The sequence below is a fragment of the Carcharodon carcharias genome, chromosome 10 (assembly GCF_017639515.1).
Source record: "Carcharodon carcharias isolate sCarCar2 chromosome 10, sCarCar2.pri, whole genome shotgun sequence".
NCBI classification, from domain to species: Eukaryota; Metazoa; Chordata; class Chondrichthyes; order Lamniformes; family Lamnidae; genus Carcharodon; species Carcharodon carcharias.
In genome coordinates, this window is record NC_054476.1 from 157,677,317 (window position 1) to 157,821,495 (window position 144,179).

The 144,179-nt window shown below is 45.2% G+C and overlaps 1 protein-coding gene across 1 annotated transcript; it reads left to right on the forward strand.

Annotated features, from left to right (window-relative positions):
- Positions 1–4,243: 4,243 nt before the first annotated feature.
- Positions 4,244–93,792, forward strand: hnf1ba (HNF1 homeobox Ba). Its single transcript, XM_041196716.1, has 10 exons — positions 4,244–4,593; positions 12,610–12,809; positions 16,875–17,136; positions 18,675–18,907; positions 66,378–66,541; positions 75,211–75,352; positions 79,459–79,653; positions 89,713–89,831; positions 93,146–93,375; positions 93,699–93,792. Exons 1-10 carry the CDS (start codon positions 4,244–4,246, stop codon positions 93,790–93,792), a joined length of 1,989 nt encoding a protein of 662 aa, XP_041052650.1.
- The last annotated feature ends 50,387 nt before the right edge of the window (positions 93,793–144,179 follow it).

A 144,179-nucleotide genomic window follows, 5' to 3' on the forward strand; every position in this document is an offset into this window, starting at 1 on the left:
ATAACATTGAAGTGACAATGGGCTCCATTCAGGGTCTCTCCTCGCTGGAGATTGATTACATAAACTGCGACTGCATTATGCATTGGGAGGCGAAAACTTAATTTAAAGGCGCAGTCACCGTTTAATTCGGCTGGATTATCAAAAGGCCAAAACTATGCAAAAACCGTTCTACGGCGACAAGTATGACCATAAGGTCCTAACAGTGCGATCCCTCTATCTCATTTATTTTCGTGCCACCATTCCCCCAACACCCCCCCCCCCCCCCCACCACCACCCCTCCCTTTTGGCAAGCTCGCCATTTGTAGCATTGACCGGTGAAACGCTTGCAGGAGGTAGCAGTGCACATTGACAAGTTGAGTTTGCTCTGTTTACAGTAACAGAGGGGAAAAAACAAAGAGAAAGATCCAAACCATTACTAGAAAGTCGTGAAGTTTGGTAGTGACATTCCCAGTTTCATAATATTTTATTTAAGGGTATTCTTTTTAAAAATATATATATATATATTCGAGTATCACACTGTGGTTTCACATTTCCATTTGAGCTGTAACACCGTGCAGTGCTAACGTTCAACACGCTTTCTCTGCACTTACTTCTGTTGATCGACAGTTGCACAAGTTACACAGCCAGAGAAAGCCATCAAGTCGCCCGCCTGTTCTGTGTGTGTCTGGCCCGCATAACAAGGCGCAGGTTTGAAACGTGCAGGGGATAGGGTGGTTTCTGAAAACTAGATCAGACAATTAAAAGTGCTAATGAACTTTACGCTGAGTTACAGGACCTGCAATTCTGCTCTCAGGAGCTGTGCTGTTAAAAGCGTAAACTGTAAAATTCTGTTACCGAGGACGTCAGAGCCAATTCGTTTTTGAGGGACATAAAAGACACCTCACACCTCCCCGTCCACTCGATGCTTATTTAGCACATGAAGCCCAAGAGATATTAACCGCCGAGATTCCCCGGCTCGGAACAGACAAAGCACCGAGTACCAATATTTAGATGTTAATCTCTTTAACTCGGAGGTCTACCTTGCCAAATGACTTGATGGCTTTCAGCACAGGCCAATTTCTCTCTTTCCCCCGGCCACAAAAGCCTTGCATCCCTGTTCTTATGGAAGACTTCCCCCCACCCACCCACCCCCAATGGTTTATTCAACAGACCCCGTTTTTCTGCCAACGAAACTGTAGTCCCTCCCGTCAAGAAACGGGTGGTCTACACAAAAAATATTGATTTATCCGCCGCATGCCGATGACCCTTTTCCGCTTTTATCGATCATTCTGTTTGTTGTAGTATACTTGGGGCAGGTGGGGGAGGAGTGGGTTTTTTTTTTCATTCCAAGTGATTTTCTTGTCTGAAATTCCCAACCATTTCGTTGTGTGGAGCTTTTTCTATTGAACGGCCGTTGTAGCTTTAAGCCGCAATCAAACGTGGAGATTATAACTTAATAAATACATTGAACAAAACCTTGTAAACGCTGAATTATTATTCGACCGCCTGTTGCTAGAGACATTAATTAACGTTCAACTCGTGTTATTTTTTTGGAGCAGAGAAAATTAGTTTTAGCCATCACTGACAGTTTCTGCCACATAATTGGAGTTATAAGGTAGAGAGGAATGTTTATACTGGCCAGTATTGAACTGTGTCGGCCAACTATTTGGAGATTAAAGCGGCCATTTGGGTGAATATGTGACCTATATTTTTTTTTCATTAAACTCGTGCTCGCTGTCAAATTCGCCAGTGACGGTAAGACTGTAGATCGGAAAGTAAATCCCAATTTACTGTGAACCGGAAGCAAGCCCCCTCCCCTGGATAAACTGCGCTCATATTAGAATAGGACATTCTGAAATATCCCTCCTTTGCTATCCATTAGTAAACGACATGTTCAGTTCGGAGAGGAGGCCCATGCAATTTCCCCTTGGAGTGATACGGTTTGTAGCCTTTCCCAACGCATCCACCCAATAATCAGCCTTCTATCCGTTTTTTAAACCCCTGCTGTTTTTATTTTATTTTGATTTTTATGCTCCCAAGCGACAGAGAGGTGTTTTTTTTTTAAATCATCAACGGGACTTAATTTATAAGGTCCAGAATCAAACTGTTGACAAGGAAAACCCGTGGCTGCGGCCATCTCCAGTTCCACACAGCGACTCTGGCCTGTGTGAGTGGGTGTATATTTTAAGGGCAGAATAGGAGCTATCCCAGGGGATTTCGTTGCACCGAAATCTGATTTGTCATTGCTTCGTTTTTGTTTTTAACGAACTGGCTGTTCACTCTAAGAGCAAAACTCGACGCTACTTAAGCGCGTGAAGTTGAAACAGATGTCACTTTAACGTACAGGTTGCATTGCAAAGCGCCGAAGCAGGTGTCGGATCCAGAGAGCGCCACCGCCAAGGCTTTCCCTGCCAAGCTCTGGGGGACTGTGTGTCCCTCCATCACGAGGCGAAGACAGACTCGCAGAATGTGGCACTCGATTGCTGTCTCTGGAAGCGAAACAAATCCTAAACGGGATGTCTGAAGGAGCATTTAACAACACACGGGCAATAAAACTGCTGTAAAGTGTCGTGCAGGACCTGTTGAGTTGGACCGGGACATTAGCGCCCTCCTGAAGGGACATTGTTTTAGGAATCCGTTTGAACTGTTGCTCCGAGAAAAAAAATACTCAGAAAAGATCAGTTCTAAACTGAAGAGAAACGCACTTCATTTAAACAAAAAATATATTATAAAGTGTACGAAGTATTTTTACTCGCGTCCTCGTGGTTCTATTGTTTTAATTCCTAGACCCAAAAGAGAAATGCACCATTTATTTTAACCAAACCAACTTCCTCGATTTACTTGTTTTAAGTGGATATAAAATGTGATTATGCACGTGGCAGCTAAACTTGCAATTTCTTAATAATTACAAATGATGTGTTTTAAATCTCCACAAAACGGTTTCTAACTCACAATACCATTCAACACTTGAATCTACCCCTTTCATTTAACAAATTGCACCAATCTACAGTCCTGAACAAATCCTTCTTCCATGTTGGGAGGATGATGACTGAGAGTGACACAGGCTGATAATAGACACGCTTTAAACTGTTTCACCGTCGTTTCTAATCGCAGCAATGATTCCAACCAAACCAACCCTGTGCAATTGACACAAATTTGTGAAACGTGTTTCATTTCGCCCAGAAGTAATCCGAAAGTCAAATTAAAGAATGCAAATCTAAATTCGATTGTTTCATTCTGGATAAAATAGCTGTGGATTTGTCATGGTTATTAGCAAGACCGTACAAAACAATTTGAATGAAACCTCTCTTACGTTATTGGGGATTTCGCGCGGCCGCTAATTCGTTCGGAATAATTTCAGTTGCTGCTAAATTTCCTCTGCACTGTCTAAAACTCCAGCACTAATCTCTCCAATTCCCAACCGGCGGCCTGTTTTGATTCAGTTCTTATTTCATACACCTAATCTTTAAAAATCAGACCTTTATCTAATTTGCTCTGTAATGACCTACTCTCCGCATTTGACACGCGTTCTGCCAAACTTGAAACTAGGGATCTTAAAAACAAAAGCCGGACGCTTGATTTTCCCCCCTCTCTCAGCTATTTGTTTTATTGTGTGTGTGTTTGTGTGTCTGTGTTAACCTCCCCTTAACAGTCCCATATTTTACCATCTCTTTTCTTTAATGGACGTTGGTGTGTGTGTGTTTTAAAAAAAAACCTGCGGCGCAGTGTATCCATTCGGCTGGTACTTTAGCAGACTCTGGACTTTTGTGCATCGCTGGTCCAAAGTTCAGAGTTTTGTAGGTGCGGAGCGATAAATAGCGCCCAATAAAAAGCGCCAGCCTCAAATGTAAACACAATGAGCCGCAGTTCACATTGTCCCGGCTCCTCCAACGCACTCTCTTGCAGCCAGTCTGTATTTGCATATTACTAAGACCTTTTTTTCGTCCTCCGAAAGACTTCCCGCCGATTTGCATATTCTTATATTTCTTCCCAAAGATCATGGCACTGTAGAGCGAACGGCGTCTGCAGGAATACGAGCTTCTCCGGACTGTTAAATTTCTGTTTTTTTTTTCCCTTCTTAAATATTATTTTTGATGCACCACGGTGGGGAGGGGGAAGGGCAGGGAAAGGAGGAGGGGGGTGTGGAGAGAGAGAGAGAGAGAGAGACGAGCGATTACAAAGGATCCGATTGGTCTGTTTTGTGTTTATATATATTTTCTTTTTTTTTTAAAAAAAAAAGAGAAAAGTTTGATTTATTTAAAATATGGTGTCCAAATTGACATCTCTCCAACAGGAGCTGTTGAGCGCTTTGCTGGGCTCCGGACTTTCCAAAGATGTTCTGATTCAGGCTCTGGAAGAGTTGGAGCCCTCGCCCAATTTCGAGGTGAAGCTGGAGAATCTGCCCGTCTCCCCGCTGAAGATGAACGGCTCCGGCTCGGACAGTAAGGCCGTCTTCCACACTCTGACCAACGGGCACAGCAAGGGCAAACTATCCGAGGAAGAGGGCTCTGAGGACGGAGAGGACTACGATACGCCCCCGATCCTCAAGGAGCTGGAGTCCCTCAACACCGAAGAAGGGGCCGAGCAGCGAGCCGAGGTGGACCGAATGCTGAGGTAAGAATTATTCTCATTTTAAAAATAACAGTAGGAATAATAATAATGATGATGATTTAACACAAACTCACCGCCTGATGCGGTGAGCGATCATCTTGTCAAATTTTTTTTTTTTAAACCCCCCCCCCCCCCCCACCACCACCCCACCCCCACACCCAGGGCGTAAAGATCCCTCACTGCCTGTGAGGCTGGTTATTAATTACCCAAATAGTTTACTGTTTATTTCTTAATCGGGGAGGGGAGGGGAGGAGATGGGGTGGGGGGTGGTATAAACTAAATGCAACGCGCAAGGGCGTGTGTGGTGGTGGTGGTGGTGGTGGTGCTGCTGAACGAAATACCCTGGCTATTCTCAAAGCGTTTCTTCCCTGCTGTATATTTGATGTATATAAATGCATTTCCGAAGCGAGGTCGCTGCGGCTCAAGACGCCAGGCGGACGGGATGAGGCAGTGATCTTTAGTGGTTTCCCTGTGCGGTCTTACTGATTGGGAGAGCGGTAAACTGCGCACGTTGTCAGTTTCGCACTGTCATTTTGCCAGTTTCACCTGCGCCTACACTCTGTCCCGTTTTGTCAGAAGCTCTTTCGCAACTGAGCACTGCATGGGTCTATAAATTGGGCAGAAATAATCACAGTAATAACTGAAGTATACTGTACCTCCCGAAATAATCACAGTAATAACTGAAGTATACTGTACCTACCGAAATAATCACTGTAATAATTGAAGTAGACTGCACCTCCCGAAATAATCACTGTAATAATTGAAGTATACTGTACCTACCTAAATAATCACAGTAATAAGTGAAGTATACTGTACCTCCCGAAATAATAACTAATAACTGAAGTATACTGTACCTCCTGAAATAATCACAGTAATAAGTGAAGTATACTGTACCTACCTAAATAATCACAGTAATAAGTGAAGTATACTGTACCTCCCGAAATAATCACTGTAATAATTGAAGTATACTGTACCTACCTAAATAATCACAGTAATAAGTGAAGTATACTGTACCTCCCGAAATAATAACTAATAACTGAAGTATACTGTACCTCCTGAAATAATCACAGTAATAATTGAAGTATACCGTACCTACTGAAATAATCACGGTAACAATTGAAGTATACTGTACCTACTGAAATAATCACAGTAATAAGTGAAGTATACTGTACCTCCCGAAATAATCACTGTAATAATTGAAGTATACTGCATCTCCCGAAATAATCACTGTAATAATTGAAGTATACTGTACCTACCTAAATAATCACAGTAATAATTGAAGTATACTGTACCTACCTAAATAATCACTGTAATAATTGAAGTATACTGTACCTACCGAAATAATCACAGTAATAATTGAAGTATACTGTACCTACCTAAATAATCAGTAATAATTGAAGTATACTGCATCTCCCGAAATAATCACTGTAATAATTGAAGTATACTGTACCTACCTAAATAATCACAGTAATAATTGAAGTATACTGTACCTACCTAAATAATCACTGTAATAATTGAAGTATACTGTACCTCCCGAAATAATCACATTAATAATTGAAGTATACTGCATCTCCCGAAATAATCACTGTAATAATTGAAGTATACTGTACCTACCTAAATAATCACTGTAATAATTGAAGTATACTGTACCTACCTAAATAATCACAGTAATAAGTGAAGTATACTGTACCTACCGAAATAATCACTGTAATAATTGAAGTATACTGTACCTACCTAAATAATCACAGTAATAATTGAAGTATACTGTACCTCCCGAAATAATCACTGTAATAATTGAAGTATACTGTACCTACCTAAATAATCACTGTAATAATTGAAGTATACTGTACCTACCTAAATAATCACAGTAATAAGTGAAGTATACTGTACCTCCCGAAATAATCACTGTAATAATTGAAGTATACTGCATCTCCCGAAATAATCACACTAATAACTGAAGTATACTGTACCTACTGAAATAATCACAGTAATAAGTGAAGTATACTGTACCTACCGAAATAATCACAGTAATAATTGAAGTATATTGTACCTACCTAAATAATCACTGTAATAATTGAAGTATAATGTATCTCCCGAAATAATCACTGTAATAATTGAAGTATACTGCATCTCCCGAAATAATCACTGTAATAATTGAAATATACTGCATCTCCCGAAATAATCACTGTAATAATTGAAGTATACTGCACCTCCCGAAATAATCACTAATAATTGAAATATATTGCACCTCCCGAAATAATCACAGTAATAATTGGAGTATATTTCACCTCCCGAAATAATCATCAAGGAGGCACAAGCTTTTCCAAAAAGAGTTGCCCTCTTTTAAAGCTGATGCATAACTTAACCATAAAAACTCCTTAAAGTTACGTGATTCGGTTCGCTGGGATGTTTAATGTTATGGGTAACATTAAATTAATGCATGATAAACACGTTCTGACAGTTGAACTGCCTCATAACTTGAAGCAGAAATTAATTTTATTTGAAGTTCGGCCGATCCTTTAGCATCTGAAAACAACGCAGTTAAATTGACAGTAGAGCGAACGTTAGCCCCTGGAAAGTTGCACTCTTACGCGAGAAAGAGCACAGGCGTTGGTGGAACCTATACACTTCCAGCAAACCGCTGTTCTGGCTGAAGGCGTCTGTTTCAAGTGTTCCTTTTGGCGATTTAAAACTGGTTCGCTTTATTTCGAAGCCATTGTTTTAAATCGCCCATAAATCCTAAGCTTTCGATTCAGTTACTGAGAGAGGGACAAGGACAGGATGCAGGGACGTGGAGCGAACACTGAGTGTTTTATATAAAAAAAACCCCGTGCAGCCTCCGCCCGGGCCCAGGTCCCTCTGTGTCCCGAGAACAGAGTGAGAAATTGTGTCCATTCGTTCACCTTTGGAACCCAAACTGAGCCGGAGGGAGCTGAACGTAATATTGTAACAGTGAAAATCAGTGCATTTTCCACATTTAGTATAGTCTGTAGCAAGGGAAAGTTGACTCTATGTATGGAACAATAACTTTATGCATACGCACATACACACACATATATATATATAATATATATAGAATTATTTAGATTTAAACATTTCCAATATGCGTTGAAATACGTTTTAAAAAGCCCAACAGCAACTCTGCCAAGTCTTGGAAAGGTGTTAAATTTTAAATCGCCTCCTGTGTTGTTTATTTGCGAGGCAGGCGAGGGTGTCTCTCGCAGGTTTGTTTTAACCGCCTTGTAACAGTTTGTAAATATAAATCTGACCCAAGCTTGTGGAACACGTGGAGCTGACGTTTCTGCAGAGCGCTATTAATTTATTATAAATCATCAACCCCGAATGAACAGAAAAGTGGAACACACTTTGATTAGAGGTGAATGGCTAACTTGGTTACTCATTGGCAAAGCAGAGTTGTAAAGGGACTTGAATCCAAATGCGGGCATTGCCCTAGACAAACATGTGTGTGTGTGTGTGTGTGTGTGTGTTTGGGTTTGGGTTGGGACACGGTGATAACTGACTAAATATGATGTAAAAATTACAATCGACAATCAGATTTGAAGGTAGCAGTATACAATATATAAAATGCGATTTGAAAACAAAACCGCACATGAGTCTGGAGCGAGCCAGAGGACAAATCGTCTCTCCCTCCTTGTCTTTATACAACTCTCAATGTTGTCTTTTCACTTGTCCATTTCAACAGCACATTTAAAGGGCTGGGCGGGTTGTTGCCGTATTTCCTATCTGAATTATGATTTTTTTTTTGCACCGTTGTTTATCTGCCTCCTTGATATTCGTTTCACTTCTGGTTAACGAGCGGCACCAGGGACCCCAGAAATGGTTCAATAAAACGTGTTACCACGGGACAGGAATCCAATCGGATAATGTTCCTCGAGCAAAGGGGATGACTCGGTAAACGGGAAAATGGTTTTTAATTTCGGCTTCAGCGCATCTTTCAAACGGCTAATTTCTTTTTCTTTCAAAAAAAGTTACAAACGACCCCAAACGTTTGGACTAACTAACCCAGACCGAAACGAAATGCTCCTCGTTCGTATGGTCTAACGATGGGGGGGCCGCCAGTAATCAGATAAACCATTTGTTGTTTCATAATTCAGAGAGGTGGTGGGGGGGGGGGGGGATTACATAGCGAATAAATAGCACCATAGAGAATAGGATAAGTTAACAAACGGGGGAACATTGCCTATTGCACTCCCACACACCTCTAGATTATTTCAGGTCAATAACACACACGTTTTGAACCTTTTCAAAACATATCGGAATATCACCGACCTGACAATTCTTATTTTGGAAATGTATATATATATATATATATAAAATCAAACAGGGCGGGTCCGCTACAGTTTAACGGTGGATTCCAAACTTGCATGACATTTCCGGCTAGGATGAAATGAGCAAAATCAGCCGCTTTTTTCAAATGAACACCACTCAGGCTGGGCTGAGGACTCTTGAGATCCGTAAATAGGGACAAAAATCAATAAGGTCCCCAGGGAAGTGGGGGCGGGGGGCGGGGGCTGCCTGACCCCTTGGGCCCACATTCAGCCCCCGCCCCCCACCCCCCACCCAGTGGAATGGGCAGTGAGGGTGGACTCTGGACTCAGGGAGGGTCTCGGTGGGTTTAGATGAATCTCTGCTGGCGATGAATGTGGACAACGTGTGTCATCTTTCAAAAATCAACGCCAGTTACCCGAAAATGAATGGTCGGGATTTTTTTTTTGTTGTTGTTGTTGAGCTTTCTGGAGTTTCTGATTGGTAGGGGGATGTTTCATGTCTGTGCTGGGGACAGCGTGGGGGGGGGTTGGGGGTGGGGGGGGGCACTTCACTGGGTGAAAATCTACCGGAATCAGAGCTTTTAATCGCTCCACTTCGTCCTTAAACCCAATAATTAGAACAATAATCAAACTCTACAACAAAGTACAATAAGGGAAAGACCACCTTGGCATTGGATTCAAAGACAAAGGCCCAAGCAGACCAGCCGACCCTGCAGAGTCTGCCTCCCTAACGTCTGGGGACTTGTGTCAAAATTGGGAGAGCTGCCCACCACCCCCCCCACCCCCCGACCAACAAGCTAATCAAGCAACAGCCTCTCACGGTCATAATCTTCAAATCACACCTTTCAGTCAATGTTCCAGACTCCTCCATCACTACTCCTGGGCATGACCTGTCCCAATGGCAGGACAGACCCACCAGAGGTGGTAGCACAGTGGTGTACAGTCGGGAGGGAGTAACCCTGAGAGTCCTCAATATTGACTCTGGACACAAAGTTTCACAGCATCAGGTCAAACCAGAGCAAAGAAGCCTCCTACTGATTACCACCCACTACCCTTCCTCAGCTGCTGAATCAGTATTCCTCCTTTTGGAAGGCACTGAGGGTAACAAGGGTACAGAATGTTCTCTGGGTGGGGATTTCAATGTCCATCACCAAGAATGGCTCAGTAGCACCACTACTGACCGAGCTGGCCACATCCTAAAGGACATAACTGCTAGACTGGGTCTGCAGCAGGGAGTGAGATCAACAATACAAGGGAAAAGCCTACTTAACCTGGTCCTCACCAAACTACCTGCCACAAATACATCTGTCTGTGACAGCCTTGGTGGGAGTGAATACTCCACAGTCCTTGTGGAGATGAAGTCCCATTTTCACATTGAGGATATCCTCCATTGTGTTGTGGGCCCTACCACTGTACGAAATGGGATAGATTCAGGACAACTCAGAACTGGGCATCCATTAGGCACTACAGCCCCTCATCTGCAGCAGAACTGTATTCCATCAGAATCTGTACCCTCATGGCCTGGCATATTCTTCACTCTACCATTACCATCAAGCAAGGGGACTAACCCTGGTTCAGTGAGGAATGCAGGCGAGCATGCCAGGAGCAGCACCAGGCAAACCTAAAAATGAGGTGCCAACCTGGTGCAGCTTTTACAGCACATTAACCAACAAAAGCATTATGCTATAGACAAAGCTAAATTATCACATGACCAGCGGAACAGATCTGAGATCTGGAATCCAGCCATGAGAGCAAAAGATGAGGCTCAAGTGTTTGCAAATTTAGCCAGATGTGCTGAATGGATGATCCATCTCAGCATTCTCCTGAGATCCCCGCATTATGGAAGCCAGTCTTCAGACAATTCAATGCACTCCGCATGATATCAAGAAATTGCTCAGCAAACTGGATACAGCAAAGGTTCGGAGCCTGACAACATTCCGGCTGCATTGCTGAAGACTTGTGCTCCAGAGCTAAGTGCACCTCTAGTTGAGCTGTTCCGGTACTGACATTGGCATTGGCATTGACCCAGCAAAGTGGGAAATTCCTAGGCATGTCATGTCCACCAAAAGCAGGACAAATCCAATTTGGCCATTGCCGCTCCATCAGTCTACTCTCAATCAACAGCAAAGTTGTGGAAAGTGTCATTGCATGTGCTTTGAAGGGGCACTTACCCACCAATAACCTCCTCACTGATGCTCAGTGTGGGTTCCGCTGGGGCCACTCAGCACCTGACCTCATTGCAGCATTGATCCAAACCTGGACAAAAGAGCTGAATTTCAGAGGTAATCTGAGAGTGACTGCCCTTGAAATAAAACAACATTTGACTGTGGCATCAAGGAGCCCTAGAAAAATTGTGGTCAATGGGAATTGGGGAAAATTTTCCACTGTCAGGAGTCATACATAGAACAAAAGCAGACATGGTAATTGCAGGAGTTTCTCAGAGTAGTGCCTTAGGTCCAATAATCTTAGACTAGTTCATCAATCACCTTCCCTCCATCATAAGATCAGAAGTGGGGATGTTCGCTGATGATTGCACAGTTTTCAGCTCAATTTGCAATTCCTCAGAAATGAAAGCAGTCTTTATTTGTATGCAGTAAGACCTGGATAACATTCAAGCTTGGGCTGATATGTGGCAAGTAACATTTGTGCCAAACAAGTGCCAGACAATGACCATCTCCAATGAAAGAAAGTCTTAACCACCTCCCCTTGATATTCAATGGCATTTACTATCACCCAATCTCCCAACATTAACATCTTAGATGTCACCATTGATCAGAAACATAACTAGATTAGCCACATAAATACTATAGCTAGGAGAGAAGGTCACAGGTTGGATAATCACTGCTGAGTCATTCACCTCTTGACTCTTTCAAACATTTCCACCATCTACAAGGCACAAGTCAGAAATGTGATGAGATACTCTCCACTTGCCTGGATGAATGCAGCTCCAACAACATTCAAGAAGCTCAACACTGTCCAGGAAAGAAACAGTCCACTTGATTGGCACTCCATCCACAACCTTAAACATTCATTCCGTCTACCACTGACGCACAGTGGCAGCAGTGTGCGCCATCTACAAGATGCACTGCAACAACTCACCAAGGCTCCATCAACAATACCTTCCAAACCTGCAACCTCTACAACTTAGAAGGACAAAGGCAGCAGATGCATGGAAACACCTCCACCTGCAAGTTCCCCTCCAAGTCACACATCATTCTGACTTGGAACTATATCACTGCGGCTTTACCAAAATCTCGGAACTCCCTCCCTAACAGCACTGTGGGTGTACCTACACCACACAGCCTGCAGTGGTTCAAGAAGGCAGCTCACCACCACATTCTCAAAGGCAGTTAGATATGGACAATAATGCTGGCCTAGAGTGACGCGCAAATCCCATGAATGGATTAAAAAAATAAGTATTAACCTAATGGTGAGAGGCACAGTGTGCAGCCCTATTACAATAAGGGAGAGCCCTCATATCAGTGTGCTGCAAGTTCAAGTCTGTGCAATTCCCTGCAATTTAGATAAAACAATTAGTTGTTCTAGCAGTTTATTTAGAAGTACATGGATGAATACAAGTGAGTTGCTAAAAGACATGTTTTAAAATGCGATAGTGCCCAGCTTTTGGTTGTTGTAGATTTTTTGTTCCCTTGTAAGGAAGTTGTAGCTTTCCTAAGGACAATGGGGATGACTGTGTTATATATAATATGTTTATTTGATGACTCAATAGGGAAGACCCATGGCGAGCGGCGAAGATGATCAAAGGTTACATGCAACAGCACAACATTCCACAAAGGGAAGTAGTGGATGTGACGGGTCTCAATCAGTCTCACCTCTCGCAGCATCTCAACAAAGGCACCCCAATGAAAAATCAGAAGCGAGCTGCCCTCTACACCTGGTACATTAGGAAGCAGCAAGAGATTCAGAGACGTAAGTGCCGTTGCCCAAAAGGGGATGTGGGGAAGCGGGTGGGCATCACTGAAATTGTACATTCTTCTCAAATAACACTACAGTGAGCTGTAACTGATGTGACTGTGAGAAAAATACAAGTGAAGAGTTTACCCATTCTCTAAAATAACCCTCTTTAGTTTCTGATTATATTATACTGAAGTGCTTCCACCTCCAGGTGATTTTATACATTCAGGTTAATGTAAAGTAGAATTCACATTTCTTATGGATAAGCCAGGTAATTTCTCCCAGGCATTCAGAAACTGCCGATCTTGCTACCTCTGGGATCTTTTTATGCATAATTCCAATACTGGGGATAGTAAACCGTTTGGCATGTGGTAGATAAAGAAATTCAGGGGATTTTTCATTTTAATTTTAAGTTTAGTTTGCATTTGCTGTATTTAGGAATGAAAGAAAGTGTAAAAAGATATAGGAAAAGGTCACTTACCTAATGACCCTGTCCCTTTCTGCTTGAACCCTGAGACATCTTGCTGCCTTCTCACCACATCCTTCAATCCCATCTTTCTCCAGAAACACATCCCCAGTTCTCCCTTGCCAGAGTAGGATGAAGGGACACAGATTTAGTAAAATGCAATTTTGGGGCTGACACCAGCAAGTGCTTTGTCATACAGACAGTGATGCACATAAGGAATTGACTCTCGATAGGGCCATGAAGGTAGGAATGGTTTAGAAGTCAAATTGGAGGGGGGTGCGGTGGGAACTTTAGGGTAATTCTTGTTAATATTAATAATCGTATACTGAGAAAAGAATGAGTCTGACGCCAGCCTGTACCTTAAGACTGGTTTATTTCCAAGCCAGCAGAGTAAAAACACAGACGCTTTCAACAACCAGTGTGAGCACCTTTTTATACTTTTGCAATGAAACCCAAGTACTTCCCCAATTGGGGGCAGCTGCTCTTAACTACCAACTTAAAGCACGTACCCTGTTACAGCACAATTCCAATATTAACAATTCTGGATAGATTGAAAAGATGGGCAAATTGGCCTTCCCAAACTATAATTGTCTTGTGATCTGGAGAATCATTTTACACCATATACTTTGTGCAATTTGGTGATTCCTCCATACTTACATAGGAAATATTGATAACAGCAATGACCATCTGAAAGCAAGTAACTCTTTCAAGTACAAACATATTTCCATCTGTTTCAGATGAAGTTACATTGTTTCATAGTTTGCCATTGTGAGATTTGAACTCTTGATCTTGGGGTTACAAACGCAGTACCATAACCACTTGGCTATTTAGGCCAAGCATGATAGCAAGTAACTTGGAGGCAATTTACTGAAATAAACCCTCAGTATCCATTTTATTGGTTTAGAAAGGCAGTCTTATTTATTTAAATTATATCTTCAGTCACTACCATCACCCCACCGCACCCCCACCCCCCCCCCCAACCCTCTCTGTCCCCTCCCTACTTAGGTACAGAGCCAAAACACTGTTCATTTGAACATTTCTCTGCTGTTATTGTAGTAGTTTAAGGAGAAAAAAATGATATTTTCAAAACAATTTGCCAACCTGTAATTATTTGATACGGTTGAATAGTTGTGATATAATGTGCAGTTTAATTGCCAGTAATCTACTGTCATGGGGAAAATGGAATAGTCGATAACAATAAATTCCAGGTCTGCAATACACAATGAAATAAATTCAGTGTTGCAGCAGTGCAAACAACCTGGTACAAAAGCATTTCAGGTCACACCATTTAAATGTGGAGCTTGCCATCTGCTACTGTCTACCTTGACACCCAATGCTAACAGAAATATCACAGAAAATGAAACAGAAAAAGTTATGTGAACTGAGCTTGTGTACATCATGTGGAATATCACAGGTTATAATGTAATCGAAAGGCATTCGACATTTTGGAGTTAAGATGGCGCAATAAACACAGGATCCAAATGGATTATTATATACTATTAAATAATGGTCACAGTATCTAAGATGGTCAACAATATTCCTTTATTTTTCTCTGTTTTTCTTCTAGAGTTCTACATGATAGCAAACTGGTGCTTTAAAAGCATGTAACCATTGTTTCTTGATTAACTCCAATTACTTTTTAGTCTCAGTGCTTTTTTGCATGATTGGACTGGAGTTTTCAATAACAAACAAATGTTATCAGTTCTTAGATTGTTATTACCTTTGATATTTTTTCATACACATTGCATTTCAGACATAAATATGCTGAACAGCATTTCTTAATTCACATTTTGTTAAAAAAATGCAGATTATATACATGAGAAAAACAATAGTCAATTTAAGTCAGTAATTCAATCCCAGGCTTTTGCTGACAGAAGCCGTTTATAATATGGTTATTACTACCTGACTGAATATGCAATTCCTTCCTCTTATATAAATATATACATCTATACGTGTATATACATTAATCAAACTCAACATATTAGTCCCATTGGAAAATGAAAGCAATGGTAAAATGGAGATGATATTTTTAAATGCTGTTTTATATTTTTAGTCATATAGAAATCCACCTTAATCTAACAAATGCATGACATTGGGAATAACTTATCTAATCTTCATGATAATGCTTCTTATGCCATTATTTAGGTTAAGTCACAATAATAGCACAGCAAAGAACATTTATATTTTACTATCATTTGGGACTCTATTAACAATTCTATCAACATATTCTTATTTTTCTACTCATTTTCCCCTAAGAATGTACATATCAAATTCTTGATTTAAAAACTTTCTCATCAATGTTTAGTCTCTGAACACATCTAGGCACTAAGGCTGTTTCATTGCATTTACAGTCAATTCCTGGACTAGAAGATAAGATACCTGCAGCACAATTCATATTTCTCCTTACTCCATATTCTCCACGCTGACAGATCTTGGCTAGTCAATAGCTGATGACACACCATTTCCTTGTTCCACAATAAAATAGATTTGTCATTAGGTTCCATTACTCAGATCTATATTCATAATGGTTATATCGTGTATGGAAACTGATTGGATTTTAACTCATTCAGCATGGGAATGTCACATTCCAGCTTTTGAAAATCTATATTTATAGACACAAGAGATCTTCAATGGCAAATAATATAAGGACAGCGACTATGGGCTAGTTATCCCACTGCCTTAGAATTGGTTTTGCAAAATATTCCGGGTCACTGCGCAAACTGTTCATGACTCAAAACTTCTGACTCTAAAACACCATTCTCACTAAGAGAGGCCAGCAGAATGCTGATGTGAAAAGTGTACTGGTTCAGATGAGCACGTTCTTTAGAGTTTAGGCTAAGGGACAGTTTGGTTAAAATTGCCCTGTGCGACGTCACAATGAATTCAGAACAAAAAGAAATATCACTCATAAAGGGCAATGAATATTAATACTTGCTACAAATAACTATCAGTTCCCACTGAACACTGTAGAACTAGTGACATAGAGAGGATGATTCCGCTTGTAAAGGAGCCCAAAACTAGGGGACACGAATATTAGGCTGTCACTAATCGATCCAGTAATGAATTCAGGAGAAACTACTTTGCTCAGAGAATGGTCAGAATGTGGAATGTTACCACGTGGATTTGTTGAGATGAATAGCATAGATGCCTTTAAGGGAAAGCTAGATCAGTAGGCGAGGGAGAAAGGGATGGAAGGATATGCAGATGGGGTTAGATGAAGTAGGGTAGGAGGAAACTCATGTAGACCATAAACAAGCATTGACCAGTTGGGCCAGTTTCTGTACTGTAAATTCTATATGGTTCTATGTAACCTTCTTTAGCCTAATAAGACACTAGCTTTGAAATGTCATTGAATTTGGTTTTTCCAGCCTGCAACTATCAATTATGCCATTGTTTTCTCTAAGATAATATAACATTCAACAACAAACCACAAGCTACAGAGAGCGACAGAAAGCAGTGCTGTGTATCCACATCAAGTTTTCATTCTGTAGCTTTTGTTCATGAGATTTGATTGTGACTATATTTGAAATCTTGACATGAATTTTTGAAGAATATATAAATCAGTGTTTTCCTGTTGTGTATAGGCTGGGTAAAATCTATCCTTTCTCTTTCAGAATTCAACCAGACTATCCAGAATACTGGAAACAATATGACAGACAAAAGCAGGCCAGATCAGCTGCTGTTTCTCTTTCCAGAGTTCAATCAGCAAGACCAGGGGCAGGCCTCGGAGCTGGGCACTGAGCCTGCCAATAAGAAGATGCGTCGCAACAGGTTTAAATGGGGACCAGCATCCCAGCAAATATTGTACCAGGCTTATGAGAGGCAGAAGAACCCCAGCAAGGAGGAACGGGAGGCACTAGTGGAGGAATGCAACAGGTAGGTGATAATAACCTGGTAATTCAAAAAATATGCACAGTTATCCTTGCTAAGTACACTGCCATGTGTGGATGAGTCCAAGGTCAATCCCTGATCGTCGTTGAGTCAGTTGATTGTAACCATGCCACAGTAGGGATGCCACCATTGGCCTCAGCACCCCAGGAGCGGGGGAAGAGGACAGATCAGCCTGGAGTTCCCCCTCCTGATCCAGTGGCTCTTGCCCACAAAGCCCATCAGGTGAGGACAGGATCAGTCTTGGCTGTGTTCTCAAAGGGTTGCCAACCCTGTGAACTGTACCAGGCTACAAGTTAGCAAATTCAGGAGAAGAGGGGGGAAATTTAGATTGGGCAGGAAATGATTACAGGTAGCGTGGCATTATAAACCAATGCAATCTCATTTCAAAGACTCAAAACAATCTTTGCAATGCTTTGCTTGGTAACATTGGCTCCTGTCCCTTTCCTGTCCTGTTTTTGGTCAAACAGTGTGAGTGTGATCAGCATATTGCCAAACCAAAGTGATTGTTCCAAACTATATCATTTCTGATGCAAGCTAGATAATCTACTTCTGATTTCTCTGCAATTTCTAATAGAACTTAGTCAGTGACACTCCCCCCTTGGGTAAAGTTGAATGAATGTGATTAAGGGTTCAGGAGGTCACCATTAGAACAATTAATTGAACATTGTTACTGCTGGAGTCACTATTCAAGATAAAACAATGACACAGACTTACCACTAACATTTTACTCTCTTTGTATATTTCTGTGTCATAGTTTGTTTTTTAATGGGGTTGGGGGGCAATATTTTTGTGTAACCAGTGAGTGCTGATGATATATTTGGGGCTAGTAATTGAGCCCAGTATTGTCAAGGAGTTACTATTAAAACTCTCAAGAGCCAAATTTTGTTTTTCACTCCTTTTAGATTCCCTCTTCTGGGGTGTGTCTACATTTAATGCATCTCCCTCACACTACACGGTCAGGTTCATTAACTCATCCCAGCCAGTTCCACCAGTGGTGCCACCTGCACTTACTGTTAACAAAAAATGGGTGGGTTTATCTCTACTGCTTTTACCAACGTTCAGTCGTCAACGTGTTCAATTTACCCAATGGGAAATCTGGGACTGAAGGCACAAGAGCAAGAAATCCTGGCCAGACAATCTTGGCCAGGCACCTTCAAGAAAAGGAAGGACAGAGAAAAGCAGAATGACCTTAAGTTTCAACTTATTTCTTCCCCTAAGTTTCAGAAATGAGATTCAAAAGAAACCTTGAACCTGAATTGAGTCCTCACTATCCAAATCCTTTATACAGTGAAAAAGCTTTGTTCCCTAAACAGTTTTTTTATCAATAGGTCTGTCTTATGTTTGAATCCATGTTTATGTCAAGTGAAATTTTTTATTGATGTAATCAAATGCATTTCGATATGAACAAAATTAAGTAAGTGATGGTATGTGATATAATTAGGCAATTAATTTTTAATGGGACAAGAGCATTCAAGAACACCCAGATAAACTATTTAAAGCAATACTGTCACTTTTCACCTCAGAGCTGAATGCATACAACGTGGCGTCTCTCCTTCTAAAGCACACGGACTGGGATCAAATCTGGTTACAGAAGTCAGAGTGTATAACTGGTTTGCCAACCGTAGGAAGGAGGAAGCTTTCCGTCAGAAACTTGCCATGGATGCGTACAATGTTCAGTCACACAGCATGAACCCGCTCCTGTCTCACAGCTCTCCGCACCACCCGCAGCCAAACTCATCCCCATCAAGTAAGCACGGTAAGCTGTTGTCCATTGCTTTATGCCAGTGTACCTTCTGAACGTGCAATGTGCCGCAAAAGTGGAATTTGGGTTGGCACTTGGTGTTCTTTCCTGGGGTGTGAGCATTACTGGCTAGGCCAGCCTCTATTGCCCTTGAGAAGGTGGTGGTGAGCTGCCTTCTTGAATCGCTACAGTCCATGTCGTGTAGGTACACCCACAGTGCTGTTAGGAAGGGGGTTCGAGGCTTTTGACCCAGTGACAGTGAAGGAACGGAGATATGGTTCCAAGTCAGGATGGTATGTGACTTGGAAGGAAACTTGCAGGTGGTGGTGTTCCCATGCATCTGCTGCCCTTGTTCTTTGAGGCGGTAGAGGTCATGGGTTTGGAAGGTGCCATTGAAGGAGTCTTAGTGAGTTGCTGCAGTGCATCTTGTAGATGGTATACACTGCTGCCACAGTGGAGGAGGGAGTGAATGTTTAAGGTGGTGGATGGGGTGCCAATCAAGCAGGCTGCTATGATTTGTTCTACAAGTGCAATTTTGTCATGGGACTGACGAGACTGCAATGTTGGGTTTTATACCCCTATCCGATTTTACTCTCCATTGAAGTCACTTGAAAATATTATTGGGCAAAGTGCAAAACCAATTTTCTATGCAGTCCTGTAGGATTCCCACTTGACGAGTTTGGTTAAAATTAGCCCTCGAGTGCCAGCTGAACTGATTGGTTTGGCCATCCTTTAACTTGTGCTGCTTTTAAATAGTGGGACTTACTAGCTAAAGTGGAGCAGTTTTGAGGTGTATGGTTTGATGCAGATGTAGGAAGGGAAATTGTTGTTTAAATCTCACTGGGCCTTTAATTATCCTTTCTTTGACGATAAGTGTACACGTATCTCTCAGTTTGGATTTCTATATTGTTTGAATGATGCCCGTTTACTTTGCGTTAGGAGTTTCATTCAAAACACATACCAATCCTGAATTAATAGACTTGACCAGGAACTGAACCAGTATATGGAATAAAAGTCCAAGGGTGTAGGTCATTCTCAGGTCTCTCAGGCCAGATTTTCAAAGGGTTGCAAAGTCAAGGTGCGATTTCAAAATTGGAGGTCCTGGAGGTCATCGCGAACCCTGGCGCCTTTGGGGCAGTTTGGAATCTTCAAAGGACCAGTGGGTTAGGGAGCCGATTAATGGCCCCTTAAGCTTCTTAAGGAGCTTGTTCAGGGGTCTGTGTGGTGCAGAATGGAATTTGTAAACTTTATTGCAGTGAGCTGAACAGTCTGGTGCACATTAGTTCGCTGCGGGGCCTAATAATATTTATTTGTCTTTGTGTCGTAACTTGTTTTTTTTTGGGAGCTACTTGCACCAGTGCAAGCACTGGACTTTCATTTTTCCTACATGACCCCTCTTATTCTCCTCCACACTACTGGCCCTAAAAGGAGCTATAAGGAAGGGAGGCGAGGCAGTGGAGGTCAGGGATGGAGTGAAAATTAAATGATGGGTCACCCTGGGACACTAACAGAGAGAAGCATGTATCTGGTGTAGCATCAGCTACCTCAATGAAGCTTTGTGACACACTGTTTAGTTTTGTTGGAAGTATTGTAGTGTAATACTAATGACAGGCACAATTGGTGACAAAAGATGTTTCGTCAATGTACATCATGCAAGGCACCATAAGGAAGGCAGTATACCTTTAAGTCCATAATAACTATATATGAGGGACCCTAGTCGTTTATCATATGTGTTAGGTCCCTGATTCTTAAGTGGGATTCCAGTATGTTAAGAGAAAATCAGCATTGCAGAAACAGAGGGAAAAAATTCAGGTGACCTGCACCCCGATGACATTGCAGATGCTGTTGGGTTAAAGGCAGATTCAATCATGAAGCTTTTGGCCCTGAGTGTTGTTCCGGTATTACATCAGTGGGACAATTTAAACAAGAGGCAGCAATTTAACAGAGGGTCCTGACACCAACTTTCCACTTTCCAGTGGCCACTTGCTTGCAATTTGAGTGTAAGAGAAAGCCTTGCACCTTTGTCACATCTTTCACAACCTCAGGATGACCAAAAGTGCTGCGCAGATAATGAAGTACCATTGTAGCTTAGGAAATGTGGGAGCCAGTTTGTGCACAGCAAGATCCCACAAGCAACAATGAGAGCTTTTCACTCTCCTGAGGCAATAAATGTAGTTAAAACTGAGAGCCTTGATTTGAACCTGTGGTGGGTTTGTTTCGGGTTAAGTGTGGGTGGGTTTGGTATGGGTGTGAGTGGGAGACCCCACTGACTGGTCAGCTCGAGGCCTAGGCCTTTCTTACCTTTTGGGTCTTATTTTAAGACTCCCTCAAAAAGTGGGTGGGAATGACGTTAAGGCTGGTTGGCAGGAACTAGAATGGGACATTGCCAGGGACCCGAGAGAATGATTCTCAGCATAAGATAAGTACGGTGGGTGAGGGTTTGTTATGATGGTTGTCAGAGGAGGAAGAGCCAAAATTGTGACAGGAGCAGCCCAAGAACTCCTCGAGGGACTCAGGTGAACCATAGAGTCATTATGGCACAGAAAGAGGCCACTCAGTGCCGGCTCTCTATAGAGCAGCCCTTTCAGTCCCATTCTATCCCCATATCCTTGCAAGTTTATTTCACTCAAGTGCCCATCCAATTTCCTTTTGAAATCATTGATCATCTCCACCCTCACAGGCAGCAAGTTCCAGGTTGTTACCACTCACTGTGTAAAAAAAAAATCCTCACATTCCCCTTTCACCTCTCGCCCAAAAATTTAAATCTGTGTTCCCTAGACCTTGGGCCATCAGCTAATGGGAACAGTTTTTCTTTGTCTGCCTTATCTAAACCTGCCATAATCTTGTACAGCTCTATCGATTCTCACCTCAGTCTTCTTTGTTCCAAGGAGAACAACCCCAGCTTCTCCAACCTAACCTGGTGCCTGGAATCCCTCATCCCTGGAATCATTCAAGTAAATGTCCTCCTCACCCTCTTACGAACCCTCACATCCTTCCTAAAGCCCCCGGTAAACCCTCAGAAAAATTAATTTACCGTCACCTCTGCCGGCCACGCTGCTGCCTCATGGCTAGTATCACTGGCACAGTGCCAGCCTCCGTGGTTTGTCATTAAAGCCATGGCACCTATTAATTACACCCCTGCCAATCTGTAATGGGCGATACCAATGCTGCCAGAAACCTGGCAGTTAAAATAGCCTGAGGGTGGTGGGGATGGAAACGCAGAAGTTTCTGTCTGTCTCCACCATTTTAACTTTCCACCCCCACCTCCCCCCACCCCCCCCAATCTGTACTGACCCTGCCAGGCCGGTGAGTTATAAATGGGACTGATGAGTATGGAGCTGCTAGATTGAACCCTACCCTCAGGTGAGGGGTGGAATCAGTAGTGGGGCAAGGAGCCAGGCCTGAAGCAGTGCAAGAGCAGGCACCCTATAACCTAACTGTAGAGGATGGCAGCTTATGATCTAACTGTGAGGGCTGGCAGGAGCGTGTGTGCAGCTTCAATGTGATGAATGACCATCGGAACAAAATGGCTACCGTTGGCCGTCATACTGTACCTCAGCGTGAGTGAGTGCTGTCTGGAGAAGGAGGGAGGAGAAAATTGGGGCGGCGTTGCTGGGGAAACAGGTTGCAAAATGATATTGGTAAAGAATATTTTTAAAAATCAGCGTGGAAAAAAAGTAGCGTAGAAACAGTGCAATAAAAGTTGAGTGAGTCATAGTGCAAATGTCATTGTGATTCTGAAGAGATCAGAAAACAATCCATATTGTTCTTGTACCTGCAATCTACACACTTAAGTCAGCAAGCCGCTGATCCAAACAAAGGAACCTGGCAAGCAGTGGGGTCGTGGGGAGGTCAACGTGAGGTCGCTGTCCAAGTATGAAGACTATGGCGGGGAGGGGGGTGGTGGTTGCGGGGGAGGGAAGGGAGGGGACGGGGAGGATCTTGTTCTGCTGACCCTGACTAGCTGCGATGCAGTCTTAGTGTCATAGGCCACTCAGTTACAAGACGCCCTACAAGCACATTGTCAGCAGAATCAGCTGTTTTCAGTGTCGCACTCAGGCTAAAATAATGCAACAGCATGCAGTCAGTGTTGTCATGGCATTGTGTCCATTATGCATGCTTAATTGAAAATTAAGCAAGCTCTTTGAATGAGCCATGTTCCCCTTTGATCTCTCCTATCCTTGCAGTGTGTACTCAGTCACTGCATGACATCCTTTGTTTTTTTATATTAGGGGACTGCATTGGTTGAATTGTATCCACGTTCATTTATCTTTATTCTGCAAGGCGGTTACGGGCTGTCCCTTTATATTCCGAGCTCCAGACTCAGCCAGCAGGGGCTGTCCAGTCTATGGGATGCAATGACAGCCCATTCTGTGGTCTCCTTTAACCAGCCAGGAATGATGGTCCTTCCTTAATGCAGTCTGTGAATTGGGATGGGGGTCTCGAAAGGTCAGGCATGTCGGAGGCGAGAATTTGTGAATTTGCTGGGGACTGGTGCTGCTATTGATTAGGTCTCGAGAAAGGAGGAAATTAGCTCAGGAAATGAATAATGTGGGACAGGGGAGTGCATGAATGAGTCAATGAATTCTAATCTTTTTAACCTTTCCCAGGGCACACAGGTACACAGTATCTTTGCAGATTAACACTTCAGTAACTCAACACCAGCGTATTCTGTCTTTAAAATTTATTAACTGTACATGACAGGGCAAACTATCAGTCACCTTAATTATAACCCTTCAGATCACCAAGTTTCCTTTGCAGCCAGCAGTAGGTCTTGGATCAGTTACCTCCCTCACGAGCTGCCTGGTAGAAATGGTTAATAATTGTCGCTAAAAGGTTTACTTTGCTGCAAGTAAACGCGATACTATTAAGCTCCTTTTAGGATGCAGTTATACTGCACAGCTGGTCTGTTCAAGGTGAATGCGGAGTGCAAAGGGGAGACGGTGACGTAGTGGTCACTGGACTAGTAATCTAGAGGCCCGGGCTAATGCTCTGGGGACATGGGTTCAAATCCCACCAGGGCAGCTGGTGGAATTTAATAAAAATCTGGAAGTAAAAGCTAGTCTCAGTAATGATGACCATGAAGCCATTGCTGATTGTCATTAAAAACCCATCTGGTTCACCAGTGTCCTTTAGGGAAGGAAATCTGCCGTCCTTACCTGGTCTGGCCTACACGTGACTCCAGACCCGCAGCAATGTGGTTGACTCTTAACTGCCCTGTGAAATGGCCCCGCCACTCAGTCGTCAAGGTGGCTCACTACCATCTTCTGGAGGGTAGTTAGGGGTGGGCAACAGATGCTGGCCTTGCCAGTGATGCCCACATCCTGTGAAAGAATAAAGAAAAAAAAATGGCCATCCAAGCAATCCTAGTGTTGCATTGCAGGCTGTGTCTGGTCCAAGCTCCTCTCTTACCCACTGTCCTGCCGGCTTCTTTTTTTTGATATGAGGAGAGCAGGTGAGAGGGCTCACTTTCATTGAGCACTGAAGATGAATCCATCATGTAAGTTTACCAAGTACATAGTGCATTGCAACAGAAAAAGGTTCAATGGTCAAAGGTTCTGTGCAGAACATGAAGTGTTGTAAATAGGCAGCTGGAGAAAGGAAATGCCAGCGTAACGTTTTGGTGAGGGTCCAACGTTAGGACTGGAAAGTGGGAGAAAAGTGAGCCTCTTTTTTCAGACTGAACAAAAATCAAGTGGAGAGCTCATTGTCTTTGTTGTTTTCATGGTCAGGTGACCAATTAGGTAATGCCAACATGTCAAAAACGATTCTGGCTGGTTACTTGTGAGAAGCACTTTTTTTAAAAGTGATAGCCTTGGATTGACCCAAAGTACAAGGGCACTAATGAGGTTGCAAAGACTTGGAAGGAAGAGGGGACAAACGCAGAAGTTGTCATTAGGTGGTCCCTATGTTTATAGTTAAAAGCCGAGGAACTGAAGTCATTGGGTGTAGCAATTTTGGTTTCAGCAGCCTGTCCACACCTTAATCTCTTTGTGATGTGTGGCAGATGTCTAGCGACAGAGTTGTCATATTTCCCACTAACTCATCTTGTGGAAATCATGGTTTACCCAAAGTAGCATTATTGCCTAAAGGGATTTCCGACCTGCAGCTCTATAGTCACGCACAGCCCATAAACCCTGGCAATCAGTCCCTCTAAGTCCAGGAAATCCACTCTGATTCCTGCATATATTTCTTAATTTTAGGTTCATGCTGTTTAAATTTTATACTAATATGTTCACTGACCTGCATTGGCCTTTGGCCGAGCAATGTCTTGATTTTAAAATTTTCATCCTTGATTTCAAACCCCTCTATGTCCTGGCCCCTCCCTAGATCTGAAATCTCCTCCAGCTCCACAATCACCCCTGCGATATCTAAGCTCCTCTAATTCTGGCCTCTCGTGCATCCCTGATTTTAAACGCTCCACCAATGGTGTTCATGCCTTCAGTTGCCTGGACCCAAGCTCTGGAATTCCCTCCCTACACCTCTCCACCTCTCTAATTTACTTTCCTCCTTTAAGACGCTCCTTAAAATCTACCTCTTTGACTATGATTTTGGACATCTGACCTAATATCCCCTTATGTGGCTCACTGTCAGATTTTGTTTTTTAATGCTCCTGTGAAGCACCTTGGGATGTTTTATTATGTTAAAGTCACAGTATAAATATAAGTTGTTGTTGCTGACTGGAGGTTTGGAAAGATCAGTTTTAATGCTGTTGTCTCCCTGTTTATAACCACCATCCCTTGACGTTCAATAGCATTTCAAATCATCAAAATCCCCTATTACCAACACCCCTGGGTCAACAATGACAAGAAACTTAACTGGAGCAGCCATATAAATGCCATGCTTCAAGAGTACGTCGGAGACTGGGTATTTCCTGACTCTCCAAAGCCTGTCCCCCCCCCACCAACTTTCCCAGGTGAATGCAGCTCCAAGAACACTCAAGAAGCTCGACACCGTCCAGAGTAAAACAGCTTGTTCAATTGAGGCCACATTCACCACTTTAAACATTCACCCCCTCCACCACTGGCACATTATGGCTGCGGTGTGTATCATCAATAAGATGCATTACAGCAACTTGCCAAGACTTCTCCGACATCCCAAACCTGTGATCTCTACCACCTTGTAGGACCAGGGCGCCAGGCACTTGGGAACACCAACACCCATACACCACAACACCCTGACTTGGAAATATATCGCTCATCATCATTGAGTCAAAATCCTGGCATGCCACCCTAATCGCACTGTGGGTATGCCAAAGAATTGCAGCGGTTTGAGAAGGTGGTTCATCAGCACCTTCTCAGGAGCAATTAGAAATAGGCAATAAATATCAGCCTTGCCAGTGACACCCACATCCGCTGAATGAATAGAAATAAGTTGGATTCCAATAGATTTAGGGATTTTAAAGCACAATAGATACACAAATAAAAGTGCCTCTTGGGGCAGACAAATAAAATATGACAGGAATTACAAAGTTTCAGGTTAAGGCATTAGCAAAGAATGATCATCACATTAACTGCGTTGTTTTAAGTCCTAAAGGTTTCATCAAACAATTACAGTTTCATTAACAATCACAGTTTCATTGGAGTGTCCCCTAATTGGGCTTACATCTTTCAGCACCCAAACAAACTAAGCAGCTTTCAAACTGCTTTCCACTTTTGTATAATTCAGAGCCCTCTTCCCTCAGGTATATTTCTAGAAACTATAATTAAAGACCAAAGGATGTTGGGGTAGACATTATTCTGGGTTTAGACTGGGCAGCCACTATAACTCCAATGAATAAAAGCAAAACATTACAGATGCTGGAAATCTGTAATAAAAACAGAGAATGCTGGAAAAACTCAGCAGGCCTGGCAGCATCTGTGGAGAGAGAAAGAGGGTTAACATTTTGAGTCCATATTCAGAGCTGAAGGAGAAGAAGAGTCATTCGGACTCGAAACGTTAACTCTGCTTCTCTCTCCACAGATGCTGCCAGACCTGTTAAGTTTTTCCAGCATTCTCTGATTTTATTAACTCCAATGGATGTTGGGGTTGACTTTATACTGGGTTTATGCTGGGCAGTCAGTATAATTCCAATGGATGTTGGGGTAGACTTTCCAGTGGAGTTATGCTGGGGAATGGGTATAAATTCAATAGATATCGGGGTACGCTTTCTGTTTATGTTCCACTGGGAAGTCAATAACTATAAATTTCTTTATTGGTGTCCATACTTCATAACTTAACATTTTTGCATGCAGAACCTCTCTAAATTATTTCGCTCTGTGGTACAGCTCCGGAGTCCATATCATGATCCCTAACTATCCTGCCCATGAAGTCAAGGCAATTTAATCCCCTGCATTTCTTATTCTCCTGCCTTCTCCTTTATGAATTTCTTTTAACTTGGGGGTCTGGACTGATCTGCTCTCAGTGCTACTCCTTCATCCTGATCTCAACACCAAGAGCTGCTATTCTGAGATATTTGCAGCTTACTACCAATATTTCAGTTGAACTGCATTTGTGGCTTGTGGGAGTGCACCAAAGGAGTCCACCAGGAACAAACACGTGAATTGCAGCTTCCCAGCTTTGTTGTTTATTACGTGATGATTGGGCTGACTCAGCTGGATTAGGGGCTCTACAAGAGGTTTAAGTGTTGATGGAAAAAAGAAGAGTGTAAAGCCTCTTGCTGACAAGCATGTGGACACTGGGTGTGATGGCCTGCACTGTTTAGCCTCACATATGAGGATTGGCCATTTGGACACCCTTAGAACTGCAACCAATGTGGAAAAACTGGGAAAGAAAGGAAAAAAGACAAGAGCACGTGGGAAACGAAGGTGTCCAGTGCCGTGAAGCAAGAGACGGAAATGCCTGCGTCTCTGGTACTCAGCCTGATGTCAACTTTCACTGTGAGGAGACAACCACAAGGCTCCTTCGTGAATAAAACAATGTAAAAATATCATGTAAATATCATCATGCATCTTCCAGTGGCGATTTACAGAGGAGCCTGGCAAGAGGCCCTGGACCAGGTTAGGTTTAGGGTTAGTAGATCCATGTGAAACCGGGTCCACGAGTGTGTTGTGGGATTATGTAGATATAACTTGATGTGAGCATTGGGAGCATTTCCTTGGGTCAGGCTTCAAGAAGACCAACATGGGAGTGGTTTACAAGGTGGTAATCTCATCGAGAGGTCCAGGTGGCAGAATCAGCCTTGGCAAGTTTCTCTTCCTCATCTGAAAGTGATGGTTAGTTACTGATTGTAATTTGATGACAAAAATTTGGAAGATATAGGGCGGAGTGTATGTGGTGTGGAGGGCGATTTCCTGAGCTTGGTAACAGGTCATTTTGCTTTCATATAAAAGTGATATTTCTGCAAAGTTGTTGTAGTTTGTATAATTTTACTTGTAGTGAGCTGCTCGCTGACCTATGTTGGCTGTTGGTTAAGCAGCTCCTTGGTTTTAAAATTCTCATCCTTCCCCATGTCTGTAACCTCCTCCAGCCCAACAATCCCCTGCCGTCTTTGAGCTTCTCCAATTCTGACCTCTTTTTCCTCACTCCACCATTGTCGGCCATGCCTTCACCTGCTGAGGCCCTAAGCTCTGGATTTCCCTCTCTTAACCTTTCCTCCTCTCTCTCCTTCCTCCTTCAAGAAGCGCCATAAAACCTACCTTTTTGGCCAAGCATTTGCTCCTGTAAGGAACCTTGGGACTTTTTAAACTCTGTTAGAGACGCTATCTAAATGCAAATTATTTTTGGTGCAGCCGAATCTGTGGGATGTGTCTCTGCCATGGTAACAGCAAAGGCTTGCTGCGGGTGACAGTGTGCATGTAGCAATCTTTCAATTTGTCAGTGGTTCAATGGGAAGAAACTCCAGTGTGATTGTTGCCTCATATATGTGCAGTGAATGCTGCATTTCATGTAAAGGTGATAAGAATGTATCACATGCTGTTGTGGGATTTACACACTCTGCACTTTTCTCCCATTTCTGGTAATGTTTTAAAACTGAGGCCTTGCCTTGACAGTGGGTTAAGAACACAGCGTAGGCATGAGCCTCAATAACCCTTATATACAGTGAACAGGCTGGATCATATTAACATTGTTTCTTCCAAAATCATGTGCATTTTTAATGTACCTTTTTTTTTTAAACATTACTCTATCTCACCTCATGTACAATCTACTCTTCAAGGCTTTTTGGTATACTAAAAAAAATTATCGAGTAATTTGAATTTTTAAGAATTCTTTCATGGGATGTGGGCTTCACTGGCTGGGCCAGCATTTATTGCCCATCCATAACTGCCCTTGAGAAGGTGTTGGTGAGCTGCCTTCTTGAACTGCTGCGGTCCATGTGGTGTAGGTACACCCACAGTACTCTTAGGGAGGGAGTTTCAGGATTTTGACCCAGCGGCAGTGAAGGAACGGCGATATATTTCCAAGTCAAGATGTTGTGTGGCTTGGAGGGGTACTTCCAGGTGGTGGTGGTGTTCCCATGTATCTGCTGCCTTTGTCCTTCTAGGTGCTGGAGGTCACGGGTTAAGAAGGTGCTGTTGAAGGAGCCTTGGTGAGTTACATATATAACGCAGCAAAGTGTGAAGTTAGTGCTAATAACAAACTTGGATTATTGTATCAAATGAATGGAAATAAGCAAGAGGAGTGAGCCGTTTAATTAAATTGGAGAGATAGCTGACAGAATCGAATAAGGAGATTTAGCAGGAGCTGTTTTTATGGGCGCATTGCTAAGGCTCATTGTTTGTTTACCAGGCAGGTATTAGCAGTGAGGTCCACTCTCATTGTAATTATTTGTATCAATGCTTGTACCAACACATATCCAGGATCTTGAGGTCGGCGAGCTAGGGGCGGGGTAAAATGCCGCAGGATGATGTTGTGCGGAACTCCCGACGTCACCCTGCGTCATTTCAATTTTCAGGTAGGTGGGGGCACAGCCGAATCAGCTGTGCTCCCGCTGACCTGTCAATGGCCAATTGAGGCCATTTAAAAAGTAATTGACTTAATTAATGGACCTGCCCATCCAACCTTAGGGTTGGCGGGTAGTCCAGGAGCCCTGGCGGGTTCAGAAAAACAATGAAACCTCATCCACGGGCGGGATGAGGTTTTATGAGGGATGGACATGTCCCAACTCATGTGGCAGTGTCAGGGGACATGTCAGGGAAATTTTGTTTCTGCTCCTTGACCATTTTTAAATTTGGCGCCGATCTCCCTGAGGCAGCACTTAGCCTGAGGGAGATGAGTGCGCTCTTTCACGCGCATATGTGAAAGAATGCACTCTCAGCTGAGGGAATCCCCTCTCGCCGGCACAAGGAGTGCATAGCGCTTCCTGCAGACGTCATGCTGGGTGGGCCTTGATTGGCCCGCCCAAGTAAAATGGCGCCGAATGGAGGTGCGCCCGCTCCTGCACTCCCCCCCTCCCACCCACAACAGGGGGAAATTCTTCCCGTAAGGATAGAGATTCATCTTCAGCGGAAGTGAAAAATAGATGGTATGGCACTGGCCGCTTGTTAAACGTCTCGTTCAGCATTCAGTTCCCCTAAGTTTAATAGGGCTGAATATTCAGTGGGGCGTATAACAGGCAGCTCTTGCCATATCGCCTGTTTAGTGGTACCATTTAGCTGAGTTTCATCTCCAAGATTGTTTTACATCTGGGAGCTTTCCCTTTGAGGTGTTTGCTCCCTCTGTTTCTCAGATCTGTTCAGTTTCTCTTGTCGAGAGAGTGGTTAGGTGACCAGCTCCAGACCCTGGCCACTGCCATGTATTTTGTGACAGCAGTTCACTCCTGACTAGACCTCCCAGCTTTCCCTCCTTTCTTTCCATTAAAGCCAAAGAGCTTTCTTTCCTTAGCCTCAAGCAGTGATTTGTTCTGCTGTCCAGTTTTGCAAGGGGTCATATAATAATTCAATACATAGCACAGCTTGCAAAGAAAGCTTAATCTCCAGTAATATACTGCTTATGTTGTCAATCTGATACTCCGATCGAGCGTTATCGGCACAGAGCGACACTCACAGGGACCCCTAGTTTGGGAAATGGTGACCCTGCAGGCCCCAGTTTTTAAACAAATGGGGTGGGGGGGGGGGGAAATTTAAGTGACGTTGGTCTGCAATTTCCCAGTCAAGACTCCCAACAAGCACAGGCCCAAACCAGACACGGGAAGGAATCAGTCCTTGTGTCGATAGCGTACACCTTGAAAGCACACCATGTGATATCAGTAACAAAGGCATTCATATAAATTCCGCTCTCCATTATTTTAATAAAGGTATTAGCCAATTTATGGTAAGCAGATTAATTCTTTCATAACAATAGGATCACAAGGTGATTACAGAGGATTAAGACCATTTGGCCCATTTTAATTCTTCTGTCCAGAGATAACCCAGCACCCCTCCAATTCTTTCTTAACTGATTCTGGAGTTTGCCCCTCCACTAACCTACCCAGAAATTTATTCCGCACTTTGATCAGTCTTTGTGTGAAGATAAATGTCCTACTGTCGGCCCCAAAATAATCTTTTGTGAATTTGAACCCCACGAGTTTTCAGCTCGGCGAGTGGACGCGATTGGCGGGTCCGGGAGCGGTCAGGAAGTGGAGCGCCGACTGCGATTGGCCCCCGACTGTGATCTCACGCTGGTTGGCTAATTAGCAGCCAAAGCTCAGCGCTGCTGGGGTGGGGGTTGGGAAGAGGGTGGGCGATGACATCAACGCAGGCACAGGCCAGCGCTGAGGGAAAGCTCCCCCAAGGCAAAGGAGCTGCCCCAGGGAGAGGCAGGCTCGAAACCCAGGAAATCAAGTTTTTTAAAATCAGGAATAAAAAAATGTCCAAGCGTCACAATCAGGCACCTGAACGCGTAGATTATAAACATGCCGTCCACAGATTTCTGCTTTCATTTTATTTAATAACGGAAAACTCATCCCACCCTTGGATGCGGCTTTGCAAAGCGTGGGCTTGCCCGCCTGCCCGTTTTGCCCATGGGACGAGTGCGAAATCGCACGGGCAACGTAAAATCGGCTTCAGTCGGGTTTTTAATGGCCTTCAGCAGCCTCTTAATTGATGGCGGGCGCGGCTCCGACTCCCGTGTGCGCCCGCTGACCGGAATACCGCACGGGCGCGAGATGACACTGTGGCGCTCGCCCAACGTCCTCTCGCGCGATTTTACGCCCGTTCGGGTTGGGTGCACACCCGCCCCCCCCAGGGACATAAAATTCTGCCCCATGTCTCCTTAGCTCTGCATACGCCCACCCCCCCACCCCCCGCCCCAGTTCAGTTTAAAGTTTTACTCCAGGTAAAAGCTTTCTTTTCCCCTTAACAACCTTACGTTCTTCAGGAGATCATCTCATACGTCTCCTTTCCCAGGTGGAATCCCAGGTCCACCACCACCTTCTTGAGGGCAACTAGGGATGGGCAATAAATGCTGGGCCAGCCAGTGATGCCCACATCCCGAGAACGAATTTTTAAAAAATCCAGATGTCAGTGTAACTCAAACACTTGACATTGAGCATCAGCTTTGTGACTTACGCCTGCAATGCCTCAAGCCCTTGAATCTTTCTGTCATTTCTTGGAGACCAGGCTGGATGTAATATTCAAGTTGCAATTTGACCAGAGCACTAAACAATTTCATTATGGATGAAGTACAGTTGATAACAATAACTGCCAATTTTAGTTGGCGTTACTTTTGATGATTAACAATAGGAAACCACTTGGCATAACTTTGAAACGTTTTTGTTGTGTTTATTTTTCCCGATGTGTTCGTACCGATTATGTTAAGCAAACCCCAGTGACAATTATAATTCTCAGTACTTTATTGAGTAATGGACATTTCCTGAGGCACTGCTTTGAAAAGTTACCTTACACCTGCAGGTCTCTGTTGGCTCTGTGCAGTTACTTCGCTGCAATTTAAAGGCTGCCAGAGGAGAGACCAATGGATGCAGTCACCATTACTGAGAGTGTTGATACCGGTCCATCAGATCATTGACTAACAGATGGGCTGTATAACAGATGGTCAATAGAGTGATGCATCAATGCACTCACAGGTTGCTACTGCAGATTGGTAAGGCAGGATTTGACCACCTGTGGGTTTAATTCCCTTTGTTCCATTACCCTGCCTGTATATGTTGCTGTCTAAGTAATTTTAGTGCCAGTATTAACCTGCTTCTTTTAAAAGCGATTGGCAACGACATTCAGATTGAACGGACAGGAATTTAAGCAAATAGGCACCACTAGAAGTGACACACATGGGGCATTAAACCCACTGATTTCCCCACATAACTCAATCCTGGTCCTAACCGAGCAATGAGAAACACCCGACGGCCGGGGTTTTCTGGCCCTTGCTGCCGGCGGGATCTCCTGGTCCCTCCAAAGCCAACAGAGATTTGGATGGCTCACCGCGTGGAAACCCGCTGCGGCAGAGCAGGAAAATCCCGGCCATCAATTCCAAAAAATATTGTAATGTAGGCTCTTCATTCCTCCTAAGGAAGGGAGGGAGGGGGGGCCAGAGGTCTGATTGCCCTGGGCTGCTGTTGGGCACATCTGTATTTTCCAGTAGATTGTTGGAGGTCGCCATCGGCAAAGATATGGCGCAGGTTCCTCATTTGTTCATCTGCTCAACTGAGCAATGTATGTAGCAGGAGGAAGAACCTTAAAGAAAATGAATTGATTTAAGCCTCTCCGGTGTTGCATTTTCCAATAGGCACAAGAGGTTTGCTCCGAGAACCTCGCTGAGCTAGATGTTGCTCTTTTATAAGGAGCCATGGACGCTGCTTTATAAATACTGTTTGCTAAGACGTTCCTTTAATTAATGGGCCCCGACTGGAATTGATAAGACATGCCTGAGCAGAGGTTTGCGTTAACCATAAAGTTCAGGCAAATTCTTCCGACCACAGTATCTGCTTGCTTAACAAGACCAAACAGACTGATCACAGCTCGGTTTCTGGGGTCAAAAGTTCACCCTGAGAGCCTTATTACTCAAGAGCTGGGAAACAGATTGTGATTGCCACTCCAGGTACCCACAAATTAATTGGATTGACTAATTACCTTCCACTTTCAAAAAAGGAATTGCATTGATGTGTGGATAAGGACATTTTTGAGATCACTGGTTTAATTTATAACTTACATGAAGCATAAAACCTATCAAGTGCAGCTAGTGATGGGGCACTTATTACCTTATTTTTCCCCTCTTGAGGCTGTGAGTCTCAGTAGGGTATGGAACCATGGGCTCCAGTGTCCTTCTGCTTTATTGACCTTTCGTTGTGCCTGAGCGAGGGTGTGACTGACAGCAGACTCTGTGATCAGGGGCACATCGCAAACAAGCCTGCTCCTGACTCTCACCCCAGGCCTAACTGTGCAGTTTCCAGTAGGGGTCACACACGCACTTTCCAGCAAAGGATATTGATCAGTGGCAAGAACACTGGCTAAGCCTTCTTCCCATTTCCCAGCTTCTGCTGGTCCTGGAATGGTGCTACAGGAAACTGGCGTAGGAATGTTCACCATGTTCTCCTGAAATTCCTCTCGAGTGGAAGATTTAACCTGAATAATTGGGTTAACTCTTCTGCTCAAATATGGGAGCAAAGATGTTCAGCCTCGTGCACTAAGGAATGGGCTCCAAGTTTTTGGCTGACCAACTGGCACAGAACAGTAGCTTGTTGCCCATTCCTGTGGTGAAGAGGCACCTGTGATTTTGAGGACATAGCCTCACTTGCATCAAGCCAATGAGCTAGAGGGCACCAAATAGGTGCCAACATTGGACTGTCCTGGCCGCCAGTGAGTAAGTGCAGGGAGCAGGGAGTGGATGGAGAGTGGAGGTTATTCTTGTGTGGGGCCCATGACAATAAATCCAAACACGCCTTTTCTGGGCATCTATGGCTTCCAGGCCTGTGAAACTGTACACACAGCACTCACTCTGACTGGTTCGAGGCCAGCCATTAACACCAAGGCAAAACAAGTCGTAATTGATTCCTAAACATTCATGCATTATTACCCCACTGTGATGGTTCTGGTCCAAGTATCCATTACTTTGCATTACAAAAATAAACAGACCAATTTAATAGCTCTTACAATCGATACTGGTATCGAGGGGAGGGTGTTGGAAATTTCTGAACTAATTTCCTTGTTGTCATGGAAAAATTTACCTAAAGATTGAAAAGGAAGGATATGTAAAAGACGAACTGCAGTTGGTCAATCCTGGCTTTTGTTTGGTATCTTCCTCTGTTGGATTTAAAATTTGAATAGTCCAATTCACTGGTGTCGTGGGCGCGCAAAAGATTTGCAAAAGAATGAACTGGTTGTAAACAAGGCAATAAAAAATGGTGCAATACCTCAACTTTTACAATAAAAACACAAAGCTAGCATTAACTATCTCACTGCTGGGCCTGAAACTCATCGATTACTTGCAATTAGATTTTTCCAACTACATTGGTCCGAGCTTCTCATTACGCGTTCTAATCTCTGGCAACAAGTTATTGTACCTCTTGGTTGCCTGAAATCATAAATTTTGTTGAAGGTGTGCATATAAAATAATACCTATGACATGACCTTGGGGCTTGGAGTGGGGGCGATTTTCTGAAGCTGCCGCTTCACCGTGCCCACCCATTGCACCAAGGGAGGAAAGAGCGGTCACCATGTCCATCGGTTAAGATGGACACACATTAAATTGTGAGCGGTTTACCCAGTGAGACTCACTGCTGCAGCACAGACTTGCATCGTTCATAGAATCATAGAGCACAAAAGGTGGCGGGGGGGGGGAGTTAGTCGGCCCATTGTTGCCTGTGCCAGCTCTTTGGACAAGCTTTCCGATTAGTCCTGTTCCCCACTCTTTCCCCATAGCCCTGCAAAGGTTATTTTTGAAAGCCCTTAAGTGTAATTTGTCCTCGCTTCAGTGCCTGTGCACTGGCTTCCAGGAAAATTAATGAAACTTTGGTATTTGCTTTCACGTGAACTTCCTCTGTAGGCTTTCGATTAGCCCAATTAAACCATTTTGGGTTCAGCAAACAGTACACGGGGGATTTGATCTCACCACACATGAGAAAAATTCCACTCCCTGAATTATGATAGTAACTCAGGGCGCATTTAATTTTGGTGCACTGGTTAAAGCAGCATGTCCAGCTCCCCAGTGCAGTATTTCAGTAGTTGTTGAATAGCTTAAAATAATTGGGTCCAAATTCATTGAGAGTTTGACAGTTAATGTAGTACCTGGTGCACTAAATATTGTACATAAAGAAATCTCAACTGCTGTCCATTAAGATGAGGGTTTTACCACCCAACACATTCTTCAGGATGCTTTGAGAAGCTGTAGTTAGCAGGAGACCAAAGGTACTGGGATTATTTCCTTTGAACAGAGTGGGCTAAGGGTAGATGTGGTAGCTTTATTAAATTATGAAGGCTTTTGATACGGTGAGTATAAAGGAACAACTATCTCCCCACAATGGGGAGTCAGTGAGGAAGCAGCCTTCAACTTAGAATTACCAGTGAGAGAGTGAGGAGTAACGTTAAGAGAAACACAGAGAGTTGTTAGAATATGCAATGCTCATAGCAGGGAGTGGTTGTTGCAGAGACCATTTCACGGTTTAAAAGAAAAGGAGATACACCTTTAAAGCAGAGAAAGATCCAGAGCTCTGGGAGAGAACAGAGCAGTGGGATTAGTTTTGTAATGTCCTCATAAAGAGCAGGCAGAGATATGAGACATGACTTCCTTCTGTGCTGTGAACTCCTGTGATATTTATTCTATGTTTGGGATTTTCCCCAACAATGTTGACTTGCTTCACAAGGAAAAGGCAATTCCCAAAAGCTATTTGAGCCTCCCCTAATCCACAATGTGTGCTGTCTATGGGTTCGCGAGTCCATGTTCAACAATGAGTCCATGACTGTGGCACATCATTCACTGGAGATCAGCATATTTTCCAGACTCTTCCAAAAAGGATACAATTATTTGATCGGGTTCATGAAAGGATTCATCTTTACATACAAGCAATGTCACTCAGCAAAACATTTCCTTAGCACAGTAGTTACAAAAAAACAATGGAGCCGAAAGTCTGCAGGTTGCCATGTTGTTGGTTATGCCAGGATGGTGCCCTGTACAGCTGACTCCACCAGGTTTCCACAGTGCCCAAGAGTTTCTGCACTGACATACTCCCAGCCACCCCACTACAAGGAAAATAATGAACCATGTTGGGGGTGCCCCCAAGCCAGGAGATCCTGATCCACAACACGGACAGAGTCCTGGTGTGGCAGCGGAAGCTGGTATGCCCAGTAAGATGAAGCGTAATGGCTTCCACATTAGCATTTGTGGGCTTCACTACTGAGAGTCCAGGCCTGGCAGGAGGCCCTGGATTGGCCCTTTACTGGGGCTGACAAGGAGGAGGATCTGGCCAACCCCCATGCCTCACAAGCAGGATGGCGTGTGAATTTCAGGGTGCTAAGTTGGTGGTTAAATAGACATCTATAATGGTGTTCTTGCCCTCCTTATGTGTCTTCCCACTGATTCCAAAGTTCTGGATGGGCCCGTGCTAGTGGGTACCATTGGGTATAATCCTGGTGTAACCTCCGGACCACTAACTATGGAATTGTTTTTACAAGACAGTTTCCTGACCTCTTAATTCTGTGCAAGACAAAACTAAATTTGCAACTACACAGGGACACTACAGCTAAAATGAAAACCTTATCCATTAAACATTCCTAATTATAGGATGGTTACCATGCAGACAGAATCTCTTTCAGATGGACCCTCTTAACTCAATCTGCATCCCTATCTCAAAAAATAAGAAGTTAATTGTTAGAGCATTTACATTGCTGTTATCTATAAGCACACTAACCCCTAGAATTGACTCACTGACAATACTTCTGACTACTGATAGTAAGCAAAATAACGTACAGGCTGGAGTGTGTTATCTGCCACTCACAATCCTAGGATGGCATCATCATACACCAACCCTGAGATATGTCACCACTCACTCCATTTGTGTTATGCTTTATACAATACAGGGAAAAAGTAATGTCCTACTGTGTTTTTTACAAAAATGAACAAGCACGGCCTGTATATGCTGTAGGGAATTAGCAGACCTTAATGCAGGTTACCTGATGGTGGTATATTAGGAGTAGGAACATAAGAAATAGGAAGAGGAGTAGGCCTCACCTTCATGAGCATTGGTGTGCTGACCTTGCTAAATTCTTATGTGGGTCTACTTCATTTACAGAAATTAGGTGAGCTCCCAGCCCATATTGGGCCTGAGATTTGCATTTTGCTGAGCTTCTGAAAGACAGGAAATCGTATGTAAGTAATCCTTAAAGGGCTGCTTGTAAGGAGCAATGAATAAAGTCAAAGGGATTTGGCTATTTAAAGGTTACGTGGTTGACCAAGGGCACAAAAATGTTAGTGGCCTTTGCAAGGCTTCTAATATTTTAATGTGTGGTTAATGTTCTGCAAGGGATAATTTGGGTGAGAACAATGACCCAGTTCTTGCTGGGACAATAAATGTGGAAGTGGGAAATTGGCTAAGAGAAAGAGCGGCATAACACTCAGGATCCTGTTTGAATTCATCCAAAATGCTGCTGCCCGTATCCAAATTCTCACCGAATCTTGTTAACCCCTCACCCCTGTGCACACTGACTTATATTGGCTCCTGGTTCAGCAACACTTTGAATTTAAAATTCTTATCCTTGTATTCAAATCCCACACTATCTCTGTAACCTCTGTGTGTTCCTCCAGTTCTGGCCTCCTATGCTTCCCTGCTTTCCTTTGACTCACCGTTGCCTTCATCTGCCTAGGCCTTAAGCCCTGGAGTTCTGTCCCTCACTCTCTCCACCTCTTTAGCCCATTCTCTGCTCCAGTAAGGTGCTCCTTAAAACCAACCCTTTTGAGCTTTTGGTCACTTGCCCGAATATCTCAATATGTGGCTTGATGTAAAATTTCTCTGAAAACCATCCTGGGATTTGTACTTTGTTAATGGCACTATATAAAGGCAAGTTGTTGTTTGTTTGATCTCTAGCTGTGTAAGACTGGAATTTCATGAGATGGTCCTGAGGATCATAGCCCCATTGTCACCCCAAGGACATTCTCTCCAGGGGACCACAGTCTGACATTCCTGGAAAAAGATGGAGCTGGGGAACTTCATGGGACAGCTTCCCGGCAGCATGCATTAGCTGCAAGTGTTTTTGCAACCGATGACTCAGCTTTGTCCCTCCTCTCCTGCAATCCAGAGTATTTGCAGCCAGAACTCCCCTGAAAAATTGAAGGCGGTCTGCTTTTGAATGTAAATGTGGGTGTGAGAGTGCCAGTTAAAGGTGGTGGGGTAGAGGCACAGTCTACCTCTGGAGCAGCCTGACCTGACTGGCATCCATCCATGGCTCCTCCTCCAAAGAAACACAATTAATGGGCAACACATTGTGCCAATGTTGGGGAGTGCCAGAATCACTTGGCACAAAGGCTCCTGACCAATTGAACACTGACAGGGAAAGAGGAACAAATAGCAAACATAAAAACTGGGAAAACAACCTTAAAATGCTCTTTATAAGTTGTGTGGGCCACTTTAAATGTACACCTAGAGTTCTGAGACTGCCTTCACTATTTTGCCTATACATGGATAAGAAGAGGGTGACATCAGCATCCTCCACTGCACACACTTGAGTCCGATCTGCACAGATGAGTGTGAGCAGAACTGAGGTCTCAAGGGCAGACTCTTGCATGTATTCTAGTCCTGCCTCACTCACTGGGTCTTCTGGACAGAGGCTACTGAGCTATGCTTGGCCTAACCATCCCCGCACACCCAATTTCATGCATACTTGGTCTGCTACTGGCTCACTCAGGTCTCTCTCTCAGCAGCAAGAAGATACACCCCCCTGTCACAGCATAGTCCAACACCCCGCTGCAACAAACATGTGGCCTAAGCACATCTGCCAGTCAAAGCAAGTAACGTATGGGCTGCTCATGGAGCTGGAGAAACAGCAGCAGACACTTGCTCCCTTCCTGAAAGGCAGCTGTCCACCAAGCCTCACACAAGTAGACCAGCCCCGGGACCACCTGCTGAGGAGGAACGTAGGAGTTGAAAATCAAAACTGAAATTGATAGATGTTTGTTAGGCCAGGATGCTAATGGATATGGAACCAAGGTGGGTAAATGGAGTTAAGGTACAGATCAGCCATGATCCAATTGAACAGCAGAATAGGTTCGTGGGGATGAATGGTCTGGTCCTAGGGACATAGGAACATAGGACATAGGAGCAGGAGTAGACCATTCAGCCCTTTCAGCCTGTTCCATCATTCAATAAGATCCTGGCTGATCTGGTTCTGGTTTCAACTCCACTTAACTGTCTATCCCCCCATATCCCTTGACTTCCTTGTCTACCAAAAATCTGTCTAACTCTGCCTTGAATAAATTCAATGACCCAGCCTCCACTGCTTTTTGGAGAATAGAATACACATACTAATGACCCTTTGAGAGAAAAAAAATCCTCCTCATCTCTGTCTTAAATTATAGATCTCTTATTCTTAAACTGTGTCCCCTGGTTCTAGTCTCCCCCATGAGTGGAAACATCCTCCCAGTATCTACCCTATCAAATCCCCTCAGAACCTTATATGTTTCATTAAGAGCACCTCTCATACTTCTAAACTCCAATGGGTATAGGTCCAACCTGTTCAATCTTTCTTCATAAGATAAGCCCCTCATACTAGGAATGAGTTGCGAGAAACTTCTGCATTCTCCAAATGCAATTATATCTTTTTTTTAAATAAGGAGATCGGAACTGTACACAGGTGTGATCTCACCAAAGCCCTGGGCAGTTGCAGTAAAGCTTCCCTACTTTTACACTCCATTCCCCTTGTAATAAATGCCAACATTCTGTTTGCCTTCCTTACCACTTGCTGTAGCTGTATATTAACTTTTTGTGATTTATGTACCAGGACACTCAGATCCCTCTGTACCACCAAGTTTGGCAATCTCTCTCTGTTCAAACGGTATACTGCTTTCTATTCTTCCTGCCAAAGTGGACTAGTTCACACTTTCCCACATTATACTCCATCTGCCAATTTTTTGCTCACTCACTTAACCTGCCCATATCCCTTTGCAAACTGTCTACTTCCCCTTTACTTTCCTACCTATCTTGGTGTCATCAGCCAATTTAGTTACTTCATCCAAATCATTGATGTAGATCGTAAGTAGTTGAGGCCCCAGCACTGATCCCTGTGAATCTCCACTATTTGCAGCTTGTCAATCTGAAAAAGATCCATTTATTCTTAACTCTTTGCTTTCTGTTAGCTAACCAGTCCATGCTAATATGTTACCCCTACACTATATAATCTTAGTTTGCGTAGTAACCTTTGATGTGACATCTTATCAAATACCTTCTGGAAATCAAAATACACCACATGTACATGTTCCTGTCTATCCACTTTGCTTGTTACTTCCTCAAGAGCTTTAAAAATTAGTTAAACACGATTTTCCTTTCACAAACTCATATTGACTCTGCCTGATCAAATTATGATTTTCTAAGAATCCTGCTATAACCTCTTAAATAACGGAATCTAGCAATTTCTCTATGATAGATGTTAGGCTAACTGGCCTGTAGTTTCCTGCTTTCTTTCCCCCTCCTTTCTTACTCTTCCCTATCCTCCTATCTCCTTTCCTATCTTCCATGTTTTCCTAAGAACAGGTAAAATTGTTGCGTAAAATAAATGAGCAAAAAATACACATTTTCACATACAGCATTGTTCCTGGTGAACACCTGTTGTATGCAAGTGGCAGATACGGCGTTCTGTCTCAATGTTGATGTGCGTTATGGTTCACGCAGGGAGTCAGAGTTGCTGTGGCAACATGCACTATTAACATACCTGTGGAGTCTGGAGCTTTGGCTAGTGATGGTAGAGGCTCCATCTTTCCTTCTAACACATGGCTGTCCAGGAATCTCTCTCGCTCTTACCGTCTGCCATTGGCGTGTTTTGGTGGAAAATACTGCACCTGTTCTGCAGCTGAAAAACTGGCACACTGGGGTCTAATTTCCACCAAATATATCCTGACAATATTATTGTCAAATAGGACACTATTTATTATATAGGAACAGGTAAATAAGCTTGTGGCGCAGATTGAAAGTGGCAGGTATGATGTGGTGGGCATCACAGAGACATGGCTGCAAGGGGATCAGGACTGGGAGCTAAATGTCCAAGGATATACATCCTATCGAAAAGATAAAAACAAAAAACAAAAAACTGCGGATGCAGGAAATCCAAAACAAAAACAGAATTACCTGGAAAAACTCAGCAGGTCTGGCAGCATCGGCGGAGAAGAAAAGAGTTGACGTTTCGAGTCCTCATGACCCTTCGACAGAACTTGAGTTCGAATCCAAGAAAGAGTTGGAAAACTCTTTCAACTTTCTTGGACTCGAACTCAAGTTCTGTCGAAGGGTCATGAGGACTCGAAACGTCAACTCTTTTCTTCTCCGCCGATGCTGCCAGACCTGCTGAGTTTTTCCAGGTAATTCTGTTTTTGTTTCTATCAAAAAGATAGGCACGTTGGCAGAGGGGGTGGGGTTGCTTTGTTAGTAAGAAATGAAATTAAATCGATAGCAAGAAATGATGTAGGGTCAGATATGTAGAATCTGTGTGGGTAGAATTGAGGAACCACAAAGGTAAAAAAAAACATAATGGGAGTTATGTACAGGCCTCCGAACAGTAGTCAGGATGTGGGGCACAAGATACACCATGAGATAGAAAAGGTGTGTAAGAATGGCAAGGTTACAGTGATCATGGGGGATTTCAATATGCAGGTAGACTGGGAAAATCAGGTTGGTAGTGGGTCCCAAGAAAAGGAATTTGTGGAATGTCTATGAGATGGCTTTTTGGAGCAGCTTGTGGTGGAACCCACTAGGGAACAGGCAATTCTAGATTTAGTGATGTGTAATGAGGCAGATTTGATAAGGGAGCTTAAGGTGAAGGAACCCTTAGGAGGAAGTGACCATAATATGATAGAACTTACCCTGCAATTTGAGAGGAAAAAGCTACAATCAGATGTAACAGTATTACAGTTGAATAAAGGCAACTACAGAGGCATGAGGGAGGAGCTGGCCAGAATTGACTGGGAGATGAGCCTAGCAGAAAAGACAATGGAACAGCAATGGTAGGAATTTCTGGGAGTAATTTGGGAGACACAGCAAAAATTCATCCCTAGGAAGAAGAAGCATACTAAAGGGAAGATGAGGCAACCTTGGCTGACAAGGGAAGTCAAGGATAAGTCAGGCTAAAGAGAAAGCATACAATGCGGCGAAGAGAAGTGGGAAACCAGGGGATTGGGAAGCCTACAAAGACCAACAGAGCACAACTAAAAAAGAAATAAGGAGGGAGAAGATTAAATATCAGGGTAAACTAGCCAGTAATATAAAAGAAGATTGCAAGAGTTTTTTTTAGATATATAAAGGGTAAGAGAGAGGCAAAAGTGGACGTTGGGCCGTTGGAAGATGACGCTGGAGAAGTAGTAGTGGGGAACAAAGAAATGGCAGAGGAACTGAATAGGCACTTTGTGTCAGTCTTCACGGTGGAAGACACGAGTGACATCCCCAAAGTTCAAGAGAGTCGGGGGGCAGAGGTGAGTATGGTGGCCATTACCAAGGAGAAGGTGCTAGGAAAACTGAAAGGTCTAAAGGTGGATAAATCACCTGGACCAGACGGATTACACCCCAGAGTTTTGAAGGAGATAGCTGAAGAGATAGTGGAGGCGTTAGTGGTGATCTTTCAGGAATCATTGGAGTGAGGGAGGGTCCCAGAGGTCTGGAAAATAGCTAATGTAACCCCCCTGTTTAAGAAGGGGGTGAGGCAAAAGACGGGAAATTACAGGCCAATTAGCCTGACCTCGGTCATTGCTAAGATTTTAGAACAAAAACACAATTACCTGGAAAAGCTCAGCAGGTTTGGCAGCATCGGCGGAGAAGAAAAGAGTTGACGTTGCGAGTCCTCATGACCCTTCGACAGAACTTGAGTTCGAGTCCAAGAAAGTGTTGAAATATAAGTTGGTTTAAGGTGTGTGTGTGGGGGGCGGAGAGAGAGAGAGAGAGAGAGGTGGAGGGGGGGGTGTGTGGTTGTAGGGACAAATAAGCAGTGATAGAAGCAGATCATCAAAAGATGTCAACAGCAATAGAACAAAAGAACACATAGGTGTTAAAGTTGGTGATATTATCTAAATGAATGTGCTAATTAAGAATGGATGGTAGGGCACTCAAGGTATAGCTCTAGTGGGGGTGGGGAGAGCATAAAAGATTTTAAGATATTTAAAAATAATGGAAATAGGTGGGAAAAGAAAAATCTATATAATTTATTGGAAAAAAAAGGAAGGGGGAAACAGAAAGGGGGTGGGGATGGGGGAGGGAGCTCACGACCTAAAGTTGTTGAATTCAATATTCAGTCCGGAAGGCTGTAAAGTGCCTAGTCAGAAGATGATGTGTTGTTCCTTCAGTTTGCGTTGGGCTTCACTGAGATTTTAGAGTCCATTATTAAGGATGAGATTTCAGAATACTTGGAAATGCATGGTAAAATAGGGCAAAGTCAGCATGGTTTCATCAAGAGGAGGTCATGCCTGACAAATCTGTTAGAATTCTTTGAGGAGGTAACAAGTAGGTTAGACAAAGGAGAGCCAATGGATGTTATCTACTTGGACTTCCAGAAGGCCTTTGACAAGGTGTCACACAGGAGGCTGCTAGTAAGATAAGAACCCATGGTGTTAGAGGTAAGGTACTAGTATGGACAGAAGATTGGCTGTCTGGCAGGAGGCAGAGAGTGGGGATAAGAGGGTCCTTCTTAGGATGGCGGCTGGTGACTAGTGGAGTTCCACAGGGGTCAGTGTTAGGACCACAACTTTTCACTTTATACATTAATGATCTAGATGAAGGAACTGAGGGCATCCTGGCTAAGTTTGCAGATGATAAAAAGATAGGCGGAGGGACAGGTACTATTGAGGAGGCAGGGAGGCTGCAGAAGGATTTGGACAGGTTAGGAGAATGGGCAAAGAAGTGGCAGATGGAATACAACGTGGGGAATTGTGAGGTTATGCACTTTGGTAGGAAGAAAAGAGGCATAAACTATTTTCTAAATGGGGAGATAATTCAGAAGTCTGGAGTGCAAAGGGACTTGGGAGTCCTAGTCCAGGATTCTCCTAAGGTTAACTTGCAGGTTGAGTTGGTAGTTAGGAAGGCAAATGCAATGTTGGCATTTATTTTGAGAGGACTAGAATATAAAAGCAGGGATGTGCTGCAGAGGCTTTATAAGGCTCTGGTCAGACCATATTTAGAATATTGTGAGCAATTTTGGGTCCCGTATCTCAGGAAGGATGTTCTGGCCCTGGAGAGGGTCCAGAGGAGGTTCATGAGAACGATCCCAGGAATGAAAGGCTTAACATATGAGGAATGTTTGAGGACTCTGGGTCTATACTCAATGGAGTTTAGAAGGATGAGGGGGGATCTGATTGAAACTTACAGAATACTGAAATGCCTGGAGATAGAGTGGACATGGGGAAGATGTTTCCATTAGTAGGAGAGACCAGGACCCGAGGGCACAGCCTCAGAGTAAAGGGAAGACCTTTTAGAACAGAGATGAGGAGAAACTTCTTTAGCCAGAGGTTGGTGAATCTATGGAATTCATTGCCACAGAAGGCTGTGGAGGCCAGGTCATTGAGTGTATTTAAGACAGAGATAGCTAGGTTCTTGATTGGTAAGGGGATCAAAGGTTACGGGGAGAAGGCGGGAGAATGGGGTTGAGAAACTTATCAGCCATGGTTGAATGGCGGAGCAGACTCGATGGACCGAATGGCCTAATTTCTGCTCTTATATCTTATGGTCTTATGGTGTACGAGTGCATTTTATGGAAAATACCAAAGCAAAGATTTACTAAAATAGTGCCAGAGCTGAACATTTCCACAGGAAAGACTTGAACAGGCTTGGGCTTGTTTTCTAGAAAGGAAGAGACTGTGGGAGGTGGGGGAAGGGGGGTGTGTGCAGGTGGGGCATGGTGAACTGATGCAGGTCTTGAAGATTGTGAAAAAGTTTGTTAGGATAGATGTAGAGAAGAGGTTTCCACTTGCGGACAAGACCAGAACTTGGGGCTAAAGATATAAGACAGTCACTAATAAATCCATTCGGGAATTCAGAAGAAACTTCTTTACCAAGAGAATAGTTTGAATGTGGAACTTGCTACCACAGGGAGCAGTTTGGGTTTTTTTAATTTATTTATGAGATGTGGGCTTCGCTGGCTGGGCCAGCATTTATTGCCCAACCCTGATTGCCCTTGAGAAGGTGGTGGTGAGCTGCCTTCTTGAACCGCTGCAGTCCATGTGGTGTAGGTACACCCACAGTGCTGTTAGAAAGGGGGTTCCAGGATTTTGACCCAGTGACAGTGAAAGAATGGTAATATATTTCCAGGTCAGGATGGTGAGTGACTTGGAGTGAATAGCATAGATATGTTTACGGGCAAGTTAGTTAAGCCGATGAGAAAGGAATAGAAAGATATGCTGATAGAGTGAGATGAAGAGGGGTGGGAGGAGGTTATATGGAGCATAAACACTAGTATGGGCCTGCAGAACTGAATGGCCTATTTTTGTGCAGTACGTACTTTGTGATACTGTTAATATCATTTACAAACAATATGCCCTACATATTCTTATAGCGAAACAGCATATCCTTTGAATGTTATAGAGAGACAGCATTTTGTATGTATATGATAGAGGATCAGCATATATTGCATACATATAATAACTAAATATCCAACCTTGTTGCAGATGCTCAGTTGTTGACTCATTTCAAGTCAGAGATTGATCGATGTTTTAACTACTAAGGGAAGGTACAGTTGAGCTAGAAGATTAGCCAAGGTCTTATTGAATGTTCCAAGGGTCAGATGGCCTAATTCTGCATCTACTTCTCATGTTCTTATGTTTGTAATAGAAAGGTGCATTTCTTATTGCTGTTAAAGAAGCACCAGGTAAAACTCGGGCACTTGAAGACAGTGCGTCTGCATCTGACACTATTTGAACACAGTATCTGAAACAACACTGTTTACAGTCAGAGTGACACCCACTAAAAGTATAAAGAATTCGAGTGTTGTACTGCAACACTTGGGCACTTTAGCAGGTCATGACTCCATTGACAGGCATCTGAGGGAACTGAGGAACCATTGCCACGAAAACATATTTATCTTCATCAGTTTCACTGACACCTGTTATCTGTGAATTTCCCAGGCTCAGGTCCCTGCAGTAAGCTTCATCTGCGTTATGACTCAATGCTTAAACTGGCCTCACATTGATCAAATGTCAGTCCAATTCTGCTACAAACCACGCTCTCAGCATCTCTCCCAGGCCTGCCCACTCTCCAAACCTGAAACTGAGGAAAGTCCCCTATAAGTAGGATTTGGCAAATGGGCAAGTCAATACTGCAGGCACCTTGTGCTTTCTGGGAGCATTATTGGTTTATGGTTATTCATTAATTCCCTCATATTTCTGGGATCACTTCCCTGATTCCTGAAACACACATTGCATTCACTCAGCGCTGAGCTACTGCCCACATCAGGCCCGTTTAAAAACGCCTTCAAAATATAACAGGCCTATCTAATGCAGATTTTAATTGTAATGAACTGGGAAGAAAAATTTAATGTCAGCAATTTTTTTATCCCCCAACTATGTAGGATGGAGCGTTCTGACTGCACATTGTAAATATATTTCACAAGAACATGCCCACAATTCGTACACAACCACCACCCCTCCTCTAGAAAAAGGACAGTATAGTTGTCACTTGTCCTTCATGGAGTTAAAAATCTCATGAACCACAGTTTATCAATAGAGAAAGATACAGTGACATCTCTCATTTGCCTTCACAATAGGTTTTTTTCCTCAGCAGCTCTAACCACCATTTTGTTATTGTGGTTAAAACAAAAGCCTGAGTTTGTTAAGAGGGACCCATCAGGTTTATTAAACAGACCACAGCTTCATCCAGCTGTTAAGTAGCAAATACAAGCGTGTGGCCCACCTATGATTGAAACATATAAGATCCTGAGGGGTCTTGACAGGGTGGATGGGGAGAGGATGTTTCCACTTGTGGGAGAATCTAGAACTTGGGGTCACTGTTTAAAAATAAGGGGTCGCCCATTTAAAACAGAGATTAGGCGAAGTTCACTCAGGGGGTCGTGAGTCTTTGGAACTCTCTTCCTGAAAAGGTGGTGGAAGCAGAGTCTTTGCATATTTTTAAGGCAGAGGTGGATAGATTCTTGGTAAGCAAGGGGGTATAGGTCATCGGGGGTAGGCGGGTGCAGATTTCAGGTCACTATCAGATCAGCCATGATCTTATTAAATAGCAGAGCAAGCTCGAGGGGCTGAATGGCCTACTCCTGCTTCTTGTTCGTATGAGTGAACGTTTCGAGTGATGAGAAGAAGAGGAGAAATGTGAAGCAAGCGATTTCCCTTTGGCCTACAAAGGTGCACTCCCCATACATTAAACTCTTTGGGGTAACTCATTGAGAAAGGCAATTGTTGAAATGATGGAGTGGCATGGGGAACAAAAACCATTTTCTTTTGCCCCATTGCTATGTGAAACCACTAAACAGGAGTTACAGGGGCTCAGCGTCCTGAATGCTGATGCAACACAATTCACCAGCCTGCGCCTTTCTCTTCTGGCTTTTAAAATTCTTTCTAAACATATGAATTAGGGGCAGGAGTAGGCTATTCGGCCCCTCGAGCCTGCTCCACCATTCAACACGATCGTGGCTGATCTGGTTGTGACCTGATCAACACCGCTATCCTGCCTTCCAACCATACCATTTGATTCCCTTAAGCATTTATGACAGGAGGGGAGGTGAGGAATGTCCTAACATTTTACAAATTGCAGAGTGGCTCGTAATATAATTTAAAAGGGAAAGTTCAAAAGACAAGTAGCATCAGTAGTAAAGGTCTTACAAATTCAGAAGTTCCTACTAATGTGTGAGGGTTCTGCAGCTTTAATTAATTTTTATATTAAAGTCTGATTACATTTGTCCACACATTGTAGTGCTTGGACCCACTATAGAAAAATCCCGGGACTACTAACTGGCCTGCTTTCCTTAGGTTTCTGCACCAGCCTGGGAATCCAGTGACAGGCCAAACAAGCACAGTGCTCTCCAGGGTCAAGGACATTTTAAACTGCTTTTGGCAATCTGTCAGCTATATTACATATTGACTTAACCCATTACACCCTTGGCACTTAAGTCAAGAAACTCACTGTCAAACATGACTCGGAGTTGGTCTCCATCCAGGGGGCGGCTAAACCAGAGAAAAGGGATGGATTTGGATTAATGAGTAATAGCAACAGTAGCAGTCAAAAGAAATATTTTACTCTGTCAGTGAAAGTTTACTGTTGTTGCGAATCTGGCACTGACAAATCTTCTGATACAAGTACACAATCATATTAGCAAACTTATTTATGCCAGGTAATGCTTCTGCAGAGTTTAGGGATAGAGGCTCCAGTATTTACACTTTATTTTGTAATTAAACAGATTAATTACAAATGCAGACATCAAAACAGGCCCGACGTTATCTAACTTAATGAGCCCAAGTACATTCCACAAGTATGAAATTCTTTATTTTTCCTTCTCAAATGCTAAAGCAGTCAATGAATTAATTTGGAACTGTGTGAAACAAGGTAGGCAGATCCACTGTGGTCAAATTGTAGTTTGGACGGATCTGAAGTCATGCTGAACCTCTTTGCTGAATTCTTTCCTCTCAGTTTTATGAACAGTGTTTGTTGTAGGTCAATGCAGGGTATAAACAGCAAGGAAAAAAACACACCATGTACAGGCGCTGCGCATGAAATACTACCTAAAATGTCCTTCACAGTATTCAAAATGAAGGCCATACTCCACCATATTTCCATGCTGTGTGAACCAGCTCCAACCCCATTGTCCAGTTAAGCTGGAGGGATTGAGCAAGAAATTACAGACTTCAGGCTGACCTGGATGCAGCAAGTCATCCTTTGCCCAAAGCTGTCTTCTGTCTTGTTCTTCATGTTGCGTATAATTCCCTTCTGTGCGACTACTTCTGTAACAGTGAAGGGTCACCTAGTGCAGGGACCTAGATGTTTTACTGGATTCATTAACTTTACTGCAGTGCCTCATTGTTGGGGGTGGGTTTGGGGAGTTGTGGGAGGTGCAACAGGAAACTAAAATTTTGCAAAAAAGAGTTGTGTGGGGGTTTCAGGTCTCCATGCCGTGTGTGTTATGTCATTTGTACCAGACTTCATTTTAAATTGTTTTACCTACCTATTCAAATCCTAATTAATAGTTTTGTGTGTAAAAACAGGTTTTTTTGCACCTATCTACTAAGAATAGTTTTAATTTCATGCCCGTCCCTTTTTAAGGCAGGATGATTTTGCACCTGTATTTGGTTACCTGACCTAACATCTTCTATATTTTTGTTCTAGACAACCTTGTATTCCATGCAGTAACTGGTAACTGTTCTTCAACTTAAGAAATGCATGGCCAATTGCCATCCCATTGAAATCAATGAGATGAGAATTAGATGGATTCAATAATGGGCAGTTTCTATTATTGGAGGGTTCTACAATTGGCGGTTCTACACTGGGAGCTTCTATAGTGGGAGCTTCTAGAATGGGAACTTCTATAATGGGACCCTCTACAGTGGGAGCTTCTACATTGGAGGCTCTACAATTGGAGGTTCTACAATTGGAGGTTCTACAATTGGAGGTTCTACAATTGGAGGTTCTACAATTGGAGGTTCTACAATTGGAGGTTCTACAATTGGAGGTTCTACAATTGGAGGTTCTACAATTGGAGGTTCTACAATTGGAGGTTCTACAATTGGAGGTTCTACAATTGGAGGTTCTACAATTGAAGGCTCTATAATGGGAGGGTTCTACAATGGGAGCTTCTACAGTGGAGGTTCTACAGTGGGGGTTTTACAGTGGAGGTTCTACACTGGAGGTTCTACAATTAGAGGGTCTACAATTGGAGATTCCACAATTGGAAGTTCTACAATGGGAGCTTCTACAGTGGGAGATTTTACCGTGGGAGGTTCTATAATGCGAGATTTTACAGTGGGAGGGTTCTATAATGGGAGGAGCAATTTGCAGATTACTGCCCCAGTTGGTGACAGGGAAAATTCTTTTTCAAAAATAAGCTGTTTGACAAGGACTCGAGACCTGGTCCAAAAAATAAGCCTCTCCAAAACCTTACCAGTACTATTTGTTTTTCCTTCCGCTTTCTAAACTGCTCTGTTAGCCTTTTTTTATGTTAGTTTGAGAAGTGTACAATGAGCATTTTTCTGGGCTGCATTGTGATTCTCAGCCATCCTAATGTTGAATTCATGTTACACTTTGATTGGCAGTAGCTATGTTCAACTAAAAAGGGGTTTACAATCTTTTTTGAGCCAAAGGGGAAAATATGATTTCTCTCTTTCCATACCTTTACCCCTGAAGCTTGTGTTAACTCATATGAGATATTGTATAACCAAGCCCCATTGGGGTGTCGTAAAAGTACTGTAAAAAACTAAATAGGGTTAGCACAGGAATTTTTATTACAACAGTTAACAATATAACATGCTCATAAACAGAGTGCATTTCAGTGGAATTGGCTAGTATTAAAAGAAAGAAAGGCTTACGTTTACATTGTATCTTTCGCAACCTCAGGACAGCCAAAAGGGCTTTACAGCCAATAAGGCTCATTTGAAGTGTAGTCGTAATTGTAATATAGGAAATTCTGCAACCAATTTGCAAGCTCCCAAAACAATAACATGATAATATTCAGATAATCTGCTTTGATGTTGTTAGCTGGGGGATAAATATTGGCCGTAGACACAGGGAGTACATGCCTCTCTTCTTCAAAATAGGGGCATGAAATCTTTTATGACTGCCTGAGGAGAAAAACAGAAACTCTTGGTTTAACATCACATCCAACTGTGGATTCTCCCGTAGTGTCAGTTTGGACTTGTGCTTGAATATCTGGAGTGGGACTTGAACCCACAATCCTTTGACTCAAAGAGAAAAATGCTACCACTGAGCCATAAAATCAGGTCACATCCAACTCAGGTTGTATCACAGAAATTCCTATAAAATTTGTTGAATGATATAAATAAAAAATCAATGAGAACATTTGAGATGAGAGATCTTTCAACAGAAGAAGGATGCCATGGCCTAAAATGGAGGCAAAATGATATAGTAGTGCATGACTGCAAAACAGTGTAGGGAGTGGGACCATCAGTACAAAAAGCAGGAATTGAAGAAGAGTGGATGGAATATGCAAAATATGAACTCTAGCAGAAGGTGGACTCAATTGCCTCGTGAACTCATGGATAAAGTCAATCTTTGTCTAATGAATTTATACCTCCTGGTGCTTGGCATGTTTCAAAGTTAACACAACTCATTTAACCAAAAGCTTTCAATAACAGTGCAGTACAATGATGGGAAGTGAAAGTTCCTGGAGTGCTTGGTTCATGAAGGATTGCGTTGCAGGTTAACAAGCTTGATTAGGAGCCGAGTGTTTGAGGTGCAACCAAATTTACAGGTGATTTGGAATCTGTGGTAGGCAGCCAGAAGATTTGGTTTGATAGAAGATAGCAACAGGGCTAGAAAGGACACTTCTTCTCAAGACAAAGAGTCACCTAGTGGCTAGAGCTTGCAACTACATTGTGACTGTTGACAGCAATTCACAATGGCAATTCACATGAAAGTATGACCAAAAGTCACGGATGTCAAGTATGTAAGAAATGAAGATGGGAAATGCATGTCCTACATAAAATTTTTATTAATACATAGATGTTGGTGATTATTCAGAAATGAGCTGGAATTGGAAGATTTTAAGATACATCTTCTACTCCCGAGGTTTCTAGCCTCCTTTTTTGTGGTAAATGTTAACATATAATAAAGATTCCTAGTCTGTTTTTCTGTCAGATCCTTAGTAGTTGAGCACAGTTTTTGCAGTATAGAGCAATGTTCAGAAGTAACAAACCAAACAACATCAGCAATCTTTTTAAAGAGATTTTGCTGGAAGTTTTTGAGGAAGCTTTGCAAAATCACAAGGGATTTGCAAAGACTATACATACCAAGCTTTTTCTATTTTGCCGGACTATTTTCTTCCTGGATATCTGCATTGATCTGGATTCCTAACTGTTTGCGCAGTATTGACTAAATCCCAGTGATCTACTGACCTACCTCGACCCTGTAGATGCGTAAGTGCTTACATATTTTCGAAGACAGTGTTTACAACATTGGCCAGGATTTTCCTTGCCCACGGCATCGGGCGTGACCGGTGGCATGAGCGGACGATATGGCACGATTGGTTTCACGGCGGCGTGAAACCAGCTTGCGATTGTCCGCTCAGCCCACCGATGTTGGGCCGCATTCTCCACCTTCGGATGTCGGCAACCTGATTGTAATACATCGGCATATCATTACTGGGTCTGCCCGCCGAAACAAGGCTATGGGCCAAGTGCTGGTAAATAGGGTTAGGTAGGTAGGTCAGGTGTCTCTCACGTGTCAGTGCAGACTCGATGGGCCGAAGGGCCTCTTCTGCACTGTGATTCTGTGAATCGATCCCCCCCCAACCCCTCTTTGGATCATGTCGGTGACCTACGTCGGAGGGAAAGCACACCGGTGCAGAACAAGTCTAGACAACCGTGACGTGCAGAGGTCAGGACTTGCCTGCCAGGCCTTTGCTCATGTCATGGGGCATCCGAGGAGCAGGAGATGCTGGAGCCCGAAAGCACCAGCACACTGGAGGAACGCCTGTGGCATACTGGGTGGATTCTCACGGACGTGGTTCCACCACGAAGCAGCTCACGGAAATCAGAAAGTCAGCCATCCATTATCACAAAGGACGATGGTCAAACAGGTGGGAGAGGAAGGGCTAGGATCGCCTGGGAGGGGAAGAGGTGCTGGAGGGGGTGAGGTTGGGAGGGGGGTAATGAAGGTGTCAGGATGGGATGAGGTTAGGAGGAGGGAGTTAATGTGTCAGGGAAGGTTGGGGATGGAATGGAGAACCGGGGGAGGAGGGGGTGCAGAGAGGGGAGGGTATCTGGGGGAAGGAAGGTGTGCAGAGATGGGAGGGTGTCCAGGGGGAACGTAAGAAATAGGAACAGGAATAGACCATTCGGCCCCTCGAGCCTGCTCCACCATTCAATAAGAGCATGGCTGATCTTCTTGTGTTTCGATTTCCACATTCCCATTTCCCCCCAATAACCTCCGATTCCCTTGCCTAATAAGAATCTATCTATCTCTGCCTTAAAAATATTCAATGACCCCGCCTCCACCACCTTCTGAGGCAGAAAGATCCAAAGTCATACAATCCTCAGAGAAAAAAATTCTCCTCATCTCTGTCCTAAAATTTAAATCAGTGCCCCCTAGTTCTGGACTGACCCACAAGAGGAAACATCCTTTCAATATCCACCTTGTCAAGGCCATTCAGGATCTTGTATACTTCAATCAAATCACCCCTCACTCTTCCAAATTCCAGTGGAAATCAGCCCAGTCTGTCCAACCTTTCCTCATAAGACAACCCACTCATTCCAGGTATCAATCTAGTAAACCTCTTCTGAACCGCCTCCAATGCATTTACATCCTTCCTTAAATAAGGAGACCAAAACTGCACACACAATTTGAGGTGCGGTCTCACCAATACCCTGTATAACTGAAGCACAACATTGTTACTCTTATGTTCAATTTCTCTTATAATAAAGGATAGCGTTCCATTACATAAGAACATAAGAACTAGGAGCAGCAGTAAGCAATTCAGCCCCTTGAGCATGCTCTGCCATTCATTACGATCATGGCTAATTTCATTTCGGCCTCAACTCCAATTTCCTGCCCTCTCCCCATAACCTTTCAACCTGTTACTAATTAAAAATCTGTCTATCTCCTTCTTAAATTTATTCAGCATCCCGGCATCCACTGCGCTCTGAGGTAGTGAATTCCACAGATTCACGACCCTTTGAGAAAAGTACTTCCTCCTCATCTCCGATTTAAATCTACCACCCCTTAGCCTAAAACAATGGCCTCTTGTTCTAGAATGCCACATAAGGGGAAACATCTGCTCCACGTCTACTTTGTCTATCCCCTTTAGCATCTTATACATCTCAATTAGATCTCCTCTCATCCTTCTAAACTTTAGCGAGTATAGGCCTAAATTGCTCAATCTCTCCTCATAAGACAATCCCCGCATCTCTGGAATTAATCCAGTGAACCTCCTCTGAACCTCCTCCAATGCAACTATACCCTTCCTCAAGTAAGGGGACCAAAACTGTGCACAATACTCCTTCTTAACTACTTGCTGTATCTGCATACTAACTTATTGTGACTCATGTACTAGAAACCTAGATCCCTCTGCACCTCAGAATTATGTAGCCGTTCTCCACTTAGGTAATACTCTGCTTTTTTGTCCTTCCTGCGAAAGTGAACAACTTCACATTTTCAGGGGGGAAGGGGTGCAGAGAGGGGAGAGTGTCCAGGGAGAGGGGAGGGATTAAGGGTGGAAGAAGGGTTGCGGACAGGGGAGTGTGTCCAGAGGCAGGAAGCGGTGCGGAGAGAGGAGGGAGCAAGGGTGGAGAAAGAATTAAGAGTGGAGGAATGGGATAGGAGCAAGCTGGAGGAAGAAGTGAGGCTGGAGGATGAAGGAGTCTGGGAGGGATTAAGGGTGGCAGAAGGGGTAAGGGTGGAGGAAGGAGTCAGGAAGGGTGAGGTACTAAGCAGGGGGAAGGGGAAGGGGATGTCCGTTTGGGGGGGGTGGAGGCGGGGGGGTGGTCAGTGGGAGGACTGGTGGAGGGGCAATGGGGGAGGGATGGTGTTTCAGTGGGGAAGGAGTTGTAGGAGCGGAAGGGATTCCAGGAGAGAAGTGGTTCAAAGGGGGATGGAGTTCTGGAGGGGAAAGGGTTCTGGGAGGGAGGGAGGGGGTGCAGGTGAACGTGCATGGGGGAGGTTGGATAGGCCCATTTCTGCCTCCTGGGGAGTGAACTGAGGGTGGGTATTCTATGGAGGAAGGGTGAGAATGACCAAGGGCAGAGTGAGGCGGTAGGGTGGGAGGGTGAAGGTTCGTCACTAGCGATAGAAGGGGCAGTGAGGGCTGTTGGCGTGGACTCGGAGGCAGACACGGACCCTGGGGGTGGGAAAGAGGAGGTCAGGGAGGTGAATGTGGATTGGGGTGGGATTTGCAGAAAGGAGGGGAACATGCATGTTCACCTGGACATCCCTGTAGGAAAAGGGCTGTGGCTGGTAGGTCAAGGAGGGGAGGTGGAAGGTGATGCCGGGGGGGGTCAACTGTGATGGGGGTAAGGAAGTGGGTGACCAGGGGAGTGCACAATGCAGTGAAACCAGACCATGCTTACTAAATCAAAAGTGAAATGCGAGTCATGATGGGTGAGATCAGGTGCTGCAGTGGAGTGTGATCGGTGGGTGGGCGGAGATGCAGTTCAGATGGACAACTGAAAGAGAACCCCAGCAGGCAGCATTGAAAACGGGCAGGACATTGAGATGAGTGTGAAACGTGAAGGTGTCCATGTGAGAGTGATTGCACTGGGCTCCTAAAGGCCTTGCCACACCCACACTTTTCCTTCCAGAATCCCTCATGGGTTGGCTGCTCCCTCTGTGATGACGGGTCTTCCCGACTGCTTATTTCCAACTCTTCACTGGGGGAGGAATCCTCTTGGCTGAAGATGAGAACGTGGATGGGCTGAGGGACTGGCTGGCTGAGGGTGCCGGTCGCTTGGCAGAGCTCCCTGTGAACTAAAGTAGAGATAATTAGGGCATGGCAGCAGATTCAAAAGCAGGAGAGAGAGCACTCAGTTGTGTTGAGAGAGGGATGATGTGGTGCAGGATCTTCAGGAGGGTTTTCGCCATCGACCTCACCGTTGCCACAGGTACGGTTCATGTCCTCACCAGTCAGCACGATGGCAACTCCTCGAAGTGATTGAGGGGCCTAATGTGGGCCACTCCACCCCCAGTCTGGGATCTCTCCCTGCTGATGTGAGCCAGCTTCTCCTGCATGAAAACAGTTGGTGGGAGTGTGAGCAGGACACATGGCTCTGAGTGGAATGTTTATGTGGTGAGCGGAGCCATGGATAGAATGAGGATGTGAGCTCATGAGGGTATGAGCCTGATGGAGATGTGAGGGTGTGTGTGAGAGTCGGTGGTGTCGTCCCTTGAGGTGTGAGATCCCTGTGGATGTGTGATGGGTTTGTGTGTGTGAGAGTTGAGGGTGATGAGAAGAGTGAGTTAACCTGCCGGAACGGACGAGACTATTAATCCTGTAGCAGCATTGGGTGGCTGTCCTCTTTTGCAGGGCGCGGCGCTGACCATCGCAGCCACCGCCTCCCAGGCCTGATTGGTATTGCCGCTGCCCATCCTGCAGCTAGAGCGGGGGGGTGGTATAGGACATCGCAGTGGGCTTCCACAGCATCCTAAAGGCGTTCCAGTGACGTGTCGCTAGGCCTGGGACATCTTCCCTAGTCGTGGCCTGGAAGCGCTGAGATGCATGGGCGCGGCCGAATGTTAAATATGGCACCCGGCATGAGGAGGCTGCCCATCATCCATACGGCGTGTTTCCCGGGAACGCATAAATAATGAGGTGGAATTGGGACGATACGGCGTGAAAACCCCCCATCGCGGCCAGTGCGTAAAACGTCATTTTACCCGCCTGCTACCGCAACTAGTGCAAATCTGGGATGATTCCACCCATTGACTTTATGAGAGTTAAGGTTTGAGACCTGGAAGTGAGGAAAGTATAATTGTCCAATGTCTGTGCTGCATTTATTTACGTTTTGGCAGCTTTCTGGAAAGCTAAATGGAAATCAAATTACTTAAAATGGAAAAAAGCAAAAAACTGCGGATGCTGGAAATCCAAAACAAAAACAAAAATAAAAATTCCTGGAAAAACTCAGCAGGTCTGGCAGCATCTGCGGAGAAGAACACAGTTAACGTTTCGAGTCCGTATGACTCTTCAACAGAACTAAGCAAAAATAGAAATGAAGTGAAATATAAGCTGGTTTAAGGGGGTGGGGGGTGATGAGACAAGTAGAGCTGGATAGAGGGCCAGTGATAGGTGGAGAAACCAAAAGATGTCACAGACAAAAGGACAAAGGGGTGTTGAAGGTGGTGATATTATCTAAGGAGTGTGCTAATAGGTGACATTAGGGGTAGAAAGCAGGACAAGCAAGGTACAGATAGCCCTAGTGGGAGTGGGGTGGGGGGAAGGGATCGAACTAGGCTAAAATAAGGCCACCCAAGGAAATAGGCCATTCCATTATTTTTAAATGTATTTCCATCCACTGCTTTATCTCTACCTTTTAGCCTATTTCAATCCCTTCCCCCCACCCCACCCCCACTAGGGCAATCTGTACCTTGCTCGTCCTGCTTTCTACCCTTAATGTCACCATTAGCACATTCCTTAGCTAATATCACCACTGTCAACACCCCTTTGACCTTTTGTCTATGACATCTTTTGGCAATCTCCACCTATCACTGGCCCTCTATCCAGCTCTACCTGTCCCACCACCCCCTTAAACCAGCTTATATTTTACCTCTCTTCAATTTTTCCTTGGTTCTGTTGAAGAGTCATACGGACTCGAAACGTTAACTGTGTTCGTCTCAGCAGATGCTGTCAGACCTGCTGAGTTTTTCCAGGTATTTTTGTTTTTGTTACTTAAAATGGAACTATTCTGAGCGCGTAGTTATGCACTTGTGGCTTTCTTGGGGTTGAAGTTGCTCCCTTTGATTTTTGTACTGGCCTCAATACCCATCATGAGTTTGAATCGTGTTCCTTTGTCCACTTCTTTCATGATGATGGTTGTACTTGAGGAATTTATGGCAATTTCTCCAAGGAAACAAATTGGAAAAATTGTAGTTGAACTTTAAAGGATAGTCTACTCATCTACCAGTTTAAAAAAAAACACTTTGGGTAGGATTTCCGGGTCGCAGGTAGTCGGGCGGGTGCAATGGGCAGGTCTGGGAGCGGCTGGGAAATGGCCATCCACCCATGTTCGCCGCTCCCCCGCGCCCCCCCCCCCCCCCCCCCCCCCCAACCACCCCCTCACCGACTGCGATTTCACGTTGGCTGGCCAGTTACCGGCCGACCAGCGTGAAAAGCGCGCTGAAGAGCTGACTGCTGCCACGGTTGGGGGGGGGGTGCGGGAAGAGGGCGAGCGTTGGCGTCAGGGTGGGTGTGGGGGACCGCGCCGTGCAAGCTCCCTGAAGGGGCAGAGCTGCTTCTTAAGTTAATCTCATCCCGCCCGTGGATGAGGTTTCCTGAAAAATCCAAAGGTTTTGGATTGGGGTGGACGGGCAGTGAACAGTCGCTCTCAGTTAATACAATAATGGCCTTAATGGGCCTCTCAGCTTTTTGGCGGGTGCGTTGCCTACTCTGGCACGCACGCGCCTGCCGACTGAAATATCGCATGAGTGCGCCATGACATGGGGGACGTTCGCCCGGCATCATCGGGCGCTATTTTATGCTCGATCGGGTCAGGCGTGCGCCCGGCTGTGGGGGCGTAAAATCCTGCTCTTTACGAGATGGGTGGCGAAAATGCTCCATGCGTTAAAGCTGGAGTGCAAAGGGTAAGAAATTGGTCAGCCCTGTCTCCATCAACGAAGACGGCCCCTGCGGCCATTGTGTCGGGGAAACCTTTGGCCCCTTTTGGCTGGGTACAGAGCAGGATTTGAGAAACAAAAAAACAAGAGGCAGAGACACAGGTAGCCAGTTAGGTTATTTAAAACTGAACGTTACAAAGACATTCAGGCCCAGCAAAGGCTACTAGAAGGTTATAATTGTAGGAAAGTAGTTCGAAATTGTTTTGCAAAGAAGCATGCCGATTGGCCATATATTCATTATTTTGTATAATTACATGAGAATATGAAGTCCGATCATAGCTATTGCTCTTTTTGTTCACTCACTATTAAATAAAGCAACTTTAGGATTTACTTCTGGTCTCACCTGGTGTTAGCATTTCCTGGGTCAGTCTTTGAAGAAGTTAAGGAAAAAGAAGTTGCGAACAAGGGGAATATATACTGTGAATGAGGAGGGTACGCTATTGTTAGAGGTTATGCACAGATATAGTTAAAGATCAAGCAGTATGGGCACTAAACATAAGACACTTATGGGAAGGGACTGGGCACTTATAGGAGTGATCAGCATTGATACCCCTGAGAAGTTAATTAGGCTGTAAACTTCCAGTTACAAGTCTGGAGCACAGTCGTTTTCATTTTATTGTTAATCTGGCCTGGTCCCTTTAAGGCTGCTGCTCATCTATTCCCTGACAAATGCAGGTAAATGCATTTATTAAAGGCAATTATTAAATTGATTGGAAATTTCCTGCTCAGGAGAAATGTCATGCCTGGCGTTCTACCTCTTTTCGTTAAGGATTGTTTTGCATCCACAACAACAGTTACATTTAGTCCTGGAATGAGGGGGTTATTCTGAGAGGAAAGGCTGGACAGGTTGGGCCTGTATCCATTGGAGTTTAGAAGAATGAGAGGTGATCTCATTGAAACTTAAAAGATCCTGAGGGGGACTGACAAGGTGGATGCTGAAAGGATGTTTCCTCTTGTGGGAGAGACTAGAACTAGGGGCACACTAGAGTTTACAAAAAAGGGGTCTCCCATTTAAGACGGAAGTGAAGAGAAATGTTTTCTCTCAGAGGGTTGTGAGCCTGTGGAACTCCCTTCCTCAGAGAGTGGTGGAGGCAGGGTCACTGAACATTCTTAAGGCTGAATTAGATACATTCTTGATTGACAAGGGAGTCAAAGAGAATAGGGGGTAGGAAGGAAAGTGGAGTTGGGACCACAGTCAGATCAGCCGTGGTCTTATTGAATGGCGGAGCAGGCTCGAGGGGCTGAGTGGCCTACTCCTGTTCCTAACTCGTATGTTCATAATAATGTTCATATGTAGTTTAAATCATGATGGCTTTAATATGATGGATATACATTATATGAAAGACGTTTTTACATATACATGGTGTTGTAAGTTGGAGGCTACAATGCTTTATAACAATAGGGATGTGATGGAGAAAGTGTTAAAAGAAGTAAATGCAACACTAATAAGAAAAGTACAGCATACACAAGACTCTTAAGATATTATGTGAAGGGCTACCATGAATTGCTCATTGTGAATTGTAGGATAAGTTTTTGACAAGATTGTTTCCAAAAAAGTAAGGTGGGAAAGGTGTTATAGGAAGTATTGCTGGAAAAAAGAGACCTGCTTTGTAAGCTTTTCATCTTGCACTCATTAGGCCAGTGCAAAGTGAAAAGCTTAGACAGCATATCTCTTTTTTTCAGCAATACTCAAGTTCTGACCTACTAAGCAACACTAATGGCAATGGAATTGGGAGAGAGACTTGAGGAAAAATGTTTCCTGGAGCCACCTAGTGCCAAAGCTGGCAAATATATTGTTACGGTTGACACAGCAAAATTGAATGGGAAGTGTTGATATCACAATTTATGATGGTAAACCTTACTTTTAAAAAAAGGTACCAAAAATCATGACAATGGGAAGTAAAGTTTGTGGATATGAAATGTAAACCTGTGTATATTCTTCACATATTACAGTTATTCTGTTATTACCATAACACAAAGCACCTCGCTTCTTTTAGATGTTAGTGTGAAAGATGGATTCCATCTTACCTTTGATTTGCAGTATTTTATGACAGCATTCTCCCAGGATGTTTTGGCTTACTGTCCTGAGCCCTCAAAGGTCTTGCTGATTTCAGCTTTTCTGGTTGGTGACGAGCAGCAAGTAATCTGAAGAAGACTAGATGAAGATAACCAGGAAGAACTGTCATCATACTGAAGAGTGGAGAGTAACAAAACCACGACTGACCAGCAGCATTATTATTAACGCATCATGCAAACTCATTTCAGCACGTGCATACTGGTGCTGGAAATAGTCATGTAGAAGGGACGATACCAGGTTCAGTCACAAGGTTATTTGGTTTGAACTGCATTAATGGTGGGAATGCCACAATTAACATCAACATCCCTTAGGGAAGGGAAAGAACCAGTCAAGATTCCCAGCCTTGATCATAAAATCCGGCAGCTCCATATGGCACGTGCCAATGGATATTAGGCGAGGGTAAGATCAGGCTCACTGCGCAGACTGGAATGCTTACTTCGGAAGGTACAGGAGGGTGCCTATACCTGTAGAACTGAATCTTGGCATTAGTCAATGTCTTTAGGAATGTAGAGGTAAAAGAGTTACAAAGGACTTCACAAAGCATTCATGTAAGATACTGTTAATGGCCAATGCAGGAATAGACTTTCCTCCTTTTGACAGGTTTATAGCAGATTGGGTTGTAAAATAAAGGCTTTTTATTGGGCCCTGGACCATTGTTTGACCACTGGGCAGCAGAACCAGTTAAGTATTTTACTGTCTTGCTGATGTTTACAAGGCAAACCATTGCAGCATAGACTTGGGTTGAAGACAAGGAAACAGGGTCCATGACTGAGCTTACATTGAAAATCGATGAACCTTTATGGAAGCTTTACAAAAAAATAACTTTTAGTCATTAACATAAGGTCATAGAAATGCAGTCAAAAGCTGTTACTTTGCCACTTCTTTAATGAGATGCCACCATTTTGATATACAAATGATGTTGATCTGAGCAGCTAATCCTTATGTAAGAAAATTAATAATCAATCCGTGTTGACTACGTTAATATGTTTCGACAATGTGGTAAGGCCACACTGCTGTCCTTAGGAAGGGGTGACCACTTGCTGAGGGAGTGGGACTATGGGTGGATGGGGGTTAGTTATGCTTGGTTATATATCATGGACAATCATTATGGAGCTGCTTCATTGCCCTTGGAATCAGGGAAGAATTTTCCTGAGTGTTTTTTGAAGTTGATAGCAGGTTTCTCCCCCTTCATTGTTTTGCCTCTTCAGGAGTTGGTGGTGTTGAGGAAGGAGGTGCACACCCTATGTAGAAAGAGCCATCAGTCAGCCTAACAACCTTTTCTAGCCCAAATCTTCATAGGTTTGCATTTTAATTTAGTAATAATATTCACACTAATCCATTGCCTTTCCTAAGGATATAAATCCCATTATTTCTCCCTGCTTTTCCTGGTCTACGCATTGAATTTGACCAAGACAGAAGCTGGAGGAAGGGTGATGGAGTATTTGTTTTTGAGTCCTTGCCTATTGCAACTTTGAACCAACTGCTATTTGGTTATCGAGAGTGCCCTGATAAGGGTTATCCCTCCAATATTTCCTCCACATTGGTGGGTTAGCACCCTATATAGTGCCCCTCCGGATTGAGATCAGGCACTCATTGGGGTACAGCATTGGTTGGGAGCACATCTGACCACATCATTCCATGGCTGCTCTGCCCAAAGTCCTTGGCTCATCGTCTGTTGATGCTTCATCCTGAGCTGCTTTCCTAGCAGGTTGTTTTTGTCAGTGGTGATTTGCTATTGTCTTCCACTCTCAGGGGCTGAGCAGGGGAAAGCAGGTTGGAAGTCTACCTCAGCTGGAACAGGATTCGAACTAGTGCTTTTGGTATTATTCTGAACCACATACTTGCCACGTAGCTAACTGAGCTAACCGGGCCACCCTGTGACATTGCAAATTGTGCTGTTACCACATTTGGCCTATTGATTAAACCTCCACAACACGAACAAAGGAATGAACCAACGGCCAGGTCGTATGTGAAAATATTATCTTCTAATTTTCTCCACTCCTGAAGCTCTGGCCCAGCTGGGTTAGAATTCTACAGCCCTCTAATAGTTGACTGGATTGTCCATTGTGCATCAGCCATGGTGGTGAAAAGTCCTTGGATAGCTTCTATGCCTCCTGAAAATTGAAGCCAATTGTAGTTAGGGTCAGCTAACGCAGAGCAAGCTTCATGCTGCTTAGTTTCTGGTGCATTTTTCCTCTGAGCCACATAGGGAGATATAGGTCTCAAAACCTTTCAGGGAAGTAACAAATTAATGTACGGCTAGGGTCATTCCTGTGATTTCTGAGCAGCTTGTGGAAGGAGCTGCTGCAAGAACAAACAAGTGTCACAATCTCAGAAATGTGAAGGAAGTTGGCAATTGTGAAAAATGGTGACAACAGTTACACTGAAATATTCAATAATGCCATCACCCCAGCATTGCACAATGTTTGCCCTGGACATGAGTTAAGCTGCTTGTGTTGGCAAATTTCCAGCTATAAAAGAAGTCTTGTTTTCATTGTGACTGAAAGGCTGCTTTCAAGGCACCATGATCGAGGGACGACTCAACAGATTTATCAATCATAAATAGCACAAGTTATGATAACTGAGCTCATTTTTCATAGTGCAAATGGTTTGCAACTCAAAATGTTCTCTTTCTCAGCCGCTCCGCTCCTGTTCTCTGGAACTTTTGCTCTTGGTTCCTTTGGCTAGTCACCTCCCTTCCTGCGTTTCCAACTTCCTCTCTTTCCTATGCCTTGCCCAATCAATGCTAAGCCCCTCCATTTTCTCTTTATTCCTCCTGTTTATTATCTACCGTTTTTTGCTCTTTAGCCATATTATATAGGTGTTCTTTGCAAAGTAGGGAGCACCTCTGTCTCTAAGTCAGCTGGTCGTGCATTCAAACTCAGCTCCAAGATTTGAGCAAATAATCCAGACTGGTGTTTCAGTGCAGTACCAAGGGGTGCTGCACTGTTAGTGGTGTTGTCTTTTATTAAACTGAGGCCCCATCTGCCATCTTTTAATGCAAACATAGAATATACCTTGTCACTTTTTGAAGATCAGGTGAGTTCACCCCTGTTCTGGCCAATATTTATCCCTCAACCAAAACTTCAAACAGATTGGCTGGACATTTACTTCATTGCTATCTGTGGGAACTTGCTGTGTAGACATTGATTGTCACCTTTGTCTCCTTTACAATGATGGCTGCATTGTGCAAATGCTTAATTGGCTATGGAGCACTTTGGGATGTCCTGAAGATGTGGAAAGTTCTATATAAATACACATCCTTTCATTGCTGCACATGAGTTTCACTTCAGAAATGCAATTTGTTATTGTCTGTCCGTGTTCTAGTCAAATTTATTTTTTTTCATTTTATCTTTTTTTTCTCCCCATTTTCTCCCCTCATAGGCCACTCGCTGCCCGGTATCTTCCTTCATGAAGGAAGTCAAGGTGCTCTTGGCTATGAACATCTCCACAACCATCAGTGCCCCAACATGGCCAGCTGGCAGGAGGTGCTACTCAGTCAGGGTGAGCCGGGCAGTAGTGCTTTTATTTCCTCAGGATGTTAAGCCTCACTGACAAAACTTGCCCAACTGAGGCAAACCTTGGGCAGCCTTGAGAGGTCAGCCTCAGTAATCTTGAGACTGGGAAAGACTCCCAACCTCAACTCCATCTTCCCCTTCCCTATAATCAAGATGGACTGAAAGAAATGTCTCATCCGCCATAATTCATGGTTATAAACAGCCGTTCTGGAGTTTGATGCTAACTTTATCTCTAGTTCAACCAAGAGTGCAAGGTTTAAAGCAACTGCTTCACTAACATTGAAGTACCCTGCTAACAAGGATCTTCCTGCTCACAAGTGCTTTTTGTGCACAAGATCTGATGTGACATTCATTTGTGTTGTGCTATCATCCTGTTTAATGTGACATAGCAGATTACTTCTAGTTAGATGGGCGTCTAACCCCTGAGAAAGCTACACAGATTCTGTTAACCTGATATGAAATGCACACTCTTTTCCCTTAAGGACACCACTCCACCCGGCCAAAAAACAAGGGAATTGAGGCACAGGTTGGCAAGAGTCAAATGTTAGGGACACATAGTTATGCACCTAGGGTACTGTGGGAGTTTTAACCGGCTGAAACCAAGCAGCTAACCAAAACAGGGCACTTGTACACTTTCTGCTTCTTGTCTGTTTGGTCCAGCCTTCCCATCAAGGCCTTAACTTGCAGGATTATCTGGAACTGAGTGGGGATAGTCCCAGGCTGTAGTGACAGGTCTATCCCTCCATGTGCAGTTAATAAGCCAGGCTGGTTGGTCATTCATCAGCAATAAAGTGGAGATGTGCCCATCTGTTGGGTTCATGTGTCAGATTGCCTTGACTGCCATTGCAGATCATGGCCCAGATAGTATCCTGTTCAGAATTAATGGGGAGAAGGTCTAGCACTTCCAAAGAATATCAGAGCTTTGCCTTAAGTTACATGAGTCAGGATTGCATCTAGGTTTTATCACATAATTCAGCTTAAAAAAACCAATGGAAAATTATTTTTAACAGAAGAAAACCTACAAAGGTTGAAATTCTGAACTGTATTTGGCTTTATCATCATTATAAAGTTAAATGCTGCCTTTGACATATGTCATAATTTGATGTTCTTGTCACATCTGGTTTTGTGCCTTGTAATGCTGATCTTCTCATCCTACTGTTTAGTGGGAATGCAGGCAGAACGTTGACTGACATACTTAAATACACCAGAGACCTTTCACCTTTGCCCCCACCACCATGTCAGTGTTTACTTCATGTGTTCTTTTTTGTTTGCTCTCAGTTGGGCCTTGTCGCTTCAGAGGCTAAAATAGAATTCAGTCTATTTCAATGTATTTGATTTTTAATTTATTTTGTGCAGCAGGTGTGCGATATGGCCAGCAAGGGACCAGTGAAGTCTCCTCTTCCACAGCAATCAGCCACCATGGTAACAGTGCCATGGTGACAAGCCAAACAGTTTTACAGCAAGTCTCGCCAGCAAACCTGGACCCAAGCCACAGTCTGCTGTCACCTGATGGCAAGATGGTGAGTACACCTGCACCATTGTAACTGTAATGCTGATAAGATAAGAGTCTGAGAAGGCAAAACAAACAAGTCTCTTTTTAATGGCGGACAGGCTCATACAAAACAATGAGAGCTTTGTAGGAAATGAAGGTCTGGAATCCAAAATAAGTTAGGACTGAAAGGCAGTGCTGTAACCCTTAGCCTGCACAGCACTAAAGGTGCAGGTTCTGTACTCAACCAATAAAGCTGACAAAGGAACCTTTTCAATTTATTGATTAAATGCGTTGTAAAGTTGTGTTCTGGGCATGACACTATTCTTTATCACTGGCAACAATCACATTGATAATAAGCTCATTTGTTTTATTTTTTGCTCAGTTTTTTTGACATCCCCAGGCTGGCATTGCCTACATACCAGTCGCTGCACTCCAAAGCTAATTCACTGTATATGAACTCAAGAATGCAAGAAACCGGAGCAGGAGTAGACCATACGGCCTGTCGAGCCTGCTCCACCATTCAATACGATCATGGCTGATCTTGGGCTTCAACTCCACTTCCTTGCCTGTTCCCATATCCCTTTATTCCCTGAGAGGCCAAAAATCTGTCTATCCCAGTCTTAAATGTAATCAACAATGGAGCATCCATAACTCTCTGGGGTAGAGAATTCCAAAGATTCACAACCCTTTGAGTGAAGTAATTTCCCTTCATTTCAGTCCTAAATGATAGCCCCCTTAAAGTGAGACTGTGCCTCCATATTTTACCTACCAGCAGAAACAAACTCTCAGTGTCTACCCTATCAAACCCCTTCAGAATCTTGTACATTTCAACAAGATCATCTGTCATTCTTCTAAACTCCAGAGAAGATAGACCCAATTTCCTCACCTTCCCCATGACAGACGTCAAGATAAGTGGCTTATAATTCCCCATTTTCTGCCTTCCTCCCTTCTTGAATAGAAGGGCTATATTTGCTACTTTCCAGGCTGATGGAAACTTTCCAGAACCTAGTGAATTTTGGAAAATTAGCACCAACACATCTATTATCTCATAAACACCCTTTTTTAAGATTCTGGGATGAAGTCCGTCTGCGCCCAAAGACTTGTCAGTCCGTAGCTCCATCAGTTTGCTCAGTACTGCTTACCTAGTGATTGTAATTTTACCAAGTTCCTTTCTCCCTTCCACCTCCTGATTTACAGCTCTTACTGGAATTTTTTTTTGTATCTTCTATGGTGAAGACAGAAACAAAATATTTGTTCATTTCATCCACCATTTCTTTATTATCTACTATTAGCTCCCGATTGTCACTCTCACAACCACACTCACTTAATTTACTCTTTTCCTGTTTAAATACCTGCAGAAACTCTTGCTAGCCATTTTTACATTTCTAGCTAGCTTCCTCTCATACTCTTTCTCCTGATTAACCTGATTTATGCCCACTCTCTGCTTCCTATCTGTTAACCAATCCTCTATATTACCTCCAGCTCCAGGCACGCCTATTGATCTTTTGTGTGACACCTTATCAAGGACTTTTCGGAAATCCAGATATACTATATCTACTGGTTCCCCTTTATCTATCTTACTAGTTACATCCTCAAAAAACTGCACTAAATTTGTTAAACAGGATTTCCCTTATGCTTTTCTAAGTGCATTGTTAACATTTCCTTAATAATAGATTCCAGCATTTTCCCAACAATTGATGTTAGACTAACTAGCCTGTAGTTCTAAAAGCAAAGAACTGCGGATGCTGGAAATCAAAAACAAAAACAGAAACAGAAATACCTGGAAAAACTCAGCAGATCTGGCAGCATCGGCGGAGAAGAGCACAGTTGACATTTCGAGTCCTCGTGACCCTTCAACAGAACGTTCAACAGAACAGAAAGTTCTGTTGAAGGGTCATGAGGACTTGAAACGTCAACTGTGCTCTTCTCCACTGATGCTGCCAGACCTGCTGAGTTTTTCCAGGTATTTCTGTTTCTAGCCTGTAGTACCCTGTTTTCTCTCTCCCTCCTTTCTTAAAAAGCAGAGTAACATTTGCCAACTTCCAATCTGATGGGACTGTTCCCAAATCCAATGAATTCTGGAAAATCATAGCCAGTGCATACACTATCTCTGCAGCTTTTTCTTTAGAACTCTAGGGTGAAGGCCATCAGGCACAGGGGATTTGTCACATTTTAGTCCCTTAAGTTTCGCCAATACTTTTTCTCTGTTGATAATAATTTCCCTAATTTCCTCACTCCTTTTTAGCCCCTAGTTTACCACCTCTTTCTGGAATGAAACTTGTGTCTTCTACTGTGAAGACAGACACAAAGGCCAGAATTTTCCCGGCTCCATTGGCGTCGGGCGTCATGGTGGTCTTGGGGGGCTCAATATGGCAAGACAGCCAAAAATCGGTTGCATGCCGTTGTGAAACCAGTTTTTGCGATCGTCCGCTCCACTCGCCACTGCACTTCAGGAACCTAGGGCAGAATTTTTCGCTGAGCGGGTGGGTGCGCACCTGACCTGCTCAAGCGTAAAACAGCGCGTGATGGCTCTTGCTATCTCTAATTTCCACCCTTTCTGATTCTACTTCATGATCTTCTGAGGCCAGATCCCTTCTCTCTAATGTCTTTATGTCATCCTTTACTATCAGGGCTACTCCTCCTCTTTTGTAATTCTGTCTGTGTTTCCTAAACATTGTGCACCCTGGAATATTTATTGCCCAACCTTGATCACTTTATAACCATATGTCTCTGTAATGGTGATTAGATCTAAATCATTTACCTCTTATTTGTGCCACTAGTTCATCTATTTTATTGCAGATGTTTCAGATAAAGAACTGTTCATTTCATTTTTTTGCTTCTATTCCCTGCAATGACCTTATTCATTGATACACATTTTTTGTTAAACTCTCCGTCCTTTCCTGTCCCATTCTGCTTGCCTTAACCCACATTGTTACATTCCTCCGCTGCCTCGACCTTTCTCCTAGGATTTCTAACCCCCTCTTCACCTGAACACACACACACACACACACACACACACACACACACACACACACACACACACACACACACACACCCCAACCCCCCCCACCTTCCCACTGTTTGTTTAAAGCTCTGTCCACAGCCCAAGTTATACGATTGGCCAGGACGCTGGTCCAATCCTGGTTCAAGTGTAGCCCATCCCAACAGAATAGCTCACTCTCTCCTGAGCACTGATGCCAGTGCCCTATGAATCGAAACCCCTTCTTTCCGTGCCACTCTTTGAGCCATGCATTTAATTCTCTAATCTGCTTAACCCTATACCAATTGGCGCGTGGCTCAGGTAACAATCCAGAAATGATTACCTTTGATAGCTTGGGGGAGGATGGTGGCACAGTGGTAATACTACTGGACTAGTAATCCAGATGTCTGGCCTAATGCTCTGGGGACATTGCTTCACGGCAGCTAGGGGGGTTTAAATTAAGTTAATAAATTAAGTTAATAAAATCTGGAATTATAAAGCTAGCCTCCGTAATGGTGACCATGAAACTATCATTGATTTTTGTGAAAACCCATCTGATTCACTAATGCCCTTTAAGGAAGGAAATCTGCCATCCTTACCTGGCCTACATGTGAATCCAGACCCACAGAAATGTGATTGACTCTCAACTGCCCTCTGAAATGGCTTAGCAAGCCACTCAAGTTCAAGGGCAATTCGGGATGGGCAACATCCCTTGCCAATGAAGCCCACATCCCATGAAAGAAAGAAAATGTTCTGTGTTTTAATTTGGATCCTAACTCCTCAAATTCTCTTAGCAGAACATCATTCCTGGTTCTACTTATGTCATTGGTTCCCATGTGAACCATGACATCTAGATTGTGAAGTGCTATATGTTGCAAGGACATGATTAAGCACAAAGTAAGGGCTTTTACTTTCTTTCTTCCTACCTTCCTTTATTTCTTTATCCTTTTCTTTCTACCTCTTTTCTTCCAGCATTCCTTCCTTTCTACCGTACTTACATCCATCCTACAGCCTAGACTCATTGTGCAACCTTTTATTCTGTTTCTAAACAGCGGGACTCTTCAACTCTCTAAGCTTCCCTTCCTCCTCCAATCCACTGGCTTTTCAACCCATAATATCGTGCTAACCATTCCCAGCCTCTTGACTGAGCTCATTCGCTTTTCCTTACATGTTTCAATCTTTCTTCTACGATGGACGCCACACCACATGTCATACTTTACTAAGAGGAAGGGCTAGACACCAGTTGGGAGTTAGACAGCTGGCTTCTTGAGAGTACCAGAGAATGGTCTGAAGATCCTCTAGGGAGAAGCTAGACCTCTGTTCAATGTCTTCCATGGGGACATGGCTGGGATCAGATCTTGTGCACTGAAACCTCACTATGCTGCTTCGCTGTGCCTCAAATGTATTTTCTAATAAGGATTCAGGAAGTGTATGCGCAGACATCAAAGTACCATTTACAGGACAAACTCCTTGGGCAGAATTTTCGCTTTGGGGGGGGGTGGTGGGAAACAGGAGCTGGGACTTTGTCCGCACCCCTGGGGTGGTGGTGGGGTGTGGGGGGGAGGCGGAGGGGAGTGTGGTTGTGGGGAGCAGTCACTGTTTGGAATTTTGGCTAGGGCACCCCCTTAACTGATATGGAGACAGGTTCCCCATCCAATGAAGGGCAGCGGACGGGCTCTCGAAGCTGGATGGCTAATCAGAGGCTTTCATAGGTGTATCCAGCTGCAGTAAAGGGTAAGTAACTGAGGGGCTGCTTCGCCGTGAAGGTTTCTTAAGAATTTTAAAAAGCACATAAAGCAGCCAGGCCACCATCGTTAGGGCCGAGTGGGGTTATGAGGGTTGGGGGTGGGGAAGTGGCCTTGCTGGGCCCTGAACTCACCTTGGTCAAAATGGCTGACACCAGGCACAGGGTCAGAAAACAACCCGATGGCCTGTGTGGATATTTTTGGCGCACACCCACCCCTCATCTGCCTACTCTCCCAGCCTCAGCAGGGTTGGAAAATCCTGCTTCGTGAGTGAGCGCTTCTCCCAGCTCTGCTGCTGAAAGTGCCTCCTCCCCCAAACAACCAGCTACCTCTGAGTGCTTTCCATCAAAGCTCACCTGAATGAAAGGCAAAGCATTGGGTTTGTGGAAGTGCGGAGCTCTTCAATAGCATGCATGCCATTCTTTGGGGGAAGAAAAACAGGCCATTTTGGGTTGCAGTATATCAGGAACAACTGAGACTTGCTCGTTGCCTAGGGAATTGGCCACTCAGGCAGCTGGGAGCTAGAGAAATGTTTCCTGCATGAGTCAGCACCTTCAGGAGAGAAAAGGGCAAAAAAGGACGAGACTTTCCTCCTAAAATCCCCTCAACGACCCATTTGTTCATGGAGATTGATCATGACACTTGCAATATAAAACTTCAACCGTCAAATTAATCTACAATTCCTTTTAAAAGGGAAGTGGATACATTTTCAGTAAAAAGTGAAATGTTAAAATGGAAATGGAAAGGCAAGAGAATGGGACTTTGTGGATAACTCTGTCAGAAAGGCAGCACCGGCAGCCAAGAGCCAAATGGCTTCCTCCCTTCTATATTGTAAGATGATTATGATTCTATGAGTGTGTAAGGAGAAAGGAAAGGTTTATGGGCGGGATTCTCTGGTCCCGCCAGCAGCAAGCATCATGGCGGGCAGGACAGGAAAATTCGGAATGCGGCCAAATGCCAGTTTCCTGCTGGTTTGCAATTTTCCGCTCCATGTTCTAGGCTTAGACCTTCCAGCAAGAATCCTCCCCTCATCAGTCTTAGAACCTTCTTCCAGGACTTAATCTCATTTTATCCTTTCATTTGTATGGTGCAAATAGTTCTTGGCACGAAGGTTTTCCATTGATGGCCATTAATTGCAATTAGATTGTAGCTGGCAACCATTTACCATTTAATGGTGATTTGCACTATTTGCTATTGGTATGTAACTGCTCTCAGTGAATGCAGGGCACCACTTCACCTTTCCTGTGCAGAGGAGCTGGTGAGAATTAATTAGTGATTGGCATTACTCTCTGGCGAAGTCACAGAGGAAAGTCATGGGGCTGAAGTGTCATTAAGGCATAGAAGGAGACCATTTGGCCCATTGAGTTCAGGCCAGCCCTCTATGGAGCATTCCAGTCAGTCCCATTTCTCTGCTCTGTCCCTGTAGCCCAGCGATTTTATTTCCCTTAAGTGCCCATCCAGTTGCCTTCAATCATCATCTTCACTTCCATCACCCTTGTAGACAGTGAGTTCCAGGCGATTACCACTTGCTGCCTAATAAGATTCTTCTTCATGTTTCCCCCTGATCCCCACCACCATATCTCTTGCCCAAAACATTAAATCTGTGCCCCAAAGTCCTTGTGCCATCGGCTAATGGGAGCAGCTTTTCTTTTTCAACCTTGTCCAGACCTGTCGTAATCTTGTAGGCCTCTATTCATTTAATCACCCCTCAACCTCCTTTGCTCCAAAGGGAAACAACCCCACCTTCTCCAGCCTAACCTTGGAGCTAAAGCACCCCATCCCTGGAACTATTATGGGTAAATCTCCTCTGCATCCTTTCAACGACTCTCACATCGTTCCTAAAGTGTGGTGACCAGAACTGGATGCAATACAATAGTTGTGGCCTAACCAGAGCTTTATAAAGGTTCAGGGTAACTTTCTCGCTTTTGTACTCAATAGTGTGAGGTAATGCACTTGGGGAGGGCTAACAAGGCAAGGGATTACACTATGAATGCTAGGACCCTGGAAAGTACTGAAGATCAGAGGGACATTGGTGTGCATATCCACAGATCCCTGAAGGTAGCAGGGCAGGTAGATAAGGTGATTAAGAAGGATACTTGCCTTAATTAGCTGAGGCATAGAATACAAGAGCAGGGAGGTTATGCTGGATCTGTACAAAACGCTGGTTAGGCCACAACTGAACTACTGCGTGCAGTTCTGGTCACCACACTATAGGAAGGATGTGATTGCACTGAGAGGGTGCAGAGGAGATTTACCAGGATGTTGCCTGGGCTGGAGGGTCTGAACTATGATGAAAGATTGTATAGGCTGGGGTTGTTTTCCTTGGAGCAGCGAAGGTTGAGAGGGGACCTGATAGAGCTGTATAAGATTATGAAGGGCATAGATTGGGTGGATATATAGATAGGCACTTTTTCCATTAGTAGAGGGGTCAATAACCAGGGGGCATAGATTTGAGGTAAGAGTTAGAAGGCTAAGAGGGGAGTTGAGGAGAAATTTTTTCACCCAGAAGGGGGTGGGAGCCTGGAACTCACTGCCTGAAAGGGTGGTTGAGTCAGAAACTCTTGTAACATTTAAGAAGTATTTAGATATTCACTTGTGTTGCCATAGCCTTCAGGGCTATGGGTCAAGCATTGGAAAATGGTATTAATGGAGTCAGATCTTTGTTGACCGGCACGGACACGATGGGTCAAATGGCCTCCTTCTGTGCTGTAAACATCTGTGAGTCTATCTCAATTTATGAAGCCTTAAATTCTATAAGCTTTGCTAACTCCTCTCTCAATATATCCTGCCATCTTCAAAAATCGATGCACTTGAACCCTCAGGTCCCTCTGTCTCTTTATGGCCTTTAGAACTGTGTCATTGGGCAGAATTTTTCGGCCCCGTTGCCTTCGGTGGCACCGTAAGGTCCCATTGGTGGGAAGGGATGGAAAATACTGGCCATTAAGTCTGTATTGCCTCTCCCTATCCCTTTTGCCAAAATGCATCATCTCACAGTTCTCTGTACTAGATTCCATCTACCACTTATCTGTCCATTCTGCTCGTCTATCTATGTCCTATTGTTGTTGATTGGTATTATCCTCACTGCTGGCCAAACCTCCAGTTTGTTAGCTATCATGAGCAAATTTTGAAATTTTATTCTGCATTCCAATATCTGAGTCAAAAGCAATGATCCTATCACTGACCCTGTCAGGACAACAATGTCTACATTCTCTTGTCAGAGAAACAACCAATACCACAACTCGCTGTTTTCTGTCCTTAAGCCAATTTTTTATGAGGCTGACATTGACGCTCCTATCCTATGAGCCTCAATTTTGTTAACCAGCCCTTTATGTGGTACTTTGTCAAATGCTTTCTTAAAATCAATATAGACAACATCCACTGCCTTTCCTTTATCTGTGTGCCTTCTTTATTCTTAGTCAAATGTGATTTGCCTTTTACAAATCCATGCTTAGATGTTTGGAATGCTTGTGCTTCAGGTACAAATTCTTTGAAACCTGGAGGCTCCTGTTAGGAGCATAAAGATTGAGGAGTACTGGAAAAGACCATTGATCCTAGTGTCCCATCTGACCAGTCCCAGTCACTTTCCAATAGTAATCCCACCTGTGTTTGTTTTGGAGCATCGATGGGGATAGTGACACTGGATTGGTGATGTGCCATGTCTTGTTCATGACTTTAAGAGCTGCCTCAGGGTACAAATCTTGTCATGATGGTAGCCAAACCGCCGAGTCTGTACACTTTGAAGAAAGTCACTGTTGAGGCCAGGGACAAAACCCAGAGCTTCTCCTCATGTCCATAAAAAAGGAATTGGATAATGCAAATAATTCGTAATGCATTCAAATGTTTCCTTACTGTTTACAGATGCGATGGCCCATTTAATGATGCACTTATGTCCACTGGCTGAAAACATGCCACTATATTGGTAACTTTTGGGACAGGTATCTGAGCTGTTTTTTCCCTTTTCTCTTTGTTTAGATCACTGCCGCAGGTGGACCTCTGCCTCCAGTCAGCACGTTGACAAATATCCATAGCTTGTCACAGCCTCCACATCACAATCATCAACAAACGCAGAACCTCATCATCAACCCCCTCTCTGGAGTCATGGCGATAGCACAAAGTATGGCTTCTTTCCAACCAACCAGCTATATTGAGGGTGACATTTAGTCAGCTGCTTTTTCACTTTGCAATGAGAGTTCCATAATGTTCTAGGCACCTGGGTTAGCAGTGCTTATGTTTATTCATGATAGGTTTGCTACTAGGGCACCTGGCTTTGCTGGCAAAATAGGTATACCATGTGGTGTGGCACTGAGCCAATATAGACCAATAAGGTTATAACGGTCGACTCCTATCTCAACTTGGCTGACTGATCTTAGCAGGACTACAGGTGAGGTATTAGAAGCTGAGTAAGAGCTCCCGGGAGGGGAGACATGTTCAGTGGGAGTTTGTATCTCTCCCTTTTTTGCTATTATTTGTTTGCTGGGTGAGGGTGACACTGACCAGGCTGTGATTGTTGTCCATCGTTAGTGGCCCTGCAAAGCTGGTGGGTCTTCACCTTGAACTGTAGTCCTTGCAATGGATGGTGCTCTCACAATGGTGCTCAGTAGGTATTCCAGCGACAGTAAAGGACTGACAATCTACATGCCCAAGTCATGATGGTTCGTCACCTGGAAGGGAATATGGAGATGACGGTGTCTCCATTGTTTTGTTGCCCTTCTCAGCAGTAGAGGTCAAGCGACCAGGAGGCACTGTCGAAGTAACCTTGTACAGGGTGCAGTGCAGCAATCCATCACAGTTAATCGTGCGCCAGTGCTGGAGACAGTGGGCATTGTGTCTGCTGGCAGGCAACACAGTATTGGGCTCTTCAGTTAGATTAGCCAAACATGATTTGACTTTTACAAATCTGTGCTCAAATGTTTGGAGTGCTAGTGCTTCAGGCGTGAGGTTGTTGAAACCTTGAGACTGTATTGAATACAGAACTGTAGCCCTAACGCCACCCCACTGAATTTACCCTTATAATTGGTATCAGTGTCTCTGCACAAGACAGCAGCGCAATTTGGTCAGTCAGCTACTGTTCAATGGCTACTGCTGGGAAGTCCACATGTATGGATGTCAGCTGAGAATGAGATAAGGGTCAACTGTGGTACTTGAGTACACTACAAGGTAGTGAGCACTGCCCAGGCTCAAACAAGAAATTCTGAGGACTCCCAGCACCCAAGAAATTATTTGCAGTGCCAGTGCGGGATTTGCAGTGCCAGTGTGGGATTTGCAATGCCAGTGCGGGATTTGCAGTGCCAGTGTGGGATTTGCAGTGCCAGTGCGGGATTTGCAATGCCAGTGCGGGATTTGCAATGCCAGTGTGGAATTTGCAATGCCAGTGCGGGATTTGCAGTGCCAGTGCGGGATTTGCAATGCCAGTGCGGGATTTGCAGTGCCAGTGTGGAATTTGCAATGCCAGTGTGGGATTTGCAATGCCAGTGTGGGATTTGCAATGCCAGTGTGGAATTTGCAGTGCCAGTGCGGGATTTGCAATGCCAGTGTGGGATTTGCAGTGCCAGTGCGGGATTTGCAGTGCCAGTGTGGAATTTGCAATGCCAGTGTGGAATTTGCAATGCCAGTGCGGGATTTGCAATGCCAGTGTGGAATTTGCAGTGCCAGTGCGGGATTTGCAATGCCAGTGTGGGATTTGCAGTGCCAGTGCGGGATTTCCAGTGCCAGTGCAGGATTTGCAATGCCAGTGCGGGATTTGCAATGCCAGTGCGGGATTTGCAATGCTAGTGCGGGATTTGCAATGCCAGTGCGGGATTTGCAATGCTAGTGCGGGATTTGCAATGCCAGTGTGGGATTTGCTTGCCATGAGCATGGAGCTCAATACCCCTGATTCCCTGAACTGCACTCCCGTGGAGCAAGACTCTGAACCAGGCCCCTTTTCTATCTTAATATCCCATCATAGAAGAGATAAGAAAATCAACCAGAAACAACAATTTAATTTTATTAAGAATGTACTATGTGGAAGAATGAAAAATAATGAGTTAAGAATGATTTTGGCTGCATTTGCACTAGATCCTTAGTGTTGGTACAAAATGGCCTTGCTTCACACCAGCACCAGGAAGTTGTAGCATTAATGAGGAGCCAAGGCTCAATCTGACTCCCAAGTAAAGCAGAAACTCCCTCCTCAGTTATGTCCATAAGAGTTGCCGGATTCTCATTCCAAACCCAACTGGTTCACTAATTGTCCTTCAGAGAAGAGGACCTGCTAACCCTAACAGATCTGACCTGCTAGACACTGTAGTCTGCACTTCACAACTGACTCTTAATAGCTCAGTAAACTACTCAGAGAGCAATTAGGAGTGACAGAAAGTGAAGTGTTGTCAGCATGGCCTACATCCCAAGAACATCTTTGAATACTGAAGGTGTAGGTATGAGGGGTATCACAGAGACCAATCAACCTTCCACAATCCCTCCGCCCAATGAAATGCACATTGCAGTGTCCAGTTGTTAACCAAATGATTCCATGATTTACTCAACCTAAAGTTTTCCCAATAGGAAAAACATTTCGGACCAGTATTCTTATTGCTCAGTTTTTACTGTGTTTTCATTCTGGACTTGAACTGTAAGGGAGTTAAGGATTATGGGAATCAGTCAAGAAAGAGGAGGTGAGACCATGGCTGCATCAGCCATGAACTTGTTAAATGGCGGAACAGGCTGGAGGGGCTGAATGGCCTAGTCCTGCTCCTGCTCCTTATGAAGCCTATTACCTTAATCACTATTTGAACTTACTGATATCTATCCCAAAAGATCTTTTACAAAAACAAAAATACCTGGAAAAACTCAGCAGGTCTGGCAGCATCTGCAGAGAGGAACACAGTTAACGTTTCGAGTCTGAATGACCCTTCAACAGAACTAAGGAAAAATAGAAGAGAGGTGAAATATAAACTGGTTTAAGGCGGGGGAGGGGACAAGTAGAGCTGGATAGAGGGCCAGTGATAGGTGGAGATAACCAAAGGATGTCACAGACAAAAGGACAAGGAGGTGTTGAAGGTGGTGATATTATCTGAGGAATGTGCTAATTAAGGGTAGAAAGCAGGACAAGCAAGGTACAGATAGCCCTAGTGGGGGTGGGGTGGGGTGAAGGAATCGAGATAGGCTAAAAGGTAGAGATAAAACAATGGATGGAAATACATTTAAAAATAATGGAAGTAGGTGGGAAAAGAAAAATCTATATAAATTATTGGAAAAAAAAGTGGGGGGTGGGGTGGGGGGGGGGGAATTGGAAAGGGGGTGGGGATGGAGGACAGAGTTCATGATCTAAAATTGCTGAACTCAATATTCAGTCCGGAAAGCTGTAAAGTGCCTAGTCGGGAGATGAGGTGCTGTTCCTCCAGTTTGCGTTGAGCTTCACTGGAACAATGCAGCAAGACAAGGACAGACATGTGGGCATGAGAGCAGGGTGATCTTTTGTTAGTTTGAACCTGTGTCCTTTAGTTACCTATCCAACTCATTCTGTAATTTCTCCGTTGACTTTCCAAGCCCATAGCCTCTTCTAATCCTGTGCCAGCTGTGAATCTGCACTGAGCATCTGAATCAGGGTGCCTTATGAAAATTAGAAACAGTATCCACCTCAGCACCAGACCATGAGATGCCTCACTCCGTACCTCCCCCAACCCTGATCCTCAGTCAGTACGCTATCACTTAAAGGTGGGGTCTTGTGGGAGAACCTTCTACTTAAAATCCCCCACCTGTCATGGTACGATTTGAAGAACTCTCGTGGAGTTCTTGTCCAGGCCTGGGGGCTACTAGGCCCCAATAGCATTACCACTAGGCCGCCCTCCCCCCCGCAAACATCACCCTGCTCCAAACGAGTGATAAGGGGGACCCGCCTTTTATTTAGACAGTTGATTTCAAACCACCGACACCACTTGCGGGATTTGAGCTCACAAAAAGCTGTCTAGGCCTCTGCCTTGCATCCCCAGAAAGCATTACCACTGCGGTGCCGCGTCCTGTGCCCTTGTGCTGCACTGTCTAACAGCTTTTGCTGACTTCTTTTGAATAGATGGACAATGTGGGGGTGGGGGGGCGGTGGGAGAGTTGCTTTACAGGTCCCCTTTAAGAGCCTCATAATTGTGTAAAATGAATTTGGACAAGTTCTTTATTAAAAAGCTCCGGCTGAGGATATTGATATTGTTTTCTGGTTTTCCCTTTTTGTTTTGTTTTTTGCATTTTCAGGTATAAGCACATCCCAAGGGCAGAGCGTCCCTGTTATAAACAGCGTCACAGCAAGCAGCCTGGCAGCTTTACAACCTGTGCAGTTTTCGCAGCAGCTTCACAGTCCGCATCAGCAGCCAATCATGCAGCAGTCTCAGAGTCACATGTCACAGCAACCCTTCATGGCCACAGTGACCCAGCTGCAGAACTCTCACAGTAAGGCATCATCATGGCTCGGAGTGGGAGGCTGGGTGTTCAATAAAAAGGGCCTAACAGTGTAATGAAAGTCGGATGATTAACTGTTGTAAATCTGTGCCAACGGGCAACGTCTTTTGCCTAGTTACCAGCTGAAGCCACACGCAGATGGAGTAAACTGCAGAGTTTTAATCATCTTTTTAATCATCTTGGCGTTAAGTAAAACGTATAAGTTTGGGCTTTGTTTTACACTCCTGCCTTGGCTAGAATGTTTTGTTTTCTGTTCCTAAAGCTAAGTTGGGAGTTTTCTCTCTCATGGAGAGTCTGTAACTGGGTTTCCTCAAGATCCCCGCATGAGCCTCCGGACACTCCTGGTTATGGGCTCGGTGGGTGGGGTCGGCGGGTGGGGGGTGGGGCGGGGGGTGGGGGGGTGTGGTGGTGGGTTGGGGGGGTGGGGGGGCGGTGAGAGAGTGCATGAAATTGAGCACGTTTGAGATCAAGCATGAGGCTGGCAGCCCTTTTGTAAGGTGAATTATACCAGCGCTCTTCCAAGAGCCAAGGATTAGCATCCAGGAAGAATGAAATCAAATGGGCCGAGCGGCTTGGCATATCCAGACTTAACTTTGCGATCTTGCTAAGTGCTCACCGCCCGGCCATGACATTAGGCAAACTAAGGCCAGCCAAACTCAAATGCAAGGCAGTGCTGGGGCTCAGGCCTACAGCCTCCTGACTAGGAGTTAAGTACTATAAAAATTTTTTAACGACAGGATTTGCTGGGGCTGGCATTTAATTTTGAGAATAAAATTTATGTTGTGACCTTGACGAGATCTTTATGAGGTACTATTAACCCTCAGACTACTAGCAGGATCAGAGCCCTAAACCAATATAGCAATAAAGCTGCTCATACGTATTTATTTTGTGTAACATTAACCCTATCATAACTGAATCATAACTTGCGGTGCCAATATTCTGCCTTCAATTTTGTTGCATCTGTCGTCATGGTGTAGTTACATGCTGTTGCCACTAGATGGTTCTGTGGAGTGAGGGTGGGCAATCTCTGTGTATATAGAAAATATCCACCAGCTTATTGCAGGCAACATGATGGGAATTTATTAATATTATACAAACAAAGAAATATTTTAACATGTGACCTGTGTCTGGGCTGACATCCCCTTCCTCCTTTTAATCTTTGTGGCCTCCTTCTGTGTTGTAAGCTTTTATGGTTTGTCCTGCTCCTCCCTACCCCAGTGCACCTTCTACAGGATGCGCTGAATGAAGCCATCAAAGCTCCTTTGGCAGCATCTCCCAGACCTGAGACCACCCCCCCCCCTCCCCCAACCACCACCTAGAAGGGCAAGAACAGCAGGTACTTGAGAACACCATCACCCGCAAGTCTCCCCCCCCCCCCAAGCCACTCGCCACCCTGTCTTTGAAATATGTTGCCGCTCCTTCAGTGTCGCTGAGTCAAAATCCTAGAACGCCCTCCCTAACAGTGTACCTTCACCATGTGGATCGCAGCGGTTCAAGAAGGCGGTTCACCACCGGCATCTCAAGGACAACTGAACGTGGGCAATAAATGCCAGCCTTGCTGTGAACACCAATATCCTGGGGTACGGTTTATATAAAATGGAAACTTGTCTTTAAGAAGGATTTTGCTTTCCTGGCAAGCATTAATTAAAAAGCTGGTTTCGTCAGCTTGACCCAGTGACCGGACGATTTTTGACGCAAAAATTATGTTCCCAGCTCCTCTGGGTGCTGGCTCTCTCTGGGCATTAGAGGCGCTCTGCTTACTCAGCTAAATGCCCATTACGCACCTAGACGGCCAATGTGGTAGGTTTTCCTAAACCGGGAGGTGTCAGAGTCAAGGCCAGGGTTCTCACCCAGTGTTCCCGCGTGAACCACTGGATTGTGAACCAGGGGAAAAAAAGAAAAAAATGAGGTTGATTATTATCACCTCCACCCTGAAGTAATATATAGCGCGCATCTCCCCCATCACCGCCCCTCAACTGAAATCGGATAACGCAGCACTGACTATTTTATCTGAGGTCTGTGAGGTTGTGCCTCGCGCCAACCACGAAATCCACTCTTGACGGTTGCTTCTGAGATTTTACGAAAGTATCTATTTTTTTTTGGGTTTAAATACCCATTGCAAGTAGACTTTTCATTCATATGTACAGTGACGATACAGCTGCCTTGAGACAACCTGACGGCTCAGTCTATCGCTTGTGGAGTGGCGGTGGACTGGGAGCAGATGTGGAATGGCGGCCGCAATAGATTTTTGGAAAAAATTAAGATCCAGGGGCCCATAAATTGTGGCGCCCACGTAAACTCATATCGGGAGGGAAACAGAGAGAGTCCCCCTCCCAAAAAAGCCAGGCCCAGCTGGGAGAGGCTGCAGTGAGAGGGTGGGGGAAGGGCTGGTGCCTCTGTACCTCTTGGGTTTCTCTTCGGCCAGAATTTTTACGCTCCCGCTCGGCGGGTTTTTAGGCCGGAGGAGGGGAGGGGGGAGGGGGTAGCGTTGGAATTGCAGGGACGGGATTCCCTCGGGGGGTTCCTGCCTGCCGGGACCTCGCAGTAATGTTTACACTGGGCCGGGCACAGGCCTCAGACGGAAAGCTCGCCCTTGCCCCAGTTGGGGCTGTTTCGCTGCCCCACCCCCACCCCAACCCCTGCCCCTCCTGACAGCCTCAATTTTAGGCCGGTGGGTGGATTGAAGCTCCAGTGGGGGAAAGCCGAAAATGGAGAAAAGTTAGATCTCGGGTGGGAAGGGGATGGGTGGCAGGGGAAGGGGGCGGGGGACGGGGGAGGGGGGGGAGGGGGTTGTCGCCATCATCAGAAGCCCCCCCCCTTCTGACTGGGGGCAGCCTCCTCTTAAGGGCCCAGTGACCTCCTGACCTCCCCCCTCCCCCACCCCCAATCCCAACCTATCCCCCCCGGGACCCCGATCACCCCACTCCACCTGGAGACAACCCCCATTCGCTCCCCCCACCCAAAGGCTTTCCCTACTCTCCCCGCCCTTGACCCCCCGGCACTTACTTGAATTTCCAGCCCCCGATACTTAGGGCAGAATCGCCCCAGATTTTGCACTGTGCGGTAGCGGGCGGGACAAAGAACGTTTTACGCATCGGCCTCAATCGTTCCAATCCTGCCTCATTAATATTGGATTCCCGGAACACATGCCAGCTCACTGACGGGCAACCTCTCTTCCACCCGCCACACCATCACCTCGCCGCTCCCTCACGCCGGGCGCCAGATTTAAAGTGCAGCCGCGCGCGCACCTCTCAGAGCTTCCAGCCCAGGACTGCTGTACAGAAGACATGGCCCCGAAAGGCAAGAAGACAGCAGCTACCCAACTCCCCCCCCCCTCCCTGATTAAGTGACGCGTCCCTGGAATGATCTTTGGACACCGTGAAGGCCGGTCCTCTACCCTTACTCTGTCCACAGGATGGGCAGCGACCTCACTAATCCGGCTTGGGAGGTGGTGACAGTGATGGGCAGCACCAATGCTCTGCAAAAGAGGAAAGCCACCCAGTGCCGCAAGAGGATGAATGATCTCCTCCATTCTGCCAGGGTAAGTCACTCTCATCACTCTCGACTCACACGCTCACAAACCCATCACACACCCACAGGGATCTCTCCCACTGCCAGTTCAAGGGACATCACCCTTCACTCTCTCACATACACCACCACTCTCCTCACCTTATCCATGGGACCACTCACCACCCACACATGCCAGGCATCTTTATCATCTGGCCTGGCAGGTGTCCTGCTTACACTCTCTCCATCTCTATCCATGCAGGACAAGCTGGCACACAACAAGAGGGAGAGGCTGCAGACTGGTGGAGGAATGCCTGAAATCAGGGTCATCACAGACAGGGTGTAGCAGTCAGCAGGCTGCCTCCACCTCTACTGTGGATGATGGGGGAGCATCAAGACATAGCGGCAGAGTTAGGAAGCTTAAGGAGATCTAATTGCACAGCCTGGGGATGGGTGTTAATCTCTTGTACAGCCTGTTCACTTTGTTAATAAACTCCCAAGAATGTCTCCTTGCCTAATGCAGTGTTCGTGTCACCCAGATATGAAACCTTGGTCCCTGCACATGATATAGGCAGGTGTCTCAGTCCAGGGCCTCTTCCCTGTGCTTTGTGTAACCTCCCAGCACACTGATGATGCACCTTCACAGTCACTGGACACATCAGTCATGCCCACACCTCGATGGGGCTTATCATTGCTGCCAGGATGTCCTGGGCTGGTGGTACAGAGTTCCCTCATTCTCTCTGTGTGCTCCCAGCGCCTTTGAGATGCAGTTGGCTCCCCATCCCATCAGCACCTGTGCCCGGTGACAATGTGGTTCTGAAGGGTTCAGCTCACAAAGGATGCCATAGGATCAGGAGAAATTAAAGTTTCCTCACTGCATCTCCATGATATGACCCTGTTCACTGAGCACGAGTGATCTCCCATTAGGTAGACAGGAGTCAGACATTCAGACAGCAATGTGAGGATCTATAGTGTCCCCTCACTTCATGTCGTCATCATCCTCCACAAATCTGGCAGTTATGAGGGCCTCCCAAGCACACCTGCCTTGTCTAGTCAATGCGATGCCCTCATCACCACCATCCTCGCCCTCAAGGACCTCCTCCCTTCATCCCCATTGACCCCTTCCTCATTGGAGGAGATGTGCAGCAAGTCCTCTGTGGGTAGCCCTTGTCCCCGAGGAGCCAACCCTGAAGCCTCTGTGGACCCTGGAAGATGTCCAGGATCTGAGACCCACTGAGAATGTAGAAATCATGTGCAGACTTGTAGGATGCATTTGTGGTGGTCACACACCAGCTGAACATTCAGCGAGTGGTTGACGTAGTTGACCGCGTAATACCACGGAGATCTGAGTGCCACATGAGTGCAGCTGATGGCACCCTGCACCTGTGGAAAACCTGATATCTGGGCAAATCCCAGTGCTCTTACATCCTGGCCTTCCTGCTCCCGGGTGAAATGCACAAAGTTGTGTGACTTCATGAAGGTAGCGTCTGTGACCTCATGGATTTATTTGTGGGTGGAGGCTTGTGAGACCCCACAGAGGTCACCGGTGCAGCCCTGAAAGGGGCCACTGGCGTAGAAATTGAGTGCCATGGTCACTTGCACGGCCACTGGCAGTGGATGTCCCCATGTGTTAGATCCTGCAGTAGTTTGGCACATGTGACCGACCAGTTCCCTGGACATACGCAGTCTTCGGTGGCAGTGATTCTTGGTCACCTGCAGGAATGAAAGGCGGTGTCTATAGACCCTGGCATGGCGCCTACGAGCGTCAGCTCACTGTGGCTCTTCAGCAGGGTGCACAGGAGCCCCAAACGCCCCTTCTTCTTGAGGGTGCTGTTCCTCCCTCTTCCCAGCCAGGCACCTCTGTCATCCTCTTTCCTTTGTCTTCACTCTCTGTATGCCACGAGGCATACAGCTGGTTCACCAGGCTCCGTGCTCCTGATGTACTCCTTCTGCAGGATGAAAGAGAGAGATGCGTGGATTAGCTTGGGTGTACTATGAACCTTGGTTAAGTCTGAAGGCCCCATTTGGATGGCCAGAGATTAGTGCGCCGCATGGCTACCCGAAACCCCACCCACCTCCGTCCCACTCCACCTGACCAATTGGCAGCAGCTTTGCCCATTGGACTGCAGGCTGTGCTCTCAGCTCAGGCACAGGCGTTCTCCTAACCCACACTGCAAGGCTGCACTGTTAGCTCGAGCCAGGGGGGATACTGGTCCAAATCTGAATGTTGACATTGCAAAGGGGCTGTGAGCGTCTCTACCAGTCACTGCTCCGTGGCCAACTTTCACAAGGGGATTGTACAACGTCCACAGTCGTCCAATTGTTCTGCTGTCCACTAAAATGCACAGTAGTTTGCAGTCTGTGCCTGCGGGGTAAAAACCTCTGGAGCATTTGGTGGCATTTTCAGGCCTCTGTGTCGCTTGAATGGCCAGATAAGCTAGCAGCCTGACTCCAGGCATGTCAATGTGGCTGTGTCTGAACTGTCTCAGCTGCGGAGGAATGGTCACTTTATACAAGGTTTCCCTAAGGCGTGGTCGCTTCCCTCCCCGCTCCACCCCCCACTCCGCCACACATGCTTGAGCACTGCCATCAACCGTAGTGCAGCCCTTGCCCACCCACTACCCCCAACCGCAGGGCAGCCCTCGCCCCGGCACCACCCTGTCAGTCAGCTGGGAGAAAGCGACGTGCCCTCGCCTGAATGCGCGGCGCCTGAACCTTAAGGTCCAACAGGCGACTCTCGCAAGCGCTGCTCAACGTTACTATGCACTCAGCTCCAAGTTCCCTCGAAGCGCAGCTTGCCAGGTGCAAGCCTGATATACGCTGGAGTGAAACAAGTTGGTGTGCTCAGATGATCCAGCGTTGGGGGGGCGGGGGTAGGGTGGGGATGATTCCAGCGAGCTGGGCTTATAATGATATGCAGATGTATTAAAATGAAGATCCCCCCATGTCCGGTGGCGGGAAATGTGGCGCACCGTTGACGGGCAGAGCGGACGGTTGCAAATGTGTTTCACGCCAGCATACAGCCGATTTTTGGCCTTCCCGCCATATTGTCCACTCACGCCCGCCATGGCGCCCGGTGCCAGCCGGAAACGGAAAACTCCCCCCTTTGGTCCCAGGCAGCTCCGCGCAGTTCATCTCCCGGCCAACTGCGACGCAGTCGCTGCGGGAATCGGGGAGCTGCTGGGCCAATCAGATTGGCCGGCAGCTCTCCAAGGCGGGGCTTCCTCCCGAGCGATGGACGGAAATCCCGCCTGCTGCCGCAGTCAGTGCTCGTTTGAGCGTAAAATGGCCGGGGGCAGCTGGAGTCAGGGGGAGGCCTTCCTACAAATTCAGGCCCTAATGTTCCTTCGGGGCGGGATTCTCTGGCCCCGCCCCCTAACGGGATCGTCCGGTCCCAGCAAAAGTCAACGGACCTATGGCTGGGCCGCCGCCTCCCTCGCGGTGGGTCCCACCATGACGGGGCCGGACAATCCTGGCCCTCGGTGTTTAATGTTAAAACGAGATGCCATCCTCGTGCGGTGTTTGAAAATCCTTATTTTGTTTCTGTGCCAATACACGTTGTGAGTGATGCCACAAATCGCGATGTCATTATGAAGCAAACAATGCGCTGTTGAATAATTAAGGTTTTGCCAAACACTTCTTCATGAATGAAGGTGAAGGGACAGGAAGACCTGCACACGTGGCCCCTTTAATAGACGTGTCTGAGATTGTGACGAGGAAGCACTTAACTTCCATATTAAGGGGGGAGATCTATGTAGCTCTCAATAGGCAAACAGGCTTACCTTAGGGCTAGGCCCATCGCTTAAATGCAATTTTTTTATTACTTGTATCCAGAATGTGCATTTTTTTCTTCTGTAGAATTATTGAGGACCACTGCAAGTGTGATTCAAGGATTTTTGGAAATAGTCTCTTCCCTCTCTCTTTCACACCACACCAAACTGATGGAATACTTCAAAAGAGGAAGGCCATCAACTTGTTAAAATTGGATCCTGCTGATTGAGAACACGCCAACCAGCAGTCACTATCATCTAATAAGAGAGACCAGTTTGATCCTCTTAATGACCCAGAGTGACGGTGAAACTCTCAGTGTCTCCACTGAAACTGACAGCAACTTTGGGAGTTCCAACATGTGCAGAATGGCACAGAAATTCAGAAGTTGCCGTCAATAACTCAAGGCTCTTCCACATGGTGTAATATGGAAGTTGCCATAGGCAACAATCTCATTGCAGTCATGAATTGCTGAGAACTTTCATTCTAATGCAATCAGTCTCACTGTAAAAATGCTGGGAAAAGTTGCACTCTGTTGAATAAGGAGTAACCGAGCTGTTAACAGGGTGCTAAGTTCATAAGTACTTACGAACACCCTCACTAGCCCTGAAAAAGTAGTGCTATATTTGTGGAATGTCAAATTTCTCCATAATTTTGAAGATTTCCACATATTTTCAAAAACGCAATTTTATTAATTTTTTTTCCTAACATTTGTTTATCTTCACTGTAGCTTCTACCTTAATCCAATCATAGTATTTTATTCCACACTTTGAAAATTTAGATTAAAAGTGAAGGGGTTCAGTGGTTTCCTGGGGCAGAAGATTGAGCTCTGTGAGCGGACACACACCCAACCCGGCCGAGTGTATAATGACACGCGATGACTGCGTAGTCCAATGATATTTCATTCCGCAGGCGCACACCGGAGTCGGCAGCAAGGCTGCCGACAATTAAAAAGCCTATTAAGATCATTAAAAGGGGTAATTAACATCAAATTTACACTCCTTGTCCAACCTAACAGTTGGAGGGCAGGCAAAAATGCCAAGCGGCCTTTGCACTGTTTAGGAAACCTCATCCACAGGCGGGATGAGGTTTCCTAAAGCAATTAAAAATCAAATAAAAATTTTACACTAGAATTAAAAACATGTCCCTGCTCTTGTGACAGAGTCACATGAGGGTCATGTTTTATGACATTTTTTTGTTCATTAAGTTTTTTCAAAGAGTGCTTCATCTCCCTGAGGCATGGAGCTGCCTCAGGGAGATTGCAATGCTCTTTCACACGTATGTACAAAGTTCATGCTAGGCCCGCTCACTTCCCCCCCCCCCACCCCCAACCCCAGCACAGGCAGCGCGCTGTCTGCTCGCATTCCACACTGGACAGGCCTTAATTGGCCCGCCCGCGTAAAATCGAGCTGTGGTGCCGATTGGGGGCAGCAGTCAGCTTCCCAACTTCCCCCACCCACCCCTGCCAAAACCCCCCCCACCCCCAACCCACGGCCAAGAGCAAAATCCTGCCCCTGGTTTGTTGTGTGAATGCTTCAATGTGATAGGTCACTTCCCTAACTTGCTGCCAAGCTATCCCCACAACGTGGTGGTAGATTTAAACTGAGAGGAAAACCATGTCACCGTGATCGCCAGAACTTTGTGGACAGCTTTCTTCAAGGCCACCAGCATGAACCCTGCTGACCACAAAATCTGGGCCCGATGTGTTTAGAGTAACAAACGCAATGCATGGAATATCACAGTTAAAGATCACTCCCTTCGGCGATACTTACTCATGTTTGTTCATTTCAGTAAAGCAGTGCACAGTTTATACAAAGCTCCCCACTGCCCTTTGTGTTAGGTGCCAACGTTGTGGTGTACTAGAATTTCTAAGCTTCAACTCTGCAGGCCCAGTACAATGGGGAACAGGAACCTGACATGATTCCATACACTGGCCACTTGCCAGTGTATTATCAGCCCCATAATATTTCACTTGTAACATTTGGAAAATGGATTGTTTATCTCTTTTTGGAGATAATTCCAATTCCTTTTGTCTTTAAAAAAAAACTTGCAGTTAAAGGGCTGGTGCTGCCACATGTGGAGTGGGTGATGGGTGGATTTCAAACCTCTAAACTCTACGATCCAGAACCTCTGACATATGGGTTGCACCTGGAGGGAGAGGAGAATGCTGCAGGGGAGGAGAAACTTGTCTAACAGTTGTAGCATAAAATGGGTTGGTAACAAATCAATGCACCATTTATACTGGGCTTGGCTTCCTTTCCCATTGACGCCGATGGTGAGAATGGGCTGCCAATTTGTCATGACTCCATCTCATACCATCGGTGTTGACCAGAATCCCCTCTTGTTGCTCAACAGCTGAACCTGTACCTGGTGCTTTTGCCTGACAGTCATCTATTTGTTAAGTTCCTTTACAAAGAAAGTTTACCGATTTGTCTCCCCAGATATGATTGGCGGCACCATAGCCTTGCTGAATCATTGATGCTGTTTCTATACCTGCCTTTGTGTGCAGTCCTGGTGACAGTGATCAGTGCTAAACATTCCCAATCCATAATACTCCTTTACTTGACATAACGATGTTTTGCAATGCTAGCTGCTTTAAATCAAACATTGGAATACATGAATTAATGTGGAAGTAGAGTATCCTATTCTCATTGTGAAAGGGTGTCCGAATCTGTCTTTAAGCACAGATTGGGAAAGTTCATCGGTTTGAGGATTTGGGCTTGATGAAGGTGTAACTCGTCCTAACACTGCTGTTTTGTTTTGGTTTCCTTCCAGTGTACACGCACAAACCAGATCCTCCCCAGTATTCCCACACCGCACGGTTCCCATCGGCCATGGTCGTCGCGGATACGGGCAGCATCAGTGCACTAGCGAGCATGTCCTCCAGCAAGCAGGTAACTGAGTTCAGCAACTACAGATGCGATAGTATTGGCTGTCAGCCTGTATCATTTAGAAACCATGTTCTAAGGTGAATGTTAATGTGCTGCGGATGCACATTGGCTCAGATTGAGGCACAGTTCCAGATTTGAATGGTGCACATAACCAATCTATTTATTTATTGGCACTGAACAATTGTTTTGAATCAGTTTATTCCTTAAAATCAGGAACTGAATAATGGAGTGAGTTGGATGGACTCATCGCCTTCCCACTGCCTTGACTTTAAAATTCTCATCCTTGTTTTCAGATTCTGCCCTATCTAGCTCTTTCCTATATCTATTACCTCCTTAAGCCTCAAAACCCTCTGTGATCTCTGAACACCCCCAATTTTAACCGCTCCAACATGGGGTTGATGTGCCTTCAGCTGTTAAGGTCCTAAACTCTCAAATTCCCACCCTAAGCCTTGCAGCCCCTATCTGCTCCTTAAAATCTGTCATCATTCGTCATCTCCAATAAGAGAGAATCTAAGCATCCCCCATCCAGTGGAATTACCATCGCTGAATCCCCCACGATCAACATCCTGGGAGTTATAATTGACCAGAAACTGAACTGGACATATAAATTCAGTGGCTACAAGAGTAGGTCAGAGGCTGGGAACCCTGTGGTGAGCAACTCGCCTCCTGACTCCCCAAATCCTGTCCACTATCTACAAGGCACAAGTCAGGAGAGTGATGGAATACTCTCCACTTGCCTGGATGAGTGCAGCTCCCACAACGCTCAAGAAGCTTGACACCATCTAGGACAAAGCAACCCGCTTGATTGGCACCCCATCCACAAACATTCACTCCCTCCACCACCAACGAACAGTAGCAGCAGTGTGTACCATCTACAAGATGCACTGCAGGAATTCACCAAGGCTCCTTAGGCAGCACCTTCCAAATCCGTGACCACTACCATCTAGAAGGACAAGGGCAGCAAATAGATGGGAACACCACCACCTGGAATTTCCCCTCCAAGTCACTCACCATTCTGACTTGGAAATATATCACCGTTCCTTCACTGTCACTGGGTCAAAATCCTGGAACTCTCTCCTTATCAGCACTGTGGGTGTACCTACACCACATGGACTGCAGTGGTTCAAGAAGGCAGCTCACCACCACCTTCTCAAGGGCAATTAGGGATGGGCAATAAATGCTGGCCCAGCCAGCGACCCCCATATCCCATAAATGAATTTTAAAAAATCTGCTTATGTAGCTCAGTGTCTGATTTTGATTGGTAACACTCCTGGAATGTTTTAGTATGTTAAAGATATTATATGAAGCTGTTGTCAATGTTGTTGAATATGTTACCAGTGAGAAAAAGCCTTCAGTTCATCCAACACACTTCATTTTGTTTCAAACTTTAGTGAATAATATGATCTTTAAAGAGTTGGTCATTGCTGATCAGTGCTCCACGTTACATTGTGCTGTTTATTGGGTGAGTTTATTAGACGTAAAGTAAGAAACAAGGTGGGTGGGGAGGGGGGTGCGGTTAGCTCAGTTGGCTAGACAGTTAGCACGTGGTTCGATCCCCGTTCTGACTGAGGTACACTTGGGGTCTGCCTCCTCACCCTGCCCTGTGGCAAAATCACAGCATAGGCCCTGGTTCAGAGACCCTTGACAAATGGAATATGCTAACTGGAGTAGAAGTAAGAGACAGATATTTTCACAATAACACAGCCTCCTGTTGAAGATGAGCTCCACAGTTTGTCGGCAATACAATGGCAAAGGTACTGGATGAGAAAGGCGAATTCTGGAAATTTGCATCTCTCAATCTTAGCTTGCGTCTGTCAAGAGGCGCTGAGCAGTACTGCCCAGAAGCAGCTGATCAGTGTGGCCTATCCATGGTGTGTGGGGCAGAGAGTCTCTGAGGAGCTAAGGAAAACAAATAGCTATAAGACATTTTCTTGTTGTTTTGAAATCAGTTTTTGTTTCCTCACACTGTGCCCACACCCTGCCCCCACTCCTGCCGCTCTCCCTTGCTCTCCTGGATGTATTTTGTCTCGCTGGGGCCTGATTCCACAGTGAATTTGCCCACGTGACCCTTCTGTGTCTGGGAGCCTGTTCCAATACCGTCCTGATCAGAAGTCCACACCGAGCAGAGTCTGATAAGGACCATTGAAAGAAATATTTCCTTTCCCAACCCAGGGGTGCTGGGGCCAATTCTGCATCCAGAGAAGAGAATCAGTTAATGGTAGAGGGGATAAAACAGGATTATATGAGATGGGGTTCTGATGAAATTGAGTTCTAAATGGCTCAGACCTGGCGTTATTATATTCATTGGATGTGGGCATTGCTGGGTAGGTCAGCATTTATTGCCCATCCCTAATTGCTTTTGTTCAGAGGGCAGTTAAGAGTCAACCACAGTGGAGTCAGATGTAGGCTAGGCCAGGTAAGGACATTGGTGAACCACATGGCTTCTTACGACAATCGACGCCACCAGATTTTTAATTCAAGATTTTTTTGAATTGAATTCAAAATTGGGATTTGAACGCGGGTCCCCAGAGCATTACCCTGGGTCTCTGGAACACTGGTACAGTGACTATACCACTATGCCACCACCTCCCCTACTATTCTAACCAGGATTCAGAATGTGTTGATCACATACAGTTTTGTTTCTTTAAGTAACTATAGACATCTCCTGTTGTATAGAGTTAGCCTAATAGAGACATGAACACTGCAATGTAGCTGCAATCTAATGGAATACAACCAGTTCAAGGGAAGTGGTTGCACAGAAAACAGAATTTGAAAGGTTCAAATAGCAGTCCAACCTCACAAAATATTGAGGCAAGCCTGGAGATGGGAGGGGAAGTGAGAGACAAAGAGAAAAGCATGGAGCTGTCACATGCCGTCGGCTTGCCAGGACCCCACCAGTGACACCCACATGCACCCCCTTCTCCCGCTCGATGTACCAGCTGCCACCACCACACCAGCTCCCCTCCCATGTTCAGCACAAGGAATGTCCTGGCTTAGGGAATCCATGTTCCAGATTTATTGTTTTAACAGAAGTTTTATCCCTAACAAAGCTGTTTGGAAGCTCCCAGAAAGGGTAGGGTGACAAAGGTTCACTCTGTTTCCTTGGTGGAGGGTTGGTGTTGGGAGTAGGGTTTGTGGGGTGGGGGAGGCAAGGGGGGAGGGCAGAATCTGTCAGCCACTCTCTCAGTGGGGTAATTTCAAAACGCCTCCATTGTATTTAGTGGAAGTGCCGATTTCTCACTTAAAGATGAAGACAGATTGGGAGCAAATGTGCAATTAACTTAAAGGCCACTTACCTCGGGTACTGCTTACCTCAGGGACCGGTTACCTCAGGGACCGGTTACCTCAGGGACTACTTACCTCAGGGACCACTTGCCTCAGGGACCGGTTACCTCAGGGACTACTTACCTCAGGGACCGCTTACCTCAGGGACCGGTTACCTCAGGGACTACTTACCTCATGGACTACTTACCTCAGGGACCGGTTACCTCAGGGAACAGTTAACTCGGGGACCGCTTATCTCAGGGACCAGTTACTTCAGGGACCGGTTTCCTCTGGGAGTCCTTACCTTAGGGATTTCTTACCTCAGGGACTGGTCACCTCAGGGACTGGTTGCCATAGGGATTGGTTACCTCAGAGACTGGTTACCTCAGTGTCACTTCAGAAGTATTCACCTCAGGGCAGCTCACAAGGTCTCTGTGTGGCTTTGAGTTGACTCACCTGCTGCACACGTTGTCCGAATGAAAGGTATCACACCACATCCTCTTGTTGTAATCTTTACTAATAGATGTAAGCAGGACAAGATAATCCTTGAAAAATAATGCACTGAAGCAACTAAAAGGCATTGTCATCCCTCTGATTTATTTTCAGTGGAAGATCCTTCACGTGCTTCATGTGCAAGAAACTCATTGGCCAGAATTTTTACCTCCTTGGGCAGGCGTGCACCCGATCCAAACGAGCATAAATGACGCGCGATGACATCGGGCAAGTGTCCCAATATCATTGCGCCCTTGTGGGATATTCAGGTTGGCAGACGAGGGCAGGAGTCGGCAGTGTGCCCGCCAACAATTACAAGGCCCATTAATGCCATCAACATTCCATATTGATTTAAATTTTTCACTGCCCGTCCAACCCTACAGTTGGCGAACAGGCAAAAAAGGCCAAGCGGCCTTTGCATTTTTTTCCAAAACCTCATCCACAGGCAGGATGAGGTTTCGATCCATCATTAAAAGAAAATTCATACTAATTTCTAACATGTCCCTGCTCATGTGACAGGGTCATGTGAGGAGACATGTTTTTTAACATCTTAAAATGCTTTATTTTTTTATTTTTCTACATCTTCATCTCCCTGAGGCAGCTCCGTGCCTCAGGGAGCTTTTCTTGCACTCTCACACTCCTCCTCCCCCCCCCCGACCCCCACACTCAGGCAGCGCTGAGCGCCGCCGTGCGTATTTTCACGCTTGGCAGGCCTTAATTGGCGCGCCGGTGTGAAATCGTGGTCTGGCCCCGATTGTGGGCAGAGGCCTACTTCCCGATCGCTCCCACCCGCCCCCACCAAGCCCACCCGACAAGGTAAAAACTCTGGCCATAAATCCATTCACTACAAACCTATATACCGCTTTAGAAATGTGTTGGACGGTATCTTTATATTCGTTCATGGGATGGTGGCAACTCTTGCAAGGCCAGCATTTATAGCCCATCTCTAATTGCCCTTGAGAAGGTGGTGGTGAGCCGCCTTCTTGAACCGCTGCGGTCCATGTGGTGTAGGTACACCCACAGCGCTGTTAGGAAGGGAGTTCCAGGATTTTGACCCGGTGAAGATTAAGGAATACAGTTCCAAGTCAGGATGGCGAGTGGCTAGGAAGGGAATTTGCAGGTGGTGGTGTTCCCAAGTGCCTGCTGCCCTTGTCCTTCTAGGTGGTAGAGGTCATGGGATTTGGAAAGTGCTATTGAAGGAGTATTGGTGAGTTGCTGCAGTCCACACTCGAGGAGGAAGTGAATGTTTAAGGTGGTGGATGGGGTGTCAATCAAGCAAACTGCCTTGTCCTGGATGGTGTTGAGCTTCTTGAATATTTTTGGAGTTGTGCTCATCCAGGCAAGTGGAGATGATTCCATCACACTCTCCGAACTTGTGCTTTATAGATGGGTGTCAGGAGGCGAGTTACTCGCCGCAGTTTACTTTGTAAATGTCTTTTCCCTGGCCTTCTTCACCATTGTGGACCATGTCTTCAGCTATCTAGACTCCAAGCTCTGGAATTTTCTTCCTGAATCTCTCTACATCTCTGTCTTCCTTTAAGGTGTTGCTTAAAACCCAACTCTGCCCAGGTTTTGATTACATCTCCTTCTTTGGCATGGGGTCAATCTTTCTCTAATTACGCTCCTGTAAACCAGTTTAGGACAGTTTACTATGTTAAAAGTGCTACATAAATGCAATTTGTTGCTGTTGGAGAATTACTTTCAGACAGGGTAGTCAGTGGAAAAGCACCAACACATCTTGGATATTTTTAAGCAAGTAGACTTGACAAAAAAAAAAAGCAGCATTTCGTGATGTGAAGGAAACAGGTTTTTTTTTAACCTAATGAGCTACAGACTGAAAGATTCTAGTTTTGTAAATTTGCCACACAATTGTGTTTGCTAACTTGTGTTAAAGGGATTGAAACATGGCATGTCTGCAGTGGGCCTTCCCTGCCATTGGCACATATTACAAACTTGGGTGCTTGGGGGCCAAACCTTGAAAAGGTGCTGCTCATGGGCATGTCTCCATGCCAGCGACCCAGATTTGTTGGATCACCCCCTGCTGTGTTACAGACACCTCAGGGCACCTTTCAAAAATGATCGTCATTCATAAGGCACATTCTACAAAATTCTCATCAGAATGGTGGGGATTGGAAATAAATAAAAGCTCGACATTCAAGTCCAAGTTTGTTCTGTGGGAGGGTGAAATTCGATTGAGTCTGTTGCATTGAATTTCACCGATTGTGGGTTTTCATTACATTGCTGTTAGGTGAGTACTCAGCATTGGTAGAATTGCCTATCCGTGCATCCCTGACATCTAACTTTGCATCAGGAAACCAGAGAGAGTCAGTCCTCTGATTCTACCTTAAGTCAGCTGACAATTCATTTCCAGTGTGTACCTGTAGTAACTTGAGACATAATGTACCTTTAAGGCAAGTATTGTAATGTAAGGTCACGTGATCTTATTGTCCAAAAGCAGAGTAGGCTTACCTCTATTCGGGCAGAATCTTGGGTTAGTCATTGAAGAGTGAAGACAGAATTTTTATGTTATGAGCACCTAAGTATAGTTGTAGAGTTAGAATGTAAATAAACAACGACCTCCTGACGTTCTCGGTCTCCATACTGACGCAGTCACCCCGAACAAAGTGTGCAACTCAGATCCTTTAGCTCCAACAAACGAAGGGCACTGGATCCAACAAACTGGTGATGAGGGAAAAAGGATGAAAAATCATAGAAGAAACCAGGTAAAAATCGAGAGAGAGAAACAAAGGAAACCAGGAGGACCAAAATCGGGCTGTACCTCGCACGCTAGTTGCAAGTTAAAGAAAATTTCCTTCTGAGCGTCGAATTAATTCCCTAAGAGATGCCGCAATTTGGAAGAGTAGAGCCATTCGCTCCAACCTCGGACGACTGGTCTCGCTATGTTCGCCTTCTTCTTCCAGGCGAACAACATTGCGGGGGAGGGGAAGAGGCACGTGATCCTTCTGTCAACTTGTGGGAGTGAGACGTACGGACTAATTCAAATTCTGTTGGTGCCCTGTGCCCCAGACTCCAAATGTTTTGATGATTTAGCGAACCACGTAAGAAATCATGATCAGTCCAAGCCACCAGTGACCATGCAAAGATGTAAATTCAGCTGAAGAATCAGAGTTGCAGGAGAGGCTGTTCCTTCTCATGTAGCTAGTTTGAAGCAATTAACTGAATACTGTGAATTCAGGACTTCAATCGATGACATGCTTAGAGACCGGTTGGTGTGTGGTATAAACAAGAATGCGATCCAGGGGAAATTGTTGGCAGAAACGAATCTGGATTTTTTGAAGACATTAGAAATCACTCTTGCAATGGAAGGCGCGGTGCGTGACTCAGAAGCCATTCAAGGAGCGCAAAATATTGCCAACCTCCATGTTGGGTGGGGAGCTTCAACCAAAAAGAGCGTGAAAGTGCAGAGCTTTGTTCTGAAGCGGGAAGCAGCCGCCGCTAGCAGACAAATTAAAAAGTTCTCAGCAGCAAAAACTTGGCATCATACTAACAGAGATGGAAGTAGACAGCCCTGTAATTAAACACTATTTAAAAAGATTGAATGTTTTTTCTGCCATCGAAATGGACACCTTATGAGAAATTGTAAAGATAGAATCAGGCAGACTTGCAGACAAAAGGAAAACTCAATGAGATAATCAGCGCTGAAAATCCTGAAGTAGTAGATGCTGATATTTATTCGCTATATAATTTAAAGATAGGAAGAACGGAGCCTATCTATGTAACCATGAGAGTGAATGAGTGGCCTATCAGAATGGAGGTGGATACTGGTGCAGCTACCAGTAATCGGAGACCTTTAATGCTTGAATCAGGGAGAATGTAACCTGAATATAGAAGGAACTGTTGAAAAGTTAAAGGCTTTTACAGGAGAAAGCATAGAAGTCAAGTGCGTATATAAAGTCTTAGTAAACTATAAAGGTCAAACAGAGAGATTACCCTTGATGGTAGGAGCAGACAAGGGACCTAGTCTCCTCAGATGAAACTAGCTGAAAGAAATTAAATTGGAATGGACTGAAATCTTCCAATTAAGAACAAATGGACTTTCACAGTTATTACAGAAATATGCCTCAGATTTCAAGGAAGAACTTGGAAAAATTGAAGGGCTACAGGCAAAAATTAATGTACATCCTGAGGCAACACCAAGATTCATGAAGGCAAGACCAGTACCTTATGCAATGCAGGATAAGGTAGACGCAGAACTGGACAGATTAGAAAAACTGGGAGCGAAACAAGCTGTATAATTTTCAGAGTGGGCAGCTCCGATTGTTTCTGTTCTCAAACCTGGCTGAAGCATTCGAATATTCGGGGACTACAAATTAACAGTCAGTAAAACTGCTAAATTGGATAGACACCCCATACCTAAAATTGAAGATTTATACGCTAAATTGACGGGTGGAAAGGCTTACACAAAGTTAGATTTGAGTCATGCCTATCAGCAATTGGAATTAGAGCAGACTTCCCAAATGTTCGTCACCATAAACGCACATAAGGGATTGTATCAATACATTAGTTTGCCATTTGGGGCATCTTCTGCTTGTGCCATATTCCAAAGAACCATGGAAAGCTTGTTACAGGGATTGCCCCATGTTGTAATTTATCTTGACAATGTTCTCTTGACTGGACTCACAGAAAAGGAACATTTGATGAACCTGGAGAAAGCTCTGAAATGTTTTTCACAGGCAGGAGTGAGGTTGAAAAGGGAAAAGTGCACATTCCAGGCAAAAGAAGTAACTTACCCAGGTCACAAGGTCAATTCACAAGGCTGACATCCAGTTGAAGAAAAAGTGAAAGCCGTTAAAGAAGCCCCAGAACCAAAGAATACATCCAAATTGAAATCGTTTCTGGGGATGATTAACTACTATGGATGCTTCTTGCCTAATCTATCGACAGAACTGACACCATTATATTGCTTGCTTAAGAAAAACCAGAGATGGTCATGGCAAACACCACAAGAAGAAGCTTTCGCAAAAGTTTAAAAGTTATTACAGTCATCTACACTTCTGGTACATGTTGATCCAAAGAAAGAGTTGAGATTAACTTGTGATGCATCAGTTTGTGGAGTAGGAGAGGTGCTTTATATTCGAATACAGGATGCATCAGAACGACCTATATGTTATGTACCGAGAACACTTAGTATTGCAGAAAAAAGGTACTCACAAATTGAAAAAGAAGGCCTGGCGATCATTTTTGGTGTTAAAAAGTTTCATAAGTATGTGCAAAGTCATCACTTTGCTACCATAATGGACCACAAGCCATTATTAGGACTATTCAGTGAAGACAAGGCTATATGTCCTGTAGCCTCGGCAAGAGTACAAAGATGGGCATTGATCTTAGCAGCGCATGAAAGTACTTTTATTCATAGACCCGGAAATGCAGATGCACTCAGTCGTTTATCCTTGCAAATAAAAGATGAGGATGTTCCAATTCCTCAGGAATATGTCTAGTTATCGAACTTCCTGGATTCATCACCGATATGTGCTAAACAAATTAAAGATCGGACAAACTGAGACCCAGTCGTATCCAAAGTGAGAAATCAAGTTCTTTCTGGTTGGTCAAAAACACAAGAATCCGAGGAAATAAAACCGTATTTCCAGAGAAAACATGGGATAACCGGCCAGGAAGGTATTTTATTGTGGGGAGCTCATGTAAATTGTTCCTCTGAAAGGATGAAAACCATAGTTCACATCGCGGAATCTCTAAAATGAAGGAAATAGCATGTAGCTGGATGTGGTGGCCGGGAATGGATGGAGAAATAGAAAACCTAGTAAAATATTGTATACAGTGTCAACAAGTACAAAAATTACCTGCAGCAGCGCTATTCCACCCCAGGAATGGCCAAAAAAGACCATGGATATGAGTACACATCGACTGTGTGGGACCTTTTATGGGAACGATGTTTCCCCTTCTCATAGACACGCATTCAAAATGGATGGACATAAACGAAGTGAGGTCACCCACATCTTCAGAGACAATAGACAAGCAATGACCAAGCTTCGCTATAAATGGATTACCTGAGGTGCTAGTATCAGATAATGGGACAGTATTCACAAGCGCTGAATTTAGCCGATTTACAAGCCTCAATGGTATTGTTCGTGTGAAAACATTTCCATATCATCCCTCTTCCAATTGACTTGCTGGGAGAGCAGTTCAGAAGTTTAAATCTGGTATGAAGAAATTGAAGGTTCAATAGCGACTAAATTAGCACGATTTCCATTCCACTATTGAACCACCCCTCATTCGACAACAGGTGTCACACCTGCTGAACTGTTAATGAAACATCGTCTCCGTTCGAGACTGAGCCTAATCATTCCAAACCTGGAGGGGGGGGAGGTAGAAAGAAGGCAGGAAAATCAGAAAATGGGACACAATTATCTCAGTCAGGACAGAACATTTACTGTTGGAGAGAAGGTTTTTTTGAAAAATTTTAGAGAAGAACCAGCATGATCGTTTGGTGAAATAAGTGCCCTAACGGGACCTCTTTCCGACTATGTGAAAGTTGAAGATCGAGTAATAAGGAGACATGTGGATCACATACAAGTTGGAGAAGCCAAATGTCCTGAAATGATTCCGCCAGTACTCAACAGTATTTCCTGTTGAAAGAATGCAACTAAGTACAAATGTATTTGAAGGGCTGAAAGGGTCAAAGAAACAAATTTACCGGTACCTGCTGTAGAACCTGAAATTCAGACAACTTCAGTAAGGGAGACTCCAAAGCAAACTTCAGAAGCTATAGAGTTGAGACGTTCTGCACGCTTAAGGAAACCACCAGAGAGACTGACTTTGTGAATAACTGAACTGTGTAAATAACTCAATGTTTTAAAAAATTGTAAAATGTATTTTTCAGTAAAGGGGGAGGAATGTAGTAAATTGAGACATAATTAAGGCAAGTATTGCAATGTAAGGTCACATGATCTTATTGTCCAATAGCAGAGTAACACGGGCTACCTCTATGTGGGTAGAGACTTGGGTTAGCCACTGAAGAGTGAAGACAGAGTTTTTATGTTATGAGCACATAGGTATAGTTGTAGAGTTAGATTGTAAATAAACAGCATGTGTTTATTCTAACAATGACCTCCTGACGTTCTCTGTCTCTATACTGACGCGGTCACCCCAAACAAAGCGTGCAACTCAGATCCTTTAGCCCCAGCAATCCAAGGTGACTGGATCCAACAGTACCCTAATTTGCAATGGAGAAACATGGGACGTACCTCTAATTGTCAGGAATGGATCAATCAGAAGTCAAGAATGATGAACTAAATATGTATATATATATATATATATCAGCCAGCTGTGAGAGTGGGTGTGACCCCCCCCCACCCCCATTATAATAGGTAATCGAGGTTCCATCGTAAACTAGGTAAATGTTGGCCCTAACGTAACCTCACACCCAGTTGTATCTCAGATTACTGGCTGCTTTCCTGAGAATTCAGGAAATGTGACGGATAGAGCGATTTCTGTGGCACAGTGGATTGTGGGTGTTGTAAGCTCCATTCTTGATCGATTGCCATGTCAGCCACCAATAGCAGGAGTATGAGAGTGAGATAGATGCAGCCTTCTGGCCATGTGATGAAACCTCACTGAATATGCTCACTCCAAAGTTGGCAACCTATGGATTTTTATGTCAATACCACTAAGCTCTTTGTTTCTGGAATTATTGTTTAATATTTACCACCTGCATATATCTCTGCCAAATCTCTCTTCAGCATTCACCAATTCTGTAATCTCCTCCATTCTGATCACCCTTCAAGATCACTGCATTCCTCTGATTCTGGCCTCTTACACATCCTTGATATCGCTCCACCATTGGAGGCCCTGCCTTCGGTTGTCTAGGCCCGAAGCTCTGGAATTCTCCTCTAAATCTTTCTGCCTCCTTCTCCTGCTTGAAGACACTCCTTAAAACCAACTTATTTGATCAAGCTTTTGGTCACCTGTTCAAATATCTCCTTGTGTGACTGGGGACCAAATGTTGTTTGGTGATGCTCCTGTGAAGTGTCTTCTGATATCTTTTGGAACCCCAATTTGCAGATCACCCCTTATATCCTTGGGCGATCACCTTCTAAAGGGGCAAGAACAGGCTTTGAAAGCATTAAATTCATATTGCATCTCGGTGAATTGCAGCTCGGTGAAAGCATCGTAAAATCATCAAAGGCTTGATCCACATCTACTTCACGAGTCCCTGAAATAAGGCATTACACTTTATTACTGCACTGTATTGTATTAAAATTGTACCTTTGCCTCACATCTATGCAACTGGGATAATGCAATAAAGGCACCCCATGTAGAAAGCGACTTTACTTAAAGCAGACAGCAAGCTCCACATCTCAGTCCACCTTTAACTGAGCCACACCCACCAGTTATAAAACACAGAGCTGGCTTGTTTCCTTCAGGTATTTCACTGAGTGCAGGCAGTAACTGTCAGCCCTGTGATTTATGACGACCTTTCACAATTTTGTGTTTGTTTGCTTTTTCCATTAACCAATATGCTTTTCAGCAGGTAAATCTGCGCACCGTTTTTCGCTGGATTCACCCACCTTGACTGCTAGCCTCGCTCACACTGTTCACCCAGCTGTTTGCTTTTTAATCACCCCGCCCCTCTACCCTTTCCTTCCTTCTTCAAATCCCCCACCCCCACCTCCCTCCCGCTCATAGCTTTCCCCTGGATTTGCTTAAAAACAGCTCCAATTCTAATGAAATGTCATTGACCTGAAACATTGGGCAGGAGTTTTTCCCCATGGGTTTCAGCAACATTACCGTCAGGTTCAAATGGAGGTCAGGACCCCAACCTGTGTGGAGAGCAGCCATTCACCTGCGATTGTCCCCAGGTTGGACATTTAGTGGCCAGAGAGTGACTTGCTGCCCCATTAAGGATGGTGGGTGGGCTCGCGAAGCTGGAGGACCAATAGGAAGCTGTCCAGAACTGAAGAAGCCAGAAGCTGGTCTTTCAAGATAATTGAGAGAGAGAGAGAGAGAGAGAGAGAGGGTGTACTAAAGTAGTGGCATCCTCTCTCCAACTTTTTAAAATTTAACACAAAAATACATTGAGCAACCAGGCTGCCAATGTGGAGGGCGGATCCTCCCACAGCCCAGCCTGCGGCTGCCGCTAAGTCTCCCTGGATTCCCAGCCTGCTAATGGCAGTACCGTCTGCAAGATGCATTGCAGCAACTTGCCAAGGCTCCTTCGGCCACACCATACAAAACCTGCGACCACCAACAGCTACAAGAACAAGGGCAGCAGGCTCGCGGGGACACCACCACTGGCTAATCCCCGTCCAAGTCACTCCACCATCCTGATTTAGCCCCTAAATCGGCATTCATCCATCATCACTGAGTTAAAATCAGGGAACTCCCTTCCTAACAGCACTGTGGGTGTGCTTACATCCTGGACTGCAGTAGTTCCAGAACGCAGCTTGCTACTTATCGCCAGGGCAACTAGGGATGGACAATAAATGCCAGCAAAGACCACAATCCATGAACTTGAATTAAAAGAAACCCTTTGACTTAAGTGAAAAAGGAATGCTGATGTTTGTTGAAGTCTTAATCACCACCAAGTCACTGAATCTATATATCAATATAAACCCCACATAGAGTACACACTTTCCAGTCACATATTTTACACCCTGTTGTCAGGATTTCTGGCCACTGTCTTCTGTCAACAGTTACTATTGTAAACGTCTTAGTCAACATTTTCCATTCAATTTTCCTATGTCAACAGTTAAGATATAGTTGCAGACTTTGGTCACTAGGTAGCTCTATAGAAGGAGTTTCTGAAACTTCTCTCTCAAATCTGTCACCAACTTGTTTATAAAAGAAACACTTCCATCAACTGACTGGGCAAAGCCAAGGGCAGTTTACGGGTATAATTTATGCTGACTGTCCTGTGGTAATCAACTGTGGATTGTCCCTTTACTTGGATTCAGCAATGACAGCCTAGAAATTACTGCTGGTGATATTAATGGATGAGTGTTTAAGATCATAAGAAATAGAAGCAGGAGTAGGCCATTTGGCCCCTCTAGCCTGCTCTGCCATTCAATAAGGTCATGGCTGATCTGATTGCGGCTTTCATTGCACTTTCCTGCCTGCTTCCCATAACCCTTGACTCCCTTTGTAGATCAAAAACCTGTCTCACTCAGCCTCGAATATATTCAATGACCCACCCTCCACGGCTTTCTGGGCTAAAACAAGAAATTCCTCCTCATCTCTGTCTTACATGAGAGGCTCCTTATTTTTAAACTATGCTCCCTAGTTCTAGACTCCCCCACAAGGGGAAACATTCTCTCAGCATCCACCCTGTCAAGCCCCTCAGAATCTTATATATTTCAATAAGATCGCCTCTCATAAACTCCAACGGGTATAGGCCCAACCTGTTCAACCTTTCCTCACTAGACAACTATATTTGGTGTTAACATATTTGGCATTCTCGTGTCCACTACAAGTGTGTTAACCCATTCGTTACTCATGCACTAATATCACTAACAGCTCTTTCATTGCCACGCCAATCAAGCAGTGTGGGACCAGAACACATGAAAGTACTGACCTCACCATGACACCTGCTTGTGGGATAAAAACTCCCAGACTGGAGTAAAACTGCTCTTAAAAGCTCCACGGGGTATACATTTCAAGAAGTATTGTATATGTGGTGTGGTTTAGAGAGTGGAATCGCTCTTGCAGCGGTATTCATTATCTTGTATTTTCAGACAAGAAAGTGAGAAAAGACAGTAGCTCTGAGCCCCGGGCCAGCACGTTTATTATTAACTGTTACAGTTTCCTTTACTTCTCTCCTTTTTACCACGCCGACTGTCTTGAAGGATCTCCTTCAAAGTGGCAGCATTAGTGTCTAAAGGGCCGCTATTGATTTTTTTTTTTGTGAAGAGGAAGCAAAGTGAACTGGGAAGGATAACAGCCAAGTGCTATTTTCATTCCAGACAGATAGGTCCTGATGAGGTGTTTCAACTCCATTCATGTCACAATGCTGCCTGTTTGCAAACAAGCAAAAGGCTTTCCTGACTGTAGCAACATGCAGATGTAAAGCTACATTGATTTATATTGCACCGCATTATGATTTCAGCATCATGATACTCCCATTTATTGAAGTAACTGAAATAATTGAAAGACCATCACACAGTGGAACACAGCGACTTATTGCAGTTAAGTGAATCGGATCCAACTGCACAATTTATCTCAAATTGTGTTCAGTTAAAATGTATCCATCCTAATATCTTCTTAAGCATTGAAAATGTAAGTTGCCTACCTCATCGCTAAACAAGGCGCTTGAGCTCAGTTAAACAAGTAATTTATTTTTATTGCACTAAAGTAAAGGTGAACAGGGGTTAATATACATCAAATAGAAATTGAATCTTAATGTTTGTTGAGGTTCTGATACACAAATCTCAATCAGTCGGGCAGCCAGGCAGAGAAATACTCCTAAGTAAACGAGGTTTCCTTTGAAAACCTCTATCAATCAATATGCTAACTATTCACCCTTAAACTGGCTTGATTAATTATGCCTTCATACTCCAATGGTCTTAGATGAGTTGCTTGTTGGAACAAGCCTTCACAGTACAGGAAATGTCCTCTTATCAAAATATGATGTGACTCTACCTGTTAGTTTAACATACATCCAGATAATTACCAGTCTTTTCATCAGAGATGATGGTCACCCTTCCTTGAAGCATAGTTAACTGAGACTAATGCAAAATGCTTTGCGCATGAGATGATACACAGTTTACCAGAATATCCTTATCAAATGGATTCCACTCGTTGTCCTTCCTGTTACTGTAATTGCGAGAAGCTTTTCCAACACGCTGCACCTACTAGGAATAGTTCAAACACTAAGGAAAGGAATTCAAATTTAAGTTACCAGGGAAGCCTGTTTAAACAGAGGAGGTGTGGTTGGACTATGCCAATACAACAACAGCTTATTTATATAGCATCTTTAACGCAATAAAACATTCCACGGGACTTCACAGGAGCATTATAAAACATAGTATGACACTGAGCCACATTAGGTGAGATGGTCAAAGGCTTGGACAAAGAAGTAGGTTTTAAGGAGGGTCTTAAAGGAGGAGAATAAGGTAGAGGGGTGGGGGTAGGGAATTCCAGCGCTGGGGGCCCAGGCAACTGAAGGCACGGCCACCAAAGGTGGAGCGATTAAAATTGGGGATGCACAAGAGGCCAGAATTAGAGGAACGGATGGTCGTGAGGCTGGAGGGCATTGCAGAGATGGGGAGAGGCGAGGTTGTGGAAGAATTTGAAAACAAAGATGAGATTTTTAAGATGCTTGACCGGGAGCCAATGTAGGTCAGCGATCACGAAGGTGATAGGTGAATGGGTCTTGGTACGAGCTAGGATACAGGCAGCAGAATTTTGGATGACTTCAAGTTTATGGAGGGTGGAATATGTGTGACCAGCCAGGAGTGTGTTGAAATAGTCGGTCTAGAAGTAACAAAAGCATTGATGATGGTTTCAGCAACAAATGAGCTGAGACAGGGGTACAGTCGGGAAACGTTAAGGAGGTGCAAAATGGTGGTAAATAAGTGCAAAATAAGTGAAGCCATGAATATGTGGTTGGAAGCTCATCTCAGGTCAACTATGACACCAGCGTTGCAAACAATCTGGTTTAGTCTCAGACAGTTGCCTGGGAGGGGGATGGAGCTAGGGAACAGAGTTGGATTGAAAACAATGAGCAGGACTTTCCCCCCATCGGGGGCGAAGTTGAAATATGGGCGTGCACAGGCGCGCTTCCGATCGGTGCCCCTGATCATGGGTGTGGCGCCATTTTACGTGGATGGGCCAATTAAGGCCCGCCTAGCGTGGCGTCCGCAGGGAAGTGCTATGCGCTCCCTGTGTGGGTGGGAGGGGGGAGTCCCTAAACCCGAGAGTGCGCTCTTCGGCGCATGCGCACAAAAGAACACATTCATCTCCCTGAGGCTAAGTGCTGCCTCAGCGAGATCAGCTGTACTGTCAAAAATATTAAAAATAGAAAAATAAATTTCCCTGACATGTCCAGTCACGGGACACTGTCATACGAGTTGGGACATGGTCCATAATTTTTCAAAGAACTTCAATAAAATTTTTAAAACCTACATGAAACCTCATCCTGCCTGTGGATGAGGTTTGCTGCTTTTTCTCCTGGCCTTAAGGTTGGATGGGCAGGTCCATTAATGAGTTTAATGACTCTGCCAATGGCCTCAATTGGTCATTGACAGGTCGGCGGGTGCACAGTTGATTTTGCTGCCCCCCATCACCCCTCCCCCCCCCGGCCTACCTGAAAATTTAAATGGGGCGGGGTGACATCAGGAGTTCTGCCCCACGTCACCGTGCATCATTTTACCCATTGGCGAGCGGGCCCCGCCCCCTGCTCACTCGCCAACAGGAAAATCCTGCCCAATGACTTCAGTCTTCTCAATATTGAATTATCCAGTAGGATGTTGGGCAAGCAACCTGACAGCTCAGCAACATTAGAGGAGTCGAGAGAGGTGGAGGTGAGACAGAACTAGGTGTCATCAGCATACGTGTGAAAAATAAAGGTGTGCTTTTGGATGATGTTGAGCCACACCACCTAGCTGAGAAATAGGAGGGGGCCAAGGATAGATCCTTGGGAGATGCCATGGGTAACAATGGAGGAGCAGGCAAAAACGTCAGTGCAAGTCTGGCTGCGATTAAATAGAAAAGAATGGATCAAGGTGAGAGCAGCCCCATCTGTGTGGATGACAGTGGAGAGGCATTGGAGGAGGTTAATTGGTTGAGAAGGATAAGGAGGGATACCTTGTCAGAGTCATAGTAGCACGAAAACAGAGCTTACAGAGAATTGGCACATGATTTTCTTTTGCAATGGAAGCACTTAATGCCTGTGATGATACGTAGCTAAATAGAATCTCTTTGTCAAACGGGTGTTACTTATTGCCAATCCTGTTACTGTAATAGGGAGAGGTTTTTCCAACATGGTGCACCTAATCCATTGGAGAAGAAAATTAGACGCAGTGTAAAATGGGACCCTGATTTGCCATGATCCTATTTCACGCAATGAGCCGTGAACAATTTCTCCCATCCCAAACCTTCTGCTCTGTGCGGCCAACATGGCGGAGGTCTGCACTTTCAACCCGCTCAGCCTGGCTGAAATCCCTCGTTGTGTCGCAGCACCAGCCCTTTAAAAAGCCCTTTCCTTTTTAAGAGTGGCGTTGAGCAGCTCACGCTGTCACTCCAGCGAACCTGAATCTACTGGTTGAAGTCTTTATCATGGTTTTGGGGCGGGGCTTGGTGTGCCTCATGGCTGCCTCCATCTTTGAAAGTAGGGCAGGAAACAGAAGCACAGCTTCAGGTTTGGAAGACCCACAACCGAGTTCCTGGCTACCCGCAGCCAGAAAGTCCCAAAGCCTGAGGATCAGGTCAGTAAGTTGTGGAAGATGTGGACTGTATACCTTAGGAGCTCCATATTGACTCATTGCCAGACTCTGTGGTTTCAGGGTTGACCACAGTGCAATTCCAGTGCCACCTTTGTGAGGTGCTCCATGGCCATTTTCCAGGAGAGAAGGATAGGTGGTCACTAGCTTTCCTGTTTCCTAAGCATTGATACATTGGGCCTAAGCCTATTGCAGGAAATTCTGGGACTAAAAAGAGATGCGGAGACCCAGCAAAAGGAAGCTCGCTCCCATTTTCCCTGACCTTTGTACCTGGGGAATGAGCATTGCTTGGGGGGCGTGGTTTGGGGGAGTCGGGGGTAAATCTCATGATGGTCCCTTAATGGTCTTCAATCTAAAACAGCAAGAAATGCCCTACTACAAAGTTTGTTTCTAATTATTTTTAAAGATTGATGCTGATATCCTAAGTGATGAAATGCCTCTTGGATGGTAGGATGCAAACACGTTTTAATGGAGATTTGTTCAAATCTAGCAGAGCAACAGCGAGGGGTCGTAACTGAAATAGGGACTAAATTGATTGGAGCAAATAGTGGAACAGGCAATCTCCCCATATGCTTCATTTTTTTTTATCTTCTCTGTCCTGGGAGAATGAGAAAAGTTAACGGGCCACTTCTCAGTTTTAAATGATCTTACTGTGTGACTCAACTGATAAGACGCAGGGTCATGTGATTATTTTCTGGCATCACATTATATCACGTGACTTACTATTGTAAGATGATTCTTCATTTCACGATGTGTTACTGAGGAACAGCATACAGTGTATACACTGCATGGGAAGAGCACACCGCGGGCAGGATATTGAGGTCGGTGAGCGGGAAGCAGGGCCCGCTCGCCGATGTGTAAAATGACGCGGGATGATGTCAGACGGAACCCCTGATGTCACCCCGCCTCATTTCAATTTTCAGGTTGGCGAGGGCGCAGCGAGTCAGCTGTGCGCCCACTGACCTGTCAACAGCCTATTGGGGCCATTTAAAAAGTCATTGAGATAATGAATGGACCTGCCTGTCCATCCTCAGGGTTGGCGAGCAGGCTGGGAGCACTGGAGGGCATTAGAAAAAGCATGAAGCCTCATCCACGGGTGTGATGAGGTTTCATGAGGGTTTTTAAAATTTTAATAAATGTTTGCTTTAAAGTGATGGACACTTCCCAGCTCATGTGACAGTGTCACATGAGGGGACATATCAAAGAAATTTTATTTTTCTCCATTTCACATTTTTGAATTTGGCGCCAATCTCTCTGAGGCAGCACTTAGCTTCAGGGAGATCAATGCGCTCTTTCATGCGCATGTGCGAAAGACCGTGCTCCAGGCTAAGGGAATACTCCCCCCCCCCGCCCGCACAGCGAGTGCATAGCGCTTCCTGGTGGATGTCATGCTGGGCGAACCTTAATTGGCCCACCCACGTAAAATGGCGGTGCACCCCCGATTGGGGGCGCCGATCGGAGGCAGGCTTGCATGCGCCCACTCCTGAACTCCCCCCCCAATGGGGGAAAATTCTTCCCCTTGCATCTATTGTAGAGAAATAGCAGGCCCGGCATAGAGTATCTCTATAGAGATAGCATAGCTTGCATAGATTATTAATGTAAAGGAATAGCATGTTTTGGATTCATTACAGAGGCAATACATAAGAAAATAAGAAATATGAGCAGGGGTAGGCTATTCAGCCCACTGAACCTGCTCCACCATTTAATACATCAGGAGTGTGATGGAACACTCTCCACTTGCCTGGGTGAGTGCAGCTCCAACAACACTCAAGAAGCTTGTCACCATCCAGCTCATTTGATTGGCACCCCTTCCACAAACATTCACTTCCACCACCACCGATGCACAGTAGCAGCAGTGTGTACCATCTACAAGGTGCACTGCAGAAACTCACCAAAGCTCCTTAGGCAGCACCCTCCAAACCCACGACCGCTACCATCTAGAAGGACAAGGGTAACAGATAGATGGGAACACCAACACCTGGAAGTTCCCCTCCAGCCACTCACCATCCTGACTTGGAAATATATCACTGTCCCTTCACTGCTAGGAATTCCTAGCAGCACTGTGGGTGTACCTACACCACATGGACTGCAGCAGTTCAAGAAGGCAGCTCACCGCCACCTTCTCAAGGGCAGCTAGGGATGGGCAATAAATGCTGGCCTAGCCAGCGATGCCCACATCCTGTAAAATTAATAAGAAATAAACTCAGTTTTCCCGTCTGCTCTCCATACCCCTTAATTCCCTGAGAGAACAAAAATCTGTCTATCCCAGCCTTACATGTGTTCAGCAATGGAGCATTCACAACCCTCTGGCTTAGAGAATTCCAAAGATTCACAACCCTTTGAGCAAAATAATTTCTCCGCATCTCAGTCCTAAATGATTGGCCCCTTATCCTGAGACTGTGCCCCTGCATTTTAGATTCCCTGACCAATGGAAACAATCTCTCAGCATCACCCCCACCCTATCCTGTCAAGCCCCTTCAGAATCTTGTAGGTTTTAATGAGATTGTGTCTCATTCTTCTAAACTCCAAAGAATATATGCCCAATTTACTCAGTCTGTCAGCATAGGACATATATACTGTGTAGATATTATAGTGGAAAAATATAACCACTAGATATTGAGGCCACAGCACACATCATACATATTATTAAAAAATGGCATAAGTTAGATCTATTATAAAGGAAAAACATATGTCGGAGAAAGGCCTACCTTATATACAACAGATGGGGAAGAGCATGTGTGATGAAGAAAATCAAGGAGATTACTGGGGAGTGTCATGCCCTTGGCTATAACTGGGAAGCTCATACTCTACCTGAGCAATAAAGCTGTAGCACAATCTCAGTTGATTTTGGAAGTCATTCATACCATCCATTTGTCGATCTCTGAACTCTCGCCCACCCCTGTACTGTTGGCAAACACACACACCTGTGGATTATCTCCTGGGCCTAAATTCAGCACTCCGGTCCCTGCAGTGGGAATCCTTAGGATTCTCATTGGATGCACGGGAGATTTACCCACATTTGTTGAGGTGTTGAGCTATGTTGAAAGGGAGCGCAGCACAGAGACTGAGCTACAACACTGTACTCTGATTCCACCCCACGCTCCCTTTGTATGTGGCTCAAGACTGGGAGTGCCACAGCACTGAATTTATAAGTGTAAATAAATGAATGGTCAATGCTGCTAATCTTTGCTCTTTATTGTGCTAGCATCCAGATTAAATCATTTTAGTGTCACCCTGGGCACATGTGTAAACAAGTTATAATAGAAGTATTCCTCTAATGTCTCTAATCACATTTTGTCAGATAGGACAAATTTGCCCAAGTCAGACAACTGATAGGACATTCCTACGGCTGCTTTAGTTTAGGAACCATTGCTGCCACTTTAAGGGATCAGTAATGTTTGTATTGCCAGGGCCTGAGTCAGAGGGGTCTGGTCTTAATGACATCTCCTGGCGTCTTCTTATCTATGGGTTATTATGTTTACAGTTCCAATAAATTAGGCCGGTCACAAAACTTATCTTTGGCACCACTCTCCTGATGAAATAAAATCAACCGGAACGTATCTTTCTATCGGGTACCTCACAGCAATTTGTTGTGACGTGAAGTAGATAATTAAAGGAGCTGTCAGAAATCATAGTGGTGCAAACAAAAACTATAGCCCCCCATGATGTTCCATGACATTTCTCGAGGGGAGTGGAGAGAGATAAAAGGAAAGCATTTTTCCTTTTAGGGGCTACATTTTCGGATTTAGTATTCCGCGGTGTGTTCCCTGAAGCCCAGTTTTGTTTTCACTCATGGTCAAGTGTCTGGCACGTTGAGCATGCTATGATATTTTACAGTGGGTGTTGGAACAAAGGTTTCACCATATTGTCAAAAATGATTGACTTTTTTTTTACATTGGTTTTCTGATTTTTTTTCCCCAAAATTACGAATAGGTTTTGAAAGGGCAAACAGTGACAGATTATCTCCACTGGTTGGTGAATCGGTAACTAGAGGAAATAAACTCAGGATTATTACCAGAAGAACCAAGGTGGGACATTAGAAGACATTTTGTTTTCACACAGGCTATTAGAACATTGAATGTTTTACCGCAACTTGGGCGAAAAATATAACATCACTGAAAAGTCCTGGGACCGAATTTTGCTCTCGTTGGGCGGGTGCGGCAAGTGGGCCCGGAAGCGGCTGGGAAACCAACCACCGGCCTGCGATCGGGCCCAGGCTGTGATTTCACACCGGCTGGCCAATTAACGGCCAACTCAGCGCTGCCAGGGTGAGAGCAGGAGGAGCGTGAGCACTGAAGTAGGGGTGAAGCTCGAGGAGGCACGGAGCTTGCCTCAGGGAGCTGAAGATTTTTATCAATAAAAATAACAATTTTGAACAGAACGAAAATATGTGACTCTGTCACATGAGCAGGGACATGTTAAATCTGAGTGTAAAAAAGTTTTTATTTATTTCTTCACGACTGGTCGAAAGCCTCATCCTGCCCGTGGATGAGGTTTCGCCAAACGCTTGGCCCTTTTCGCCTGCCCGCTGGCCAAATGGTTGGACGGGCAGTGAGAGACTCGAATTGACTGTTTGATTAAGGGCCTTAATAGGCCGCTTCATTGTCGGCGGGCGCGCTGCCGACACCCACGCACGCCCTCCGGCCGAAATGTCGCACAAGTGTTCGACGATGTCGGGACGCTCGCCCGATGTCATCGTTCGTCATTTTATGCTCGAGCGTGTCGGGCGCACGCCCACTCACCGAGTGAAAAGTTCTGGCCTTGGCATTTGAAAAGAGGGAATATAATGGAATAGGAGGAAAGGATAGAGACGAGGGATTATTATAAACAGATCCAATTGAACAGCTAAAACCGGCACAGATGCAGCGAGTGAATAGCCAGTTCTTGCTGTTGTAAACTCTGTTAGCTGAAGTGAAGCAAGAGGTCAGTTTTTCTACACAGTTAGTATCAAAGCAAAGCTTTGAGCTGGTATACAAACTAAACCATTTCAGCTGGATAGTTGCCCAGTTGTGTACTAAGACACGACGTGTGGGACTACCTCCACCTTAACATTGCAAACTTCTTAAGCCATACTTTGTTACATTTAACTACTTGGACGTCAATGAATGCAATGTCCATGAGCAATGACCTGTTGTCTCTGGATTTTGTAAGTGTGGGCTGATTGAGTACTGTCTGTACTCTGCCTATTAAGAACAGTGGTATTTTCCAGTAATAGAATGCTGCCGTTGGTCCCTAAAAGATGTTCTGCCTACCACACAATTGAGCAAGGTGTGTTTGAATTTCAATGCCAGTACGAAGTCCGGTACGTTGGTCATACATCCCAATGATTGGCTGATCAAATCAGCAACATGGTTCTCCGATTGTTCATATAAGGCAGAGTTTAGTCCATACTCAACCAGCCCCTGCTTGTAAAACCCAAAACAAAACATCTGCTGATGGATGAGATTGGGCAGCACTTGCTGAACAATCCTAAGTGTACTAACAGCTACACAAATAACCATTTAAATTGAGCTTGTAACATGGCTCATTTATACTTGCTAGAAGTGACATACACAGGGACCTGTTCTCTGCAAACAAAAGGAATATGTTCAACCCTTGCACCTTTTTTGAGTTACCTGGGAGCCTGGCTATAGTCCCTCATTGCTTTCTCCATGGTAACAGCTCAGCCAATCAGAGTCAACTTGCCAACCAATCAGCACCCATTTCTCTTGTAGTATAAATTGTTGTGAGTGTTCGAAATTTGGCATTCCTGCATTTGTCCTGATGAATGCAAGGTGAAAGGCTTTGGCATCATGTCTCTCTTAGCAGAATAGGAAGACAGATGTGGAAATGGTGTCATTTTGTTCTCATTCGGAAGACAAGCAATATGGAGGGAGGGGGTGGGTGGGGAAGGTCTTGTTCTGGTCACTATGTGTACTGACACAGTAAATGGAGATTTCGGTTAGATTGTGTTTACCATTTTGTTGGGAAAAAAACCCATCCAGTAGAAATGTTCACAAATGCATTTAGGTAAGGGGTAAAATATTCTGCTGTGTGATGGACAGTCATAGGCTCGGAGTGTGCTATCTCATCGTTGCCTCATACTGAGCATGTAGGCGTGGCATCTTTGTCTCAGTTTTGATGAGGGTGACTCTTAATGTCTGCTTTAACAGCAGCCACTTACTTTTCTGTTCCTTTTTTTTATCTCCTCAGTGTCCTCTACAAGCCTGGTGATGCTCCACTCATCTCCTCTCTTCTAATCACAGATAACAGCAATAATAAAAAAAAACAAAATGGTTGCCACAACACCTTTCTGGTATCTAGGGGAACCAGGGGTTTCCATGGAAAAACTCACTGAGCCAACCAGTCATATGGAATGATTCTACGGAGCTGTCCAAGATTGGCCTCCCCTACAGCTAAGTTCCTTAGCAGACTGACAGAGAAGACGGGGCGAAAGAGAAAACCTGACCTAAACTTTACCTTGAAACTCCTGCTGGGACAGTATTTCCCCACTGACCAAATGCCTCCTGTTTCAGATTGTGCTCTGGTTCGCAAAGGCCCCAGGCAAGAACAAAAATAATGAAAGAGTTTTAAAGAATTGGGGGTCTTTTTTTTTTGGGAACTCACACGCGCAGCAAATCCTTGTTTTTTTTTAATTTTTGGCCAAAACCACCTTTTTATCTCTTACTGGAAGTTTGAAGCAAAACCACCTGTACAGTTAAATCAAATCCAAACTGTGAATATTAAATGAAGACAGATTATAGTTAAATTCTAGAGAAGGAACAGCCTAGAAAATGAACGCAGGAATCTTGATTGTCCTGATTAAGTGCAATTCCCAAGGTTGCCGACATCTCCAAGGAATGCATCGGCCACCAGTTAAGTGCCACGCGGAAACTGGGTGCTGATCAAACACAACTCGCGAAGGAAACAGGGTTGCCCCAGCTAGTATTGATGGATTTCGAAGGTGTGAACTGAATAGTCCCTTTTGAAATTGGGAAGAGACAGCCGGGTGTTCCCAGGAACAGAACACTGCCTCATAATGGCAGCAGTGAGTTGACAAAAAGAGAAACAGATTGCATTCAATCAGCACTGAACTTCATTTTTGAAAGTGGCACACCTTTCCAGAAAAAGGTAATGACACAGGGATTTGCAATGAAAGCAGCCAATAGAGGATGCAATGACCTGTTGGCTTGGTCATCCCAGGTTACATTCGTCGTATAGGGCTACTGCTTAAAATTAATATTTGTGAAAAGAGGGTGTGGAAATTGTTGAGGCGAACGGTGGAAAATCATGGATTTCCTTAGCTGTAAGCCAGTGCCTGCCTATTCAATATGTAGTACCCAGCTACTTCCTGTAATGGTTTCATATTCACTGATGGCTGGTAAATTCTGTGAAGAATGCAGTCAACTATTTGTGTCATTTCTATGTACTATAAAGTCCAATGAGACTCAAATCATTTCCATGACGATGCAGGGTGTGCTTGTGGTACAGTGGACAGGTTTTAGGCTTGATTTCCCTTTTTCTCACTCATAACATTAGCTAACTCACAGTCAAATCCAGAAATACTATCCAGAAACCCAGAAATAGTATCCAGAAATACTATCCAGAAATCCAAGAAATATTCTGTCGGTGCAGCTGTTTTGCTTGTTTGTTCCCCGTTAAGTATATTTTAATGTTTGTCACGGCATATGTTGGTGGGAATAACTATCACACTTGGAAATGGATCCAGGCTTATTCAGTTCTTTTTAAATTTACCCAGCTCAGATTGGATCATTTTCAGAAAGCCATTTCATGTGAATGCAGCATCAGATCCTTGAACCTAGGTGATGCCGTTCTGGTTGCAGTAGAAAATGGAAGCGTTGGAATTTGGAATCAGTCTGAATTGGGATTTTGACTCAAATGTGGCATTTCGATTTTCTCCAGCTATGTTTAGCGCCCACTTTAAGCTGTGCAGAGGAACCGTTCCTAACTTTCATTGTTCTCTCAAGTGTTCAAAGAATAATCAAAGGATAATCATTCAGAGTTCACCCCTTCCACGTGAATGAATCTACAAATTGTTGCCTTGTAACCCTGCAGCAAGAGGTCCTGTGACTCAGTAGGTAGCTCCCCCGACTCTGAGTCAGAAGCTCCAGCTTTAGGTCCCACTCCAGGGCTTGTTGGCCATGGGATGGAGCGTTCATGATGCAGTTCAAGCAGGTTGCTCATCAGCCTGCTAATCCTTCCAACACTTCCCCACTATTCCCCCAAAGGAAAAAAATGTACATGAAGATATGAAACAAACAAACAATCCCTCGTCCTGCTTTCTACCCTTAATGTCACCTATTAGCACATTTCTTAGCTAATATCACCACCGTCAACATGCCTTTGTCCTTTTGTCTATGACATCTTTGGCAATCTCTTCTTTGCCTCCACCTATCACTGGCCCCCTATCCAGCTCTACCTGTCCCACCCCCCTCAATCAGCTTATATTCCACCTCATTTCTATTCTTCCTCAGTTCTGATGAAGAGTCATACGGACTCGAAACGTTAACTGTGTTCCTCTCCGCAGAGGCTGTCAGACCGGCTGAGTTTTTCCAGCTATTTTTATTTTTGTTTCAGATTTCCAGCATCCGCAGTGTTTTGCTTTTATTATAACAATCCCTCCAGTTTGCAAACACCCCTAGATGACTTCTACCAGACTTTTTGGGGGGTTTTATCAGCTCATTGGGAGGTGCGGCTACAAGATGTAGGGTCTCTTGCTACTGACCAGAAAGGCTGACAATACCCATCATATCTAGGGGCAGGATCACTTCCTGCTGTCCGAACACCTGAGCAGTACTTCAGAAGGTCACATCTGTGTGACCTTGTAGCTGACTAGGATTGCATGAAACTGAATCCAGGCCTTGAAATAGCAATATTAGATCAGCAAATTGGCTCAGGGGTTTATAAAGGCCTTTAAAAATGTTTGTTTTTGTAGGGATCTTAGAGCTTATGGTAAACCTTCCCAAACAGAAGGTATTGCCTTCAAATTCTTAAGGCAATTGGTCATTCAAACACTCTGCCTCACCTACAGAGGAATAGCCAATGCTTAGCGAGGTTGCCAGATCATTGTCATATGTAAATGTGGTGCTCAAGCTGAAAAAGTGCAAAACACCAGCATGTTCTGACTTGCCCGCCTTGAGGTGTACCTCATGTTGGCCAACTACAGCAAGTCATTAAAAGGCTGCTCATGGCATCACAGATAATTAAAAGCCCAGAACATTCCTCATGCCTACTGACAATGGAAGGATCTGCATTGGCAAATCATCAATATGAGGGGGAGAAATTACTGGAGCAAATTGGGGACAATAAACTGATGCAAAAAATCCTGCTTCCATAGTTCTGTTTGAGAAGCACTCTCAAGCTTCCTCTCGCTATCAGTACTTTTACTTCTGAAAACATTGAAATGATACCATTTTTACTTTCTGCCATTTGCATTAAAAAATATGCATTAATAGAACAACTTGGGACAATGAAGTGCTGGACCAGTTGAAACATTTGATCTAAAAATCAAACTAGTTTTAAGTGCCTCAATGAGGACAAGTTTGTATAAGTGGCAATGTACCCTTCTTTCAGCATTAAATTGAACCGATCACACCCTCCAGTCTTGGTTCTGTTCATGACAGCTGTGAAAAGCTGGTGACATTCATATCAGTCTGAACGATGAAATGGAGCATGCAGCTTACTCACAAGTTCCAGCATTAGGGTCAGTGAAATAGCAGTGAAATTCTGAGCCAGGGACCCCTGAGTTCAAAGATCCACAGCCTAAGTAAATCAAAACGAGCCCGCCAAATCATGGTTCTGTGCTTTTCAGGGGCTGCCACACAATTTTAATGTGTCAGAAGTGACATGTGATTATTCTGCCTGCTATTGTCCCCTCCACCTGCCAGCAACCACCACCCCCCCCCCAACCCACCCCCACCCCACCCACTTTGGCAGTATAGCTGAACCATCTGAAATAATTGCAATTCCTTTGATTGCCAATCAAACCAACTCATTCCATTGCAGAGGGCAAAACGCCAGAAAAGTTTTGTTTCAGCTTCAGCTTCTTAATGCTGGCCATTTCCCAAATGTAACTGAATAGGAAAGTAATAATTGTACCAGGCTCTCTGTACTCCAGGGAACCCTGTTAGAATGAGGTGAGCTGACAGATAAAGTATTCCCAATTACAAGGCGCAAGTGTTTTGGGGTCTATATAGCGCATTGGCTTTATGGTGAGGGAATAGGACTGATTTTTCAAGCATGGGTTCCTAGCTTGGAGCCTCACCCACCAGGAGCCCATATCGGGAAATCGCAGGCAAGCTGCCAGTCATTAATAATGAATAGAAAAGCATGGGGAATTTACCTGCAATGTTCCAATAGGTGTTCCCTGCAGGTGATACTCCATGCCTGGAGTATGTATTCGTCAAATTCTATAGTACTGGGATTTTTAACCAACGTATTTTGAGAACTGCATTCCATGATTATCATTATAATTAGGTCTATTAGATTCAACTCTGACTGAATAAGTCAGGTTCCATTTCCACTCCAACAAAATGCGTTGACTCTCCACAATTTTAACCCTGCTTTTGAAATCATATATTGTGCCCATCTTCTCGTAAAAAGCTGTGCTATTGCATACCACTTATAAATAACAGATTAATGCATAACAGTCATTTAGCTGATGTGACAGCAAGGATTACCTTGCGCATACTGGAAAGAAGAGACAGCGCCTTATTAGATTAATATAACTAGTTAACGAATATACCACCCAGATTTTATAATGTCATTTACAAGACGTGAGCAGATTTAGTTCTTTTCAATGTCTTCAGCTTCATCCCAGTTGCTCTTCACATCACATAAATGTTCTAGCCCAGTATTTCAATGCTTTTTTTCATGCTTTATCAACAATCCTGGTATTTACAGCCTCATTACATTCATCTTGCTTTGAAAAAGTGTTATCCTGTTGAAAATCCTGGTGATCCTTTTGCAATGATTTCAGGTTGTGTGCTACTTTGAATGAAACATGAATTGTCAAGTCAACTGCATGTTTAATATATTCACCGTGATTCAGAAGTTATACTTTTGCCATATAACTATCAGTGCTTGCACACACATACAGCAATACACAACTATAATCAAAAGAAATCCAATTGTATACAGATGTGTTCTCCACTAAACTTGTGCTGAGAACCTGTTCCCAATGGCAACCCATTGCATTCAATGATGTGTCAGATTATGCTTCTGTTTTTCCAGTCAAACATCAGCATCCATTGTTTTACTGGTTACGAAAGAGGGGCTTGTACTTATATAGCCCTCAGGACATGTGCAACCTCTGGTAGGTCAGCAAGCATGGCAGCCAATTTGCACGCAGCATACTCCCCTAAACAGGCAGTGAATGAATGACCTGATGTTCTTGTTTATCTGCACACTGTGTTCAGCTGAATGCCACCACTAGCCCTGTTATTACATAGATTCTTCTGTCGCTTAAGCCGATCTCTGAACTCCTGGACGGATTTGGCATCGTCTAACCTCCATTCTCTTGACATCTGCAACTTTATACCCTGCCTCTTTTCTGTGTTGAACAAGTAGAGCTCAAGAAACTTCCAGTTGGTTTGATTTTGTACAGGTTTTTAAGACAATTAACATTATTATTCCACCTATAGATTTTGTTTACACTGTCACTAACTGATACGACTCAATATGAATTCACCTTACTGGCATGAAATCTATAAATTTCTATAAAATACCAGTTCTGTATTCCTGGATTTGTAGCTCTGAGATATAAAACAGTTATCTCACTGAATGATGGTACCTCACACACAGGCTGAGAAAATAGACGGACTAAAATTGTGAATTTTGATTCAAAGTAAGGAAATACAGTAGGTTTACAACAATTCTTCAATAGTTCTTGGCATCATCAAACATTTCCCATTGTGACCCTGAATATTTATATGGCATAATTCACAGCAACAAAATGGCACCCTTTCTCAATTCTCTCTCATTCTTTCCCTTTGTTTCTTTTTCTCCCTCTCCTTTTATTCTCTCTCATTCTCCCTCTTAACTTCGCTCACTAATTCTACCTCTTGCTGTCTCTCTCGCTCCCTCCAGTTCTCTGTCTTATATTCTCCCTCTCATTCCCTCTCTCCCAATCTCCCTCTCATCAACCTCTCCTTCTCTCCTTCCCTCTTGTTATTTACTGCATTTGACAAAACAGTGTTATTTAAACTTTCCAGAATTTTAGATAAAAGTGTGTAATTACTGAAAACATTGATTATATCTTACAATTCGTGTACTTTTAATGCTTTGTAACTTTTCTAATGTCCAATATACAGTATTAATTTACATTTTTGCTGAAGATTCTCGGTCAAACTGAATTTTTCAAAAAAAAAGTTATACTAAAATAATTCTTATTTTGTAATGTACAAAATTGTTCCTCATGAAAATGTGTAACTTTTTAGTAATCTCAGTTCCAGCTCATTTCCAATGGTACTTGCCATTTTATGTATAATTGCAGGCAACAGGTCACAGAGACCCAGCAACAAAGATGGTCCAGTCTTTGGTATATTCTTGTCTGTCGATGTTTGGCAATTTCTTTACTGCCAAGGACATAGAGGAATTTTGACCTTTTTATCTAGATGAAAAAATGCCGTTAAAAATGATTTGTTTCAATGTATTATTTTTGTAAAAATGCAAATCCAGTCTTATAAAAAATCATATTTATACTTAATGTGTAAAGTGAACATTGAGAGTAAACAATGTTGATGCAAGTTTAAGGCTGTGGGGAGTTTTCTTTCTACTCAAAGTCAGACCAATACTCAACAACTTGTATTTGTATAGCATTGTTAATGTGGGAAACATCCCAAGTTAAAAGCCAAAGGAAGAATCCTTTATTCCAGATGATATGTTAAACCAAGGCACTGTCTGCTCTGACAGGTGGATGTAGAAGATTCCATGAGCACTATTTTGAGGAAAAGTAGGGGAGTTATCCCGATGCCCTGGCCAATATTTATCCCTCAGTCAAAATATCACAAAAAAAAGAGGCCGGGATTTTCCCCTTGGCGATTTGGGGGGGGGGCGGGGCCCGGTCGCCGAGGGGAAAATGATGCGCAATGATGTCAGGAGGAACCCCCAACATCATCCCGGTCCATTTAAATTTTTAGGAAGGCGGACAGACAGCGAAATCAGCTGCCCACCCGCCGACCTGTCAATGGCCAATTAAGGCCATTGACAGGCTAATTAACCTTGTTAAAAACCCTGCCCATCCAAGCTTAAGGCTGGCGGGCAGGCCAGGATCCCCAGTGGGCTCCAGATTATTCATGAAACTTCATCCACTGGCGGGATGAAGTTTCATGTCCGTTTTTTAAAAATTTAATATTTATTATTAACATGTCCCATCTCGTGTGATATTGTCACATGAGGGGGGAACATGTTAATAATTTTAATATTTTTCTATTTTTAGACTTTTCTTACCTGTCACTAATCTCACTGAGGGAGCAGTGCGCTAACTCGTGCACATGCACGAAAGAGCACACTTTGACAGGTGGGGAATCCCTTAATTGGCCCGCCCACTCAAAATGGCGGCAGGCCCTGTTTTGGTTGGGGGGGGGTCGGCTGTCTGCCCACCGCCGAGCTGGTGGGGCCCGCCCGCCATCTGAGGGCAAAATTCTGCCCAGATTATCTGGCCATTATCACATAGCTGTTTGTAGGAGCACAAATTGATTGCCCGCATTTCTGAAAACCAATAGTGAGCACACCTTCCAAAGCAGTGACCTCCTCCACCACCTAGAAGACCAAGGTCAGCAGACACATGGGGAACACCCTCACCTGGAAGTTCCCCTCCAAGACCCTCACCATCCTGACTTGGAATATATCGGCTGTTCCTTCACTGTCGCTGGGTCAAAATCCTGGAACTCCCTCCCTAACAGCACTGTGGGTGTACCTACACCACATGGGACTGCTGCGGTTCAAGAAGGCAGCTCACCACCACCTTCTCAAGGGCAATTAGGGATAGGCAATAAATTCTGACCCAGCCATCGACGCCCACACCCCATGAATGAATAAATAAAAAAGACTTCAAAGGTGCTTAATTGGCTGTAGAGAACTTTGGGATGTCCTGTCATTATGAAAGGTGCTATATAAATGCAAGTCTTTTTTATTCTCCATGTAAATAATCAACTTTCGAAAGGAATATTTTTCTTTACTCTCTCTTCCTTTCTTATATATGGTAACGCTTGCTGGATACAATTCCAATGGGACAGGGATCTCCCCCACCCTCATAGTACCTCATGCCTACTGCCACTCTTCCTGTGTGAGCTGTAACAGTTGTACTAATAATGTACTTACCAAAAAAGCCTAAACAGGCTGGGTTTCTATTAGAACAGAAAAGAATGAGGGGTGACCTGATCAAGGTCTTTAAGATAATGAAAGAGCTTGATAGGGTAAATGTAGAGAAAATATTTCCACTTGCGGAGAGTTCAAAACAGAATGTCCAACCTATGATAGTCACCAAAAAAAAAAACCCACTAGGGAATCGAGGAGCGATGTCCTTACCCTGTCGGAGTGTGATATGTGCTGCCACACAGTTGAGGCAAATGGCATAGATGAATTTAGGGGAAAGCCAGATAAGCACATTAAGGCGATTTGCTAGGGTTAGTTAAAGTACTGTGGGAGGAGGCTCATGTGGAGCATTATACCCAGCACAGACCAGTTGGGTCGAATGACCTGTTTCTGTGCAGTGCACTTGAAGGAACTCAATGTGCAAAATACTTGGGAAGGTCACGGCAGCCGAACCTGATCCTGAAGTGTATTTGATAATGATCACAGTGGGAACTCCTTGACTCCGTTTGTAATTTTCTAGCCAGGCACACTGAGGTCAACTATTCTGCCCTTGTTGCCATGACAGCTGAGATGGAGTTAACAAGGCATCAGACCAGCGACTTTCGCAATCCGGCTCAGGCCTATAGCCACATAATCCATTTATCTGCTGAATATTCAGGGTGGGATAAGGAACCGACAACCCATATTTTCAAATGGCGTACATAAGTTCTTCCAAAGCTGCCTAAGAATCCACTTTGCTTGATGGCCTGTAGGAGCGATTCACATCAAAATAACTCATTGTATCAACGATATATCATTATTTCACTGGCATGTGAGATTGCAACAAAAAAAGACACTCCATCATTTTAAGCTTTTTCACTCCCTCATAAAGACAATGACCCTTTAAAATAAATGAAATAAATGGATTACATTAATGCATTGAGTAAAGTTATAACGGACAACGTATATATAATCTCTAAACATGGGGCTGAGGGTTTCCCAATCGTGGGTTATATGGGATAATTATACAAGGTGTTGCTCTCATTGAGGAGTTCAGCAGACAAGAGTCTGGGCAGAGACAGAACTATAAAACTCTATAGGGCCAACTCATTATATCAGGGGTCAGAAACCTGTGGATCCAGACTCACATGCAATTCATTAAGGATTCATGTGCTGCTCTCAACCTTCATTGAGTCGAGCCAACTTTGATGGTAATTAAATGGCTTGTTTTGTTTATTTAAACTTTTTTTAACATTGTACTTGTGAAAAAGTATAATTTCAATTAACATAGAAGCAAAATACTGCGGATGCTGGAAATCTGAAACAAAAACAAAAATAGCTGGAAAAACTCAGCAGGTCTAACAGCATCTGTGGAGAGGAACGCAGTTAACGTTTCAAGTCCGTATGACTCTTCATCGTTTCAATTAACAGCTTATTGTAACAGCCTTTACAATGTTGTTGAAATATATCTGTCTCATTTGTCATTATTGTTGGCATTTGAGTAACAACTTTGAGGCTCTTAATGTATTGCCTTTTTGATTGCGTTTAAACCATGGTTGTTGTTAAGGTTGCCAACCCCAAGCCTGAGGAGATTTGGAAAATTAATCCCACAGATTATTCCTTGATAACTTTTAAGGCGGTGATGTTACCCTATGTTTGAATACAACCGTACAACAATGATATGGAGCCATTGAGAGTTCCCCGAAATTCGAGCAAGCAATATTGAACAAGCCCTTCACATAAAATTGAAGTTATCTATTATAACCAATTGACATTCCAAATGATGATTTCAAAGCTGTAATCTAGCCCCAGTGTTCAGATAACAATAATAAACCCACTCGAACTTTTCTCATGCAATTTATGACACCACCTCAGACCCTTGATTAGATTACTACCTTATAACCATTCCCAAGCTATCTATTATCTTCCATCTAGTGGCATTATTTCAAACAGGGTTAGTGTATATTTATTAAAAGGAGGCATTGTAATCTGAGTGCTCCATCTTTACAATGACAGGTCTAGAAGCTCCAAGGTCTACCTCACTACAGGGGTTGGTGCTGTCCAGGGATCAATATAGTGTAATGAAAACCATGCTACATGGAAAGGATGGGGTGCAATTTCCCCCCACAAAGCCATTTGCCGATCCCGAGGTCAAGCTACTGACCGGCCAATAACAGAGAAGATAAAGAAATCAGAGCAAGATACTCCCTGGAGCCCATGAGTGGGAGATTATTGTAGAGTGCCAAGGGTAGGAAATGTCTGAGTCACACAGAGTGTCTAATGCCACATGCACACCTATAGGGTGGAATTTTGACATCCTGCCTGTGGCGGGTTGCATGGTGGGAGGGAGCGATAAACTCCAGTGGCAGGCAAAAAGTTGGAAATCAGCCATGTAAAGACAGCTGGCACTCCTCCCGATGGTGGGTTCATGGCGGCTCGCTTATCCCGCCGACGAGTGGCCTGGACGCCATTTGCCTTCGTTAACATCTCTTGAACGCTCATTAAAACGGCTTCTCAGGCCTTCCAACCTTTGTGGCACGCCCGTGGGAAACCGCATCAGCCTCAAACCCATCTGAAAAGGGGGGGCCTGCACAAGTCAGACCTCAGTTCGCTGGTAACTTCGAGGCGAGTGCAACAGACAAAGCCTACCTGCTATAGAGCTGCACTAATCTTGCAGCGATGAACACCACTCTGCTGGGATTGTAGGGTTGGGTCTGCTCCTGCTCTTTGCCTACATTGTCCCGAAGAACACCACTGTGCTGCGGTACTCATGTAGGCCTCCACTTTCAGGCAGTGACCGGTACTGTGGCTGGGGTTGGGGAGTGCAAGGGTCTTCTACTGCCCATGGTTAACCCTGTTGTCCACAAGGACACCATTGTGCAGTAGTAGTCAGGTAGAAACCCCACTTTCAGAAACTAGCACTTCAACTGGGGGTGGGCTATGCGGCAAGAGCGGGGTTGATAGACACAAGGGGGGCAACGGGGAGGGAAGGGTGTGGAAGGGCAGTGAGGGGGAAGGGCGAACACAAGTGGGGCCTTTCTGGGGTTGTCCTCTAACTTCTTGCTGCCGCAGGAGAGAACAGGATTCTGCTTAGAAAGAAAGGAGGAAGATTTCCTTGCGATGAAAGCCATTGGAAGCCAATGGTTTTATTAGCACTGCCAAAGGGCTACTCAGAGATCAGTGGCTTCACATCACAGTCTCTGCACCTCAAGAGTAACACATAGGAATGTAGAATTTGGGAATGCAGACAATAGTGAAGGAGGCACAGCTGCATCTTATATGGCATTTCTTCAATGAAGGTCTGTCACGTGATCAATGTACAAAATCACGATGCCTTCAGTTGCCCAAAACATTCACATAACCATCAAACATATTCACAGAAGTACGATTTCTTTACACGTACAGCAAGCCCATGACCCAAACGTGACATCAATTTTCCTTCACTTTCCTAACTCTATTGCTACGCCAGGTGCAACCCTGACATCCTCAGCAGAGGTGGAGGCAGCCACGTCCTGATGTCTATGGTGACCCTGGCAGACGTCCTCCAGTGGCCTGAGGCCTGCAGGGCCCCAGCCTGATAAGGGTCACCTGCTCAGGGGCTGAAGCGCCCTCGGCGACCTGAGAAGCTACAGTGGGGTCACAGGCAGATGGGGCTGTGAGTGGCTGCACACCCTTGGAGCGTCCTGAGAGGAGGTGTCTGGATGATGCTCACCCTCCCTGTGGGTGCCCGAGGGCCCTGCCCTGACTCCTGCAGGAGATAGTGCACCTGGAGGGAGGTCAAGGTCCCTTGTCCCCATGTCGCCTCCATCCTGATGATGCCCACCAGGAGTGCAGGGCCGAGCACAAATCCAGCAAGACCTACTGGTCTCCATGGTGGTCGCCAGCCTTCCCATGGTGACCTCGAGACGCTGTCATGTTGGAGCCACAACATCAGGCAGAATGCAGACGGATTCCTCCATCGTTTGCTCTCATCTGCTGAGTGACTGCCGAATCTCTGCCTGATGTTCCACTGCCTGTCTCTGCATCCCCAGTTGACGGCCGCTTCCAGACGCTCATCATCTGACTCAGACCGAGCGGGTGGCTGGTTTCCAGCAGCCTTCCAAATGCCAGAGACCTGGGCTGTCCCTGCGTCCGACTGCTGTGAGGACTTGTCAGTGAAGTGTTCTCCAGAAAGCGAGCCCGAGCCTAATCTACACCTGTGCCCCACTGACGTGTGTGTCTCTGAGCTGGTGTGAGCGTCGTGACGGTTCTCCCACAGCTTCCTCTTTGGGCATGGTCTGGGGGCTCGCACTGGTGGTGCTGGACTGGCTTGGGGGCCTCGATCTGCTGGTGCATAGGAAATAGAAATAGAGTTTCAGCTAATGAGCATGAGCTACATAAGACTGCATGTGACTCACTGTGAATGTCAGAATTTGATGAAGTGGTGGAGGTGTGATCCATACTGCGTTGGTGGGAGAGTCCAATCTTCCCCACAGGAGCGATCCCTATCCTCTCCAGCCAGCTGGGCTTCAGCCTCCTCAAACTCAGTGAGGGCGATGATGTCGGCCATCCCTCCCTCATTCTGCAATCTTTTGGGCCTGTTGTGTTCCAGCTTGGCCTGTATGAAGAAGAAAGAAAGGCAGGTGATGAGACGGGATGAAGCAGAGTTTGGGTGAGATGCTTGTCCCCTGTGTGTGGTGAGCCTTCCCCAGAAGGGCCAGAGGACAGAGTGTGAGCAACACGATAGATGGGATGGTGGTGATGTGAAAGTCTCTGCGAGAGAATGAGTGTTGATATTTGTCCCCCGCTAATGGTCATGTGAGCTCCCTGAAGAGAGTAGCCGTTTGAGTGCACGATGCTTTGATGAGAGTTTGATATTGAAGGGAGTTGAAGGATGACTTATCCTGGCGAGGTGGATGAGATCATTCATCCTCTTCCTGCACTGGATGGCATTTTGGGCTTGGTTGCCAGCCATGTTGACCTGTTCTGCGATGGCCTCCCAGGTTGGAGATGTGAGGCTGCTGTGCTTCCTACAGCCATCACTGGGATACAGGACCTGCCTGTGCACCTGCATTCCTCTGATCATGGCCTGGAGGACCTGGTGGGCGAAGCGGGCTGTAGCCTCCTTATTGAGGCTCTCGGCCTTCTCCTTGTGGCTAGAAGACATCTTTGCCCATGCCTGGAAGACAGGTGGGCTGGAGAGAGTGAGATTATGAGTTGGACTGGCCTTTGAATGTGGTGCCCGGACCTTCGACCCCGCCAGCTGACGTTGGGCAGACGAATCAGCTCCCGACCGGCCCGATACTCTCCCGTGCATAATTAACGACCATCCAAGCGCAGAATCGTGTGCGAGTTCCCACCGTTCCGGTCAGCACAGTGGTCACCACTGAAACTGCCTGGCACCTTGCGTAGCCTCATAAGTGGAAACTTCTGCCCCTTGAGCTCAGGTAGAGCTAAACTACAACACTCAGAGTCAACTGCAGCTGCTTTGAATGTAGGGGGTGTGAGCTCCTGGGCTGTGGTTACACAAGCTGCTGCTTTATCCAGGAATGGAATTAGTCCAGTAAATCAAGCCACGCGTCAAGTCGTCTTTAACCCTTCTCCCACCCAAAAATGTCTGGAATTTTTGTCCTTCTTGATGGTGAACCCCAGCTGCCTTTAACACTCCATTTACAATGGAGGGAGCCACAAACTCAGCTGTTGCCGGGGAACACGAGACTTAGGCCGGGATTTTCTGTGCGCTCCGGCCTCGGGCGCGATCAGCTTTACAACGACGGGAAACCGGTTTGCGATCGTCCACTCAGCCCAGCCGATGACAGGCTGCGTTTCTTGCCAACGGACATCAGGGACCTCACTTGTAACACATCAGCATCTCATTATCAGGCCAGCTTGCCAGAATCCAACCCCCCCCCCATCCCCCCCAACTACCCCCCCCCCCGCCCCCCCCCCCCCCCCCCCCCCCACCCCCACCCCCCACCCACAACCGCTGGATTGTCCATCCACACTGGTGGAAAACACGCCGATGTGTTTCACAGCAGCGCATAAGCAGCGTGCACTGGGCGGCCTGCACTTTGAGGGGAACTCGGAGGTGAGCGCACAGCAACGCTGTGCAACACTCACCAGCATCACTTGTTGGACTCCAAGCATGAGGTGCGTTTGGGGAGGAGCAAGGGCTGCCTTGTGGTTGAGGTGACTTGCTGGGGAGGGGCCGCTACAGCCCTGCCGTTGAGGCGACTTGTTGGGAGGGGGTTGGGGGGCAAGGGCAGCCCTGCCGTTGAACATAGCACACAAGAATTCAGGGTGGGGGGGGGTAGGGTGGGCGAGGGAAGCAGCCATGCATTAGGGACACCTGTATAAAGTGACCATTCCTCTGAAGCCAAGACAGTTCAGGCACAGCCTCATTGATACGATTGGAGTTGGGTTTCTAGCTTCTCTGCCCATTCAAGCAAAGCAGAGGCATCAAAGAGCCACCAAGTGCTCCAGAGCTTTTCAACGCCCGCCCCATCCCCCGGCACAGACTGTAAGGTCATGAGCATTTTAGTGGACGGCAGAACAGTTGGACGACTGCACACATTGTACGATCTCCTTGCTAAAGCTGGTCGTGGAGCAGTCACTGCTGGAGATGCTCACAAACTCTTGCAATCTCATCATCCCAGTTTGGACCAGTCTCCCCCATGGCTCAAGCGCGGGTTAGGAGAATACCTGTGCCTGAGCTGAGAGCACATGTAGCATGTAGTCCAGTGGGTAAAGCTGCCACCAATTGGTCGGGTGGAGTGGGGCGGAGGTGGGTGGCGTTTCGGGCAGCCTTGCAGCGCACTAACCTCTGGCCATCCAAGTGGTGGCCAGCGCTCTCCGGGACGTATTAAGGGACCTTTACTCTTAACCAGGACAGGTTCTTAGTTACACCCATGCTGACCACATGTCTCTCTCTTTTATCCTGCAGGAGGAGTACATCAGTATCATGGAGCCTGGTGAACTAGCTGTATGTCTGATGGCCTACAGAGAGCGGAGACAAGGGAGGAGAGAGAGACTGAGGCTCCTGGCTGTGCAGAGGGAGGAGCAGCACCCGCTGGAAGAAGGGGCAGCTGAAGCTCCCGCACACACTGCCCAGGAGCCACAGCGAGCTGTCGCTGGTCGGCGCCGAGCGACAGCCAGGGTCTATAGACTCCGCCTTTCATTCCTGCAGATGACCGAGAACCAGTGTCGCCAAAGACTGCACATGTCTAGGGAACTGGTTGGACACATCTGCCACCTGCTGCAGGATTTGGCACCACAGGGACATGGAGGGCATCCACTGCCAGTGGCCATGAAAGTAACAGCAGCGCTCAATTTCTATGCCAGTGGCTCCTTTCAAGGCTCCACAGGTGACCTCTGTGTGATTTCACAAGCCTCCACCTACAAATGCATCCATGAGGTCACGGATGTGATCTTCGCGAGAGCAACACAACTTTGTGCATTTTGCCCAGGACCAGGACAGCCAGGATGCAACAGCCATTCGCCCAGATCTCAGGTTTCCCACAGGTGCAGGGTGCCATTGACTGTAGTCATGTGGCGCTCAGATCTCCGTCGCTACACACGGTCAACTACATCAACCAGAAGGGTTTTCAGAATGGAAACATCCAAAATGCGCTGGGGGGGTAATTTTAATGTCAAAGAACGGTTGGGTTTGGATTGGGTGGAGGATAAAGTGTTAAAATCTTGAATCCTGACCCAAACCTTCTTCAAACCTGCTCAATTCAGGTTTTACCAGAGCCAGGAGAGTGAGCAAGGTGACCAACAACTCCATGGGAAGGGTTGGCTCTTTAAGTTTTATGAGAGATTGCAAGTCGCATTGTCACTCCCCATTTGAAACTTAAGTGTGGCTGACTGGATTTCCCAGGCCACACGAGTTGCTCACACGAGTCGCTCAGGCTAAACCCAGCCTTTCCACTTATTACTGAATCCAGTGTACCCGCTGAGACACGCCATGCGGTCAGGCACATCCTTCTGATTTCCCCACCAACCTTGACCACAAGGCCTCTGAGCGTCCCCCAAAGCCTTCGCTTCGTGTCCCAGCTCTCTGTTGCCCCCCCCGCCAAGCCCCTGATCCCGAGTCCCCAAGGTCTATGATCCTCCTCCAAGCCCCTGACCAGCCCTCCACCTCCATTCCCAGGATCCAACCGCAGCTCCCCATGAGACTCCAGTGTCAGCCTGTTTGGGATTAACCCCCCCCCGCCCCAATCCCAAGATACACCACCCCCCCTACCCCACTACCAGTCATCCCCCTCCCAACCCCAACCCCAGGTTCACCCATTTCCTCACGGGATCGTCCATCCAAGGATGTACCCCTCCAAAAATAACCTCCTCACACCGTGGGATCTGGGATCATTTCCCCTCCCTGAATACCTCCTCCAGGGGCATGTACCTGCCTGCCTTCTCCTGCAGTATTCACCATGGGTCTACTGGGGAGGAAGCCAGAGCTGTCAATCAGGCTGAATTCTGACAATGAGGAGTTACCAAGCCCTTACACCCAGGTTCACCCTACCTTACCAACACCCCCATACCTAGTAGGTAAATTAAAACCCTGCCCACTGGTCTTAACTTAATCTCATCTCTGGCGAATGTGGGAAAGTTGTCATAAGATAATAGAGTCATTTGATCTTACAGAAGTTCTGATAGAGGAGATTCATAGGCATTGATAGACATGTCATAAACATCCCTCGCTGGGGAATGAACATGTGAAATATTAAAATTAACTGACCACTCCTGGATTCAAAGTAATCGTCAAAGGAACAGGTTTAACAGATGAATAGGTTATATTGATGGTGCAAAAAAATGGAACTGCAGAGGTTACCGTGAGGGAGCACCTTGCTTTTGTTACTTTGTGAAGTTACATAAAGATTCGGAACTCAATTTGCATTTCTTCACATAGTCCCTGGTTTGGTTAAAAAAAAATAATGAGCACAAATCGAAAGAAGCAGGGAAACAGCCCATTGTTTTAATTAATTAAACTAAAGGTAGTGGGTTGTTTGTCCGAAATGGCCTCAGTGCTTTTCCGTTTGCACAACTTGGCCATTTTCTCTTCAATCCTGGGCTTGAAATGGGCTGGAAATTCGACACACACCATGAGACTCCGGTACGTTAACACAAAGGTCCACTGGAATCTGGTCGTAAGGGCTGTGTGAATATTCATTGCGTGGCTCAAAATGCCATTTCACATTGCTGAGTAAAACAAGTAGATCTGTGCCTTGAGATCCTGAAGGACATAGTGCACACGCACTGATGCACAAACAATAAAATTAAGCCTTAATTTTTTTTTCTTCCCCCTCCCCCCCCGCTTAATTTATGCACATCATTTCCTCCTTAAAGCTGTGTCACTCACTCCACAAAACGGCAGCTTGACCCTCAAACACATATACTATGAAAATACAGGACATGAACACACAGCCATAGGACCTGATGGTAAGTGTCCTTCTCCTAAATTTTGCAATGGAGTCAGTAAGGGACTGGATGGCACAACGGGTCAGTAAACTACCTTCCAGCATAACCACTTTTGCGCATGGCCAATTCGGGCAGAACAATTCCTCTGTTGGCTGTGCCTAGTCCACCCGGCAGGAAGCTGGTGAAATTGTGGGCAACTTATCTTTACCACACCCCCCCCACCCCCATCCTGATTTCACGTCAACCAAAGAGTGAATTTTGGGCAGGGTGTAAAGCCAATGGTCCCACCTGATCCCATGGCAAGTAATGTTAAAATTGCCCCCTGAAAATCTAATATAAAATGGGGTTTGGCAGCTGCAGGCCAATTCCTAGTGGTTACAAACCTACAACATAATTCCACATGAATTGGTAATCCTCTCACAAGAATGAACAATGCATGTGTCACTTTGGCACAGAAAGGTTTCCTTTCTTGAGGTGGGGCTCTGGTACATTATTGCTAAACTGATGGGAAGGGGAAATCTGACGGTCTATCTAACCGGTTCTGTGGGGGTTAATTAGCTCAGTTGGCTTATTGGCTAGAGTGTAGTGCAGAAAGATGCCAACAGTGTGGATTCAGCCCATGTACTGATCGTGGAAGCCTGCCTCCTTGCCTTGCCCCACACTTGATGTGAAGTGGTGCCTCTCAAGCTATATAACCGATTGTCTCTCTCTAATGGAGAAAATGCCTATGGTCCCTTGTGGACTGTGGCTGATTACCTATCTAACATGAGCTAGGAGTGCATCACAGACATGTTTATGGTGCAGAAGGAGGCCATTCGGCCCATCGTGTCTGCCCCAGCTCTCCGAATGAGCATCATGGCATAGTGCCATTCTCCTGCCTTTTCCCCATAACCCTGCGCACTGTTTCTACTCAAATAATAATCCAATATCCTACTGGATGCTTGAATCGAACCCACTTCCAGGCAGTGCATTCCAGACCCGAACCACCAGCTATGTGAAAAAGCTTTTCCTTTGCCTTTCACTTTTTAAAACCTTAAGCGAACCAACTAAAATCAACATAATTCAAACATTAATTAAGCCTTTGCTTCTTTTGCAAATCACAGTCGTTAAATGCAATGGAAAATTCTGCCCTTTCCTAGCATGCACTGTCCTCAACTCGATAAGCACAGAGTCGCCAGAAAAGGACTTGGCTTTCAGACAGAACTTTACAGCAACTAAATGGACACTAACACTTTTAATTTTCCATTTTATTTCTATCCCAGTCTATTTGTTTATAAAGTGAAATAGGAGCATGATTAACAGCCACTTTCAAATCTCATAGGCTGAGAAAATCAAAATATACAATTCCGATTACTCGCTGGAGAGTTGTTCAGTTGGCACTAGACTTGACCCTGAGACAACACAAAGAGACAGAAAGAAATACTTGGGGCAGAATTTTCTGTTTGGCGTGCGGGGTTACACGTAAAATGACGGGCAGTGACATCAGGCGTGCGTCCCGATATCGCCGCGCATCATTCCGGTCTTTAGTTCGGCGGGTGAGCACTGGAGTCGGCTGCGTGCCTGCCGAACTGTCAAAGGCCTGTTGAGGCCGTTAATAAACTAATTAAAGTCATTGTCAGGGCTGGCCGTCCAACCTTAAGATTGGCTGGGGGGGGGCAGGCAAAGAGCCCAGGCGGCCTCCGCATTTTTCATGGAACCTCATCCACGGGCGGGATGAGGTTTCATGAAGGTTTCATTCATTCGATAAAAATTTTCATGAAAATTCATTAACGTGTGACACTGCCATCTGAGGGAACATGGCTAAATAATTTTATTTTTTATTTTTTTCAATGTTTTATTGTGAGTTTAATCTTCCTGAGATTTCTGCACTCTTTCACACGCATATGCGAAAGAGCACAGGCCCCAACTCTCCCAACCCCTCCCTCCCTCACCCGCACAGATAGCGCTGGGCACACGTCACACTGGACGGGCTTTAACTGGCCCACTGACGTAAAATGGCGGCGCGCAGCCAATCACGGGCAGCGATCAGCTCCGCGCCCGCCCGCTCTCGACCGGCCCACCCAACAAAGAGAAAATTCTCCCCTTGAATTTATAAAGTATTTTCTCACATTATCAAAACATCTCAAAATGCTTCAAATCAAGAATTCCCTTCAGCGTGCGGTGAGCGTTGTTATGTAGGGAGCTGTAAAGTAGGCAGAGCTGACTGGATCAAAGCTGTGCTTTAACACCGGGTATCTGTCAGTCAAACACCAGCTTGCCTAACATAGCAGATGCTGCAAATCTGAAATAAAAACAGAAAATGCCGGAAGCTCTCAGCAGATCTGGTAGCGTCTTTGTAGAGAGAAACAAGGGTGAATGTTTTGAGTCGACTATGACTCCTCTTCAGGGCACTGGAGAGAACCTCCCTGCTTTTCTTCATAATATTGCCATGGGATCTTTTATGACCACCTGAGAGGGCAGGTGGAGCCTCAGTTTAACGTCTCGCCTTGATAAATGGCACCTCCGACAGATCAGCTGAAGAAGAGTCATTTTCGACTCGAAGCATTAACTCTGTTTCTCTCTCCACAGCTGCTGCCAGACCTGCTGAGTATTTCCAGCCCTTTCTGTTTTTAAGTTGGCTGCCTCAGTCAGATAGCTGTGGGTTCAAGCCCCAATGCAGGTTTGAGCACATGATCTAGGATGACTTCTTTGTGCAATGCCAAGAGAATGCTAGATTGTTGGAGGTATCCTTCAGACGCAATGTCAAACCTAAGGCTCAAGACTGCTCAAAAAAAAATTCTATGGCATTACTAAAAGAGAAACAAAGAGTTACCATGGTGTCCTTGCTAATGAAGAGTGCTGAAAAGAGATTACCTGGTAAGTCATTTGCTCTTTTGAGATCTTGCTGTGCATAATTGGCTACGGCATTTACTGACAGCCCTCTCAACTCTGACTCTGAAGGATGCGGGTTCGAGTCCCATTCCAGGGTGTACAATCGAGGCCGACACTTCAGTACAGTACTGAGAGGGTGTTGATCTAATATAAAAGCAAAAAACAGCGGATGCTGGAAATTTGAAATGAAAACAGAAAATGCCAGAAAAGCTCAGCAGGTCTGACAGCATCTGCGGGGAGAGAAGCAGAATTAATATTTCGAGTCCGTCCGACAGGGTGCTGATCTGTTGGAGATGCCATCTTCCAGATAAGGCCCGGTCTGCCCTCTCAGGTGGACATAAAAGATCCCACGGCGCTATTTTGAAGAAAAGCAGGGAAGTTCCCTTCAGCGTCCTGGCCAATACTTATCCCTCAAACGATACCTAAAAAAAATCAGATTACCTGGCCATTTTCACATTGTCGTTTGTGGGAGATTGCTGTGCACTGGTTGCTGCTTTTCCCACTTCACAACAGAGTGCGCTTCAATTGGCTCGAAAGTGCTTTGGGAGCTCCTGTTGTTAACTGGCACAGGGTAAATACTGTTTATTTTTTATGTATCGCATCGCCCGTTCTAATTGAATAGGAAAGGAATGAAAATTCACAAACGTGCACATTAATTGTCAAATGATCTGGGCACAGTGCAGCCTGGGTATTGTAGTCACACAGCAAAGAGGGGAAGTGGTGAAAACTACAACTCCAATAACTGAATAACTCTCACAAAACACGCGGAATTTGGTAACAGGGTGTAGAAGTCCCTGGCCAATTTGAAGAACCAAACTTTAGGAACAGCGCAGCACTCAAGTCCCCGGCGCTGGAGAGGGAACATTATGGAGACAAAAGTAAAATACAGTGCCTAACTTCAATGCTTTTTTCAGAATTATATGATTTTTATGTACTAAATATATATAATTGGAACTTGTAGATGTATGTAGTGAGGGACATGAGAAACAGGACCCCTTAAAGTACCTGAAGAATATTGAGCACTTTGATGGTTTGGTTTTGTAGTTCCATTATTTATCATCTATCAATTTAAGATTTTGCTGGCTGACTCGCGCTGGTCACTATATGTTTAATAAATTGAGCCAATTAGAAGTGCGTACGTAACAAATAATTCTTTGTGACTTGTTACTTTTTAAATTAATATTAATTAAGCCAATCATTATTTTTTGCTGGGTGACAGACGAAGTACTTGAGATGTGACAGACACTTGAGGTGTAATGCAAGCTTTGTAATAATATTTCAAAAATTCTTACTTGTGATTGGAATTATTACAGGACTTGATGTGATACAAAGCTGGTTTTGAGACCAGACAGATAGCTGACCAGAGCCCATCACAGCCTTAATCATCCCTCACAATGGACAGGTTATGCCTGATGTTCACAGTTATGGATGAGGAGGATCTCAAGCCCAGTGTTGATTATTTTCCAGCTATGGTCTGACAAAAGTACTGGTCTGCCTTATCCAAGACAGGACAGGGACCTTGTCTACTGCTAAATCTCGTTTTGGAGCCTTTCTCGAACTTTAAACATTCCACACAATAGACATAATATGTTTGCCATTCTTTCAATTGTGCAACTCCAATTCTTGCAGAGAGAAAGGAGTAGATTTTGATTTTGTGCAATATCGTCAAACAGGCGATAGTGACCCGGCAGCTCATTTTATACCTCTCCAGAATTTTCCCCGGAATATAAAAATCAGGCAAGATATAACATCGACCATTATCATTATCTGCCGTTTTATATTATTGCATAAAATCTCCCCCAGAGAGAAAGAGGGAGATGAATGATGTGTTTATAGTTAGCTGGGTTTTAATGAACTAAAATAAATGTATGGTTGATCAGGTAACAATTGAGCTTGCAGTTCATCTCATCGCACCACTCTCTGACTTTGTTCCAATTTTTCCCCGTGAGATTCTTCTGAACTATTTGTCTCTAGCAGAGATACAGATTGGGAATGAATTTAAGCCTCCTTAAAATAAACATTACTGTCATACTGCCCACCTCTGTCTTTATTAAAGATTCTTACTTGGCTAACCATGGCTTTTATATTGCTTTAATGCTGGAATTTTGCCATAACAGTTAAAGGCCTATCTCCCTCATTGATACTACACAATATATTCCAGTATATTTTAGAACCAGGTTGGAGGTTTTCACTTGTATTCTTACAAGTCCGAGATTTTTGCCCCATTTATTTTATGGGCAGCAAGATCCCAGGATGGAACGTAGATGAATTAGAAATTCTTGGCCCACATATTAACAGATAAATTATGAGAAATGAATTTGTCCTGAATATAAAGCCCATTTGAGGTGCAATCCTTTTGAGTGGGAAAGAAAGAGCTTGCATTTATCTGCTTAGAAACATCTTTCAAAGTAGTTCACACGCCCTTTAATAATTTACTGGAATAAGCAAGACAGACTCAGTTTCACGTAGCACCCGAAAAGTGGCACCTCTGACAATGCAGCATTCCCTTGATCCTGCACTGGAGTGCCAACTTAGATTGCGTGCTAAAGCTTCTAGAGGGGATTGAATCTATAACCCTTGGAACTCACATTCTGGAGTTCTACCAACGGAACCAAGCTGAGGGGGTCTGTGAGCATTGATACAGAATAAATGTTTACTGCCCCCTCTTCACCACCACCACCACCACGACCCCCATTCCAGGTCCAAAAGTGCATTACTACCTCAGTACTGCACTGCTGGAGTGTCAGCCGTGACCTTTACCTCGCGGAGGCTGAGCGTCAACTCGCAGACACTTCCTCCTACCTCTCCCTGGACCATGACCCCACCACTGAACATCAAGCCATTGTTTCCAGGGCTGTCAGTGACCTCATCTCCTCTGGGGATCTCCCTCCCACAGCTTCCAACCTGATAGTCGCCCAACCTCGGATGGCCCGCTCCTATCTCCTACCCAAAATCCACAAACAGAACTGCCCCGGTAGACCGATCGTCTCAGCTTGCTCCTGCCCCACAGAACTCATTTCTCGTTATCTTGACTCCCTTCTCTCTCCCCTTGTCCAGTCCCTTCCCACCTACATCCGTGATTCCTCTGACACCTTACGTCACATCAACAATTTCCAGTTCCCTGGCCCCAACCGCTTCCTCTTCACCATGGACGTCCAATCCCTCTACACCTCCATCCCCCACCAGGATGGTCTGAGGGCCCTTAGCTTCTTCCTCGAACAGAGGCCCGAACAATCCCCATCCACCACTACTCTCCTCCGTCTGGCTGAACTTGTTCTCACACTGAACAATTTCTCCTTCAACTCCTCTCACTTCCTCCAAATAAAAGGTGTGGCTATGGGTACCCGCATGGGCCCCAGCTATGCCTGTCTCTTTATGGGGTATGTGGAACATTCCTTGTTGCAGTCCTACTCCGGCCCCCTTCCACAACTCTTTCTCCGGTACATCGATGATTACTTCGGTGCCGCTTCATGCTCTCGTCAGGACTTGGAAAAATTTATTAATTTTGCTTCCAATCTCCACCCCTCCATCATTTTCACGTGGTCCATCTCTGACACTTCCCTTCCCTTCCTTGACCTCTCTGTCTCAATCTCTGGTGATAGACTGTCCACCAATATCCATTACAAACCCACCGACTCCCACAGCTATCTCGATTACAGCTCCTCACAGCCCGCTTCCTGTAAGGACTCCATCCCATTCTCTCAGTTCCTTCGCCTCCGTCGCATCTGTTCCGATGATGCTACATTCAAAAACAGTTCCTCTGACATGTCCTCCTTCTTCCTTAACCGAGGTTTTCCACCCACGGTCGTTGACAGGGCCCTCAACCGTGTCCGGCCCATCTCCCGCGCATCCGCCCTCACGCCTTCTCCTCCCTCCCAGAAACATGATAGGGTCCCCCTTGTCCTCACTTATCACCCCACCAGCCTCCGCATTCAAAGGATCATCCTCCGCCATTTCCGCCAACTCCAGCATGATGCCACCACCAAACACATCTTCCCTTCACCCCCCTTATCGGCATTCCGTAGGGATCGCTCCCTCCGGGACACCCTGGTCCACTCCTCCATCACCCCCTACTCCTCAACCCCCTCCTATGGCACCACCCATGCCCACGCAAAAGATGCAACACCTGCCCCTTCACTTCCTCTCTCCTCACCGTCCAAGGACCCAAACACTCCTTTCAAGTGAAGCAGCATTTCACTTGCATTTCCCCCAACTTAGTCTACTGCATTCGTTGCTCCCAATGTGGTCTCCTCTACATTGGAGAGACCAAACGTAAACTGGGCGACCACTTTGCAGAACACCTGCGGTCTGTCCGCCAGAATGACCCAAACCTCCCTGTCGCTTGCCATTTCAACACTCCACCCTGCTCTCTTGCCCACATGTCTGTCCTTGGCTTGCTGCATTGTTCCAGTGAAGCCCAACGCAAACTGGAGGAACAACACCTCATCTTCCGACTATGGACTTTACAGCCTTCCGGACTGAATATTGAATTCAACAACTTTAGGTCGTAAGCTCCCTCCCCCATCCCCACCCCCTTTCTGTTTCCCCCTTCCCTTTTTTTTCCAATAAATTGTAAAGATTTTCCTTTTCCCACCTATTTCCATTATATATAAAAAAAAACCCCACTAGAGCTATACCTTGAGTGCCCTCCCATCCATTCTTAATTAGCCCATTCGTTTAGATAATATCACCAACTTTAATTTTAACACCTATGTGTTCTATTGTACTATTGTCGTTGACATCTTTTGATGATCTGCTTCTATCACTGCTTGTTTGTCCCTACAACCACACCCCCCCTCCACCTCTTTGTCTCTCTATCTCTCCGCCCCCCACACACACACCTTAAACCAGCTTATATTTCAACTCTTTCTTGGACTCGCACGCAAGTTCTGTCGAAGGGTCATGAGGACTCGAAACGTCAACTCTTTTCTTCTCCGCCGATGCTGCCAGACCTGCTGAGTTTTTCCAGGTAATTCGGTTTTTGTTTTTGATTTTATAAGTCCTTGAGTTGGACTTGTACCCGGAACCTGGTGATTCAGAAATAAAACCAGCAACATTGTACACACAAAGTTCTTTCAACGTCTTGATTCAGATCAGACGTGCTTGTGGCCCTTATGACTGAGGGCTATTACACAGGATTTATAGAATCCTGGGAACACACCAGCAGTTCCATACGCTTTGTTTCACTATTTGAATAGCACTTTGCAACCTGGAATGCTGGTAGGCAGGGCGAGAGAAATTCTGTACCTTCACCTGTGCCAGGAATATGTACAGAGCGTGCAGTACGTTCTTCCTTCCTGCCTTACGTTTTATGGCAGTTTCAATTCCTTGACCTTTGCTAATCTCACATTTTGCAAACATTGATTTTCAGTTCCTGGGCCTTTGTCAGAGGCTCTTTCTGTATTTTGCAACATAATATGAGTCACAGAAACAAAAGTCCCTTATGCTCGACATTTCATCATGCCTTGATATGGCAGTATCCAGAACAAACAATAAACCATCCATTTAAAATTCATACTGGATAATGAAAGTCCTGGTTCGTTCTGTGAGTTATTTTAAAAAAAATCCAGATTTTTTTTTACTTTGGTCCTCCAATGTCACATGTCACTCTCAGGCAAGAGAGCGAACAGATGGCCTGCTCCTCCATGCCTGCCAATATTATTTAATAACCAGCATCTGGGAGACATGCAAGAACACGGATGGGTGTATTGCCCTCAAATTTTTCCTCTTTTCCTGACCTCTTCTTGACGCCTGGCTATGATGACACGTTTGAAGCTAGCCAAGGATAATCTCTTCATGGCAGGTGTGTGATAAAAATCGAGTCTTCACCATGGTCATGCCAACTTGCCACTCCTTCAGTGCGCCATTATCAGCAAAACTCTCCTTCCTTCTAGCAGACCACAGACTATTTATTTTGTAATAATGCAGCTGCAGGTTGGAACCAGCATTAAGGGAAAAATTGCAACTGTGATTCCCAGATGTGAATTGAACATCAAAGCCTGATCAAGAATACCACATCCCTGAGAGAAATGTAAGGCTCTACATATGACCATACTTGGAAACATTGATTTGTATAAAATGCCATACAAGGTGTCTCTGACCCTGTCAAGGAGCCTTGCTAGACAATAGCGCAAGTCAGAGGTAGGATTCGGACATTACGCAACCAATTCTGCTTGGATTTTCTTCAGATGAACTTATCAATTGCTCAAGCCTTGGACTTGTGCTTCATGATGTCATAACTGTAAGGGAAGGAAGCAGTTAACTATCAAGGAGTGTCTAAGTGGGTAATTGTAAATCAACAAGTCAAGTACTTCACTGGTTGTGTATATAAAGGGGAATGAGGTTGGACAAACTGTCTGTGGAGTTTTATGTCATCAGAATAAAACTCTGCTTTGAGAAGTAAAGACATGGGGCAGAATCGTCCCAGATTTGCACTAAATGTAGTAGCCGGCGGGAAAAAGAATATTTTACCCGCTGGCCACAGTGGCTGGTTTTTGGGCTGTTTCGTCCCAGTCCCGCCTCATTAATCAGGCATTCCCAGGAAACACGCCGTTCCGCTGGTAGGCAGCCTCCGATTCGCCCGCCACGCCATCACCTTGCTGCTTCCTCACTCCGGACACCATATTTAAAGCACAGCCGCGCGCACATCACTCAGTGCTTCCAGCCCAGGACTGCTGCGCAGGAGACACGGTCCCGAAAGCTAAGAAGTCTACAGCCTCCCCCCCCACCCCCGATTCAGTGACACATCCCTGGGATGTCTTCTGGACACCATTGGAGCCGCAGTGATGTCCTCTACTCCTGCTCTGGCTGCAGGAGGCCCATCAGTGTCACCACTCTGGCTTGGGAGGCAGTGGCAGAGGTGGTCAGTGCCAACGCTGCACAGAAGAGGTTGGCCATCCAGTGCAGAAAGAGGATGAATGATCTCATCTGTGTCACCAGGGTAAGGCAACCATCTCATCACTCTAACCTCACACACTCACAAGCCCATCACACATTCGCTGGCATCTCACTCACTGCCAGCTCAAGGGACATCCCCACTCACTCTCCCACACACCCTCACATCTCCATCTGGCCTCATCTCCTCTGGAGACTGCCTCCTCAGACCTCACCCTCTTGAGGCCACTTGCACAGATCAACGTGTGCCCCCCACACACACCCTGGGATACCCCTCCTCCCATCCTCAGTAATGGCCTAGCCTTGCCTGAGGTCACTTCTCCCCAATCCCCAAGCAAACCACAGCACTGCAGCTATTGAAAAGCCACCCCCGCCTTACGTCTGGTTTCATAAGTAGAGCCCTACCTGTCAGCGCCCCCCCCTATAAATGATGTGGTGCTGCCTGTGAAGCCTGGTGCTGATGACCACGAGTTCTGCCGGAAGCAAGGTGGGCAAACAAACCTCAAAGTCCCGAGTGAAGTGCAGCTCACCGGGTGCATGTCACTTATGTTCCGTTGTGAGACATGTCGGTGTGCAATCATGCCAACGTGCCTGGATGCTCCAGCGTGGGGAGGATGGTTTCGGCGAGCTGGACTTATAAGGCTACATATGGATTACGATGAAGTTCCCAAGGGAAACACAGCCCATCATTGACGGCCGGAGCGGACGATCGCAAACTGGTTACACGACGGCGTGAAACTGTTTGTGGCCTCCCCGCCATATTGTCTGCTCGTGCCGCTGTGACACCCGATGCCAGCGGGCACGGAAAATGCCACCCTTGGTCTCTGTCAAGCAGCGATTGGAACTTAACAACAATAACCTTCAATTGTATCAGAACTCGTAAAACATTTCCAAGGGCAGAATTTTCAGGGTGACATGCAGGGGGTGGGCCCCACATGTCAGTGTGTAAAATGATGCACGGTGACATTGGCGAGCGTCCCGATGTCGCCGCGTGCCATCACGATATTTCGTTGGGGACGCGATGAAGTGTGACGCGCGCCTGGCATTTATTCACAGGCTAGTTAAGGCCCTTGACTCGTCAGTCGATGCCGATTTTCAGGCACCCATGCGGTCTTCGGCAACAGGTAGGCGGGTAAGCGACTTTTTAATAAAACTCATCCATGGGCGGGATAAGTGGGGTTGTCAATCTGGTCTGTGAAGTATTTATTGCTGAAAGTTTTTTAAACTTGCCTGTGTGATCTGTAGCAGTTCAGAACGAATTCCAGCAGCTTTCTGTGTACTTTTAACCTTCAGTTCAGCCCTCTTCAGTCAGGAATCTTTACCAGGCCTGCAGCTTTCTGGAGGCCTCCCTTTAGCCTGGGTATGGGTTCAGATGTGTCAACTGGAGGCAGCTCCTCTGAGGAGGAAGGGAGGGCTAGAATGAGGAGGAGGCCAGGAGTGCACAATCAGCCTCCAGGGGAGCCACCTTTGGGAGGCCAGACACAAGAGGCACAGGGCCAAGAGGTAGTCCAAGGTGGAAGGGGCCGCAGAAGACGCCACTATCCTGCTGCAAGGGTATACAGGCAGAGAAGCAGCTACCTCAATGTGACTGAGATGCAGTGCCGAAGGAGGCTCCAACTGTCAAGGGAGACAGTACACTACATCTATCAGATGATTGGCCCTGAAGATCTCTCCTAACTGTGTGGGTGGACGCCCCATGCCAGCGACTCTGAAGTCACAGTTGCCCTCAACTTCTATGCCTCTGGCTCCTTCCAGGGCTCGGTGGGTGATCTTTGTGGTGTCTCCCAATCAGCTGTCCACACTTGTGTCAAGCAGGTTACAGGCGGTCTGTTCAGACGGGCATTGACCTTCATCCACTTCCTCTGTGACCAGGCAAGTCAGACACAGTGAGCCAGAGGCTTCGCAGCCATTGCTGGCTTCCCCCGTGTCCAGGGTGCTATAGACTGTACACATGTGGCCATCAAGACACCAGCAGGTGAACCCAGTGCCTTTGTCAACAGGAAGGGCTTCCACTCCATGAACGTACAGATAGTGTGTGACCACAGGATGCTGATTCTACAAGTCTGTGCAAGGTACCCAGGCAGCTCCCACGATGCCTACATCCTCAGACACTCCCAGGTGCCGGGGCTCTTCAGTGCTCCAGCCCGGCTGGATGGATGGCTGCTGGGTGACAAGGTCTATCCCCTCAGAAGGTGGCTCATGACGTCTCTCTGCCATCCAAGAACAGAAGCTGAGCAGTGCTACAATAGGAGCCACGTCTCCACAAGGGCTGTGGTGGAGAGAGCCATCGGTCTTCTCAAGATGCGCTTCCAATACCTGAACTGCTCAGGGGACACACTCCAGTACCCCACAGATCATGCCTCAGTGATGGTGGTTGCATGCTGCGCTCTCCACAATCTTGCGCTGGAAAGGGGGATGCAGTGGACGATGAAGATGTTGACACAGTGGATGAGGCTGCACATGATGAGTCCAGCACTGATTCTGAGGATGAGGAAGCACAGGGCAATGATGAGGGTCTGAATGCTGATCTAGCACCACACCAAGGAGGCAGGGACACCCGGGAGACTTTAATCCTACGAACCTTTAGCTAGCTCCACACAAATGGATCAGGAGGATCAATCTTGCCTGGTGCTTCCGTACGTGGCACTTAAGTGCTACATCTGCCACTTCTTCAACTGCGACTAAGGGCTTTGGACATAAACCTCAATTTCCACTCAAACAC

Excerpts from the sequence above, each read along its gene's own strand:
- hnf1ba (XM_041196716.1), top strand. The coding sequence starts at position 4,244 with ATGGTGTCCAAATTGACATCTCTCCAACAGGAGCTGTTGAGCGCTTTG. Across the intron at positions 4,594-12,609 it reads GAGGTGGACCGAATGCTGAG|GGAAGACCCATGGCGAGCGG; the intron begins GTAAGAATTATT and ends ATGACTCAATAG. Across the intron at positions 75,353-79,458 it reads AGTCATGGCGATAGCACAAA|GTATAAGCACATCCCAAGGG; the intron begins GTATGGCTTCTT and ends TTGCATTTTCAG.